Below are 144,179 nucleotides of genomic sequence, written 5' to 3'. Positions count from 1 at the left end.
TCAAGGCAAATGAGAAATCTTAGACGAGTCAAAAATGTTAAAACAAGTAGCATTACTTTAGTTGAGACAGATAAACACTGTAATGTGTCATACTTAATGATTACAATTGTATTTATATAGCTTTTTTAAGAAAAATGGGCAAAAAGGACAGCACACTCAGGAGTGCAGCACCCCGCCTTTATGCTGCACTACAATATCAGCAATTAATCTACCTGGTGTGAGCTCACAGACTTCTGCACCAAACACCAATGTACTACCTGTACTACCTGTTGCATTACTGATACTGATAACCTGAAGGTTAGCTGATGAAGTACAACTTTGCGCTTAGTATCTTATGACTCATTTGTATGCAAAAGAAGGCATATAGCCATCTTGTTTAGAAATAGGAAGCGGTTCTGAGTAAGGGATCAGGATGACTGGTAGATTTCAAAGGTTGCTAGCTGGTATGACTGTCACAGTTGTTTCTCACTATCTACTGCCTGGTTCATCCATGAAGGATGTGAGGCCATTACTTTTAAGCTCCTGGACTGAGTAAAAGGACAGCTTTTGTCATTTAATTTCTCCAAGTGTTTTGAGTTTCTAATACTTAAGGCAGCTGTAGGAACACAACCTATTGGGTTTGCACTCAAACATCTACCCTACTAGGTATATGTTTACCTTAATTTGTTTATTTATACCTTCAGCCATAGTACTGCTAATCTATGTATCCTGCTGTGATCATATAAAATGTGTTAGTGAAATGTATAAACATTTCTTTACATTTTGTATGTGTATTTGCTTTTGTATTTGTATTTGTTTCTTAATGTATTTGTGTTTGTATCTTACTATTTTTATCTGTAAATGTGTAGCATTTCTCCCCGGGCCTCAGCTGAAAAAGGATATTTTGTCCAGTTGGACTTTCCTGGTAAATAAATGTAAAAATAAAAATAAATAATACCATCATGGGAATGGACCCCATCCCCAAGTCACAGTATGATTAGATTTAATGAAATTAGTATTGTTTCAGTAGCGCTGAAAATTTAATGGATACACTGTTATATGAAAAGCATGTCCCTGTCCTGACTGTCTGCACAAACACAAAAAGTTAACTTTAATCCTTTTACCACTACCCTAACTATAAGTAATGTAATATAACAATACTTTAAAAGCAATAGTATCCATAATTGATCAAAATACTGTGTGTGTTTAATTTTGGAGAGAAGACAGTAGCCTACAGGTACAAAGGTTATGCTGTTTTTCTACCTGATAAAAATTGAAAATGACTTACAGCTTCACAGCAGTTCTTGGTCATTTTTGATTGTTTTTCTTACAACACCTGGCTTTTTGCTAGGATCTTGAAACATTTTAACAGCAGTACAAAGAACCCCCACTCTTGTGTTAATAAATATTACCTGTGGCAGGCACCATTTTAGATTTTACAGCCAGGACTATTGTACTAACGCTAATAATCCCTTCCTTCCAATCAATTAGCATTACCTGATCCTACCAGGGCATAAAAGTGAAATTCACTGTCATAGCATAAACTATAAAAATATACAACAATGCAACTCTTTAGACAAATTGTTATAAAAAAAGGAGGAGGAAAGTAAATAGAAGAAAGTAAGAAGCCCTTTTTTTTTAGCAGTAGCACTCACAGTACACATACAGACCTCTACTACCTCGCTGGTCTGGTTTGGTCCTGCTCTGCTCCGCTTGCTATACTTCCCACCCCCCACTGCCACCCTGCCACCAATTCCCAATTGCCCCAGTGCGCTAAATATACACAACAACCAACACCCCTCTCTTCTCAAATCAAATAATCCCAGTATTCCAAGCTATCATTGTACAGTAAGTATTCTATCATTCTATCCTATCTTTAAAAGTTTAAACTGGGACAACCCAAATCCCAACAACTACTGTACCAAGATAATACATACCCAGGTTTCCACTACTCAAAAAGGCCAAATCACCCGCATATAGCTCCACAATGCTTGAACACTTATCTCATCCCCTCCTAACAACTCCTATTTATTCAGGTAGCAGCATCCCATTAGAACAATGCCACCCCTAAAAAAAAACAAAAAGATACAAATAATTACAATCTGAATCTGGAAGCTCACAATCACAATACAATGCAACTTGAAATGAGGTTCCGTAAATCCCCCCAATCTGCTTCCTTTACTATCCACTTGCTCTGTCCCACTGCTACACAAACCTTAGACAAACCCCCAAACTCGCTCTTGATCAGTCACCTAAATATCAGAAGTGTAAACAATAAGATTCAACACCTACATGCCCTCATGGATGCTCTATCCCCAGACATACTATGTCTTACTGAAACCTGGCTAAAACCTTCTGCTTCAGATAAAGAAGTTATACCACCAGGCTATAACATCCTAAGGCTTAATCGAACCAATAGAAAGGAAGGTGGGGTAGCTGTTCTGTACAAATCCGTGCTTGGAGTATCCAATAATGCCTTGCAAACATCCCTGTTTGGCAATGCTGAAGTTCTTGTCACTAAGCTTCACATTAATAAGAACAAATGTATAAATCTCATCTGTGTGTATATTCCTTTGTGCAATAACATAAATACCCTTGAAGATATCCTACACTGGTTATCCAGCAATTACTCCCAAGAAACTATTGTACTTGGGGATTTCAACATAGACTGGAACATGTGTTCCTCAGAACCCCCCACTCTTCACATAAACCTTTATGAATTTTCACAGGTCATATTCTCCCCCACTAGGATCAGTAAACCTAACAATAAAACAAGTATTCTGGACTGAATTCTTGTTAACGCACATCCCCTCATATACAAGAGTGGGACCCTGCCTGATGATGTAAGTGATCACCTCCTCACCTATCTAATCAGGCAAAAAGCTGATATCCACAACCAATCCATTTTTAAAACAATAAGGAACAATAAGAATTTCAACTGCACAAATTTCCAAAATGAACTCAAATCTTGCAATTGGTCAGTTCTGAAACAATCACCACTTGAAGAAGCAGCAAATGACTTTAATACCAAACTCCTATCCATCCTTGACACCCCTGCACCAGCATGGACTATTAGAACCAAAACAAACGTTGGTCCTTAGCTCTCAAAAGAAACCAGACATAAAATGCTACTTAGAAATAGGGCTTGGGCCACTTTGAGGACCACAAAAAACCCCATAGATCAACATAGACACAGAAAGCTAAGAAATGAAACAAAAAAATCCACCACATTAGACAAGAAAAACACCAAGACAAGCCACAAAAGTTTTGTGTAGGTATAAACAAACTCCTTAGTCCAGGACAGTCCTCCACTCCTACCCCCTTGGATTCTAACCAAAACACCCCAGCAACAATTGCCAATACCTTTAACAGCTTCTTTACAACAGCCATACAGAACCTAGCTAACCAATTATTCCCTGGACGCCCATATTCTCAGGCCACTACACCCTGCTCCCAACTCCCCTTTAACTTCAAGCCATACCTTTGGTATGTTCTTTCTATATTCTTTGGTCCGAAAATTACTTAAAAAACTAAAGCCTACCACCCTGTCAGCTGATCTCCTCCCTGCAGAATATCTATAAAAAGCTGCAGATGCCATAGCATATCCCATAACTATCCTGATCAATAGAACTAAAACTGAAGTGTCCATTCCCTCCATCTGGAAGATATCCCATGTCATCCCACTCCATAAAGGGGCAGCTCTACTGAACTTTCAAACTGTAGACCCATAGCTATTCTGTCACCTGTGGCTAAAATTATGAAAAAATGCATCCAAAATCAACTCCTGAGCTATCTTATCCATAATAATCTTCTAGCCAACACCCAACATGGCTTTAGACCATTCCATAGTACAACCTCAGCCCTCCTCTCCTTTTCTAACATCATTAACCAACACCAAAACAATAATAAACTTTCCTCTGCTATCTTTCTCGATCTTTCAAAAGCCTTTGATATGGTAAACCACCAAATACTCATAAACACTTTGAAATCCATCTCCCTAGAGGACCAATCCAATCCAATGGTTTCGATTATATCTCAGTGATAGACAACAGGCTGTCCTATGGCAGAGCAAACTATCCACCCTTTTACCCATCACCCTCGGAGTACTCCATGGCTCCAGGTCCACTATTATTTTCCATTTTCATCAATAATTTGTATAAGGTCATCCCAAATGCAACATGCATTCAATATGCAGATGACTCCACTTTAGTATGCTCCGACACGTCACCTACAGAGATTCTATCCCAAAATACTTTTAACACAGTTGAAAATTGGCTCCTTAACCATCGTCTCATGTTAAATCCTAATAAAACCAAACTGCTGCTTTTCTCCCCCACTCACAGGTCTGTCCCTATAACTTTTACATTAAAATCCAACAATGGTACCATTATTTCCCCAGATTCCTCAACCAAACTGTTAGGAGTTATAATAGATAATAACCTTACGTTTGATCTGCATATCAATAAAACTATTAAAATAGTTAATACAAAACTTGGCTCACTATATAGGATCAAGCCTTTCCTAATGCCATTAGCCAGAACTGTAATTGCTTGTACACATCTACTTTCCAACATCCTCTACTTACAAACTTCAGCACAACTGACCTTAATAAACTTTCTAGCAGCTACAATCACATTGCTAGATTTGCTACCTATGCAGCCTACAGAACCCATCACTGTCATAACCTAAATCTACTAGGATGGCTTGAACTGCCTAACCTACTTCAGGTTAACCAACTAATAGTTGTACACAAGATCCTGTACCAACAAGATAATACACTCGCACTTAAAAACCTCATCACCCCCTACAGTAACCTTAGCGCACTTCGTTCATCTGAAAAACTACTAGTTCAAACTATCAAATCCAACAACACAGCCGGTAAATCTGTATTTGGTAACTCTGTTGGCAAAACTTGGAATTCTCTTCCTTTTTTTTTTTTTTATTAATTATTTTGTTCCTACTGCTAATGAAGCTGTGTGGGTATCTTTCTTCCACAATTCTCTCATTTCTGCTCACAAATCCTGGTATTTTATGACTTTGTATTTCTCTATACGTAAGATACTGTAATTCATAACAATTTCAATGATTAATGCTACTTTTGTCTTTTTTCGTGGACTACTGTGTCTGATTATCTTGTATCTATTTTTTGATATGTTAATAATGGGTGATCCCATGTGATATAAAGTTCATCATTCTCGATAATGCTTTCTGGTTCATTTCCAATGCTTCTCTGTTGTAGTGTTTGCACAATCCTCAGTACAACAGTCTTGCCACATTATTGTGCCTTAGAGTAAACAGATCCTCTGCCATGAGTGTATCACACCCAGATACGAGATGTGTAACTGTTTTTAGTTCTGTTTTACAGAACCTGCATTTGTCTTTTTCTCCTGTTTTTCTCTATAGATTTTGTAAACCAGCATATACATAATCCACTATCCTGAATCTCCATTATTATCTTGTCAGTTTTTTGGTATCAGTTCACCCCTTCTTAACCATTCCTGCATCATATCATGTTCAACATGAGGTTCTTCCAAAAGATCTTTATAATTGCCACTGTACTTCTGGACTTTCAATTTTCTTTCCTTCTCTTCTGGTCATTTCCTTTATATTCTTTTCTTTTTGCACTTTCAGTTGTCTGATTTTTGTCTACTTCTGGTTTAAGTTCTATTCCTGCCTTATTCTGAAAAGCTTCTGCTAAACTAAACAAAGATGTAATCTTAGACTTCTCCTCATGCTTTAAAACTTCACTGTGTTTGGATCTGATGAAGTCTGCAGATATGACTACAGTCCCAAGATTGCAGATATATGCATTTAGTCAGTTTGGAGGAGGCTGCTTACACTTCCTTCAGAGTGAGGGATATATAATGTAGGTTGCACTGACTTTTATGCATCAGTTGGTAAGTATGGTGCATTTTTCTTGTTTTCATGTGCAATTGATTCAATACTTTTGGGACTAGTTATTCACACCAAAGCTGTTAAGTTAGAACAGGAAGAGCAAATTAATTTATAGCTTGGACTTATTCTTAGTTGTGAAGGCAGGTTTCAATTTTTCAATGTTAGCTTTACTCTTCTGAAACATTTCTTACTGGGTTTCTGCTGAGAGGAGATTTCAATTGTTTCACAGACCAGCTAAACACTTCCAAGATAAGGAAAGTTAGATTGCCTGCTTTATCAAGATCTTGGCAAGTGTGTTTTTTTTCAGTTGCCATTGGTGGATGTGGGAGGTTAGTACAAGGGGCAGACACATCTGCATTTTGCAAACTATTTAAATGTTTTGCAAACCTTTTCAATAATAAACAATGTAGAATACTCAGAAGCCCTTGAAGGGCAGAGAGTGTGCTGGGATGCTCTAGTAAATCTACTCTTGGATAATTTATCCATACTGGCAATCAGAGATGAGATCCTCTCCATTTATGGTGGCTTAGTGATGCTGTATAAACCTGTTTGCATCTAGGAACACTGATCCCTGAGCTACCAAAGTAAACCTTAAGAGAGTTCAATGATTATCTGTTCTTTGGGATTGTGGAAGACCACCTACATCACGTACTCAAGGTACTTTTGGAAAATAGTAGATCTTCCTGATTTGCAATATAGGCTCAGATATGTACAGATGTACAAGCATGACAGGGAAGAGGTAGACAAATGGCTTCAAAAGGCATTGCAAAAGTAAATTCAGAAGCTATTTGCAGATGAAGATTGAAATCTACCTTCTAAGGTTTAAGTGGAATTACAAGTTTTTCTCCCATAGGGTGGTTAGGGACTTGTCCAAAGCACATATTATAAGTATTAATTGATGGGAAGCTAAGCTTACTCATACGGGTTTCAAGCCTTCCTGCAGGTGATATGAAAGGCAATGGTCAATAACACGAGGAGTGAAGTCCATACGTTTGTTGCTGACTTATGTTTACTCAGCTTTACAGAACGGGGCAGTTCGCAGTGGCCATTAGGGAAGAAAAGGTGAGCATACAAGTTAAACAGTTAAAATGAAGCCCCCTGGGCCAGGTAGCTTTAAAAGTAGGGTTTACAAATACATAGCTGGTATTGTGTGTCAGGATTTTGTAGTGGTCACCAGGGAATTTTTGGGAAAATTTCTTGTCTCAGCTTCATGGAAGACCACAGCTGTTTCTTTAGGTTTTAAACTTGTGAAACCTATAGATGGGATCTTACCAACAAGTATCTCTCCTTAATGTAAGTTATTCATTGCACATGGGTGTTTGGGTAACTAGATTACAGAGTGTGATAGGTAAGTTAGTTCACTTTGGTTAGTGAGGCTTTGTACTGGGTCAGCAGCTTGTGGATGCATCAAAGAGGATCTGCTCTTATAGATCACATTTCTGTATCTGTAACTCCTGTTCTGTTTTGTAGAGTAAGTACAAAAAGGCATTTCAGAATCTACATCTGGAATGTTTGTTTGCAGTATTAGAAAGATTTTCAGCAGGAGCCCAGGGAGAGAGAAATACCATACGTTGCATAATAAGTAAAAAATCATGAATGTTTAAACAAAAACTGAAGAATTATATACAGTATAAGATTATGCATAAAACAGATTAAGCAAAAACATGTCAGACATTATATACAGTACAATAATCCACATCTAAAATATGCATCACTTTCATATAAAGAGTTACTTATACAGATAAGCAGTTTACAAGCAGCAGTTGGTTTACTTTATAGAAATTCAATATATACAACTACAGCCAAGAACACAAGGGAGGGATGCTGCCGATCCCCACTCCTGTTAGTCGTCACAATTAAACTACTGAACAGAGCTAAAGAGGAATTTCACTGACAGAAAGAATGGAAGTGAAAGGGAAAGTTTAGATAGCAAATTTGTTGATGACTTTCTAATCTTTTTTGACTCATTTGGAAAAGATGTTTCCAAGTCTTTGAGCTCTTCTTGAGTTTTTGAGCAACTAGCAAGATATAAAATAAATCTGGACAAAATTATGATTGTATCAATTATCTGTGTGCTGTCATCTTTTAGTTTTAGCCAGTCCTCTCTAAGGTGGAAGACATTTTTAAGAAGTACTTGGGGTTGATTATTACTTAGTCATTAGATGAGGTTAAGATGACTATTTTTTAATTTGTTAATGAGTTTATTTTTTCAGTTTGGTAAGCATTCTAACACTTTCATGGAAGTGGTGGGGAGAGCTGACTTTGCCTTTGGAACAATGGATTTGTGCAGAAAAGATGACCCTCTTTCTGAAGTGGCTGTAGTCAAGTGTCCTAGACTTGTTTACCCCAAGTGGGCTTTAATCAAGTGGCAGTTCCAAACTGAGAAATTCATTTATGTCTGGGCAAACCCTATTCTAGGGTGTTTTATCAATGGGGATCACTAAGGGTAGGGAAATTGGTATACTGGGTCTAGTAAAGCATGTTAATGCTGCTCAGTTAGCAGTCTGGTTGGGCCGTCAGGATGACAGTTACAAATGTTTTATACAGAGTTTGAAATTAGACTGAGTCCTCAGAGATGGTTAATGTTTCATAAAGCAGGGAGGGGAGGAGGGAGGCCTGAGGAGAGGTGACTGTGCCAGAGAGGTTCAAGAATGCACAAGGATACAGTATAATCACAGCCATATGATAGGGTTTTTCCTACATTTATGGTGTCAAAAGATCTTTTAGGTAAATGTTACCCAGAATTAAAACAGGTATGGAGATCATAGTGTCTGCTTGGGTTAAAAAGGTGTTTTAATTTAATTGGGTAAAAAGGGTTATACTCTTTTTCAAGAGTTGGTTACTCTCAGGTGCAGCAGTAGGTTTCTATAAGTAGTTACCAATTTAGCATTTGGTACAGGAAAAGCAGTGGAAATGATCCACCTTAAATGAGACTGTAATTTGTCAGTTATTTCCTAGGTTGGACTATTAGATAATGTCTAATCTCAAAGCTGATATATGGCCTCTTGGTTTTATTTGTCTTTTGTCCTTCTCAGTTTTCATTACTATTGGAAAATATATTAGGTAGGAGTGCAAGAGAAGATAAGGAGTGAGTTATAGAAGCATTTTTGGACAGAACTGGATCTTTGCAGTGGTTCATATGTTTATTTATGGAAGCTTATACATGGCTATCTTTCAAAAATGCACAGACTTTAATGTATGTTTCTATCAGCTCCCTCTTATTATTAGCATTGCTTTTTGACTTTGGTAGATTGTTATAGTTTAGTCTTTTTGTCAAGTAACCACACTGAATGTAATATTTAATAGTTCTGAAAAAGGCTATGTTCAATTGTTTTACAAAAGTGCTAAAACATAAGTTTTAAACTGTATTATAATACATTAAAACCATATTCATAAAAAATAACACGAATAAACATATCTTAATACAAAAACACAAATTTTTTATAATAAACCATTTTCTATATTATACAAACTATATGATGCCATACAAAATAAAGTAAAATAAAACAGTATAATTAAAAGACATTTAATATTCATATTATAATCAAGTTCTTGATCTTTTTCAGCATTCAACCACAACTGCCATTGTACTTACTTCTTTTCTAAACTCTTGTTGTAATCACCTCCTTTAATATTTAACTCAACATGATCTATTACAAAATATGCAAACTTACTGAAGTTTAAACATACATATTTTTAAAAATTCCCGATAGTAAAACTTTCTGATATCATGTTCACTTTAAAGGTTTAGAGAATTCCTTACTAATACCATCATTCAGTCTTAGATATTGTAGACTTACTAGGTAAAAAGGGAACAGATTTATCACTTATGAGAACTCTCACTTCATTAATAGCCCGTGTAAATGAAAACAGTTTTTTTAACATACTGACATTAATTTTCAAATGCACAGTCTTTAATTCATAATAGTGCATACAAGGGCCAGATCTCCAGAAAAACATTCAGCCTGTGTAGTGGTTGGTGGTTGAACTGTGCCTACGCTGAGTTTTGGAGATTTGGTATGTTAGTTATCCATCAAGAAGTTTACTGGAGTTATTTTTTCTTGCAAAAAGGCTTAAAGCTGTATGACTGAAACAATTTTCTGTAGACTATAGGCCAATGTGGGGTTGTGCCTTTTCAAACCCCCTATTAATAGGTTCTTAATCTGGGGGTAGGGGGATATTGCCCCCTTCTTAAAATATTAGTGTGTGTGTGTGTGTGTGTGTGTGTGTGTGTATATATATATATATATATATATATATATATATATATATATATATATATATATATATATATATATATATATATATATATATATCCAGGACTTTTGATCGAAAGATCAAAAGCCCGAATCCATTACCACCGAACACACTTTAACAAAAGCACTTTCATCGAAAAAGCCCTTTCGTTAAAGTATGTTAAAAAAAAAACACAAAATCTACTTGAATGCAGGAGGCAAGCCCCCCTGCACCCCCTACTTTAATATTTTCACTCCGAGGTTGCACTACAGTGGGGAAAAGGGAATTTTCCCTTACCGCACTGTAGTATGATTGGAACAACAAGCATACTTATGCAAAAGTGCTGCTTCGGTGAACAGCACTTTCACGCAAGTATGCTCACCAATTTGGGATTCGGTGAAAGATGCATTCGAGCATCTGTATGTATTCTATATATATATATATATATATATATATATATATATATATATATATATATACACATATTATAGACACATACAGACACACACACACACACACACACACACACACACACACACACACACACACACACACACACACACTGTTTTTTTTCAGCAAATATTATTTGACCCTTTGTCTTGGAACTGGATGCAGTGTAACTGAGGGTAACAATAGTAATGAAATTTGATGAAGATAATTCTGGTAATGACATTTAATGAAACTGATGGATAGGATGAACAGATAGGAGGACTCAGTAAAGCTGAAAGTATTAGGGCTAACTGAAATTAGGGAGGTACGGAAAGTTGGAAGGAGAGGATACAGAAGCAGGTTCATGTGGCATTTTCTAAAGTAGTAGAAGACATGCTTCCAGGTGGAGTTTCTGAATGGAAGTATGGGAGCTTTAACTGTTCCTTTTGAAATTAATCAGTGGTAGAAAGTTAGGTTAGGAAAATATGGTTTTACATTGTAGAGGGAGAAGATATTCTGAAGTAGCACAACCTCCTATGCATCCTGTTTGCTTTAAACGTATCCAGGCATTATTCTAGTTATCCTTTCATCATTGTATTATGCATTTAACATGTCCTGTTGGTGCAGGTAGAGCACTATCTGCTGTAAATGGTAGAGTTTTTGTGATATTGCTTGAGTACTCTGTATACAGTCTGTTGTAAGTTGTTGTGCACTGTATAATATGTGCATTGCTTTTCTTATGCCTCTCATCAGAGTCACAGCTAAAAAGGTTAACAGAATAGTCTACTTACCCAGTTAAACAAGCCAACAAACAAATAAAACAAAAATAGAATTAAAATAGAGGAATTGGGTACTGAAGGAGAGGCAAAATTGAGAAATTCAAGGAACTGTTGAGTCATTCATTATACATTGGGATATGGTTTGTCTTTACGGGGGGGGGTGAAATATAGAATATTACTTAGTAGTTGAATTTTGATTGCAACAATGCTTTGAGAATGCAGAAAAAACTGTTGTGTTTTCTTAAATCAGAAAAAGTAAAGATATTCACTGCCCTTTTAATGTAATATAGTTACAGCAGGCTTCATCAGCGCTTGAATATGTTGAGGTCAGCTCTATTTTTTTTTAAACATCAAACTTTATTAATCCAAGAACTAGAAATGGCTAGATACATGTTCAGGCACAATCCACATGCAGGGTGTGCTAATAACTCTGACTGACATCTGTCCCTGAGATATGTTCTTATTATTCAAATCCTTCTTAACACACTTCTGTATATGCAAAGGAACTACCTATTACCAGCCTTTACCATACTGTGTAACACATATAGGTCACACATTTCCCATTTATTTTTCTCAGTAAGCTGCAAACTTTTTTTCTTGTCAGTGGTTATCACTTCAATTTATTATTTTTGTTCATTCATTCCGTAACTACAATGCCAGCTTTTCTAGGTAGGTCATTGCTAGATCCCATTTTATAGTGTAAGCTACTAGGCGTGCTTTTATTCATCCTCCTTTCTATATCCTTTAGTTGCACCATTAATTTGAGTACTGTGTTAAGACTTGGTTCCTGGTCCCTCTTTTAAAGTTTTGTTATCCCTGTTTTGGTCAGAATCGATATAACCCCCCCCCCCCCATGCTTTCTTCTCCTTACTCTTGTCCATGTAACCTAGTTAGCTTAATAGAAAGAGGGTTTTGCTGAGCCAAATTATGCTTCTAATATCTTCTTCATATAATATTTTCTACCCCCAGCTTGTACTCCCAAACTTGTCACATTCCTAATCTCCAACTCTTTCCTGCTTGCACCTCCAACAAAACCTATCCATGGTGGGGTATATCCTGAACAACCTAGCTGCTCGGTTAAAATATTTGTGTAAACACATCCAAATATTCTAAACTTTCTTATTCTCGATGCCCATTTCTAAATGCTACAAACACCTAGCCAATCCTCCCATCAATTTTACCTGAACTTTCTTCTCCCAGATTAATTTTTTGTGTCCCTTTTTTTGTCTAGCTATCCTCTATTAATGTCTTGTAGATTTTACCATAAATCCCATCCTTCTTTGCCTCTTTATTTCTTTCTTGTAAAATGGTAATGTCTTATTTTCACTTCTGTCTTAAGTGACCTCTCATACTCCACATATATCTCAGAGATTTCTCTATATAAAAACAAGTTTGGATTATTTATGCAGTATTTTCCCATTACTTCTCTCCATCTCATTTGATTATCCCCATCCCTTAATTGATCCCCAAAATAAAATGCTCTATGATTCTGCCACCATTTCATAGTTACCTGTCTCCTTAGAGACTGGGGGGGGGCGGGTCCCAGCCCAATGGGATAAATCCCAAATTTCTATTCACTATATTCCTGTAACCTAAAATATTCTTAAGAATTCTAAGCTCCTCTTTTAGACTCTCAACAGCCTCCTACAACACCTCCGCTACCCAAATTCATATTGATCTTACAACTTCTTGTGGGATTTCATCTTCTAAGAATAATGCTTTCCATTTAGCATTAAAACTACACTGTGTTTGTGAATTTATTCTATTTTTTATTTTTGCGACTCTCTTCACCCAGGCTGTGCCTGCAGATCATCTGTAGTGATCAGTGTGTTACCCCAGTAAACAAGATAGAATAGAATTAATCACCCCTGTGATCTCTTTCAGTTTTGTGGATCTAAAACATTCTGTTAAGCATGGAATTGTCAACCCTCCCTCATCTGTTGCCAAAATCATTCTTTACCATCTGACTTTTGCTTTTTTATTACTCCAAATAAATCTCATACATTGCTCGGTCAGCTTATCCCAGTATTTCCTCCCCCTGGTATCGTAAACGAATGAGTGGGCAGCATACAAAACTAAGTGAAACAAACATTTTAGTGGCCTGTATTCTGTGTTGTATGTCCAAATGTATAATCTGACATCTTGTAATCCATTGTTGAGTTTTCCCCATTTCCTGACTCCATGTTTCCTGGGGTGACTTCTCTGGATTTTGAGATATCCCAACTCCCAACTATTTTAACTTAGAGTGCCCCCATAACTGTAGAAAGTCCCTAACCAAGAAATAAGTAGGTGCATAACTGACTGCCACTGTCTTCATCTTGTCTATATTAATCTTATCCAAATTCTCCCAGTAGGCTAAACAGGTTCCTAGCATCCTGATCTGAGTCAGTAAGGTATAGTAATGCATCACCTGCAAACATGGATAGCTTCTCTTTCTTTCCATACCAATACCGTTGCTTCATTTCTAATTTCCTTATTTTGTGTGTCAGGGGTTCCAGCTAAATGTCAAACAGCAAGGGTGACAAAGGGCATTCCTGCCTGTTTGCTCTTTTGACATTACAGTCTATCACTAATTTGTTGTTTATTTGTACTACTGTTAACCAACCCTGGTATAACCCCTTCATGAGATGTGCAACTGTTCCGGAAACCCCATGATCTGAAATACTTCCCAACGTTAGTGCCAGTAGACCCTGTCAAATGTTTTCTCAGCATCTAGTGTAATTATAACCAGTTCCCTTCTCTGTTTCAGTGCCTCCTGATGTATAATGTTTGACTTCAGGATATTATCAAATGTTCGTCTATCCCTAATAAACCCACATCGATCCCTATCTATTAGTTTAGGGAGAACTCTTGCCAACCTTTCCACTAGGATAACAACAGAAATCTTGTAGACATAATTAAGCACTGAAATTGGGCAATATGCTCCTGGGTAACACCAGTTCTTCCCCTTTTTTTGGGATTACCATAATAACCACCCTATGCTAAGGGTCTGATATCTCTCCCCTCAATAAAATGTAATTAACCATCTTGTGCCATCTAGGTAAGACAGCATCCTTACTATCCTGACAGAGCTCCACTGGTAACCCATCTGAGCCTGGAGATTTACCCCTTGTCTGCTTTGATAATTGCATCTTAATTTCTTCTGTCATAATAGGGACTATCATCCTCTCCCCCTCTTCTTCAGACAGTGTTGGGAGATCTAATTCTCACAAAAAATCTTTTAATCTGTAACTCCCATCCTCCCAACCCTCTGTTTCCTGTATAGGTTCCTAAAGGATCTACAGAATACCCCTTGTATTTTCTCTGTTAATGTAACCATATTTCCCCGGTCTGTCTCCTTCATCTTGCAGTCCATCTGTCCACCTTCTGCTTTTTCATCCTTAGATAAATGAAAAGAGCAACAAATGCAGCCACTGTAGATGAACTTCACCTTCTCCAAGAATGCGGAACAATAAGCATGAGTAGAAAAAATGGACAACGGAGAGACCACAGCATAAAACCAACGATTTATTCAAATCCAAAAATTCAGCCGGTACCCACAGTAAGTGCTTTCACATCCAACTGATGCTTCTTCAGGCTTCATTCAAACAAAACATTCACTCCATTTAAAAACATCATCAATTAGATGAATAAACCAATTAACCAATTTCTGATCTTAAAGGTAAAATCCTTTAAAACATAATAAATATGCAATACATACATCTATAGAGACATAAATATAAAAAATATATATACATCTTTTAAAAGTTACTTAAGCCTTCTAGCGGCAAGTAAAGGTTTTATAGAAGCCCGCTCATTAAGACCAGGGCATTTATCAGCCTGTAGCTTGACTATCCAATACAGTTCTTTTTGTTCGGTAACATTTTTCTTGTCGCCTAACCTTGAGCCACATTCTACCCTACAAATAACTAAAAATTGAAAAGTATGCATTCTATTGGTCCTTATATGTTTAGCTAATGCACTTCTTTCGATGTTATCATTACGGATAGCTGAAAGATGTTCCCTAACCCTGTCACAAAGTGACCTATTCATCATACCTGCATAAAATGATGAGCAGTCATTACAAACTACTAAATATATCAGATCGCTAGTGGTACATGTGGCCATAACTTTAAATTAATGTCTAATGCCAGTAATAGGATGTATGAAAATGTCCATGCTCATAGCTTTACGTATACTGCACTAGCCACAAGATACTAAGTATGGTTGCACTACTAGCTTATCCAGCAGATGTTGTTGGTTCGTGTTGCACAACAATCTCTTTAGATTCTTTTTATTCTTATATTTAAAGTGTGGTTTATCTCCCACAAACTCTTTAATTTGTGCATCAGATTCCAAAATGGACCAATTCCGTTTCAAAACATCCCTTACTACATCAATATTACTAGAGTATTGAAGACTTAAAGATGTCCTATTCAAATTATATTTACCTCTTTTCTCATCCTTAGCACCAACCTCTTTATCTGTTTAGTTCCCTCTCTCTCATAGAACATTTGAGAGCTATACGTTTTCATTTGACCTCTTCCTCAACACTCGGTCTCCACTCTCTCTTCACCTTGTCTAATGCATCCCTCTCAGCCTATTTTCTCCTTTTTCTTATCCTGAAGTTCCTTTATCTTCACTAACAGTTGTCTTTCTTGTAGCCTCTTTTCTATCCACATCTTCCTTTCAAATCACTGATCCTTTCTTTTGGTTCTCACTTTGTCCTGTCCCATCTTTCCTCTTGCCCCCTTACTTTAGGCACACTGTGAATACTTCCTTAGTACCTTTCATGAGTTTCTTGCCTTAAGCCAAGTTGTCTGAAATCTCCCATATCTACCATTTTTACCATCCACAATTAACTTATCACCTGCTGGAAAGGATGATTCATCAGGAAGTAGTCTTGGGTGAGTGGTCATATAATCCAGTAAACCCCCCCCCCCATGTTCTTTTGTCACACAGATGTGGTCCACATTTGAATTTTTGCTGTAACTGGCTGAGAAGTGATGATTTTTTTGTTGCCATTGTATGTCTTCCCTAGTCCTTACAATCCATACATTCTGAATTATTTTTCCAATCTGTACCCCTCACCACTTATCTTTGATCTCCTTGGACCTTTGCTCACTTCTTCCATTGTGCTTAGTATATACCTTTCTCTTCCCAGTCATTTTATAAATAATATTAATTCTCCAACAATTCCTTTGTTCTCATACTATGTGGATTTGGGCGCCAGGTAGACATTCCCAAATGTGATTCTCTTATTTTTCCAATCTCCCAGTAGTACTTCAAATCTGTCATATTCATCTGCAATGTGGTCTGTCACATGCAGAGGGAGTCCTCCTTTTTAGTAGTGCTATGACCCCTGTCTTCCTTTCATCTCTCACACTTGTGGAGAAACCTTCACTCCTTCATTTCCTTGTGACATCCTCATGTTCTTTGAAATACAAATGTGTCTCCTGCAGCAGCACTATATTTACCTGACTCCTATTAATGTACTCTAACAACTGTGTCTTTTTTTCCTTACTGGCCAATCCATTGACATTCCATAACATTAGTTTAATCATCCAAGCTTCTATGTATTCCTTCCATTTCATCTGTCATCCTAGAATGTGCAAATCATATAACTAATCCTACTGTTATTCTTAATGTTCTTTTATAGTATTCTCTCTTTATTCTCAAACATTACAAAAATTAATAGAAACCTGTGTACTAAACTATTAAGTACTATGTACAAAGTAATCCTCCCTCTCATCTTATTCCATATCTTCCAAGAGCTGCTTCTCAAGCCATCTGCTTATTTCTACTCATATCTTTTGCTTGTTTCTCTTCTTCACCCCCAGCCCTGATTTTTGTTTTACACTACCCTTCTTCTTCTTATCTGTTAACACCCCCAAAAAATTCCATGCTTGTTAAGCTAGGGGTTTACTTGATTTCTCATATATCTTCTCCGACCACTTTTAATAATTACACTCTTTTCAGCTGCTGCCTTGCAACCAGATTAAATTTCTATTTCCTTGCTCTCAATCTCACTTTCAATTAGGTGGACCAGTTCTTCTGTGTCCGATTTGTGCCTGTTCTTCCCTGTAAATCAATGATCTTGCACATTCAACAAGGGTCATTATCTCTCTTATTCACTTAAATTATTACCTATATTTCAACTTTGGTTACATAAAAACACAGCTATATTAGCTGGCCCCTCTCCTTTAACACTCATTCTCTCAGTAGTTGATAAACTTCTAAGTTCAAGTGAAGGAGAGGGTCTAATGATACTCCAACAGTCCTTGTAACCTCTAATGGAACTTAGTGTTACCTATTCAGTAATTCTTTCAAGGTTTAAACACCTAACTGATTCGTACATGTTTTAAAAACAACATTGCAGACTGTAGATAAATCAGTCATTATTAAACATATATATCTGAATGAAAGGTAATGTTTCGTATTTGTGGTATGTCTTTGTCACAGTGGCTCAAAACTATACTAATTAGTCCATTATTTCCTGTCATGGCCCCTCCATGGCTGAAGTGTCTAACTAACAAGTACCCTATTCTTAGGTCCTCCTCCTCCTCCTCTTTCATCTGTATTGTCAGAGCATGCATAATCTGTTAAAACTGTCTTCCTGTGCCTCCTCCCTCTCGAATTTAAGCAATGGTCTTTTACTGTCTCATCCTTCCCTCTTCTCCTCAGTCATCTCTCCATTTGTTCATTTCATAACTTCCTCCTCATATGCTATGGTGTCTTCCTGGTCTGTTCACTGTGTCAGCACTTCCAGTTGCACTTTCCTGGTATGGTTAGCCATCTCTTTCTGTTTCTACTGAAGTTTAAACAGTGGTAAAGGCTTCACAAGCCACTTCTGCAGTCTCTTCCAACCCTTACTGGTTTCTGTCTTGGCTGGCACTGTATCCTGTGGTTGCATGGTGCCTTCTTTAAATTGTTGTTCTTGCAGAGACTTCAGAGATTCTTGTGACCCTATGAAGAACTTCACTCCTCCTGGGAAGAACACTCTTAACTTCACTGGATAAATTAATTTAAATTTTAGTCCTAAGCTCTTGCACATTTTAAAGCATGGCACAAACTTCTTCCTCCTGACCCTCATGGTTTAAGATTAGTCTTGATCCACAAAAATCTGTGAATCCTGTATCTTAATTACTTTCCATTTCATCCACAGTTTACTCAGTATTAATTCTTTCAGTGTATAGTTTTGTAATTTAACCACTATAGGTATTGGGAAGTGAGCTGCTGCCAGACTATATATCCTGTGTTCTCTGTCCAGTGGTACCTCTTGCATTGTGATACCAGTTCATTTGCTAATGTGTTCTTGCAACAACTTTAAACACCCCCCCCCCTTCACTACCTTCTGGGACATTATTGAATCTGACATTTTCTCTGTGTTACCTGTTTTCATATTCAATCAGCTTTTCTTTTACTACTTTGTGTGTTGCTTCCACCTCTATCAGTCTACTCGCTGTATGACTGTCTTTGTTTTGAAGACCCTGTATTTCATCTGAGTGTTCCAACATGGTGGTGTCTATTTCACCTTGTCTGATATCTGTCTTTTTTTTATATATTCCTGTATATTATTGCTCATCTTCAAAACCTCTTGGTGTACATTATACATGTTATTGGCTAATTCTGCCATCTTGAGAGCTTGTGGTTCTGTGCATGCAGCTGCGGGTGATCTGCAAGTCAGTGGGGCTGTAGGAACATTCTTATTCTGTTGGGTTTCTTGTGGTTTGCCACTTTTACTCTTCCTTTTTGACATCTGCCTGTATACCTAGATTTTAAAATTCACATTAATCCCCGACATTTCAACTAGAATGAATTTCATGGCACAACTGCTAAATAGAATTCAATCTTTATATATATATATATATATATATATATATATATATATATATATATATATATATATATATGTGTGTGTGTGTGTGTGTGTGTGTGTGTGTGTGTGGATATATATATATATATATATATATATGTATATATATATGTGTATATATATATAGAGAGATGGATAGACATAGATGTAGATATGGATATAGATACACAAACACAAAATACAAGAAGTTCTTCAGTAAATATTTGCACTCATATACATATACAAATGATAAAAAAGATTGTTTATGAAGATTATGGGTGAAGAAACATATCATATGATATTTTTGTCACTTAATTTTACAAGTCATTGTTCTTTGTCATAACACAACCGATTAATAGTTATTATTTTGATGGACATATTTTAAGGAATGAACTTGAGAAACATGTGCCAGAGGATGCATATTAGTATCTGAGGCACATCAAAGACAGTGCAGCAAATGAAATTGTACTGAACCTGATACTGAATAATAACCATAATAAAAGGTGATGGCAAACAGTGTAAATCAGTTCAAGGTATGATAATATGACATGTTTTTTATACAATAGCTTTTCTGACTCCATTGCCTTTTTTCCTAAGGTGAAAAACATAATTTTCTCAAGGTGGATACCAATAACCTTGGAACAGACTATGATTATGGCTCTCTCATGCACTATGGCAGGTGAGTAACAAAATGATGTTTAAGGTATAGTTGAATTGGGACTACCTTCATCCTGTAAAATGAGACATAGGGTATCCCAAAATAACTTCTGTTGTCATCTCTGGATCAAACGTGCAGTAGATTATTTGGTTTCCAGTTAGCAAACAATTAATACGCAATGCAAAGAAAGTCATATAGTTGTAAGCAACAGTTTATCTAGCTGCTCACTGCAGTGGACTTGTACTTCAGTTTCTTCTAAAACACACAGATGCAAAAAGCATAATGCACATTACCAATTTCTCAGTGTCCTGCTACAGAGTAAATAGAGTGAAGTTCTGAACTGCTTACATTGTTGTACATGATTTCTTTATATCAGGATATTACTGATGAATAAGAAACCCATAAGTGGTAAATATTTGATGGTGTGAGGTTCTAAGAAGGATCTGCTGCATAGTAAATTGGGTGCTGATGTACTGATAAATGCCAAAGTCATATGACAATGTTTTCAATATTACTCACTTGCATATGATTGGTGGTTTGCAATGTGTTTTGCTTTAAGATACAAATTTATCTTATATATGCTGTTACATAATGGACAAAAACAATGGATATAGTCACATCTAAATCAGAAGGTGATTTTGTAAAACAACTTTGATATTCCTTTTTGAGGCGGTAGAAGATTCTATCCCCAAAAATATGGCTTTCACATTCATGAGATCTCTGACAAAATTGTTGTGTTTCAGGTTTAGGATAAAAATGTGGAAATGTCCAGATTTAAGTTATATTAGATTATTTTTGCCTTATGAAAACAATAAACCCATCTAGTCTGTTCTTTTAACATTCTATACCCCCATCCCTAATATTCTCCTTATCCTTTCTCCATGTATCCCATGATGTCTTGAATGCCACTGTGTTTTCCCTGTCAACCATCCATTCCATTACTCCATTATATGGGTGCGCAACCTCTGCTGTGAAGAAGTATTTTTGAGATTTAACAAATAGTCCCTACGATCTGCTGTGTGTGACCCACCCCCATTCTGGCATGCCCATTCAGAATCATCATCAACTCTTTCTTCACATTTTCTACATGGAGTCATAGGTCTCAACTGTTCAGATCTTTGTCTCATATTTTTGGTCTGTTCCTCAAAAAATCTCTGGCTTTCTGGCAAATCACTGATGATCAAAGTCACTAAATAATGACATACATTTGAGTTTCAGACTTTGCATCCTTCAAAAAATGCATACTAGCACAAATCCTGTTATTCTAGCAGCTTTCTAAGTTTTTTAAATTAAACTTTTTATTCAAATCTTGTATTTTAATGTTTTCATAGAAAGCGTTTTGCATAAAAAAATTATTTTCTCTCAATTGTTTTTTTCTTTACTGGTTTTGCAGGTCTTAAGAAACTATTAAGGTTTTAATGGTTGTTTTATGAGTGTTTCTTTAAGATTTTATTTTGTAATTGTGTAATTATTTAATGAGATCAATTAAGTTTAGTTGATTTTGATTGGTAGAAATGAATTTAAATGCTGACATTTTTGTTTCATTCCCATGCTCTGAAGAAGTCCTGAACATACTGGACAAAAGTGTTTAGCCAGGGATTGTTTAATTCAATATAACGGCTTTTTGGATTATTATTCTTTAAGAAGTCCATCTCACTGATTTTTGGATAATTCCAGTTAAAGTTATCTTGGGCAGGAGCCCTGGTGGCTTTTTGGTGGTTTGGTTATTTGTTCATTGTCTCCCAGGGCTGTTTTTGCCATTTTTTGTGTTGGAGCTTTCTAAGTTTATAAGAGCAATATTCAAAATATGTCCCTTATTTTTGGTCCTTTGTCCACTTATTATTTGGGTATATATTATGAAATCGAAGAGACACTTCTTCGAATATGTAATAAAGTCTGAAATCTCAGAGTTGGTATATTTAGTTAGGTGATGTGTGTGTTGTGGTTTAGGGATTTTTTGAAGAAGTGTCTCTTTTATTTCGTAATATAGACCCTATTATTTTAGGCATTGTCCAGATTTCTTGCACTAAGAGGTTGCCATCTCTCTCGATTCAATGCCTCTCTCTCCTACCTCCTTCAACAGTCTTGTGTGACTGTTTCAAGTCTTCACATAATCCATCCATTTTGTTGGATACCTTTATTTCCTCTTGCCTTCTTCCTGTCTGTTTTAAATCCTCTTTGCCAGACTGATTGATTTATATGTTTTTTTTTTTACTAGGATAGTCTGACCGGACAAAACCCCTTTTCAGTGGATGCTGGAGAGAAAAGGTCATTGTTTACATATTAAAACATAAGGCAATAGAACCATAGCATATGATTACAATTTTTTTGCATTTTTTACAATCCAGTGTAATTGTTTAAGGGCAATCCAATGATGTGTTTTGGATGGAAGGTTAGTTGCAAATGTAGTTATTTTGTTATGGTATGCATCCAGTTTTTTCATACATGTTGAGTGCAGGTTAGTAAGAATAAAAGCTACATGAAGTGATGGGCAAAGACAGGATGAAGCTATGGTTTTCCTGTCAGTTTGTGAGAGTTATAAACAAGCGCAGTAAAGTGCACCTAGCTTTTGGTGTGTTTCTTTTTAATGGCTTGAAAGACATTATACTCACATTTGAGGTTTTCATCTGTAGTAGAACCCAACAATTTAGTCTATAATACTATTTATGTTGTAGTGTTGTCTTTTGATGTAATGCTAAAGGTTTGGTTTTGGTACTGTTTTGGTAAGAATAGAATTTACTTGTTTTTTCTTGCATTTAGGATTAGGCTGAAGCTTTGTAATCATGACTGAACAGATGAGAAGGACTCGAGTGTCCTGCTGAAAGTAGAGTATTTAGAAGCAGAGCAGATAAGGGTCAAATCATCTGTGTATTGCATTATGCTGGCATGCTTAAACTGTGGCGATCATTTATACAAATGTTAAAGGGTAATGGTCCTTGGACGGATCCTTAAGGAGCACAAACAGACATGGGGAGAAATGATGAGTATTTGTTTTCCCATTTTACAGGTCATTGCCTATTTGATAGGTAGTTCTGAAACCATAAGAGGGATAAGTGATAAAGTCCTAAAGAAGAGAGGTTGATTAGTAATTTGTGATGCAGAATTGTATCAAAGGCTTTGGATAGGTCTAAAAAGTAAAAGTAAGGTTACCTGTATTTCTGTGAAAGTCTGTGTGTTAATGAAACTGAGCAGAGCAATGTCTATGCAATGGTAGATTTGAGAAAGAAGATTATTGTTGATAAGGTAGTTGAGAAGCTGAGAACGAGATACATTTTTCAAAAAACTTAGATACAGGAAATAAAATAGCTACAGGTCAATAGCTGGAGAATTCAGTGGAGTTTCCACCTTTACTCAGGTGAATGATATTTTTTTTAGAGTGAGGGTACAATATTCTCAGTCATTGACTGGTTTATCAATATGGCAAAAAAGGGTAAGGACAACTGCTGCTATTTTAATATATTCACCTAGTAGATTATCAAAGGCTAAGGTGATGGGTTTCAGGTTTTGCAGATACCTTTTAATGCTAGCCATTTGGAAGGTTCATACTTGAAAGAAGGATAATGGTTTCCAGTGTAGATTGGCAGGATGAATGGAGCAGCAGAGTTATCTTTGATTAAGCTATGTACTGTTTTAACAAAGTGTTTTTTGAACCAAGTAGCAGTCCCACTTTGTTTGAGTTGTGGTAGAGTGGCTGGAGTGGTGTATATTATTTACTGGGTCCTGGAACAGGTTGGGATTTTTTTGTTATTTATGCTGAAGACTCTCATAATAGGATTATTAGCCTGATTTCTAAGCTGTCTAAAGATCTATAAGCTGGTTTCTGTTTCACCAGAGAGCCATTCTTTCCAGGCTTTAACCAAGGTACAGCATTTGATTTAATTATTTTTGTACCAATGGGAGCAAGATCGTTGAGAATATTTAGAAAAGTTGCATTGAAATAAGTGACTGCTTCATCTTGAGGCAACATCTTAGTCTAATTGATGAGGGATAGATGAGAGGTAAAGGTGCCCTTGTTAAATGAAGTGAGAGTGCCTACTTGGTTGTATAGGATTGTTTTGTTCACATTGCTATGGTGTGGCACTGTAAAAGTTGGAAGATGATCATTAATTATGTCAGGGAATCAACCTGAGGAACTTATATGGTTGGGCTGCAAGGAGAGGATCCAGTCTAGTTTACAGTGCCTGTCACCACTTTTGCTGAGTCTAAGTGGGGAGGTGATTAGTTGAGTGAAACTGTAAAAATTTATAGAGTTTGTAGGGGAGCCTGAGTTTGTAACTTGCCAATAAATGTTTAGATCACCCAGAACAATACTTTATTGGGGGATATTGCAATTTGTCCAGCAGAGAAAATCTTCTGCTAGTTGGATATTTTACCTAGAGGTATATACAAGTCTAGTATGCACATTATTTTATGCTTATTCATTTATAAAAGTAATAGTATTACTTCAGAATTGCCAAATTTTGAGGGGAATAAGTGATGTTGAAAGTGTTTTTATAGATAATGGCCATACCCCTTCCCCTTTTATTTATTCTGTTAAGCCTAAGGATATTGTAACCAGGGGTGAGGATTTCTCCATCTTTTATATGTTGTTTAAGCTAAGTATTAGTTATTGTTATAAAGTCATAGGAATAGAGGGCAATGCATGCACGGAGGCCATCCAGTTTGCTATGGATGCTTTGTACATTTATGTTTAAGAACAGTAAACTAGATATTCTATTAAGGAATGTGACGTGAGAGTCACTGGATAACTTTGGTGAGTTAATTTAGTTTTGTGGTTCTTTCTTGGGGTCTGAATTAGGATGGATATTACCACTAAGGTTCAGTCGTTTTAGAAAATGATGATTTAAGTATAACCATTGGAATTTATGCTAATTTGTTATGCAGAATTCTTGGAGAATAGAGTTATAATTCAGGTACAAAATTTTAAACATGTCAGTATTTTGTAATAATAGAGGTGTCGTGATACGATGTGATGACAGGGAGTGCAATTTCTTTGTGGCTTGTGTGTGCTTGAGGGAGAAATAAATGAGGTTGGAAGTTGCGAGAGATAGGATGTAAAATGGCATACTAATGGCAGGAAGAGAATTAAGGTAATGCGAGCATGTTTATTTTGTGAAGGACAATAGTAGGAAAGGAGAAATTATAAAAGATAAGCAGGTATGGTAAGCTGTACATGGAAGTAAGCTCTAGAATGCACTCTAGTAGAGAATTCTATAATGAGAGGATGAAAGGTAAAGTAGGAAGGAGAAAGGTTAATGTTAATTAGAGAAGCTAATTGGATAGTATGAGTGTTAGGTAACTGAAAGGAGGAGCACTGCACAGGATTCAGATTGATTGGCTAGTTATAATTACGTAGGTGGAGATAGATTAAGTGTAGCGTAGATGCGGGTGGGGGTTATTGGGGGTAGAGTAGTGAGCAGAATGAGCCCAAGTGGAGTGGGACAGATCTAAGACAGGTATGTTTCTGAGTATCAGAAACAATCTGTTTTGTTAATCAACTGCTAGGTAAGTGTAACTGATGTAATTATACAGAAAAAAATAAGAGAACAGTCAGCAGCTATAAATTCTTGAGTATACTTTTGTCAGAGTTCAGTATGAGAAGGAAAGTGTTGAATGTGTGACTGATAGGTATAGGATATTTCTTCTAGATCAGCAGCTTGGATTGTCAGTATGGATCAGTCTTCAGTGAAAGGAACAGTAGCAGTACACTTAAATGTGTATTTTTCAAAGGAGGACAAGCTGCTCATGGGGTAAGAAAGTTATACCTATCAAGATATAATGGCTTTAACAAGCCTGAAGTACATTAACACATGGTGTCCTTTTTCTTTAGTAGCACTGGCTGCAAGCTCAGTGGTACAGATGGTTTTAACAGCTTACCTAGTTGCACCCAAAGAGTTTTATTTTGCTTTCCTGCACATGTGCTCAAAACACTAATCTATTTTCTTTGCCCTTCTCTACAATTGGACCTACTTGGGCTTCTGCTCTGATCTCCTCATTTCTTCTTCTGCTCCACAGTGTGCATCCTACCACTCTTCTCTGGCACTTCATCTCCATCACCTCTAGCTTCCTCACAACTGCTCTGCCTTCACTGCCTAGGTTTCCATGTCATACAGTAGTATTGGTCACATGACTGCTTTGTACACCTTATTTTTCAGCTTCTTTGGCATTCTTCTGTTACACACTACGCCTGACACTGTGCCAGTTGGCAGCAGTTCTCTGATTCTAACTTGCCCTCCTCATTCTGACTTCCCTTCCCCTCAGCCACTTCTCCTAGGTACTTGAAGCTGTTAACTTGTTTCATTTTTCCCTTCTATCTCAATTTTCAGCTTCTTCTGATTTCTCCCATTTGCTGCCATTACATCTGTCTTATCTATATTCTGCTTCATGCCATGCATCTTCAGTTTTGCGTTCCATTTCCCTATCACTTGAGGAAGTTCTTGTTCAGTCTGCCTGCAGTACCACATTGTATGCATACAGAAGATTTGTTGATCTGTTCATTCCAACCTGTTTGCTGATGTAGTCAATCACCAGTCTGACAGTGAGATGGACTCTGATGCACACCCACTGGGCACTCCTCTGTGAGTCTGAATATTGTTCATATTTGTGACATGCTAGCTCTAATTCTGGGATTGCAGGACTGCCCAAATCAACCTTCTTGGGACCTTGTCCTATGCTTTCTCCAATATTAGGAATGCCCAGTTGCACTCTTTCTTCATCTACAGCTTTTCCTCGTCTATCTGTCTCACTACAAAAATCAGGTTGGTTGTGCTTCTTCCTGATCTGAATTCAAACTGCTCATCTCCTTTTTTACTTTCTGCCATTCTGTGTATTTGTTTATCAATCACCCTCATACCTCCCAACTGTCCCGAATTACTCGTTTTTTACCGAGTTTTGGGGTTCCAAATAATGGGGTGCCACGATTCCAAAATGGCACCCCTTCTTTTCTGATTTTTTTCTTTATTTTCCTTTATTTTATTTGCTTTGTTTTTCATGCTTTAGCTGATGTCATCGCATGAGTGATGAAGTCAGCTCGGCAGGGCTACCAGCCTGTCGGAATTGAGCTTGCAACGCACGTATTTCCGGGTTTCCAGCTGTTTCAAATGCTTTTGTGAGCGGGAAATGAAGTTCATCTGGCTGTATGGGTGAAACAAAAGGCTTTTATTTACTTGGAAGCTGCCTGGGTCAAACAGAAAGCTTTTATTTACTCAGAAGCTGCCTGGGTGAAACAGAAAGCTTTTATTTACTCGGAAGCTCCCTGGGTTGAAGGATAGTCGTGGAAGTAAGCTGCTGAATATATTATTATTTTCAGTGTCTGTGTGGCTTTTATTTACTCGGAAGCTGCCTTGGTTATTTTACATTGCATTGAAGGATAGACGACGTGGAAGTAAGCTGCTGTATATATTATCATTTTCAGTGTGTGTGGCTTTTATTTACTCGGAAGCTGACAGGATTATTTTATATCGCAGAGAAAGATAGACATGGAAGTAAGCTGAATATATTATTTTGTGTGTGTGTGTGTAAGCTGAATATATTATGTGTGTGTGTGTGTGTGTGTGTGTGTGTGTGTGTGTGTGTGTGTGTGTGTGTGTGTGTGTGTGTGTGTGTGTGTGTGTGTAAGCTGAATATTATTTGTGTGTGTGTAAGCTGAATATATTATTTGTGTGTGTGTCTGTCTGTGTGTGTGTGTGTGTGGGTGTGTGTGTGTGTGTGTAAGCTGAATATATTATTTGTGTGCGTGTGTGTAAGCTGAATATATTATTTGTGTGTGTTGTGTGTGTAAGCTGAATATATTATTTGTGTGTGTGTAAGCTGAATATATTATTTGTGTGTGTGTGTGTGTGTAAGCTGAATATATTATTTGTGTGTGTGTAAGCTGAATATATTATTTGTGTGTGTGTGTGTGTGTGTGTGTGTGCGTGTGTGTGTGTGTGTGTGTGTGTGTGTGTGTGTGTGTGTGTGTGTAAGCTGAATATATTATTTGTGTGTGTGTGTAAGCTGAATATATTAGTTGTGTGTGTGTGTGTAAGCTGAATATATTATGTGTGTGTGTGTGTGTGTGTAAGCTGAATATATTATGTGTATGTGTGTGTGTGTGTGTGTGTGTGTGTGTGTGTGTGTGTGTGAGTGTGTGTGTAAGCTGAATATATTATTTGTGTGTGTGTATAAGTTGAATATATTATTTGTGTGTGTGTGTGTGTGTGTGTGTGTGTGTGTTGTGTAAGCTGAATATATTATTTGTGTTTGTAAGCTGAATATATTATTTGTGTGTGTAAGCTGAATATATTATGTGTGTGGGTAAGCTGGATAGATTATTTGTGTGTGTGTGTGTGTGTGTGTGTGTGTGTGTGTGTGTGTGTGTGTGTGTGTGTGTGTGTGTGTGTGTGTGTGTGTGTGAATGCCCCCATTGTAATACACCTGGTGGCTAAAGGTACTCATGTTCAAACCCTGTACTTTGGGTACAGGGTAAAAAGAGCCTAAAGTCCCTAGCCACCACCACTTGTAAATTTGTACCTCATATTTTTCATATGAGACTGTTCCTCATAAAATCTGTCGTTTTCAGGATTTTCTGGATTGAATTCATTAAATAATGACAGGCATTTGAATTTCAAACTTCATATTCTTCAGAAAATAAATGGTAACACAAAATCTTTTATTCTAGCAATTTTCTAAGTTTATAAGATCAGTATTTTAAATTTATCTATATTTTGGGGCTGTATTCCCCGATTATTGGCTTTGTCCAGGTTTTTGTGCAAAGAGGTTGAGAGCTATGGTGACAAGTGAGAACTGAATTAACTAAATGATAGCCATTTAAGTTTCAGTTTTCCTATCTTTCATGAAACTGCTGATTTGGCATAGTGGTATGTTGTTCTGACTGTAGTGTACAGGGTCCTGGGTTTGAGACTTGCCAGTGAAATGCATGGTGGTAACACATTTTATTCTAGCAACTTTCCAAAATTATACTAGCAATGTTTAAAATGTGTTCCTGTTTTTTGGCCTTTTGTACCCTCCCCCTAAAAAAAAAAACTGGTCCATTCCAGGTGAGATCAACACTCCTAAAAATCTTCTCCTACTCTCCTGCCATTGGTTCCACTCCCCCTATCTCATATCACACACCAAGGCTGATGCAACCAAGTTGTGACTTTGGATTTGACTGCAGTGAATATCAGCTTCTTTTCTGCTTCACTTGGTCAACCTTTCCAAATCCTTCCTTAGACTCTTCCCTCCATTCTCCCTTGCTACATCTAGTTTTGCATAATCATTAAAGAAGTTGGTCCTGCTCACTGAAATGGTAAACTTTTGATATTCCAGTACTCTTGCAAATCCAGAAAAAGGGAGACTGAATGATCAAAAATGTGGACATTTTTGGGACCATGCCATGTGCCTTGGTGAAGTCTAGGTTGACTACTTCTGCTGTTCACTCCTGCAAGTTCTTCTGTAATCCACTCATAAAACTGGATCAGGTTTGACTGATATTTTTTCTGTCCATAAACCTGCTGTCCAAGAGATTGATATGTTCTAGAAAGCAACCAGGTTTACATTCAGGATGCTCTGAGTGACTTTCCCTACTATTATTATTACAGTAAGAGATCCATAGTTTACTGATTTTTTTCCTGTACCCCCTCCCCCTTGTGTACAAGGGTATTTCACACTTTGTCATTCCATCAAATGTGGCTGCTAATTAGGTATTACTTCAATGGCCAGTCATCTGTTAAAGATCTTCTTTAGGGGATCTGCCAACACACTGTACAGATTTTAGAGGATCCTGGGAGGAAGGCCATCTATTTTTGTGTTTTATCTTCTCTCTGCTATGTATCTAAAAAACAATTCTTCTCCCATCATGATCCATTCACCCATCTGTCTTTCAGCTGGCACCATATTTGATGCCCTTACCACTTTTGATTGTCTATCAACCCTTTAAACTGTGCTTTTGCAACCCCCCCTCCTTTCCACATTTTGCTTGCCCTGTCTTTTACCCTCCTGACTAGCCTTACATTCATTTGTAGCCACAATGGCTTTCTCATCTTTTTTTCCTTTTAAGCCGGACTCCTTGCAGTGCAGTATTACCTAGATATCCTCAGAGTCACCCTTGTTTGTTTCTGTTGTATGTATTGCATGTTTTCATCTTCTGTTTGCTGAGTAACTACTATCTCTCCTTTTTCTATGACATAGTCTTCCCTAACATCTGAGTTTAATCCTTTAATTGCGCATGCCAGGTTATCTCACCACCAGGGGCAGCAACTGCATAAGTGGATACAAGGATAATTGAGTTTTAACATCTTTTTTTTTATATAGAAAAAGTTATATTTAAAATTCTTTCCCATTCTCAGGAAACATTGGTAAAATTATTACATTCTTACATTAACTGAGATAATGAAATATTTACCTGTAGCTCCCACTGCATATCAATAAAAAATAATCTCTTCTAGAACTGAAATATTATGATACTTATTAGTATGGCTTCTTACTTACCTCAGCTATCCAGTGAATATTCTATTGCTGTTTGAGGTAATACATTGAAACTGGGTGCTCAGAGCAAGTCATTTGACTAATGATTGCCAGACAGAGCAGACATCTTGATTTTCAGAGATTGTGTTCCCTTGCACTAGGTTTGGTATAACAAATGCTGGCAGGGCACCCGATATGTCTGTAGGGGTCTACTTCAGTACACTAACAGCTTATTTACTCAACACCCAGTTGCCCGAGACAAGACGACCTACACCTTCAGAAGACCAACATACAGAAGACTGATGTTTCACACGAAGTAACCGCTTGGCCATCCTGTTGAATTTTTGACCCCTACCCCCGTGGTTCTCGGAGTTAGTATATTTAGTTGGGGGGTGGGTTTAGTTTTGCTTAGTTTAGTTACTTTAAAGGAGATGTCATCTCGGGCAATTGGGTGTCGGTTAAGTAAGCGGTCGGTCTACTGAAGTAGACCCGTCTGTAGACAAATGTAAGCTCTACACCCTGCTTACCGTGAAATCTATTTCTTTTAATTTAGTTAATTACAGTGATTAGAGTCTGGAAATGTATATGAAGGCAGCACACTGAAATACATTTCTGCAGCTATTATTTCTTTTTCTTTTGTCACAGTCTCATATTAAATCGGGTGTAAACAGGGTGTAAACAGCAAGGATGGAAAGTGGAGAAGCAGAACGTGTGAAAGCAAAGATGCAAGCCTTAATCACAGTTAGATGATAATTAGTATACTTTCCTTAGAGGTTGCCGCTCTGTAGTAGAAGGAAAATGTGGTCCACCAAAAACATAAAAATTGACAGGCCAAGACAGAGGATTAGAGATGACAATCTGGACTGCTGAGGATAAGGAAGAAACTCTGTATCATTAATTTTACGCAAAAAGCTTAACATTTCTAGAGATGATATTTAGCAAAAGTAAGAGAGAAATTAGAGAAAAGAAAAATATTTGCACAAGAAAAACTGTCAAAAGTTTCATTCAAATATTTATGTTCCCTTAATAGAACAGATCAACAAAATACATTTCATAGACAATGAAACTTTAGGCCACCTGGAAAAAAAAGAAGTGACAGAGGAATTGATAAAATGTAAAGAATAAAAACAAAACAAAAAAAAAACTCCACAGAGGTTGTTGAAAGGTACAAAAAAGAAATATGAACATGGGAAAGAAAGAGAGATCTGCTATGGTGCCATATATATATATATATATATATATATATATATATATATATTATTTACATATATATATATATATATATATATATATATATATATATATATATATATATAGGCAAAGGAGAAAGCCAAACTAATTAATACAAACAATGCAGTACCAAAGATATTTGAAGAGAACTACAGGCAACAACATCTGGATAAGGTAAAGTTCGCAATATAAAGTAATGATAATAATACTTTCACAAAGGAAAAATGTAGAAAAGAGGATTAGTGAGACATAAGTTAAACAAATAGAAAGTGAAGGTGTAGACTATCTGCAAAGTGATGGGTTTAATGTGGTGGCTCCAAATCAGGTAGTGTCACAACATGATGGAACAAGGTCCCCAGAACCGGGAGCAGGAGACATCTGAACAAGTTATCACATTGTGATCCTCTGGAGCCTTCTGTAGCAGACTAAATATGAAAGTCCAGCTGAAATTGTACAGTAAGGGAAGAAGCAGGAACAATGACAACCCTGACACAGGTGATGTTGCAGCACGATGGGCCAGTGAGTCAACATATGAAGTAGCAACAAATGAAGTCGGATGCACTTGAAAAGGATATGTCACAGGATGATGTTCTGGAACCGCCTCTAGAAGACTAAGAGGAAACAGAGCAAAGAAAATGGTCTGAGTCCAGAAGAAAATGATCTAAGGGAAGACCTGCTTGACTTAATAGAGATGGATAGACATATTAAGACAAATGAAAGAAACAGAAATAAAACCTAAAATTTTATAAGACTGGTAAAACACATGAACACAGTAATCAGAGGTCTTAAGAGAAATTTGTGTGATATTACATAAATAGATAGGATACACTATTGCACAGATAAACTAGTAATGTACAAAGTATTACCACAAAAATGTGGAGTAACAAAGGGAAAAAAAGGAAAAAATCAGAATGCCACACTGGAAACATCTAATAGAGAAAACTTTAAAGCAGCTTAAGACATGAAGTATTGCAATTTGAAGATTTCAGAAAAACAAACAAGCACAGGATAACAATGTAAGAGAGTATCCCTTCTAATGCTGGAATAACCCACAATGTCTAATTGCTGTTCCAGTACTAATTATTGTATTGTACAGTTGCCTGTGAAGTTCTGCTGATTCAATCATGAACCCTTTAACTTAAAAGTTAAAGTGCACTTAAAAGTAGGATTAGTGGTACCGTGAAAGGAACACATCATCAACGATCCTTAGATTGACATGTTAAAATTAATGTACAGTATCAAAACAGATCAGGATTTTTCATACATTACTTAAAATAATAAACTAAAAATACAGCACAAGCAGAAAAGCTTAGAAGTTATTCAAATAAATATAAAGGAAACGTATAAAATAAGCAATTCAGTGATGACTCAAAAGGGTTGTAAAGAGAATTGGGAAATAACCAACAGGAATAGAATTACCACCAAAAGAAGAAGAAATAGGGACATTTTGGAGAAGTATTTATGAAGACCTTATTGAACTTAAAGATGCTGAATGGATAGAAGAATTATTTAAAAAAAAACAGTAAGGAGCTCTAATATTGATGATAGCAAATGGGATAAAGTAACAGCCAGAGAAATTGACACTAAATAAGAAAAATTCCTAAATGTCCAACCCCGAACCCAAATGCAGTACCTAATTTCTGGCTAAAAGTATTAACATCTTTACACAAAGATTTCTCCTTAGGTAAGAATTACTTATATGCACATTCTGAACAGATATCAGTTTGTTTAACAGGAGAATGGAACTTATCCATAAGAGTGAACCTGCAAGCCATTCTAAAAAGTATAGACTAATAACATGCCTTTTGACAATATACAAATTATAGACTGGAACTGATGCAGACATTGTTTATAATCATTTAGAAAAAAATTCAATCATGGCAGTAGAACAAGAAGTAATAAAAAAAAACTAATATGGAACAAAGGATCATTTGTTGTGAAACAAAACCATAATAAAGTGTTGCAAAAAAGAGGGAAAAATGTAAGTATGGCATGAATAGATCACGAAAAGCATTTCACAGCATCCCACATTCATGGATAATGAATGCTTACAGGTGTATGATTTACACCTGATGCTGCTTAATTAAATTGCAGTCACTAAGAAATGATGACAAACCACTTTAAAGCTAAGCCATGACAAAGAACAAATTGTTATCCCAGGGATAAAAATTCAAAGTGGGATATTCCGTTGTGATTCTTCATCACTAGTGCTGCTTTTTTTCTTGCTATTCACCCCTTAAGCTGTTTACTTAATAGGTTGGGATATGGCTATAGTGTAACTTCTAGAAATCAACCTTGTCTAAAGACATCTCAACTACTTTTTCTGGATAATTTAAAATTGTATAGTTCAGCAGACAAGGATGTGAAAGCACAGCTACAAATGATTAAAACTTTCTCAGATGATAAATGAATGACATTGTGTCTGGATAAATGTACAACAACAACAATTACAAAAAGGAAAATTGCAGCATCAGACAAATAGTTTGGGACAGGAATACAACATAAAGGAACTTGATCAGGAGGGAGTGTATAATATTTAGGAATAGTTGAAGGGTCAACAATAAAATATGAACAAATGAGAAAAAAGTCCGGGAAGAAATACTTCAGGAGACTAAAGCTAAGATTGAAAACTACTTTGACAGCTAGAAATAAGCTAGAAATAAATTTTCTCCTCCTCTTCTGACTGAGGGGACACAGAAAAGCACTGAACCAGTTAGACAAGAAAACAAGAAAAATGCTCCATGCTTACCAAATGATATGTAAAAATCTGTGCATACCAAAATCATACATCCCTCTCACACTGAAGGAAGTATGGGCTTCCTCATAAATTGACTATGTTCTAGATATGCGTTCATGGGACAGCATACATATTTACCGACCTCATCATATCCAAACATAGTGAAAGTTCTAAGGCATGAAGAAAAGAAGTCTAAGATGACATCTTTGCTTAACTTTGCAGAAGCATTTCACAACAAAGTGGAAACTGAAATCAAGTCAGAAGTAGACCAAAATCTGACTGCAACTGATAGTGCCAAAAAACAAAAGAAAGAATATAAAGAAAAGGCTCAGATGAGAAGAAAATAAGAAAGTCCACAAATATTGTAGCAAGTATAGAGATTTTCTGGAACAACCTCATGTTAACCAGTATTTGAAAAGACACAAAATGGTGCAGCGTCAATCAGCTAAACTTGAAATAAAAAAAAAAAATCAATGCCAAATGAGGGTCTAGAAATGGTCCACGAATTTATTAAAACAACCTAAAAATAAAATGAGCATTTTCTTCTCATACAAGAGACTTCATCAGAATAAAATGGATCTAGCACAGAGCCATTAAATAGGGCATAAAAAGATTTCTTTGGCAGTTGGCCAGACAACAAATGCACAATAATAAGCAATGATACACATTGTTATGCCTTTTTTTTGTTTTTTTTTTGGCAAGGACTAAGTGCATCGAAACATTTGATTATTTAAAAATAATGGTGTAAAAATGTTCAACAAATGTAACAAAATATTTGTAAAAACTTGGGCTATAACTTACTACTCTTGAGTGTTAAAACAGGTGTCATTCAGACCAGGGAAAAGGTAGCCCCCAGTCTAAGCTGTCAATGCAGTTTACATACTTTAAGTAATTTTCCAGTCCCCCCTCTGGGATCCAGTGTGATCTTTTGTAAAATACCAAAATGAATGTCTATACAGGGAACTGTTCTCATTCTTATTGGCAATATCGTGTGTGTGTTCATAAATACGTGTTCTGAGAGCTTGCTCAGTTTTGCCAACATAGAATGCCGGACATCCTGCACACATCACTAGGTAAACTACTCTTTTAGTAGTACAATTACCATCATGAAAGATGATCTTTGTTTTCACTACATTTCCTAGCACCACACTTGGTTCCTAGTATGTGCACTAGTTGCACAGTCCACATTTAATAGTGCCCTTGGAAATCTTAGAAAGGGTGGCATGTTTGTTTTCCCTCAATCTCTTGAAATTTTGGGCAGTTTTTGAGATAAATACCAGTTCCGGCCCCACTAATGAATATAATTCAGGGTTGGTTTTAAAAATACACCATTTGTTTAATCTCTTTGATTTCCTTACATAACTGATTGTATTCAACTACTAATGTCCTTTCATATTTATGCCCATCTTGTCCTAATATGTTAGACTAGTTCCTAAAAGTGGTTTATACCCATCACCCCATTCATTATACACATCTGACAAAAACTGTCTAGAAGGTTTTCTGGATACCCCCTTGCTAAAAACATTTCCTTTAACTTGGTTAACTCATCTCACACATCCTCCCCATGTACCAACCTGAAGGCTTGTCCCTTAACTAGACTCTTCTTCTGCCATATGGGGTGGCAACTTGTAAAATATAAATAGGAATTACAAAAAGTTTGCTTCCTGTAAATGTTTGATTTGAAACATGTGGGTGTGCGTGAAATGAGCATTTCTAAATAGTGTATTCTTTCTTTATTCTATGAGTAAGTGAATTGCAAAAAATCAGTAGTGTGTTCAGGTATTCTGTGAAGGCATGGATTTCCTCAACTTCGCCATCCCATAAGACAAATATGTCATCCAAAAAACTTACATATCAATGCAATCTATTTCCAAAGTGGCTGTTGAGTACAAACTGTTTTACCCAACCCAAAAGCACCAAATTGGCAAAAGCAGGAGCACAGGATGATCCCATAGCCACACCTCTTATTTGCTGAAAAAAATTGGCTTCAAAATAAATGTAATTGTGTTCTAAAATTAAGTACATAAGTTCTAAAATGAGGTTGATCTTATTGTTGGAAAGGTTAGACCAGTGCATCACACTATAGTGGAAATATTCTAAACCCTCATTCTTGGGTATAACACTGAAAAGGTCTTACATCTGTGGTTAGAAAAATTAGATTTTTCTTTCCAAACAGGGTTCTTCAAATGATCTAAGAAGTCCCAAGTATCCTTTATGAGTTGAGTTATGACCTCGTACACATGTTTCGTCCACCTGTCGAGGGACATGGCTAATGGGTAGATCTTAGACCCAGTAGCAGAAACTGTTGGTCTAAATAGGGGGGGGGGGTTGAAGTGAATCCTTGTGGATTTTTGGGATACTGAAAATCATACGTATTATAGGACTACAGTTAGAGAGAGAGAGACTGATAAGTCTCCACATTAATAAGTTGGTTTAATAAGTATTCCTCTATGTATAAGTCAATCCTGTGATATGCTATATTTATTTGATTTCTAGAAACAGGGTTATAGGTATCCACATCATGTAGTAGTACTAACATGATATTGGAATAATCCTATAGATCAAGAATTACTGTTTTGCCCCTCTTTGTCAGGCTGCATAAGGTGGACATTTGTCTTTTCCTTAGACAGGTTTTAAAATATATGTTTCTTATTAGCAAAAGTTTTATAAATTTCCTCCATGACCACTTTTTCAAAAACCTGTATGGTGGGGCTGAAAGTACTATCCTTTCTAATGGCTTTACCCCCATAACTAGATCTCCTGGTTTCCCCAGTGTCATAAACAAAACATTGAGATTAATTTTCTAGTAAATAGTTTAACCTCCATCATGGAATGAGCAGTATCAACTTGTCTAGAAGTGACAAATTTGAAACCTTTGAGAAATAAAGAAAAATGTTCCTTAGTGAATAATCTAGCAGTGTAATTGTATATATGTATTCCCTTTAAAGGAATGAGTTACACCATCTTCAATCACCAAGCATTAGGTCTTCTCCCACCCCTTCCTTTTTTGTGTTGTTCGTAACAGGAGGACCTCTGAGATTTCTGTCCTGGGTCTCATGTGTGTTTCGATCAACTCGCCAGCCTCTTGGAATGCCTGAGGTTCTGAAAATCCTGAAATTTGTCAGTGAAAACATCTGTCTCTCTAAAATCTGAGGCCAGTACACCCCCTTTGTTTCTTCTCCACTGTTCACAAACATTAGTATTGTCCTTATTAGAAAAATAAACTTTTTTTTAAATTAACACTGGGGGGAATAAGGTGTGCTATGGGGAAAACATTATTGTTGTGATATTGTTTAACATCTCTTTCTAACTTTTTTTTCTTTAAAAATAGGTTATTATCTACTCTCAAAAGAATACTTCCATATCAGTGGTGGCTGGTGACTTCAAATCAAAGGGGGGCTGCAGGAGACAGCTGAATGGGTGGGGTCAATGGGAAGGGGTGCAGCCAACTAGAAAGGGGAGGAGCTATGCTCAAAACCAAAGAAACTGTAACTTTAATTAAATACACTGACCTGGATGCCAAACCATCATTATGAGAGTCCAATCAATACAAAATGAAGTGTAGAAGAAAAAAATATTTCAATTCATTGGCTGCATGACAGCTTACTTAATATCTAGATGGAAACAAAAAGGTTGTGAGGCATGAAAAAATAAATTACTTTTTAAATACATTACTGGAATGCCAGTCAAGTCCAAATACATTACTGGAATGCCAGTCAAGTCCCGCGGTAGTGGTGCTGCGGTAGCGTTGTCGCCTCACAACAAGATGTTGTCCCGTTCGATTCTCAGCTAGAGCGTCTTCTGTGTGGAGGCATGCGTGAATGAGTGTGCCTTCGTTGAAGGTTGTGCGTCAGGGCTGGTAACTCGTCACGTAAAAATCCACTACCAAACATTAGCGGACCGGAGTTCTGCTGTGGCGACCCTTAACTGGGATAAGCCGAAAGACACAACAACAACAACTGGAATGCCAGTCAAAATCAAGTATAAGAAAAACAAGCAGCACTCATCTCAAACCACTTCTCCTTGCACTGCAGTTCTAATTATAATTTATATTCAGCTTTATTAAAGTACCAAGTAACATGCTGAACGTAGCAATCTCTGTGATACCCCCACTTGTAAAAATGTTTCTTATCCAAAAAAGACCTGCTGCCTGACAACAACTATCTACTTGTTTCATGGGGAAAACATGATCAAAATAAAAAATGAAAAGCAAACAAGAAACAAGCTGAAGATACATTGCTTAAAGGATTACTGTACAGGTAATGGACCACACATGATAAATTGGCATTCTGTTTGGTTTACAGGTAAAGCCTGCAAAGATGACTGCAAGTCTCCAACAAATGTAATGAGCTTCTTAAAATAATGTAATCCTGTCCTTTATTACAAATACTGTCATATGCATTTCAATACCCAAGGCTTATACATTATCTAGTTATGTAAGTATTCTCTGCATGGCAACAACAGAAAGGCTTTCAATGTTGGCAATTCTTTAACAGTATGCTTATTAAAGCTTACTTGCATCTTACAATCTCAGACAAGCTTACCTGATGATCATTAAAGCATTGCTGCTTAAACACAGAGCAACAGGCACTTTCTGGGTAATAATAAACATAAATCAACAGTATAAAATTATGACAGAAACCATAACATTATGCAAAATCAAGGACAGAATAAAAGTAGCACTTGTGTTTACCTTGGATGGGGGGATACTCTGCACATTTACACTACATAACTGCTCCTTGCCTTGCTTGGTCACATCCAGAGTCACTACATGGGGGAGTGGGGTGCAACAAGTATGTCACAATTTGAAATGTCTTTGGCTGACTGTGATGGCTCTGACACATTTGTCATACCTCTCAATCTCAGAACAAGAAATAGGGACAGGGTCATACATAGAAGTGGGACAAAAGCCAAAAAATAAGGACAATGTTTAAATATTGCTCTTATAAACTTAGAAAGATAATAGAATAGTAGGTCTTGCATTAGTATAAATTTTCTGAAAGTTATGAAATCTGAAACTCAAATGTCTGCCATTATTTTCTAACTTCAGACTTTAATGATTTGCCAAAAAAACACAATTTTATGAAAAATGGACCAAAAATGTGATGCAAAAATATAAAATAGCCACACAATACAGCTGGGAACCTGTCAAAGAAGGGACACTTTTTTAATATTAGTACTGCTAACTTGAGCAGCTGACAAAATAAAAGAATCTACATGTATTTCTGAAATAAAAGTAATGTATAACTCTGATTATTACAGTTGTTTCTTAATTGTAAGCCCTCCACGTTTTCTTCCAAAACTGCCATTTTGCGGCAGGATTATTAGGGGAAGACCAACATTTTGAGCCAAAATCTGGGACAGTTGAGAGGTTTGGATATGCCTAATTCTATAAAGCAATTTATTTGCACGTACCTCTCAACCTGTTAATGCAGGAAATCTGGACAAGGTCAAATATACTGGGTGAACATATAAACAGTACTATAAATTGTTGTATAAACTGAGACAATTGATAGAATAACAGGTCTTGCTTTAGCATGCATTTTTCTGAAGGTTATGAAGTCTGAAACTCAATGTCTGTCATTATTTAGCGACTTAATTCCGAAATTATTTGCCAGAAAACCACACATTTTATGAGGAACAAGCCAAAAATAAGAAGCAAAAATCTATTAATTCTGTGAAAATCTGGACAGTTGAGAGGTATGGTTCAGCCAGGGCTGTCTGAGTTTGCCGCCCTTCCCCCTCACAAAATCATGGTCGAATGGAGCCTCCCCCCTGCAGCCATTCCAATGAACCATTACTTGGTTATTTCACCCCATTTATCATAAACACTAATGTGCATACTGCTTTACTTCTACGATGATTTGGATTTCATTTGAAAGTTTTATTTAGCATTTTACAGCACAAACACTAACACATCTGCTAAATAAAGCAATGCAATCTCACAATGTAAACAGACTTAACATTAAAACTTCTCTGCCCTTGAAACTCACATTCATTGAAACAGCATTGAAACCCACATTCAAAGAAAATACATTTTGCCAGTGGCAGATAAAGATTAACTTTGGGCTGTTTTCAAACCATAGGCCCTTGCACACGAAACATACACGTGGTCGTTGATACACCTTCCTGATTGTATTAAATTATATTCCTTGTACAATATAGTACAGTTGTTTGAGGGTGTTTTAAATTTGTTTTGAACATTTTTCCAGAAAACAATGAAACAAAATGCATGCACCAATAATGACAAAATTGCCCAATTCAGAACATTTTTCCCATATACAATTAAACAAAATGCATGCACCAATAATGAAAAAACTGCCCAATTCAGAACATTTCTATCATAAAAGTCTACTCAAACTTCTACAGTCCACCAGTATCAGTAAATATGCACAATCTCTGAAGAAGTAAAAGTCATCTAAATAATTCCAAATTAAAGAAATCTGTAACTAATGAAGAGGTTCCTGCTAACAAACAACTTTATATTTAATTGTTTCATCTACAAATAAAGTGCCTGTTGCCCTTGAGGAATAAATTGCTTAAGTTGCATTAAAAAAATGATAAGCTAGTAATATTGCAATAGGAAATGGATGGCAAACTGATAACAGGTTCATAGTTACTAGGTATCTTCACCAAAAAGGACTGCAGCATCCTCCCCCTTTACAATACAGTACAGTATCAGCAATGCATCTACCTACTGTGGGAGTAGAACCCACAACATTCTACATCAAAAGCAAGGACACTACCTATTTAAGCAATAACCCACGCCTGGGTGTGAGTAATACTGGATTTACCCATGGTTGGTATGGTTTGGTCACGAGGGTGAAGCCCGAGTGGCCTAACAAAGACAACCATGGGTAAATCCAGCATTATCCACACCCAGAAGTGGGTTATTGCTATTATACAGACATTATTTAAGAAAAAAAATACTTACTTTTCTTAAATAATGACATTGTATAATGCCTCCGTGCTGCCATTCCACAGCTGTCTGGTATTCTGCGGCAGTTGTGATGTACTGCGCATGCATATGCTTACGCAGTACATCAGAGCTGTGGGTGGAAGCAACGGAGAAAGCAAGATCTCCGTTGCTTTTTACAAAGTGTCTCGCTATGTTAAAAGAGTTTAACATAGCAAGACAGCTTTAAAAAAAGCAATGGAGAAAGGAAGATCTCCGTTACTTTTTTTAAAGCTGTCTCACTATGTTAAACTCCTTTAACATAGCGAGACAGTTTCTAAAAAGCAACGGAGATCTTGCGTTCTCTGTTGCTGTAACAAAAAAAAAAAAAAAAAAAAAGACTTTTATACTAATGGAAAAAGGTCCGGTGTCCCAGACTTTTTCCATTAGTATAAGTCTGATTTACAATGTGCATGCTGACCAATCAGCGTGCACATTTTGGAATATTAATGGGGGGCATTGTATAATGTGCTATTAACAATGCAAGCAGACTTGGCATAAGCAGCACTAAACGTTTGTTCCCCTGCAGCTCTCAGCTTCTTGTAAAATCTACTTGACAGTCAGCTGTATCTCTGAACTTTGCAGCACAAGAAATGTGGAAAAAGCCAAAATTTAGTGGGGGGGGGGGCAAAAGACCAAAACACAGGGACACATTTTAAACATAGCTTGTATAATGTTGGGAAGTTGTTAGAATAAAATGCTGTATTACCACCATACATTTCACTGACAAGTATTGAACCCAGGACCCTTTGTAAAACAGTCAGAGCAACATACCACTATGCCAAATGATCTGTTTTATGAAAGAAAGGAAGACTGAAACTTAAATGGTTACCATTTAGTGAATTTAGTTCTCACCATAGCTGTCAACATCTTAGCACAAAGCACCTGCATAAAGCCAATAATGGGGGAATACAGCCCCCAAACATATTCAATTAGTTCAGTTATCACCATAGCTCTCAACCTTGGCACAAAAAGCCTGGACGAAGCCAATAATGGGGGAATACAGTCCAAAAAATAGGGACAAATTTCAAATATCCATCAAGGACACCAGAGCAAACCCATACAAACACAGGGAGGACATGCAGCCTCCACACAGAAGGCACCCCAGCCAAGAATCAAACCAGACAACCTGTAGCTGGCAGGCAACAATGCTACCACTGCACCACTGAACTACTGGCTGTGTTAGAAACAAAAATATAGAAACCACAGATTTTATGAGGAACAGAACCGAACAAATATGAGGCAAAAAATCTGCAAATTGTTTTACAAATGGTGGTGGGTAGGGAATTCAGGCTCTTGCCACTTGGGCCCAAGGTACAGGGTTCAAGCCTTATTCTCTACCCACCACCATGTAGCAACTGGGGCATTTCACACACACACACACACACACACACACACACCTGCTGCGAGTGTGCATGCACCATGTCCTGGGACTCACGATAGCACAAGCCGCCCCTGTTTCATATACTGTTTTAAAACGTTCAAAAGAAAATGAGTTGGTGTACTTCCAGCTCTGAACACAACTTGCCAAGTTGTATCTCATTGTACTTAATAATTTTGTGCATTAATTCCAGCCATATTTGTCAAAAAGACCAACAAAATCAGTAACAATTTCTTTATTGTATATTAAGCCAAATGGAAATTTAAACAAACACAGTACCTGAGGGACAATTTTTAAATGCAAACGTTGTCTTAAGTAACTATTTTCTATCTGAAGACTTTTAAACTTGAAAAGTCTCTTCTCAAACAGGTGTAAGACGTCCCTTAAGAAAACTCCATTATTTGAGGTAGCAGTAAGATTGTGTGTAATGTTAAGAGTTTCCACAGTTTGAAAAGCTAAGTTTTTTTCCAAAATCTATTTGAAATTCACATTATTTCATTCCTGTTTAGTTCTTAAAGCTGCATTATTTAGCTGTTCAGAAACACAAACTGCAGTTTCATTAACAGGAAAAGAAACAGTACCTGCTACCTGTGCATAAGTCCATTGTGCACAGTTGACTGAATAATTGCTTCCAGCTGCTCCAGTTTCACAGTTGGTACACATATGCACATTTGTTCCTCCAGCTTGATAAGAAGTAGCACGAGGAAAAATTCCAGGGTCAAGAGCAGCAATTTCTGTTACTCCAGTGTGTTTAGTGGAATTGAGTGCATGCATAGAGTCAGGAGTGTGGAGGAGCCCGTCATACTCTCCTTCCTTTTAAAATCTCTGTCCTCCGATTGGCTGAAAAGTTCATTGAGCTTAGTAAGCTCACCTTTTAAAGAGACAACATCCTCCTTGAGCTGTGGAAAGTCAGAAGAATCATCTCAAGTGTTAGGCAATTGAAAATTGTCCAGGGAATCCATTGAGCCTTCAATCACCAATAGTAACTCAGAAAAGATACAAAAGGGTGCAGTTTATTAAAACAACCTGAAAAAATAAAATTAATTCTTGGACCATTTCTGGACCTTTGTTTGGTTTTTATTTTCTTTGGGTGACCAATATTTTACACAGGAATGGCTAAGAAGAGGTGAATTGAAACCAAAAGATAAAAGCCTAATAATGGCTACTCAAGAGATGTACATATTCATTTACAAAGGCTGTAGAACCAGATAAACATAGGCTATGTAAAACAGAACTGAAAACAGTTGCACTTCTCATTGCTGGCTGAGATACATTCATGGATGAGGGTCTGTACATTGAAAGGCACAATAAGATTGTTGCAGTGGGGATTTTGTGAACACTATAATATAGAAGTAGCTGAGAAGCATTGGAAACAAGAACTGCAAAGCATTATAGAGAATGATACAGTTTATATCACATGGGATCTCCCATTACCAACAGTTAAAAGCAGATGCAAGAAACACAGATATAGTAGTTAAGGGAAAAAAGACATATATAGAATTGATCATTAATGTTATTACACTCAGAGATTACACTGTCCTACATACAGAAAGACAAAAAGTAATAAAATACCAGAATTTGCAAGCAGAAATGAGAGCAATGTGGAAGAAAGATACCCTGACATTCTGACAGTTCCAATAGTAGAGTGTGACAGGTCTAATAAAAATGAATTTACATTTGTACTTAAATATGCTACCAATACATGTAACCTCCATATGAATTGCAGAAAGTGACAATTCTGGGTGCATTGTGAGTGCCTAGAAGAGCACTCTTGGCTATCATCAAAGACTGAAACTATACTGGTTTCATGAATTTTAATTGTGCCCTGACTTAAGATCGGGGTCCATTCCTATCAAGATATGTAAAAACCCTAAGAATTTAGAGAAATTGAACAGGGAGTGTAATATGCTTGTATATGATTAACAAGTTCAAATTCATTACAGGCTTCATTATGTCATTTACTTTCATCACATCACAACTCTGACAGAGAAACAGGAGAGGGAGCTGAGAAGACAGATCACATCTGAAAAAAATTGCAAGCCTGTTTTCTTGGTGCAATGAGATGTAGTACTTACAGTGACTCACACATCCTGTGATTATTTAGTGGCATTGGAGTTGTAGAGGATGGGGCAGAGAGGGTGACAATGAGTGGCAATTGCTGTTTTGCCCATTCTGGAGGTGTGAAGCAGCTCTGGTTCACCCCTTGAATAATACCCAGAGGAAGAACTGGAAATTGCACCTATTGAAAACAAGCCTGATGAACACACATTGCCCAGCAGTGTACTTCACTAGCCAGGAAAGACATATATGCATATTAACATACTTTCAAGTTTTTAGAACAAATAAAAAATTAACAATTAGATGATCAGTATTTAGCTGTTGTCAATATTGTTTGCGTGATGGGATGGTATATGTATATGAGAAGACCAAACTGCAATGCATTACTCTGACCAGTATTAATTTCACTTTTATAAATCAAACTTTTGAGGAGGAGAAGAACATGGAAATCTTTACGGTGGGATGTGGGGAAGCAGGTTTTGTAAATTGGGCATATTACTTCATCATTCTTAAACTATTGATATGGATTGCAGGGACAGTGCATGTGCTTGAGAGCAGCAAGTGAAAATCGATTAGTATGGTCTTTATTTATTTAACTTTCATTATAATAAGGCAACAATGGTGTACAGAGGGAGTAGATATTTAGTGGGAGAGTGAAAGGTCCTATGCAAAGGCAAGGAAAGTTAGATAATGACTGTTAAACAGTCATTGTTGTGGCTTGTCAGGCGATGTTTATATAGAAAGTGGACATTTTTGGGGAGGTAGCTTATCTGTGAAAATAAGTCTCAGTGACATGTTCGCTATTCAGTTATCACATTGATATGGCATATTAAAATATGTAATTGTAGCCATTATTTATTTCACTTGCATCACAAACATTAGAGATGTACCCAGAAACTATCTACCTTTGGGAGGAATCTGGTTGCCAGAATAAAAGGTAACTGTATAATCACTATTAAACAGTCACTGATATGGCTTTTGGTTGGTAGCAGGTAAAACTAGGAGCAACAAACTGAAAAACATTACTTGGCCATTATTTATTTCACATTTATTGCAATCAAGCATCAGTAGTGTGCATATAATGCGTTTGTCTTTCTGGGATAGGGGAGGTAGGCTGCAGTTATACAAAATTTACCAATGCTTGGCAACCACACCATTGAGACAAATTTGAGTATATCCGCTTCAGTTATCTCCATCTAAATTAGATAAGTACTCCACATTGCTGAGTCATACTTTTTCTTGTTACTACATAGTGCTGCTTTTATATTTCTTCATAATTTATTGATTTTCTTGCACTTTTTCCATAACTTAAAGTGTGGTTGTAATAATTACTACATTAACTACTGTGTCATGCACTTCTGCATTTGCTTCAAAATGTTTGCTGGTATTTTTTGTTGTAATTGCAGAGTTCTCAGCAATTTGGTCTCCATTTTAGTGATTTTACAGCTGGAAAAGTAAGGTTTGCACTCTAGTGGGAATAGATGGTAATCTGATCTCTTCTGAGCTTGGGAATCACTGAAGAAACCTTCCACTGTATTGCTGTGATTGATCAATGGGCTATTTTGCTTGTTTGTTGATTGTCTGTGCTTGCATAAAGCCATTGCATTTGTGCAATATTGCTTAATGCTCAGTGGGGATTAGCAATACCCCAAATAGATGCAGGTAATTAGAATTAAAATTTCCCTATAAAAAACTATCGCTGATATTTTCTGGGTGTGTAGTTGCACAATGACCACCTGGAGTGTAAGGGAGCATTGCTGTGTGAGATTACACTAAGGTTGAAGTTCTTAGTCAAATAGTACCCACGCAAACCTGACATAAACCTCTATATTACCCTGATAAGGCAGTCTGCACACAGCACAGCATTGCTCCAACATTCTTGTCTAAAACATTGTATTTTTACTTAAATAGGACTTAAGCACCCAACCACCCCTGGCTGCCCTTTCAATTCATGGAGTAAACATCTGGATCTATGTTTATGCACTTTTCTCCTGCCTCTGCAGCCAGCTTGGTGGAAATGGTCATCCTGAGACAATGTAACAATTATTTCATGTTTACTGACAACCATCTAGTTCTTAAACAGTCAAACAATGTATGAGAGTTGTACTTATACATTGTCACTCGAGGGGAGGGTCTCATAAACAACTGCTACAGTTACCAAGCAGTTTGTCAGAAACATACAACACCACATTCTAACTGCCACTCACTCTAAAGACCAAGCACATAGACTTGCATATGGTGGGGCTCTTAAAGGTAATGTACTCAAACCCCAAAGGCCTCCTAAATGCAGCTATAACAATAGGTATCCTCAGCAATCCTCACAAACGTTCTACCAAAGCAACATCAACAATGGCACATATAGCTTCATCTCATGGTGTCTCAGCTCGTAAGTCCATAAGGCAAACCTCCACAAAAACAAATGTTCTAGTCATAGGTGATTCCATCATGAGGCACATAGATGTTCCAATCACTAAGATGAGCAAGGAGAGGTCACAATTAGCTGTCTATCGGAGTCCAGGATCCATCAGATCACACATGCACCCACATAATTGAACCACAAGTATCAGTATGACTCTGCCAATGTAAAAGTGAGTGTAAATGACCTGAGACTTACCTCTCTGAACTATATAAAAAGATGATAGAACTCTTGGACTATGTGTCCCAGGCTGGTATGAGCCTAACACTGAGCAGTATTGTACCTCAATGACAATTTTAACAACTGGGTTAGTTTCTGGTGTCATTCAAAGGGGGTAGAATATTTGTCAGCTTGGGAGGAAATGGCTGACAGACCACAGTACTTCACCAGGAATGGTCTGCAACTGTCCCATTTAGGCTTTCAAATATTGGCTAAAACTTTGTCCACCCCATAGTGCCTTTTTTAGGCAATACAAACGTGATAAAACTTTCAATAAAGCCAAACCAGCCCAATATAATATAAAGGTACTGCTGCCCTATGCCAGGAGTCTTAACAAATATCTCCATTCCCTTTATGGTCTCCTCACCATGGAGAATGTAGACATCTGTGTAGTTAAAGAGACATGATTTTAAAGCCATGGAGAGCACCCCAGTAGTGCAAGGCTATACTGCCTTCCACACAGTTAGACTACTGCACAGGAAAGGATAACAAGTGTTGGTGTCTCAATATTCAGCAAAGACAGTCACACCTCAAGACTGGTCAATCAGTATGACGTAACTGAGCTTATTCATGTACAACAAATCATAAGCAAAGTTCCCTACCATTTCATTGCAAGCTATAGGTCCCTTGCTATGACCCAGGATCTTTATACCACCTACCTTGATGAAGTAGAGTTGCTCTGCATCAAACACAACACTATATTCCTGGTGACTTAAAATACCCCACTATAAACTGAGAAACATACACAGCTTCCAAAATGCAAGCCAAGAGATATCTGGACTTTGTCAACAGAAATGCTCTTAGCTAGTTAATCTGTATACCCACTAGGGACACCAACATCCTCAACCTGATCCTCACAAACAAGGAGGAACTTTGCACTGACCCAGGTAAGCTGTATCTTTTGAAATTAAAGTAAGATATGTGACCCCCATCAAACCTGAGAACATTTAGGAATTATTCTAAAGTAAACATCCTACTACCGAGTGATATCCTGGCAAAATGTCAGGCATGCGAGTGATACCCTGGCAAAATGTCAGGCATGCCAAACCATGTTAACTCTGCTGCCTATGCAGAATTGTTCACAGTAACCCTATATCAACATGTAAACAGCTGCATTGAGGGAGCTGTACCCACTTGTAATAAGCATTGAATTAACTCAAAGAACAAGCCACCCTGATGGAATCTCAACATCAACAAGCCATATAGTAAAATAAATAAAATCATGGGCAAAATAAGGAAGAACAATGCCCAGCAAGGCAAGAAACACCTTATCAAAATAAATAAGCTACTCAGGAGTCTAATCAAGTCCAGGAAAGCCAAATTTGAGGTGAAGATTTCCTCACAGACAAAGGGCAACCATAAGGCCTTCTCTAGCTATGATTGCAACTTCAAAGTAATACACAACAGTGTCCTAAACTAATTGTAAATGGTACTACCTATACAGAGCTGCAGAATATAGCAAATCTACTGGATGATAAATGTTGTTGCAATTTCACCCCACTTTGCCCCCCGACAGTTCTCAAGAGATACCCTCAATCATAACTCCCATGGATATCACTTGTGATCAAGTCCTGAAAGCATTCTCAAAGGCAAAACATTCTGCATTTATTGGCCTTGATAATATCCCAGGAGGACTCCTGAATGGCTTTAAACATGACCTATTAAGTTAACTAAAATCAGTATCCAACCTTGATTGGCTTGATGCCTAATGAATGGAGGACTGCAACAATTATACATCTGCACAAGGGTGGGCCATCTACTGAATCAGGTAACTACAGACCTATAAGTCTGAGTCATTTCATATGTAAAGCCATTGAAAGAATTATCATGGAGTTTAAAATTAAAGCGATAGGGAAACTACAGACACTGGATCCAACAGAGTTCAGTTTCATCAAAGGCAGATTGTGCTTACTCAAACTGGTAGACTTTTTTGAGAAAGTCACCAAAGCTATGGACAAGGCTAAAATGGTACACACTGCCTGTCTTGATCTGGCCAAGGCATTAACTACTATGCTCCATTCAGGCGTTGTCAACAAACTCATGAAGTGAGGAGTAAGCCCCCTTTTCACCCATTAGATACCCAAATGGCTCACACATATATTTTAGCAAATCAGGATAGGGGACTGTACCTCCAAGAAAAGGTCATTCAGTTGTGGAGATCCTCATGGCTCGGTACTGGGGACATTCTTCTTTGGCATCTACTTTTCAGAAGTCAAAGCTAATGTCAAAGGTCTCTGGTTGACCAATTCTGTGACTACTTTAAGTTCAGAGCAATCAGAAAATCTTTGAAGGACACTAATATCCGCCAAGAGGGCTTGTCACAAACTAGTAATTTCTGCCAGAGCCATGGTCATTGAGAATTACCACATAGATAATACACCCCTTGAGCTACAGTAGTAAGAGACTTGGAAACACATGTGGATAGGGACTTTGCATTTAACTATCATGTGTCTACTGCTGTAAGGAAATAATTCTATATAACTTATAAGCAAGGGTATGGCATTTAGATCCAAGGATGCAATTGCCTCATTGTGTTCAGCCCTCATTAGGCTAATCACTGAGTACAATGCTCCCTTTAATATGTACCTCACCAGGCATATACAACAACTAGAATGTCCACAAAAGTTCCTCACAAAAAGAATACAAAGTGTAACTAATGGAATATGCAGAGCACCTCAAAGCCTTATCTTCATTCTCAGTCTCATACAGACTACTGAGGAGTGATCTATGCCTGGCTTAAAAGGCATTTATCTGATCCAGTACTGATGGACTTGCTCTACATCTGCAAGTCTAACTGCATCAGAAACCCCTGCTTCATGGAGCAAAACTTAATTTGTGTCATATATAGAACATGCTGTAGGGACAGATATCTGTCTCACAGATTACCGCTACTCTGAAACAGGTTTCTCATCTATGTGAAGCAGAGTTCAGCCCTGACCCTATTCAAGTGCAACTTGAACCAATAAATGGGGAATCAGCAATTAACCCCTGGACTGGCACCTATGCCCCTATTCAAGAAAGACAACTTGTAAATGCTCAGTCAGCTTACCCTAACTATATGCCCCTGCCCCCTGGGTAATTTATCCTGATTTTAACAAATGGGAAACATGGCTGGTCTTAAGAAGGCCTCTTAGGGCTGTTAGCCCAGTAATCACCTATGAATCTGTGAAACAATGTGAAAGTAAAATCCTATTACATAAAAATTGCTTATAATCATTAAAATGGCTTATTGAAAAAATAGTATATGTGCCTGAGACCAAAAAACTAAAATACATTAATGTGGTAATCATTTCTTTGATTTTCATTCAATCAAAAAAAAAAAAAAACAAGAAATATAAACATAAAGAGCATTTTTTTTAGGGGAGTAGGCAGGGCTTGTGTGAAAGTTGACTAACCACAATTAAACAGTCACTGATCTGGCATGTCACGGACAATGTGAATATAGTAGGCAATGAGGTGAAGACGTACATAAAATAAATCACCACAGCTTTTATTTGTGGGCAGCTTAAAAGATGTCTTCACAATTAGAGCAGGTTTGCCCCATCAGAAGGGACACATTCTACTGGGATAATATTTGTGTAAAAGTAGATTAAACAAGTATTTGTTATGTTTTACAAATGTGATGGACACAGACCAAATGTTTATTTCCAAGTTTGGATTTAATCATTATAATTTTATAACATCTTTAAGCATCTTTAGGTTGATCTTGCAACACATATTCATACTTTTCATTTTATTACAGGGCTGCATCCTTAATAATGTGAAGTCATAAATATATTTTGTTTTTATAATAGAAGAACTAAAACCACTACTTACTTATTCAAGAAGGTAGTGTTTGGTTTGCTTTTGCTAACATTTAAAATGTTGAAGGAGAGATAAAAATAGATAGCACTTTCAAGAACTAAAAGTAACTCAGAAATTTAACATGCATTTGAGTCATTACCGCTGTATGAAAAAAAAACATCAAAGTACAATTATAACTAAACATCTAGAAAAAAATCTAGAATATTGTGCTAACAAAGGCCAGACTGTTTCAGTGACATAACACTGTAATAATGAGCTTCACTAATAGGTCAGCATAACTATTAGAATGTACCATGTGAAGTTGCATTATACTCACTTCCATTTGTGGTATGTATATGACTTTTATTCATGATCATGAGTGCAGCTCATATCCATAATATAAGTTTTGTGAGTTGCCATTATATCAGAAGTAGAGATCTCATCAGTGCCTTCATATAAATCAAAACATTTTGACTACAAACTTGGCATGACCTAAAACCCTACGTGCTGAGTGGGAAAATGAACTGCAGTCAAATTCCAAAATCCCTAAGAATGTAATGACAGTCTTAGAAGTGTTTGTATTAAAGTAAACTGTTGTAATTTCCTAAAAGTGTTGTTACATTCTCCTAAAGAGACTGACACATAGCTAGGTTTTTAATATATAAGTATGAAATGAACAGTTTCAGATGCATTTCTCTTTCATGGCTTGACATATTGCATTATGTTTAGTTTCTATTAAGAGTGGGGATACAACCTCTGCTCATGGAAGATAATGCAATATATGCTCAGAATAAACGTTTGCTGAGTTGTCAGTATTATAAATAAAAGCATATATATTTCTCAAGAAAGGGCAATTTGCTTTGCCATTTGCAAGGTGAATATGTTAATGCCACATCAAACACTGAACTGCATTTAAATTCACAATCATTGATGTGGTTTATCAAAGTAGTGTGTGTCTGACAGCAATATGTTGAAACATATTGCTGGGGACATTATATCTTTCACTCTCTTCACAGTCAGAAATGTGAGATGTACAGAGTGGTAATCTTCTTTTCAAGGTTGGAAGAATGCATATGACAGCAAAGAACAGTGACTAGATTACTGTTAAAAGACTAACAAGCTGCTAGGGAAGGAAGTACATGAATTAGTGTAGCCAGCTTAAATATGTTACTGTAACCATTATTTTTTTTTCACTTTTATCACAATCAAACATCACGGATATACACAAAAGTATATATCTCCAAGGCTGTGTTTAAAAGAAAGTTATATTTACATGATCACTCTTAGACAGTCTTTGATATGACTTGTCAGGATGGCAGTGTATCTGTCTGAACAGAATAAAATGAAATGTGCTATTTTGACCATTATTTTGTTCACTTTCCTCAAAAAATATTAGATGTGCATAGGAAGAGACTCTCTTTTAATGGTGAAGACAAGCTATGTGTTAATGTGACCGACCATCGCTATCATTTAATTCCATTGGAAAACCCATTGCTCGGAATGCTTAGAGTGTGCGTGTATCACTTAAGGTGTGAATCTGTGCGTGTAAACTGATCATTACTGCTACTATTTATGATCAATATATGCATCATCTTTAGATATATAAAGATGGTGTACGCTATCAGAAATTAGCCATTCTAGTGAGACTGCATATGTATGAAAGGAACTGAACTAGTGTTTCTTCTGCCTTAGAAGCCCAATAAAGGCACAGTAAATGTTATAGGTTTCACATTATTTTTACTAAAACTTCACAACATCCCTAATGCAAATGTCTTTAGATTTAATTCACAGCAAAAATACACATTTTTGCTTTTCTCTTGGGGTGAACACATAATACAGAAAATCATAAATATTGTGTTTTTATGGAAAAAAATGAAAACACTATTTCTTTATCAATGATCAATGTTTTCTAGCTTTAGAGATGTTAACACAGGGAAAAGAGAAGCCATTACTGAATTCTGTGATTTTACAGTCTAGAATTCAACATGCAGCTATTTCATTATCCCTGCACCTAAAATCTAACATAAAACAATGTATAACTCATTATTCAGATATACATTGATGATATTATCACAATATAAAAAGAATTATATTCCTTTAGACAAGGATATTTTTTCTGACTGTAGATTGTCCATGATCAAAACTCCTTGTCTGACTGGAACAGTGCACTGTAGTCAAATTCAGTGCTGACTTGCACTGCAAATTGTGATGACAGTCTTCAAAAATTCATTTTGTAGCCATGTATCCTTCTGAAATTCTCTGAAATGTTTACTTTTTTACTAAAAACTTTGGAAGATATACTGATTTGTGTCCTTTTATTAAACCTAGGTATATACAAAATCTGAGGTTTCACCTGTATTTCACTATCAAAGTTTGGCATGTCATATTATTTTAGTTTTCCATTAGAGGTGGGTATATAAATTGCTCTGTCTGGAATATATCTTTAGTGAGTTATCATTAGACTAGTGGTAAAAAGAAAAAACAGGCAAAGTTCAGAAGATCATTGAGGTGCCTAGTCCAATTTCCCAATTGCCTGCATGGTTAACTGACCTGCTTGGAGTCACATAATAGGTATATGGAGGCTGGCGGAATGAAATCCTAAAGTACAGGAAGCAGCTTATAGCCTTAATGTTTGTATTATCGGCTTTTCCCGGTTAGGGGTTGCCACAGCAGAACTCCAGTCCGCTAATGATGAGCAGTAGATTTTTATGGTGCCGAGTTGCCAGCCTGACGCCCAACCTTCAGTGAAGGCACGCCCATTCACGCATGTCTTTTGAATGCCACTCAACCGCGGGGAGGACATGCGGACTCCACAAAGAAGGCACTCCAGCCAAGAATCGAATAGGAGAGCCTCTTGCTGTGAGACAACAATGCTACTGCTGCACCACCATGGCTGTCTAGCTCATATCCTTAATACTGTCTGCTAATTGCTAAACAAAATGTTTCCACCCTCTTTTGAACTGAAAACCTTTTGTGTGTCAGGCAAGTGTTTTAAACACAATGTTGTAGAAGTATGTGGTGTGTGTGTGTGTGTGTGTGTGTGTGTGTGTGTGTGTGTGTGTGTGTATGTATATATATATATATATATATATATATATATATATATATATATATATATATATCTAGATATATGTCTGTCATCAGCAAGCAACAGTCCTATATATCAATTTGGGTGCTATATTTTTGCCACTCAGTTCAAATTAATAAATGTTCATGTTTATGTTTCTTTTCAGGCTGAAAAACACAATACATATCTGAATCATATCATTAGTGTGCTTGCACAAAACAAGAACCAAGCAATATACTTTTCTAAGAAAAATGTAATATTTTCTGTCATTTAAACATTATAACAAATTGTACATATTGTCCAGTTATCAGGTCACGCAACGTGTAATATAAAGTTGCCCATTTAGGTATATTTTCTTGAAAATTTTATAAGGATATGGTGAAGGAGTAGAAACCTGTCATCATTTGTATGTAGGACATATTCAGGCCAGATAGCCTTTTCAAATACAAACTGCAACAATTTCAAAACAGTCATTTATAAATAAAATTGTTGCTCTCCATTCTTCTCAGAGTAACAAATATCAACACTATCAAAAGCAAAGACATAGTGTTATGACTTTATGCCAATAATAATAATATGTATTTCTGTATAAAATAAATATCATATTACTTTTATAATGGATATTCTACATTTAAGATCTCCTAGACATTCAGCCTAAGGGTTTAACTTTATTCTGGCGAACACGACTTTATCTGTCTTTCAGACAGTGCATTCTATTCACTCGAGACATCTGTCTTGGCAGTCACTGTTTCTAATAGTTATTGCTTTCACTTATAGATTAAGATTTGTAACTCAGAAATCCTTTAAGCAGGCTAACTCTTTTCAAGAAAGAGTGTCTTTAAGAACAGATCCCTTCTTTATACATAAAGTAGCGTTTGAAAATACCTAGAATCAATTTAGTTAGCTTCTAGTTTTCCAGTTTTCAATCCCAGTCAGGAAAATGAAGGAATATATATATATATATATATATATATATATATATATATATATATATATATGTGTGTGTGTGTGTGTGTGTGTGTGTGTAATATATATGCAGATACACACACACACACACACACACACACGCACGCACGCACGCACGCACGCACGCACACACACACACACACACACACACACACACACACACACAGACACACACACATATATTTGGGTATTTTAGGAAAGTGTGAAGTCACTCCATGTTGGCTGAGAAAATGTCAATGTCTAAATGTCAAAAAATGCAAACGTTGGCATGCCAGTACACATGCGCTGAAAAGCAGCCTTGGTGTATACAAAATTAAAAAAAAAAAAAAACATAAGTTTTTGCAATGAGAATGTATGCACAGAAAACAGAACCCATTAAACAGACTAATCATTTTTTTTAAGTGACAGGGTCTTACAATAAGAAAGCAGATCCATTCCAAGTGGGTAGACATACTGTTTTCTCTTACACTAGAGAAAATACGATGTCTGAACAGTTAAGTGTCTCTCTACCATGCCAGCAACTAACAGTGCAGCCTTGTAGAGAAAATTGTAGTATTATAAAGCAAATTTATTTATTTTTTTTTTTTTCAGAGAAGAAGTGTGACTGGCTGAGTGAAATTTGCAATTGCAAAAGGCAGTTGTAGGTTGAGTACAGTCAGTCTTTTAGCTGCCTGGAGTGATAGGGCCAGAAATGTTGCTAGAATTCTTCTTATGCTATGTGTCTCTTTAAATCTATTTATTTTGTATTTCTTTGTGCAAGTATAAAGCTTTTGCATGTTTCATATTATAAAGTGCATTTCTTAATTTTATTAATTTCATTTATTTATTCATTTATTTTTTTTATATTTTTATAAGACCATGACTGTTGACCTACTGAAATCTCAGTAGCTGGCTTCTACATTTTGAACAGTTATCGCTGAAGCCACTGATACCATACAAATACAGTTGTCTTATCTTAAAGATAAACACTAATTGCATTATTGGCATGCTAGAATGGTCTGGCTGGTCGGTGGCAACATTACTGTAAAGACAGACAAGGGTATTGATACTGGACAATATTATTAACCCCTACTGAAAAATGTTGTCTTTGTGTTTTGTTTGCAAAACAATGTTGTTGAATGTAAAGGTTATTTGGGTATGACAGATACTAGCTACTATCTAAGTCAGTAATGCTGATTTACTGTATGCTCTTACAGCCATTCGTCTCCTTGCATATTATGTGGTGTCAACATTGTGGCTAGTGACATAGTAGCTGCTGCATAAGTGGTGACAGCAGTTGGAATTACATATCTCTTCATCATTAAGAATTCATCAGTAAAGTTTATGCTTGGGAGTATTTTTGTGGCTGCCTCTTGGTCATCCATCCACACATTCTCAAAGCATTACAAACTAGATGTTCAACCGAAAGATAGCTACTTTAATATTTTAGGGTGTTATGTATATTGAGCCTATAAACTGCATTGTTTTTTTTTGTTTTTTTTTACTCTTCCATTCAAATAATGAATCATGTGACATTGATCCATTTGATGAACAGTAAACTTTTGTGGTCATTCACCATCAAAGTAGATTTACAAATAATAGGATTCTTGCTCCAGATTCCTCCCTCTTACTCTTTGGTACTACATGTGCTTTATGCATATTGAGTCTAGTAGTGTCACTTTATCTTTTGATAGGCATCACAGTAGTCTATCATTCTTTTTAAACTTTTTAGGTAGAATATTTTTCATGTACATAGTTGGGGGTTGATATTCTTTATAATAGAAGTAGCTAAATACTACGTTTCATTTTTATGCTTTTTGCCTCCACTCATGCCTCCCCAGTTGGACTTGAGTTCATCTTTCAGAGCCCTCCAGGGAGCCATCATTCAGATGGCCAAGAGGTTTGCTTTTGTTCTTGCTGGTATCCCAGCAATGATGGCATTTTTGATTTTAGGTCTAATGTCTCCTCCTCCTTCATAAGGGGACCATACATCCTGCATCACAGCAGAAGCCCCTAACCCTTCCATGCACTTGCTGATGAAGGTTCCTTCCAATCAGTGGTTTGATGACCTACATGCAGGTACCTAGGTTACAGACCCATCTCCTTCCTCTAAATGACTATTACAGCCCTTGACCAGCTCTGTCCACCCTTCTCCTTGGGATAGGTAAGCCCCCTCCCTGCCAGCTCTGTCTAATGCCTGAGCCGTTAATCAAACATCGGTCATTTGGGTTGTAGTCAGGGTTTTATCCCTCTACATCACCAGCCTAGTTTTATGTGGCATATTATTTGTAGATCAGAGTGTGTGATGTACCTTTAAGAAGCATTCCAGTCAGTGGGCATGTGCATATAAGTACTGATCACGTGCAAGCAAGAATGCCATTTTGAGTGAGCAGCCAGCATGAAAGCATGTATGAGTGTAGCAGTCAGTCAGTGAGATATTTCATTTAAGTTTAATGTTCCTGTCATCTATCCTAATGTATTTGTGTGTAATAAACTACCTAAATGAACACCCAAGCCTCATCATCTTATTCAGATACACAAGAAGAGCGACATTACTGACATACTTTTATAGTGATACTATTTTGTATTGTCTATATGCTTCTGACTTATATTTCCCAACTTTCAGTCAGACACAAGGGCATGTGTTAGTGTAGTTTCCTTGCCTTTTTTGTAAGGGCAAGGAAACATAACAGAAGTGAACATGCAAATGGATCTTATTTACAGCTTTGTAGCACTCTAATGGCATGGTTTGAGAATGTAATGCTGTATGCTAGGGGATGTCTCACTAATAAAAATTAAGTCTGAGGTTTGACACCTACCTCCATATGCCCCCCCCATTTGTACAATGAACCCTGTGGCATTGAGCTTATCATATATAGATCTGCTCTGGTGTTGAGTTACACATGTCTGCACTGTCAAGGACATTGTGTGAAATCATTCAGTAGGCACTGCCGATGTCTGCTAAGAAATCAGAGGAATCAGAAAATGTGTCCAAGTTGTGGTAAAAATATCTTGAAAATATATCTTTGGGCATATATTAAAATGAATAAAGTTTCTCTTATGTTTATTTTTTAGTTACCCTTTTTTCAGTGGGTTAGTTCCACTAGGCTTGTGGCCTCTTTTCAGGGGAGACCAAAAGTATTTTTGCTACGTTTTGGGAAAATTGAACCCGGGCATCGGGGAACTTCCCCTACTCATTAGAGAACAGTATTCACAGAAGTACTGGCCATAAATATGTGCACATGTCCCATTCCTGGTGCAATGGTGGCTAGGAGAATGGTATGCAGTATGGAGAGAGAGAGAGAGAGAGAGAGAGAGAGATGGAAGGAGCAGAGGCAAATGTCAGCTCACAGGGAGATGTTTACAGAGTTCACATGTTTACATGTTCTTTTTAAAGAAAACCTGTTTGTGGAATTGGAGGAGATGGCAAGGGTAGCATATATTGTTACAACTCTCCATATGGGGGGGGGGGGTGTTTGCTGGATGATGTATTACAAGGTGAATGGAAGAGATGTTTCCTGAGGAGAGTTAATGGAGAAAATCTGAGAGAAGAGTCGGAGGTAATCCAAAAAGGGATGTTTCACCAAAAAAAAAAAAATAATAATAAAATATATGTTGAGACAGTCCAGAGCACATGGCAACATGAATAAGAAGTCTGTGGTAAGGACACAAAGTAAAAAGAAAATAATGAATTGACAGATTTAAGTCAGATATGAGTTATGGGACACTATAATTTTACCTTTGGTGTGAAAAGTCCAAGAGCTGAGTGCTTTCATTTTAATTTTATTTTAAAATGAAATCTCTTAGCTCTTGGACTTTTCACAAATAAATAAACATATTTTAACATTATTTTTGAGACTGTTCATGGAATGGAAAACTTTTCTTGTGAGTATGAAAACAGTCAAAATGATAATTCTTGGAAAAGCTATTTTGTAAAAGCTTTTTTTCGAGAAACCAAAAAAAAAAAAAAAAAAAAGAGAGAGAGAGAGAGAGACCTTGAAAACACATTTAAAAAGTATTTGTAAAGAAGTTATGGACATTGCAATCCCATCCACCAGTCAACAAAACCCTATAAACATTTGAAATGTTGTTTTGAAAATGGAAATGGAAAAAATTGTGCATATTTCAAATGTTATAAATGGTGATGGTAACAGGGTTGTTGTAAAATATTGGGGACAGACCAAAACATGTTTTTTTTTTGTGGGAAAGAAGAACATCTTTTGAACATTTTTTAAAATGCTATATGTGTGGGAAAACAGGACATGATACAAAGAAATGTGAACTAGACTGTTATAAATGTAAACAAACTGGGCATTTATGGATGGACTGTAAAACAGAGCTTAATGATAGTGAAAAAGGGGAATATATTGTACAAAGGAAAAAGAGCTAGAAATTGAAATCTATGATGTTAGAAAAAGAAAAAGATACAAATAAAGAACAAGAATATTAAAAGGAGGTAGAGAAAGATTCAGAAATGAATTGGAAAGAAGTGAAAGGGAAAGGGAAATTCTATTGGAGGAAGAATGAATCATTGGGAAAAGAAGTTTAAATTAATAAATTTAAAAGAAAAATGAAATAACTGGGTAATAGGTAATGTAAATTAGGAAGGGTGAATGATTTCCTTTAAATTAAGGAAAAGAGAAAGTGATAATTTAAAAAATATTTCATAAATGTAAGTAGAATAAAAATATTGTAAGCAGGATAAGAATTCTAGAATGGCATAATAAATGTGATGTAGACATAGTTGTATTAAAAGACACAAGATGCTTAAATGAAGGATGATTGCAAACAGAAAAAAATAATGGATGGAAATATAATATGGAATATGGGAATGAACATTCTTCAGGAATAGCAGTATTATGTATAAGAGCAGTGAAGATATTAGATGTAACACTAGTAAGGATGGAAAGATTAACTATTATTAATTTGATATGGCAAGAAAAATATATAGAATTATAGCTTAAATGCTTAGGCTATTTGTCAAGTAAGGGAGAGATTATTTCAACAATTGTTGGCATTGTGTAGTAGTGAATATGAATATTATAATATTGAGATTTTTAACTGTGATTTAAGGAACAAAAAGGAAAATAAAGAAAAAGATATAAGAAAAATGGTAGAAGTTATGAGGTTGTATGGAAGAGACATTCTTGTATCTGAAATAGATTATTTTATAATATCTGAAGGAATAAGTATAGCAAAAGGGGAAGCAGTTGTAACAGGATTTACAAATCATTAAATTATATGGATGGAGATAAATGAAAATAGAGAATATATAAAAATAGAAAAAGGAACAAAAAGAATAAATGAAAAAGGAAAATAAGAAATCATACTACAGAGACATTTTATATTAATTGGTCAGAATTGTTAATATAAAAAAGTTTTTTTTTTAAATGGCAGAAAGAAACCAGAAAGATAGAAAGTGAAAGATATGTAGAGAGATATATAAGCATGCTTTCAAAAACCTAGAAAAGAACAAGAGTATTATGATAAAGAAAATGAATTATGCAAAATAAATTATGATAAGATCAAGAATATGTTATATAAACAAAGATACTTATTATAAGGAAAATTAGATTTTTTGAATATTTGGGTAAAATTGTAAATCATTGTTACCTGACATTTATTTATATATAAATATAATCATGTGAATTTTATTTGTATTGGGAAGATGTAGTGGGGATTTTTTATGTGGTTATAGTTTTATACAAATGCAAGTGTAAGTTCCTTGTATATGTACATACACCTTTAAATGTACTTATTCCTATGCATTTAGTTTGATTTGCTCTAATTAGACAATACTGTGTGATATTACACTTAAATTCATTATATAAACACCTGCTAATTTCAATTGCTTTATCTGATGAAGTCTATATGTATAAGTGGATGAAAGCACTTATCATTTTAATTTGAGTATTAAACAAATTATTTTTAACATTCTGGAGGTATCCAGTATATATCATATTGCCAGGAGTTATATTTGAGTATGTCTTCATTCCTGTTTTTAAATTAGAATATGGATATTATAAGAATAGAAACAAAGAATATAAAATAAGAATGGGAAAAAATTGTTTTATGTAGTATGGGTGATTTGGAGTGAGAGACTAAATTTGATTATGTTTAATGGGAAATGGATATTTTCAGTAATATCAAGAAAAATCCGAAGGTGGTTATAGAAAAAAGAGTGGGGGTCCAGTTCAATGAAGAATGTATAACGATAAAAAAAATAGAATACATGAAGAGGAAATTATGTAAATAATTGAATAATTTTGTAAGTTTGCAAATATGTATAGATTTATATAAAATGTAAATGGGTAAACAATATATAATGTAAATTAGCATGTAAATAAAGGACAACTACTATTTTCAAGAAGTAGAATGGAATCTGTTACATCCACCTAAGCTACTAGCAATGCAAATGGATTGGATCTTGGTTTAATGTCTCATCTGAAGAACAACACACCGAGGAGTGCAGCACCTCCCTAATACTGCACCACAGTGTCAGGAATCCAGTCACCTATAGCTGGAATAGAACCCACAGCCTTCTCGACTTCCAGCAGCAAAGGCAAGCATGCAACTTGTTGCAACATTGACAATGTCTAATTACAATGACAGAAGAGATCATTTGTATTATTTACTGTACTGTCTTTCAGCATAAGTCTTGTTTCAGTGCATACCTCTCACCTGCCCAGAATTTCTAAAGTTTTTCCTTATAGTTGTTCTGTTCCTCATAACATTTGTGTTTTCTTTGGCAAATCATCTTGGACTAAAATCACTAAATAGTAACAGTCATTAAGTTTTAGATTTCAAATTCTTCAGAAAATGCATGCTTCTGCAATATTTGTTGCTCTATCAATTTTCTGAGTTTATAAGTGCAATATTTTTAAAACCTGTCCCTGATTTTATGCTTTGTCTAGTTTTGGCTTTGTCTAGAATTCTTGTGCTAAAAGGCTGAGAAGTATGTTTCAGTGTGCTATATGCATGTGATAACCTTTTGGGAGTTTATGAATAAGTTTTTGTTTGCATTTTTAATTTTTTGCATCACAAACTGCAGTTTTGCAGCTGATTAAAAATAATGTTGAGTTAAAGGTGATGAGTTTCTTCCATTTTGAATGCAGAAATAGTGAAAAGTCTGGGCCAAATTTAGAAGACTTTGCTGCATCATGGTAAAGAAATTTGCCTAATGAGCAGCCATGCATGGTCATATAATGACAACATTATTAAAATGAGCCTGTCTGTGTATGTTAATGAGACAAAACAAAATATTAGAGGGATTCAGAAATGTATGAAAGCCATGCAACTAGGGTGCTACCTCAGTATAAAAAACAAAATGAAGAACTAATAACAAGAAGAAAATCCACGGAACCCAACAGATGGTGTAGAGCAGCTGAATCTCAGCAAACCACACAATTAGTTTAATCACATAGACTAAGTGCTTTCAAACGTTGAAATAATGGGACTTCATCAGAGTAACATTGTTAAAACACAACAAAGTTTAAAAAGAGAAAAGTCTGCGAAGGAAACTTGTATCAAATGACCTGTTACAAATTTAAAGAGTCAGTACACAACAGAAAAACATGCATCTGAACATTCAGCCTCCGATCAAATGTGAAAAGCAATTTTGTTCTACTGATTGATAATGCCATAAAATGCTAAAAAAATTAGTTAAGCAACACAAATTAAATAAACACATTAAATAAATAAATACACAGTGATTAAAAATTATGTGAATCACACCTGTGATGGGTTGTTGTTGGGTTCCTTGGATTTTCTTCTTGCTCTCTCACTATTTTTGAACTCGGCTGAATACTTATGCTCAGACTGAGGAAGATCGAGGAGACTGGTAAGCAATGTTACGCATTGCAGCAGCACTAGTAAATGTGTGTCCGCAAGAGGCTCTTATTGCTGCTGTTATGCTTGATGGTGAGCAACATCTCCTGGAGTTGCTGTATCATTCAATCATGTTTAATATTTCATAGACTGCATGACACTGACACTGACATTGTGGACTGGTAGTGTGTAGATAGGGAGTCCATACAGGATACTGTGGACATGTGTTGGCCTTGTCTGCAGCCCAGTGGGAGTTGTGGACTGCCTCTCCCAGTGGATACTAAGGTATGTGTGGTTCTATGTATATTAGCTACAGGCATCTTTCAGTGACTTACTGGGGACACAGTGGGAGTATCTCAAGCATCTACCTTGAAAATACTCCATCAGTTCATTAATGCCATGCTTCGGCATGTGGGAGAGCATATCTGTTTCCCCCATACTACACAGGAGAGATCCAACAGCATGCAGGAATTCTATGATATAGCCCAGTTCTCTAAGGTACTGGGGGACATATATTGCACTAACATTAAAATAAAGGCCCCATCTGGTGAACTGGGAAAGAGGTACCCAAACTATAAAGAGGATCACTCTGTCAACTGCCAGATGCTCTGTAATGCACAAAGTATCATCTACAATGCGTATTCAGAGTACCCAGGCAGATATCATGACTCCCATGTATGACACATCTGTAACCTGTTGGTAACTTCCCACAGGGCCATTTTGTTGGTGGTAATGAATATGTCCTAGAACCCTGGCTCACGACACCCCTAAGAAATCTACAGGATTAGACAGGGTACAACTGTGCCCAACCACAAATAAGAAACATTATTGAGTGTGTGTTTGGGCTGCTGAAGGTATGCTTTTATTCTCTGGATTCATCCAGCGGTGTCCTGCAGTACGACCCTGGCACATGTCTAAAAATAGTGTCAGTGTATACAGTGTTACATAATATCATGTTTAGGAAGAAGCAGTAAGAGCAGGGTGGCACTTTCAGAGGCAATAATCCCCAGCACACCATGCAGTGGAGGATGAGTTAAATGTGCAGTCAGTGGAAGAGACAGTAGCTGAGAATGATCATGCCAGATGGAGCTGGGCTCACTATTCCATATCACTAGCAAAGAAGCAGCAGCTTGCACATAGCCTCAGAGCAAAGTACACAACAGTAAAGCAGATACATTACATTCAAAATGATGCATGCATAATCAACACCAGCCATGCTCTGCATCTGATAGAGGCAACCCAAGTAACAATATACAAAGGGCAGGGCACAGTTATCATCATTTTCACAGGTGGGGAAGGGAGCACAGGTGCAAGTGTCTTTCACAGGGAAGTATGTGAGTGTTGGGGGGGGGGTACAAGAGTAAAATGTGCTTTTCTGCCCTGGACATATGCTTGGTTGTAGAGGCTAACACACCAACCACAATGGGAGGGTAGCAACCATGTCTTCAGCAAGTAGCATATCCCACCCCCTTTGGGGGAACCCCCATCTGCCCTTGATTGATAGTATTTCCATTGACCTGTCCTCCCTGTGAGTTGTTAGTAGCCTGGGTATCTGCAAGCATGGAGGCTGTGTCTAAATTCTGTGCTGAGGATGCAGTGGTCAAATTCCCTGTATCCAGCACACACTTTGTACTCCCAGACTGTGCCATATTCTCTCCTCCACCATTATCGCAGGCTGCATATCTTCCAACAACAGACAGAGAGTTCTACAATGCTGGTCCTAGATAAAGAATCACCTGTGAATGTGCCAAAGCACAAAATATCCAGAGTTAGTATGACCAATCACCAGAAGCATACAAGCAACTGACTTTTACAAATATAAAAATGATAAAAAGTAGTATTTTATTTGCATATCATGCACAGATGACTATGGATGTTAAACCCCTGATGTACCTGCATACCATAAAAAGTCAAACAGCTTTAATATATTTGATATTGACTAAACGGTGCAGAGGGCTTACAGGTGTTGATACACAGAAGCAGGCCTATATACCTGGAGCATCTTCAGTGGATTTTCTGTGGAACCTGTGAAGCTCTGCTCCAACATACAGTACCATACTGTGGGACTCTGTCAGAGGGAGTGGCACTTCCACAGAGGGCAGTAATTTCTCTGTCTTCATGTGAGGTAGTACATTCAATGGACCTCCACCCATTGTGCTACCTTCCTGTGCCAGGAACTGTGCATTTTATTGGGTACAACATAGAATGTCATAGGTCCTATGGCACACCATTTCATAACTGTGGGTATGGCCACTAATCACATTTACATTTTTCACAATATCATCCCAGGCACTGTCCCAGAAGGGCTGGTCCAGAGTCTGCAGACCAAAGAACCATTGTTCATGATGAAGAAGGGCCAAGAACAGCACTTCATTCTCTGCATTCAAGAACTTCCGCTTATATGTGGATGTCTTAGTAGATTCAGCAGACTGCTTGCCTTGTTTTTTAGGCATTTTTCTGTTGGTATGAAAAATGGTGGAATTAATAGCCTTGTTCCAGCATGGGCTTGACAAATCCTAACTCCACCAGTGTCCTCTTTGGCCATATAGTTTGTGTGCCTGAAGTTATTTATCTGAATCCACACTCTTTATTAATGTCAGGCACATAGTTTTAATGAGCACATCCCCCACAAAACAATCACATAACTGACCAAGGTTACGAGAGTTCTTCTCCATGTTAAAACTAGGTTGACTACTAAAATATGCACAATGTTTGTATCCATCAAATGTATTTACTGAAAATTGTATCATCTGCACTATACAAATCTTTCCACTGTGCTCTGAGTATGTTCTCATGGGTGTATATCCAATTCAACTTAATAATCTTGCAGTCCAGCAATTGCTTTACCCTTGCAATTCTCCTGAAATACACCTGGCCAAACAAATATAGAAGTATTGACAAACATACATCTTACTATGTCAACAGGTTAAGTAGACATTAGAATATATGAATGGATTTGTTAAATGCAGCACTTACCTTGTACATGCAGAGGTATATTTCCTGAAGGAATCTTCTATAATTTACATTTTGCAGGTAGTGAACTCTGCGATCTACAATTTTCTAATGGTGCCATGATGAGGCTCTCTGATTGCTGCCACTTATGTTGTGCAGATTCACCTGTCTGGTTGCAATGAATAAGTTAATTAGGGCTCAACTCATTACTGTTTCTGAACTGCCCAAGTTGCATGATGAGAACACCTGCTAACCATTATGCTGAATTATACTTAATGCTGTGCACACACCTGGGTCCCCGTGGGCAGCACTGCACATGTGCAGACCAGGCCATGGCCCTAGAGGGGGAACTGTAATACTGCATACAACTGTATGAAAATGATGTTGCTATAGTGCCTGATTTTTTAATAGCATACACAGGCATACAGGGCTGCCATGTTTCACACTTTAAAGTATCATTGTGAATCATAATAATAAAATACCCACATTTATTGAGCCTTGTCATGATTCATGCAAAAGAAGTATTCATTGACACCTATTGTTGCATGGTAGATGAGACACAAGAGAGCTGATTTGGGCACCAGTTTCCTGTCATTTTTTGCTGAGTTCCTTCAAGGTGAGATATCGTGGTCAGAGAAGGATAGGGTAGTACTTTTTTTAAAGCATAGAGATGATGTGAGGATGAGTCGAAAATATTTCTGGACCTCTTCCATAAAAATTACAGTCAGAGGCTACAGAGTGAGGGTGATAAAGAGCCTCAGTATAAGAATGAAGCCTGAAATAGGTTAACCCAGGCTGTCAGCTATGCCACTTGCATCTCATTCACAGGGGAACAGTGCTGTTACCATTACAGTGACATGAGGTGCCAAAGTCTTGACCTTCTACTCTGATGGAAGGCTGAATTTAAATAGATATCACTGTCTGTGTACTGCAAGTATAACATGCCTTAGCTACACATATAGCCTGCCACTGTGTACCATCCACTAATATTGCACAGTGTACTGTTTGTATCCACTGATATTGCACAGTGTACTGATTGTATCCACTAATACTGCATAGGGTACTGTTTGTATCCACTAATATTGCGGAGGGTACTGTTTGTATCCGTCGCTCTTGAAAAAGTGAAGTGAATAGGCAGCTGCACAAGAGAGGATTAGAGCACCTAAGAAATTGCCAGGGTGAGTATACTTGCTTAAAAACTGCACAGCTTTTAATATTAATGGTAAAGGGATTTGTTCAAAAACACTATAACTTTCTTACACCACTGCCAGTTCTGTGATAATTGCTATTAGTCAATGGTAGCCATATGATTGTTGAATGATATTAGTGTGTTTGTGCATGCATCCTGTCATATATGTAGACAAGTGTGCCAGGATTGTGAGGGTGCTTGTGAGTTAAATTCCCCCGCTTTATGTTATCATAAAATATTTCAGTTTAGGGTTTTGTCTCATTATACCAACTTTTGCTTAGTCTTTTCATCTCTTTCCTATACTGCTATTTCCAGCCCTAAATCTAGTAAAAAAATAGATACACTCCTCACACATGCCTTTCTAGGGCTTCCAAATCACTTATCTTTTGTGATCATACTGTATGCGACAGGTTGTGAAGAGCACTGTCAATGTCCATGTATGACTGATCGTTGTGAAGAGCACTGTCAGTGCCTATGTATGACTGATGAGACCTGACACTGTTCATTCTATAGCAAAGAGGAGGGCTGCCATGTTCCATTTGTCCAACTATTAAGTATAACCACTCTCATTCCTTACATATATTGGCCTCTGGCATCAGCAGTGCAAATAACTTGACATCCTTACAAGGCAAAAAGAAACACAAAACACTCCAACCACACAATTATGCTGCAGATTCCAAGTCCTCAGCTCGAACAGGGCGATATAGGTCAGGATTTCCTTCCAAAAGTATGGAAACTCAAAAGCCAGTGAAAACACAGGTTTATTGTCACGAAACAAATACACTCCAAAAATCAATGGTATTCCTGGTTAAGCGCTTTCATCTGAATCCCTCAGACTTCTTCAGAACCAAGATTATCACATAAACCAACCCTTATAAAGTTAATTAGGCGCCAAAATGCCCTATTAAATTACTAAAATTTAAAGAAACATTTTGTTGCACATATACATGTTATTAAAACACGTCAAACTTGTAAAACATATAAAACATGTAAAATACTTGTGTTGCTTATACCAAAAATACAATTAATATTTGAAATAATAGTGCTCTAATTGAATATTATTTACTATATGTGCAATACACAGGGATCCTAAAAAATGACAATAAAATAATAAAATAGTACATGTATACATGTATAATAGTTGTTCCTTAAGTAAAAATCTTGAAAAAGTTATATAAAAAAGTTATATAAAAAATGTGTGAAGCCATATAATCATATGAATATTGGTCAATTTTGTTCAATTTTTATCAATTTTTATCAATTTTTATCATCCCCGGTCCAAAAGTAAAAAAGGCTTAATACTAATGTAATCATTTAGACCGGGGGGAGTTGTTGCATCACAAAAGATTTGCCATTCACTTTCTTTATATGACAAATACGTCTTCCAGTTACCACCATATACAGACAGTTCCACCTGATCAATTATTGTAAATTTAAATATATGATCCTCACCCTTATCCAAAACGTGCCTACTTAGTGCGTTTTTAGTATCTTTTTTCTTAATTCTATGCAAGTGTTCGTAGACCCTTGTTTTAAGTTTCCTCTCTGTCTTGCCTACATAGTAGGCAGGGCAGATAGTGCAGGTGGCGAGGTACACTACCCTCTGGCTGTTACAGTTCCCTTTAATACTCCAACACCGGGTGTTCAGTAAATTGTCTAGTTTAACATTACTGTTTTCGTTAATGTTATTATACTGGTTACAAGAACCACACTTTTTTGTTCCGCTCCTATTCTTACTAAACTTGATGTTAGAACCAACCTCTAATAACTTTTTCAAATTAAGGGAAGTCTTACTTATACATATGGGGTTATTCCCTATACAAGATGTAATGTTGTCAGAAATATTTAACAATTCCCAGTGTCTTTTTAAAATTTCCTTCACCAAGTTAGTGTATGGGTTGAACATGATGACACAAACTATTCTATTGACACCTGAATTCATCTTCTTATTTGTCACTAAGGGTTCTCCTAACAAGGGTCTGTATTTCGTGCCCCAGTTGTTTTTAACAAAACGGGCCACCTTCTCCTCCATTCTTCTTGGGTATTTTCTTTCCAAAAACATTCGGGAGATACCATCTATTTCTTTTTCCATGATGTCTTTGGTAGATGACATCCTCGCTGCACGGATACATTGTCCCTTGAGAACATTCCTAAAAATATGTTGGGGGTGACAGCTACCAAATTCAAAATGTAGATTTTCTGAATATCTTTGAGACAAATCCTTCAGGGGAAGTGCTGATAAAAGTGTCTAAATAAGCAATACCTAGTTTTTCCATCTTAAATGTGAATCTTAAAAAATCAGTGCTGGAATTAATGTAGTCAATAAATCTCATGATGTCATCAGACCATCATGAATAGGTCATCCAAATATCTGGAATAAAGGGAAATGTTTTTAAAATACTCACTTGGAAAAAGGAATTGATTTTCCCATTCTAGCATGACCAGGTTGGCGAAAATGGGGGCACAAGATGCCCCCATAGCCACCCCCCTGGTCTGCCTGAAGTATTCTCCTTCAAATTGGATGTAATTATGGTCAAGTATTAACCCCATCATGTCCAGGATTAGACTAATTCTATCCCAACTGAGTCCTGAGTACTTTTTTAAACTGTTTTCAAAATACTCTAAACCTGTAGTGGAGGGAATGCAAGAGAATAAATCCTGGACATCTATTGTTAAATAAGTCATTTCCTCAGTCCAAACTTCAGGAGTTAACCTACTCAAAAATTCCCAAGAGTCTTTTATTAAATGGGGAACAATGTTATAAATATGTTTAGTCCACTGGTCAATCGCGACTCCAATATTGTATGTCTTAGAGAAAGAACCTGCAATAATAGGTCTAAATGGTGGAGTCTCTAATGATTTATGTATTTTTGGGATTCCAAAAATGCGAGCCATTCTTGGAAATTCTGTTCTCAAAAAGTGGTAAACCTCATTGGTAATACGATTGTCCATCAAATATTCTTCAATAACTAAATCTATCCTACGATATCCGATATTAATCTGGTTTAGTGAAACTTCTTCATAGTTTCCTGATATAAAAAGGATGTCATGTATTGCTTTAGTATAATTAACTGTATCAAAAATAATGATACCCCCACCCTTATCAGGTTTCATTAATCTAATGTTTTTATTGTTCACAATTTCTTGTAAACAGTCTCTCTCACCTTTAGTCAGATTATCTTCAAAAGGTGAAATGAAGGTGTTTGTCTTATGTGTGTTCTTATAAAGTCTGTAAATGTCCTTGCAAACCATTTTCTCAAACAGCGCCACTTGAGGGTGAGGATTGGGAATGTATGAACTCTTTTTACAAAGCCGATGTCCCTGTTGGTAACTAATAGAATTGGTGTCATTTTTATCTCTGAATTGTAGGGCTAAGTTAAGTCTCTGACAATATAACTTTATTTCCTTGACCATGTCAACAAAATTAAATTTTACTGTGGGGATGTACTTCATTCCTTTGCTAAAGAGGTTAAAGAAATCATATGAAACAAAAAAGTCAGTATAATTGTAGACCTTGAACCCAGCAAAAGATGAAACAGATGGTACCTGTCTGTTTTTTGTATCATCTGTATTGTAAAATACTCTATCTGTATTGTTAGAAAGTCTGTCTATATTATTTGAAACAATTCCTTCTTCTTCCTGTGTAATACAACTCAAACTATCTAAAGTAATTGATGTAAAGGTGTCCTTCAGAAAATGAACATCATTGTACCATACTAGTTGCTTCATTTTAGGACCTTTGTCCTTAAATTTTAATATTTTCTCTGGTATTCCTTGGGTGCAGGATGGTATCTCCCCCCTTGAAAATTTAAATGTTCATTTATCCTTTCACTTCTTTTAATATAATTTCTGTCAGGATCTTCATTACTTCTCTTACTGTCTCTACCTATAGTAGGACGTGGCCAAACATATGCCTTATGTTCTCTATATAACTCAATATCCCTATCTAGCTTCTTGAGCTTTCTGCTGTATACACTCTTAGCTTTGTTCTCAGCATAAGTGAACTGTTTGTGATACAAATCTTGCCAGTCGTCAAAATTAGTATTTTGCACAATCTCCTCATTCATAGTTTCAACCTCATTTAACAAAACAGAAATTTTCCCATCATTAAGCTTAATTAATTTCTTAATAAAGTGGAAACCAAAATCATCAAACATTCCATTAAATTCACCAATAACTTTGTCAGTGTATTTTAGACCTAGTGGTAACTTAAAAAATCGAATGCCTTTTGGGACTATACCTAATTTTAAACATTTGCCTAAATAGGCATTGTCAGTTCTTGCACATTTTAATATAATTAATTTTTTACCCATTGAACAAATCTTCTCTTTAATGGCTTCAGAATGATTATCGTTTACATCCCTGTTGAAGTCACAGTTAGTACCTTCCAAAAAATATTCAACATCTTCACTTAAAAAATTGTTTAAAAAATCATTTGCAACACTAACTTGTTTATGATTTTTGTTACATTCACCAGAAATACTTCCATGTTTGTGAGCATACTTATTTTTAAAAACAGGACTTGAGATATTGTCTCTTAATTCTGTACTTTTTATATGCTCCTGTCTCGTAGAGAGTGAAGCGGAATAAGATTTAGTTTGCGCCTTCCTCTTAGGTTTAGCCCCCAGTCTGTATGTCTCTTCTTGCTGTAAAAGACTGAGGTCAAAAGTAAAGTCACCAGTTGGTGATAAATTAATGTCCGCTTCCTTTGTTTCAAGATCTAAATCTGTTCTGGGCGTTTCGATAGGTTGTAAAGTTCCTTGTCCATTTGGAATATCTTCTTCGCTCTCTGAAGCTTCCAAGTTGTTACGGCTTTATGGTGGTGATTCCCTAGATGTCATCCGTAGCCCTGGGTCGTTAGATCCTCCATGTTGGATACACTCGGAAAGCTTACCCACGAGCTCCAGTAGCCTGCTAACGTCACTTTGAAGTGACGTTACTTCCGCACAGAGTTTAGAATATTCGTCCCTGTCCAATGAAGCAGAAGGGGACCCGGTGTCTGCCATAATCACAACAACATAAAAAGAAACACAAAACACTCCAACCACAAAATTATGCTGCAGATTCCAAGTCCTCAGCTCGAACAGGGCGATATAGGTCAGGATTTCCTTCCAAAAGTATGGAAACTCAAAAGCCAGTGAAAACACAGGTTTATTGTCACGAAACAAATACACTCCAAAAATCAATGGTATTCCTGGTTAAGCGCTTTCATCTGAATCCCTCAGACTTCTTCAGAACCAAGATTATCCTTACAAGGTGGTTGGCATATACAACATAGGGTGCAACTGTCAGCATCTGAGTAGTTCCATCTTGCATAGGCTTACAATACCATATATGACCCTGGATGATAAATTAGACCTCAAAGGTGGTATTCTGATGAATTGTTGTTGTCTCTCATATTTTCATTCAAGTATTTAAAATTCTACTGCTTTGTGTTTCCCTGGAGCCTCTTGGCTCACTACTTCTGTAGCCCAGCCTGTAAATGATGTGCTTTGCAAACTCCAACTGAGGAAGGTTGCTGGTTCAAATACCCTGTGGGTTGCATGCTTTTTGTTTCTCTCATTTTTTTATTCTGAAAGTGTGTAACAATCAGCTGCTATGTGCTTTGCTGACACATTTTGTCTCACTGTTCCTGTAGCCCAGCCTGTAAATGATGTGCTTTGCCACTATGAATGGGGAGGGACATTGATTTAAGTTCCCCTCAGTGTTGTATGCTTTTGACTCTTTTTTTCTCAGCGTATTTTCTTGAAGCTTTTTTTCAGACTGCTTCTGTTGCTCAGCCTGTAAATGAAGTGCTTTACATACTACAGCTGAGGAAAGTTGTGGATTATAGTTCCCTCAAGGTTGTATGCTATTTGTCTCTCATTTTTTTCGTTCTGTAAGTGTATAACATTCAACTGCCATGTGTTTCACTGGCGCCTTTTGTATTACTGCTAAGTTGGCACAAACTGTAAATGAAGTGCTTTGCATACTGTAAGTTGTAAGGGTTGTGGTTTCAATTCCTCTCAGGGTTGTATACTTTTTTACTGTTTTTCTTTCATTCTTCAGGAGTATCATAACCAGCTGCTGTGTGTTTTCCTGATGCTGTTCGTCTCACTGCTCCTGCAGCTCAGCCTTCAAATGAAGTGATTTGCACAGTACATGTGGAAGGTTATGGGTTCAAGTGCCTAGAAAGACCCATTATGTGTTGTCTTACTTTTTCTCTTCAGTTATTTGGCATTTATATCTGTTTATTTCAGGCTCCCTTCTCCCTTGTCTTTCACATCCCTGATTGTGTCAGCACCTCCCTTTGCAGTTTAGCTCACGTTATATGTTTGCATGGTCCTACTACCTATGGTACACTCCTATCTTCATCCTACTTTCCTTACTACCTTCCACAAGTTAGATTCTCTGCATATATGTTTATAGATCTATCTCTGATTTAGAAACAGAGCATTACTCATGACACTGTAGGGCTGCCACACAGCTTCTTTTCTTTTCCTGTGACTGAATGTGAGATCGCACCAAGCACCCTTGAGGCTCATACTCAATGCATGGACATTACTGCTGTTCATACTTCCCTGTGGCTGCAACAAACAACTGTCCCTGCTGCAGCTGCAGCCAGGATATTTAATGACCTGCTCATTAAACACACTTGTTTGGCCTCATTCTTTGTTAATGAGCATTGGGGCTCATCACACATGCACATTAAACAGAAGAAGGGCAGCTGTGATCACATCAACAATGTATCTGAATCTCAGGTTATATCTTAACTGAGCAGTTCATATGTGGACTTATAAATTTAACATCACCTCTAATACCGCCTTGCTATCTGACTTCTACATGTACAAAAAATATTCACTGCTGACAAATATTTGTTCATTTTTATAGAGGTCATTGACAATGGAAACAAAGCTACAAAACATTCATATATTAGTCAAAAAACTTGATGTATTTCAATAAAATGTCTTCCTAACTAACAGAAATACTGTTTATAGAGATCACTGTTTTGGATGGAGTTTGTAATAAAATGACAAAACAAATGTTAATGTTGATATCTGTGTTCTTGATAATTTGGGTAAAGAGATGGGTCTGTCAACAGGATTAGTGACTTGGCCATTTGATGGAGCTGGAAAAGAAGGACAGCAGTAAATGGCAGCTGCTGTTTATCCCTTCTGAAGCAGAAGAGTGGCTTAGCACTTGGGTGGCACTTAGTGAGACCACTGGGTGTTACCCTTGTGGAGAATGGGCCTATGGAGCATGCTTGTTATATTGTACTCACGAGATGGGGGAAGTAACATATGGAGGTATGCTTGCTATGGCAGAAACATGCAGTGGAGCTCAATGAGCCACCAAGAGGGAGGGGGTACTCCACCAAGGGAGGGAACATTTCACCAGGGAAGAGGTAGGCTGCTTCACAGACACAGAACCAGAGAGATGGATTCACTCCCTACCATCTAACTTTCATTGCTGTTGATCATTTCTGGTTTAATGGACAGGTATGAATGGGTAGTAGTGTTCCATAGCCCAGAAATGCTGCTCCACCATGAATAAATGAGACAAGTGGATAAAGTTAAGGAGACATCTGATGAGGTCCTGCTGGGAGTAAAATAAATATAGCATTTTGAACTTTACAATCAGTTCTATGAATCTGTGAACTTAGCAGTATTTTTGTAAGCTAGCAGATGCATTCTAGTGTTTTAAGAAAACGTTCTTGATATACTAAAATGTTAAAATACAAACACAATTTTAAAATTCATTTCTAGGTTTGCAGCTCACTACACAATCACTGTAGTCATGTTGGAGTTTAAAAAGATTTATGACAAAATATTACAAATGTCAGCTTTTATGTCTCAGTGAAACAAAAAAGTTATTTGCAAGGTTGTTTCTTGAGCTGAGTGTATCACAGGTAATAAATGCTGAGATCATACTCTTAATCAATACTTTCCATAATTATTACAGGTATGACTTCTCTGCTAATAGAAAACCCACTATTGTGCCAATTCCAGATCCAAATGTAGAAATTGGACAGGAAAATGGGCTAAGCCATACAGACATCAAGAAGATTAATAAACTTTACAACTGCTGTAAGTGATATTTTGCTGTTTGACAGTAGCATTAAAGTTCAGCAATGAGATTAAAAGCTAATTTTGCAAACCTTTAGCCTATCTTAAAATGCAGAAATGTAGATAATGATGTTATAATTTATTCCAGAAAATATGAAGTCTGTGTTGTGTTTTTTTGGTGTTTTATCTAATCTCATATGCCTGTATTTTAATGCTATGTTCTGGGGCTATGAGCTAAGATTTTGCATACACTAGCAAAGCATTCTGGATAGAGAGTATCAGGTTGTATATTTTTAGATAGGAAGCCGTCTTTTTTATTATGTTTCCATTGCTGCAGCATCTTAGATAGCCAATATCAAATGAAATAGCTAGATGAAAATGTATTTTTATAAGGAGTATGAGGTCCCTCTGTCTGTACTTTGCACATTAATATAATATCCACCGTACTATTTTAGACATGAGGTACCTGGGCAGCACTGATGCTTGATCTTTTTATGCCCATCCCTTGTGATATCACATTGCATTTGTAAGAATATTACAGTGGGCCATTCATAGCAACAAAATAAAACACAAACATATCTGCTTCTTGTATCAAAAGAACAAAGTGTAGGTGATAATGGGGTCATTTCCAGTTCATATAGTTTCCCCTTTAATTTGTGGTAAAAGGGTACTGCATATAGTTAATACAACTGTGTCATAATTTACTAACATTTTCAAGTAAAAGCAACATAATCAACTGTTTGGCATCACAATATTTAATATTTAAATACAAAACGTATTAATGCTTCTTTTAATAAGATAAGAACTAGGTTCATAGGTTCATAGGTTCATACTAGGCTATCTGCCCTAGGGCATTTATAAGCCTAGCCAGAGTGTGTGTGGCTTTCACCACCCCTTAGGATGAGAATACTATGCCCATTAGTTTGCTGTGTCTCTGTCCAGCAGTGATACAGAGATGATTCCCGGGGTAAACCTACGATCTCCCATCCACTCGTCAAGATTTCTCTTGAACAGAGTCAGTGAGGGGCTCTGCCTCACATGGACTGGGATTCTGTTCCATAGTGTAGGGAGTCTCTGGGTGATGAATCTGTCCCTCCAGCATGTCCTATTTATATCCGTGTTGAGGTTTAAGTCTCTTGCTCTCGTGGCTCTGGTGGATTTGGATTTTTTGAGGTGGAGCATGTCCATTAATTCCGGGTTGGACATGGCCTTGTATGTCAGGTACAGATCACCTATGAGAAGATGGTATGCGACTGAATAGAGCTGGAGTTTCTTCAGTCGGGCATCATATGACATATGTTTGAGCCCCTTTATCCTTTTGGTGAGGAACTTTTGGGGTCTTTCCAACTGCTGCAGGTGTCGGGTAAGGTACATTCGGAATGGGGCGTTGTACTCAATCATTGGTCTGATAAGTGAATAGTACAGGGGTACAATGACCTCTCCTGATCTGGATGTGAATCCCTTCATGATCAGGTGGGCAATGTAGAAGGTCTTCCTAACCACTTTGGCAATGTGAGTGTCAAAAGAGAGGTTACTGTCAACTTGGGTCCCCAGGTCCCTGATAACTTCTTCCGTGTTTAATGGATTACCACCTATGTGGTAATTAGGGGTTACCTTGTTTTTCCCAAAGGGTATGACTATACATATTTTGGCATTTAGCTTAAGGCCATGGCTCTGGCACCAGTTATCCATTTCTATGAGACCTTTCTGGAGGATGTCTGTGTCTGATGGAGTGTCAATTATGGTGCCCAGTTTGCAGTCATCTGCAAATTTTGTCAGCCACAATCCCCCTATGTTTGCCTGCACTTCAGAAAAATAAATGCCGAACAAGAGGGGCCCAGGACTGAGCCCTGTGGGACACCGCTCGTGACGGCTTAGAGTCTGACATGGCACCAGCAACTCTAACCCTGTGTGTTCTGTCCTTGAGCCAGTTTGCAACCCATCTTGTGACATATGGGTTTACATCTAAGCTGGTGAGCTTTTCTATGATGCCCGAGTGGGGTATTGTGTCGAATGCTTTTGCTAGGTCAAGGTAGGCTGTGTGTACTGCCTTACCCTCATCAATGGCCTTAGTGACTGTTTGAAAAGTCGACCAAGTTCAAGAGGCAGGATCTGCCCTTGACAAAGCCAAATTGGGTAGGATCCAGTGTCTGTAGGTCCCCAATGTCTTTATTTATGAGTTCCATTATGATCCTCTCCATAGCTTTGCAGACAAGGCTCGTCAAGCTTATGGGCGGTAATTTCAGGGTCCGTAGAAGCACCGCCTTTGTGGAGTGGGACCACAGTTGCCGTCGCCATTCTTTGGAGTACGTATCCTGTAGTAAGGCTAAGATTAAACAGCAGCCTTATGTGTGGGTTTAGTTCCTCATTGAGTTTGTGTAGCACACAGCCGGGAACACCGTCCGGTCCCATTGATGCTGTGTTTTTTGCTTTAGAGAGAGCAGCTCTCACCTGGGCATCTGAGATGTTTGGGAGGCTAGACTCTGGTGGGATAGATATTTCTCCTTTTGGGGAGGGAGGAGAAATTTGCACTGAACCTGTCTGCCAGTATGTTGGCAATGTCTGTGGGTTCAGTGATTTTTTTATCATTTTGGACTAATTCTGAGCATATCTGGGAGTTTCCACCCAGGTTTCTAACATAGCTAAAGAAGGCTTTATGATTGCCTTTTGTGTCATTAGCAATTTTTCTCTCAAAGTTGGCCTTGGATGATTTTATGAGTGATCGTAGTTTTTTGCTAGTATTGATCAGAGATGCCTTCCCATTTAGGGATTTTGCTCTGTCATGTAGTAGCTTTCTCCTCTTGTTGTAGAGTTTGTTTATGGCTGGAGTCCACCAGACTGGGCGCTTGCCTTTGGTGGAAAAGGTCTTGATTTTATTAGGGATTGCTTGATCCATACATTCCTGGAGTTGCTCGTAGAAGGCATTTGTAAGGGTTTCAGCAGCGTGGGTTGTGGTTTCCACTGGCTCGGGGGCCTTGAAGGATACCACTCCAGTCTTAAGAAGTGTGAAGTTTGCTTTTGTGAAGTTCTTCACTGTGGTCTTTTGCTGGGGTGGGGCGGATGTGGATCTCCAGTGAGATTAATTTATGGTCTGATCTCACCAATGAGGGATATACTTCCGGTGTGGAGCATTTTGTCCCCATGTTTGTGATGATCAGGTCTAGTATATTTTCTCTTCTTGTGGGAATGGTGACTAGTTGTTCCATAGCATTTGAGTTTATGAACTCAAGGAACCTTTGGGCTAGGGTGTTGGGGCTTGAGTAATGTTCCCAGTCTATGTTTGGGTAGTTGAAGTCACCCAATATGATGGTGTTTGGAGAGACATTTATACTCTCCAGTGTCTTCAGGAAGGCTGTGTGGGTTTCCTGAGTTTGAGAAGGTGGTCTGTAGCATGTTACAAACTGTAGGGCAGTTTTACCTATGGTTAATTGCACCTGGATGGTCTCCGATGCTTCGTGCGTTGCCACTAACCTGGAGGTGTGGGTATCCTTTATGAATATGGATACTCCCCCTCCTTTTGTAGTTCGGTCCGGATTTTGGGGCCTGCATTTGATATGCTTATATCTACCATCTTAAACATGTTTACTGGCAAAACATACAAACACACCTGTTATGCACCGCTGTACTGCACAGATACATGCAGTATGCCACCAGACTATGTAGATTCATTAACGTGGATTGGGTTAGTCTGTGGTGCCATATAAAACCATCCTCATTTCTTGAGTGACACACAAAAGCACCTATTACAGTACAGTGTACTAGTTGCTTCTGTGTTCAGGACATGGGGAAGTGCTACATAGCATGACAGTACTCTACAGCATAGCAGCGACAGTCAGCTCAGTAAGTTGTCTCATGCATCACTAAGTAACTATGTCTAGCGACTTTGTAAGATATAGCATACCTTACATAGCTACCTGTCACCATACCTCTTAACCTGCAGACATTGAAATAGGAAAGGGGCTGTGCCTGCAAATGGTACAATGAGATCAGTGCCCTACCCCAGTAAACAAATATAAATAAATAAATACAAATACGGACAAATGCCCTTCAAAAGTAGGCACATCCAGTTAAAAATCTGGACTTCTAATCAGGATAAAACCTGAACAGCAAATAGCACATAACTCTTTCTGCCTCCAGCAGAAATGTGGGATACTACATAGAAATATGTGTTTAAAAATAATGGAAAATGTAAGCACATTATTAAAGAGACAGCTATAAAATCTGTAGACTTTAAATAATTGTATTGCAAACTTTTACCAGACAAGATCATTTATTTTAGTTTCTGAAAATGGGAGATGTAAGATGTGTCTCCTCTTACTTTAAATAATTGGTGTTGCTAATATGTTGGGCAAGTAGTGTGGTTTTCTGTGCACTTGACAGCTTCAAAAATAATGTTTGATGATGGGATTCAGAAAATTGTGTGAAGGGGTAAATTGTGCCTGAAAATAGGGACATACTTCCAAAAATGGAAACATCATCTACAGGGGTAAATAAAGTGTCAAAATAGGAGTGCTCCTCCAGGAGAGGGACAGCTGAGAGATCTGCCTATCACTGCTGCACTGTGGTCTGGTGTAAAATATGGGAGTGATTCATTAAAATGTTTCACTCCCTTGCTATGACAATGCATCGGGGCTCAATACCATATTTTGGTAATGAGAGGATCTAATGCTGTGTATGCTCATTGGTGGGTGCTCATCAGCGCCGTTTTGTATGGGTGTGGCGGGTATGACATGCTAGGTTGCAGCAGCAAGTTTGCCTGCACCGTAATGAACTCTATTGCTGGTGGAGATATTTTTACCATATTGTTGAGTTTGTGTTAAATAAAATCAAAGATAACAACACAGGATGCTCAGATGCAAAAGTTTACTAGTGTACACCAGGAGGCAAAAAACGTACAAGTACAGAATTTTGTCTGACATGATGCAGGAAGTACAGAATATTTTATAGTGCTTACATTCAGATTATGCCCACCTTTACTGACGTGGTTAGTCACAGGGCATCTACATCACTTTTACTAACAGTATTCTATTCATAAAGATTGCTGATATTACATTTTTAAAAAAGCTTTCCCTTGGGAATAATATAGCCTTGCAAAGCACCTGGTCAGTTATAATGTCTTTCTGTAAATGTTACTCCTTCAAGGTTTCAGGCCTGCTCGAATACAATAGTTGGTTCAGTCTTGTAATACACTTCTTTGTTCTTCTTGCAGCATTCTTCCAGCAGCTGCATTTTATCTTGATAACATTTACAAGGCCAATTGTCCCAGAGGAAGGAGAAGAAGATTTTCAATGCTTTATACATTTAATTTCCTGACCCAGCAGATAATCATTAGTGAAAAACATAAGCTTGCTGAGCTGGCTACTGCCAGGGTCAGAGTTCAAATACACTGCAGTTCCAAAGCTTCAAGCAATTACATGTAAAATCATTCTTATTGCCATATTATTAATAGAATAAAATGCATTATACACTATTTGCTTTTTAACTAGCACTTTATATATGCTCAAATACATATTTTTCTAACATTTTCCTCCCTTTTAATACTTTTATTCTATTCTGAAATATAAACAGTGTCATTTTGTCCCCTAGCCTTCTCCTTTAAGGACTTTCAACCAGGTAAGTCATTTAGTTTATACTTCGGAAAGAACTTCATCTGAAATTAATTTTTCTAACTCAATGTCTTGGTACAAAGTGTCAGTTACAAATATATCAATAAAATCTTTGATTAATCTTTTCATGCAGGGAATCCCACAACAGACACAGGCTCCTAATAGGAGCAGACCCGCACAAATAGCAATCAAGATGTTCATTAGGATAGAACCCCACCCACCAAACAGACTCTGGAAAAAGTTCGTCAGTGGGTTTGGGCCTGGTTCAGTCATGGCTGATACCTGCTGTATTACCTCTAGGTGGTCATTAATTTCATGTCGATTGTCTGGTATAAATGCACAGCATTCTTCTTTGATAAGCACGCACGTACCACCTCTCGCTGCTAGGGTGAAGTCAAGAGCCATTCGATTTTGTAGCACAACAGTTCTCATTGCATTCAGTTCATCAGTCACTAGTTCGAGAGCAGAAAAAGTTGCATTACTCATTACTTTGAGAAGTTTCGACAGCTTTCTCAACTCCCAGATCGATTTGACTGCTCCATATGCTGGAAGTATTCCAGCCCAGGATATTACACTGTCACTCAAGTCCATATGAGTTAATTTTTCTTTGTTTTTTACGGAATGATGGTCTTTCCAACCAGCTTCGATTTGTCCCACTGGATTTACAGGTTTTCTGATTGGACCTTCAGGTTTCCGGGCTACATCTCTCACATTTCGTATCTTACCTAGAGGTAATTCTGCAGTATGTCTTATGGCTGGAACCAGATAACCCAAAAAACAACTGCCGGACCAATTCTCAGGTAACCATTTGTATGCCTTTTTCCCCACAAACAAAATAACAGTTTTCTACTTTAGTATTGATGCGGGGTTAATTCTGAATGAAACATTTTCTTGTCTATAATAGACAGTTGTTTATGTAAAACAGGATTTCTCTGCACATCACTTAATGTTGTTTTCATTAAACTCAAATATGAATCATAATTCATATTACAAACAGTGCCTCTATCTTTAACTTTAATGTAGCATTTATAAGATATGGTTATATTACAGTTACTCCAACCTACTTGAAGTGTATCATTCTTATAAAAACATACAATTCCCTTCTGTGTAATAGGCAAATACAATGCAATTTTGTCTGTGATCTTACAGATCCTGTATCAAAAAGTAAATTCTCCCAAGTCTCATTTATCCCCAAGGGGACAGCGGACATTAACAGTCCTCCATATGCTGTTGGTATAGCAGTACAAACCCAGCAATTTGAAATGTTCATAGTCTCTACATATACACGCTTCATAGCTAGGTATGTGTTAAAGTTCGGATGCCAGTCTATAGACAGTTCATCACGTCTCTCCACTTTCACTTGTGTGGTTATATGTAGGAAAAACCACAACAAAAGGAAGGTCATCACAATCATAGTCAATAAATGCATAGTCAACAAGATGATTAAACAACATCTTTGGGGTTGATCTGTATTTTTACTCGTTTTGCTCTTGGCCATCCTGCCCTTGTTGTGTATCAGTCACAAAATGTTTATCAAGTTGAAAATTCTTTACCGGTTTACAGTGCATCAGATGGACCCAGGACGTCCTCTCAGCAACTTTGACTGCAGTAGGCGTTGCCAACAGTACCTGGTATGGTCCTTCCCACTTTGGACTCGCCCAATTCTTCCTCTTCGTAACCTTCAACCACACCCAGGTCCCCGGAGTCAGCACTGCTTCTAACAGTCTGGTCTGTCTTTTATCTGAAAGAGTTCAACTGCAGAACAGTTTTATTTGTTAACAGTTTTTTCATGTAGCTAGCTAATGAGCTGTCAGCCTCTAGTTCTGCAGGCATGAGAGCTTTCCACTGTGGCACATAATATGCCCTTCCAAATATCATTTCAAAGGGAGTCAAACCCTTTACGTTTGGAACTGTTCTCATGTTCAGCAGTGCCAAAGGCAGACAGCAAATCCAGTTTTTCTGTGGCTCACTCACTAGCTTCCTCAATTTGTTTTTTAAAATTCCATTGTACCTTTCCACCAGTCCTGCAGACTGTGGGTGGTAAGCACAATGATTCTTTAAGGAGATTCCAAAGAATCTCCCAAGCTGGTGAATCGTCTGATTAACAAAATGTGTCCCATTGTCACTATAAATCCTTTCTGGTATGCCAAATCTGGGAATTATTTCTTTTACTAGGGCTTTTGCCACGGTTGCTGCATCCGGATTTTTAGTTGGAAAAGCTTTTACCCATTTGGAAAACATATCTATAATTACTAAACAGTATTTTTTCCCTTCACATTTTTTCAATTCTATGAAATCCATACAAATAGTGTGGAACGGATATGGTGGTGTAGGAAAACTCCCTTGCTTGGGTTTGAATGCCCCTTGTGCATGATGTTTGTTACAAATATGGCATGCTGCACAAAATTTTTTTGTATAATTTATGAATCCGTATGTTTGGAATATTCGATTTACTAACTGTACCATCCCCCCTGTTGAGACATGGCACTGCCCATGGCTCAACAAAGCTGCATATCTAAATAAATTAGACGGTAATATTGTTTTTTTCTCTTTGAAGACATACAGTCTATTTTCGAGGATTGCACCTCGTTTCTCCCATTTTTGTTTCTCTGCTTTCGTAGTTAGTGTCTGCATTGTTTTTAGCATTTCTAGATCTAAAATCTCAGAGGGTTGTAATTCCTCGGTTAAAAGAAGAGTTTCTGAGTCTGAGGCTGCTTGCTTTGCAGCTGCATCAGCTTTTGCATTTCCTTTTGAAATTCTATCCTGTTGTTTTGTATGAGCTAAACATTTACAAATAGCTACTTTAGTAGGTAACTGAATAAAATCTAATAGGTTCAAAATAAGTTGCGCATGATTAATCGGTTTGCCATTAGATGTTATCATTCCCCTATTTTTCCATTGTTGCGCAAAAACATGCACTGTAGAGAAAGCATACTGACTGTCAGTATATATGTTCACACATTTATCTTTCGCTAGAGTGCAAGCCCGTGTTAAGGCTATCAATTCTACTGCTTGAGCAGATAGGTTATGCTGTAAGGGTTGGGCTTCTAAGATCTCTGTATCTGTAACCACTGCATACCCCACTAGATTTTTCCCTGTAGGACCCCTTCTGCACGAGCCATCCACGTAAAATGTCACCTCGGCATCATCCAAGGGCATATCAGTGAGATCTTGTCTGGGCAGAGTTATTTGCTCAATTTCCTGCAGGCAGCTGTGTGGCGTGCCATCCACAGGAGTTGGAAGTAACGTTGACGGGTTTAATGTTGTACAACGTTCAATTACCATATGAGGTTGGCTCAGCAGTATGGTCATACATGAAAGATGTCTAGCAGGAGATAGATATGCTATTTTTTCTTGCAGTAAAATTATTGCGACTGCATGAGGCACTCTCAATGTGAGAGGGTGGAATAACACCACTGAGGCCGAAGCCTGTACTGCCATTGCAGCTGCGACCACTGCTTGTACACAGTGAGGCAACGATCGTGCCACTGGGTCTAACTGTGATGAATAGTAAGCTATGGGGCGTTGCTTATCCCCATGCTGTTGCATCAGAACTGACGTCATATATCCCTGTTTACAATCTACAGTCTGAAAGAATCTTTTGTGGTAATTTGGAAGTCCTAAAACTAATGAAGAAGCTATCAATTGTTTTAGTCTGCAGAAAGCTGTTTCTGCTTTGGGTGTCCATTGTAATATATCTTGTGCTGCCATTGGTGTTTTATATATTAAATCAGCCAGTGGAGCAGATTCTAAAGCATAGTTTGATATCCAGCTTCAACAAAAATTAGTTGTTCCCAAGAAGGACATCATTTCCTTCTTGGTTGCTGGTTTAGGTGCTTGTAAAATTGCTGTTTTTCTGTCTTCGTCTAATATTCTACCTTCATTGGATATTACATATCCTAGGTATCTGACCTGTTTTTTTCCAAAGTTGTAATTTACTTTTGATTACTTTATGTCCCTGTGCTGCTAAAAATTTCAATAACGCTATCGTATCCTCCCTGCATTGATGCTGGGTGGGGGCTGCTAGCAAAATGTCATGTACATAAAGTAGAATCTGACTACCTCCTGGTGGGGTAAACCCTGCCAGGTTGCTTGCCATTTCTTGTGCAAATATCATTGGACTTTCACAATATCCCTGTGGTAGCCGAGTATAGGTATATCTCTTACCCTGAAATGTAAATGCAAACCAATACTGGCTATCAGGATGTATAGGTATTGAAAAGAAAGCATTGCTTATGTCTACTACAGTAAAATATTTTTATTGCGGCTTTAAATCATTCAACAAGGTGTGTGGGTCTGGCACCGTAGGTGCTCTAGGTATTATTGCATTATTTACAGCTTGTAAATCCTGTACCATCCGCCATTCCCCATTTGCTTTTTTAACAGGAAATAGAGGGGTATTACATGGTGAATCAAGAGATTCTACCAGTACTCCTTCCTTGAGTAATGCCACTATTATAGGCTTGATTCCTTGCTCTGCATCTTTCCTCAAGGGGTATTGTCTTTTTTGTGGTCTAAATGCTGATTTTGGTGTAATAGTAACTGGCCCTGCTGTTCGAATAAGTCCTACATCTGATTTGCCTGTTGACCAAAGAATCTCTGGTATATCACACAAGGCCTTTTCTTCTTCTCTAATAAGAACGCTAATCAGCTGTCTTCACTAGTTTGTAAGTGTACAGCTGGATGTGTCTGTGTTAACCAGTTCAATTTCTGTTTTTGTATTCCCTGCTCTGATAATTCTAAATCAGTTTGTTTTTCCCACCTTGTTACTTTTTCTCCTAAGTCTGCCCATTTCATATTCTTATTTTTCGTTAAGCTGACATGTGGTAGTCGATTAGATTTGTACAGTGTCATGGATTCCCGAGGTAATGAACAGCTTACCACACTGTTTCCCTCAGTATCCCAATACAAGGTTCGTAATACTAATCTGTTAGCAGGATTTTTGAATAATTCTTTATCAGGTCCTGGCATGCTACAGTAGTATAGAGTACAGTGTAACAAATGTTGTTGGTCAGTGCTTTTTAACTGGCACTTTATATATGCTCAAATACATATTTTTCTAACAGTTTGTTTGTTTTGTTTTTTTTAAGATTTTTTAATGCTATGCTAATATGCTGCTCAACTATACATGCTTAGCAGCATAATAACAGGAGATGGGGACTGCACTTGTATCATATTGTATGTGCTTAGATTCCTGTGAGTTTTCCCAGTGTGACCAACTGGTACACTGAAGCTGACCGCCTTAAAAAACTCCAGCTATACTCTGTCACATATCGTGTACTCAGAGGCGATCTTTGCTTAACATGCAAGGCCATGTCAAACCCAGAGCTGTTGGACATGCTACACTTAAAGAAATCCCAATCCCTCAAAGCCACATGCTCCAGGGATCTAAACCTTGTCATCACAATAAACAAAACATGCTGGAGGGATAGGTTCCTGACCCAGAGACTCCCCAGACTCTGGAATAGATTGCCCATACATGTCAAGCAGAGTGCCTCTTTGGTCCTCTTCAAAAGGAACCTTGACGATTGGATGGGAGAAAGGAAATTCACCCCGGGGATCACGTCAGTCGCCCTGCTAGACAGGGGTCCAGGGAAGTAAATAGTGTGGGAAGAAATACCCAGGGAATTGTTATGGCTAGGCTTGTATAGGCCCTAGGGCTGATAGCCTAGTACCAACCTATGAACCTATGAATGATGTAGATTCAGGAAGGAGGTGAGTTGCAGATGGTATTCTGCACATACCTGTATACATGCCATTCATTGGTTTACCAAGCCAGCTCCTTGTCCTACAATATTCATGAACAAAACAAACAGTTTTTAAATATAAGTTATCCATACAAGTCACAATCAGATTTCAAAGTACCCATGAACTGATTATGTCATCTAAAAACTGAAGTGTAGTTGTTACCTTAAAAAAATCATACAAGACAGTAACAAACACCATTTCCTAATTAAAACATGGGAGAATACATTTTGTGGAATATTATTTCTTTTTCATGGCTATAAAGCTTCAAAAGTACATAGCAAGCCTGTTTTCATTTTTTTTGCCGTCTGCACCTTTCCTTATCCAGATTTAAGGATAAGGGAAGGTGCAGAAGGCAAACAAAAATGTCTGTTGTATGCCATGTATGCCATTAAACGGTATAAAGGAGTGGAACATGGTATCAGGTGCCATTATCCATAAACCTAGGGCTATCAGACATGTTTTGTTTCATATATTTTCAGTTCTTCTGGAGGAGTATAACACACTGTATCAACGAGTTAATGTTGTCACTGATGTTTCACACATGTATAAATTAGGTTGTCTGCTATGCTCCTCTGAATCATGAGCGAACTGCTGCCCAGAAGCTTGTACCCCTCTTGGTTCATGCCAGGAATCAGATGCGCAGTACTTCATCTATCAGCAACACCCTGAAATGGGAGCACTTACCCTTAACCACTGGTGTCCCTCCTTCTTAGTCAGACCTTTCTGTGTAGGGACCACTGGACAGACAGATCCATTGTATATGTTACTGTGAATTCTGCCCATACGCCAGCAAATTGGTTTAGTTTCATGTTACTTTAAAACAAGTATTAATGCTGCTTGTGGATAGACAGCATGCAATGGATTTTATTGTCTCTGTTTAAAGGCAATAGCATTTTGATGTATTCCAGTGCTCACTTGCCACTGTAACTGTGCTTTTTTCATGAGCAGGGAAGGCTGGTAATATTCTTCAACTCTAAGGCTTTCTATTCTGGCTCATGGTAGGGAATTGCCACTGCCCCAGATTACTTGACTGGGAACTCCCAGTTACTTTTCCACTCTTAATAATATGCCAAATAATCACAAACAAAAATGGTAGTATGTAGCAGTATAATCTGGACTTTAGTGGTAGATGCTAGGAGCAAGTCACCATTTAGTAATAAATTCATTTTTTTCAATTAATAAATAAGTAAACAGACAATCAGCTACAGGCTATTAAAGTAAGCAAATAGAATACTTAAGAAAGAATTAGATAAGCATTATAGCTTAAGGTTAAATATGCAGAGAAATAGAAATTTGCACAGGGAAAATAAGAACATCAATTTGAACAAATAAATTATAATAAAAAACATACTTGTCTTTAGGTAAACCATCTCCTAGAAGAACCTTAACTAAAGCAATTACTGTACCCTAAGCTACACTGGCTTCGTTTCTAGAAGACACCGCCCTATGAGACATATATAGAGAAAACAAACTTAGAGATCTGTACAACACACATTCAAGGTTAGCTCTCCCATGCTGGCATGTTTAATTCTGCTATATGCCTTATACCCTCTCCATGCAGAAGCTACAGATGGAGCTAAACAAAGTTTCATGTTTTCCTTGACAATAACTGTTTTCCTACTGTTGGCTAACCATCTCCTTGCAGAATTTTCTCATTATACTTTTATAACTTTTAACTTTTAGCTTCTTGGCCCAGGAATAGTCACAGATCTTTTAATCACAGGGCAGAACAATTACTATTTCTGTTTCACATGCCTTTTATACATTTCATATCATATGTATGATTGCAATATTTTCCAGCAGAATGCAGTTGCAAACTTTATATACTTTTTGATGCATTGCATAGAAAAGGACCACATGTTCTTATATTTTTTATGCAGCTGAAAAACATATATCACTAATTCAGCCACATATCTTTAGTTCACCCGCCACAGGTTTTATATGGCTTAAGTGCAGCTGACAAATCTGTTACAGTCAAACTCAGAAAACAGAGGCAGATTTATTCTTAACCATCACATCAGTTTCACCCATCTAGATCTCAAGTTGGAGATTAACATAGGGAGTTGGAGGATGACATAATGGTTAATGTGTTTACCTCACAAACAAAGTTCAGGCTTTGGTTCTCATATTTGGTCACTGACTAACAGTTGACTGGGCAAGTAATAATCTGCACATTGATTGCATAGTATTTACCTCTAATCAAGCACATTTTGGGACACCCTCAGAAATGACACCAGATGAGAGTGCTCTGTTTTGGCACACTAACATGTTCCCTTTCTTGATAGCCCATTTGCATTGGCATTGACAGTTCCATTTTTGTGATGGATAGCCATATTATAGGAATACAGTTCTAAACTCCTTCTTAGAAGTTCCCATTTTTGTCTACTAACCCTGAGTAACCAATTTAAATAGTTAAGGTATGTAGTTTTGGTGAAGTTTCTACCATTTGAGTATGGTTGAACATCATGTAGAGTTCAGCCTGTGCCCAGACACTTCTCTATTGCAGCTGCATAGCATTTCTTCCTAGATAGAAGTCTGAGTGTGCTTTTCTCCCTTCACGGAAGCCTGGCTAAGTATAACCCCCACCTCATGTTTTAAACAATCTACCTGTACAATGAATTCTTGATTTTAGTCTGTAGTGGCTAACACAGGGGGACCATTCAAGGCCTCTTTAAACATTCAGAATACCTGCTCACAAGCTGGACACCAGACGACCTTATCTGGTTTATCCTTCTTGATAAAATATTTAAGGAGTGTGGCTATCATATTATAATGGGGGCTAACCTTCCTGTTGTACCTTACTATCTTTAGGAAAGCCCTCATTGGCTTCTTCATATCAGGGATAGCAATGCTAAAATGGTCTCCACCTTAGTGGACTCTGGCCAGATATTACCATCACCCACTGTATGACCCAGATGAGACACTTCTGCCATTCATACCAGACACTTGTTGGCTTAATAGTTAACCCTGCCTTTTTCAGTCTAAGCAGCATCCCCTAACATGTTTTTTTTGTCCTCTCAGATCTCATCATACCAGCCTGGCCCCCTAGTGCCCAAGATTCATTCTGGGTCTACCAGACATCCTCCTACCTCCCCTCCAGACTACTTCACTATTGCTGGGGCTGGTCATGGATCTTAAGAGCATCCTGGGGGCTCAGTCATTTCTGCTTATATCCAGGGTATTTTATTTTTATATGTTCTACTCACCCCCTTTCCCCACTCCCTCCTGCTGGTTGACTATGTCTGAGGGCAGCCCCCCCTTTAGATCATGCATCTCATTAGGGAGCATCACTGAAGAGTGCTCTGTCACCCAGGATGGGCACGCTTGTCCCTCTCTTCTACTCTTGCCAGTTGCCCAAGCCACTAATCAAACACTGGCTGCTTTGGGCCATAGTCAGTGCTTTATCCCCCTATGCTACCAGATTGGCTTAACATCTGCCTAACATGTTGGAACATGTTCTTGCCAGAACCAGTTGTAGATTGCAATTTTATCTAGATAAACAAGATTCCGGTCTTCCGCTCCTGCCAAGATGGAATCTAGAAACATCTGAAAGGTTGCTGAAGCATTCCTCACCCCAAAGGGCATCCTGGTGAACTCCTATAACCCAAAAGGGTCACAGAAGCTGACTTCATCACTCACTGCAGGTATCAAGGCTACCTATCAGTAACCTCTGGTAAGGTCAGTGGTAGTTTGATACTTAACCTTATGCAGCTGCTCTAAGAGTTCATCTATCCTGGGCTGGAGTTAAGCAGCTGAGTCTGTGTGACTATACAGTTTCATATAACCTACACATGGTCAGGTGCTGTCATCTTTCACTAACAGTGAGGTCCAGGGACCATTGGACTATTAGATTATCTCCAGATCCAACATTTTATGAAAGTCTTTCAGATTTCCTTAACTTGCTCAGGAATCCTGGGCTCTAAGTTCACATGGAGCTCCATTAGGTGGGTGCACCCTGGCTAACCATTAAAATGTCCTGAACTCCTGTAATGATATCTGGCTCTCTTGAACCACAGTAGGAGGTAGCTCCTGTGAAAGGGCTGCCTCATCCATTGAGGTATCAGATCGAGCTTCACTGAAAAGGGCTATCAAATGATCTACTTCCAATTCCTCCTGTAACCCACTGCAAATGCTTTGCTCTAAAGTCTGTTTATCAAAGTAGGGTTTCAGCATGCTAACAAGGTAGAGTTTTGCTTCTACCACTTGTCTGGCATCTCAGCCATCTAGTTAACATGGCTTACCTTTCTCACAGTGGTGAAAAGATCTCCCAGGGTGTTTGTAGTGTATTAATGATGAACAGGAATAAATATCATCACTTTCTGCCACCAAAAAATTCTCTCTGCCTTGTGTGTTCAGTCATGCCAGACTTTTTGCTGCTGTTGTGCTTATGCTATATGCTCTTATAACATTCCCATGAATTAGTGCATGTAGTCCCACACAACAGTTGAGATTGGTTAAAAAATTAATAAAAGGTTTTTCAACACAATATATAAGCGCTTTCATACATGTTCATTCGTACATGGAGAGACTTCATCAGTTAACTTATTTCCACATCTAATTCAATTTATATACCCTTCATTTAATGCATGTCATAAATCGATCACCTAATCAACCCTTAAAGAGTAAAAATACTAAAAATTGTTATCCTTGTACCTTAACAGTTAGCATATCCATTTAAGGTTAACCATCATAAAAACGTAATCAAAATTACAAAATAGAAAGTGAAGACAAAAATATTTAAAGATATTTATCTTAAAAAAATACAAAACACTTTCATACTAAGGCTGCTCTTTCCTTTAACACAGGTTGAGGGAGACAGAATCATTAAGACCAGGGGAAAAGTTGCTCTTAACCTCAACTGCCATTTTAGCTCCCTTTTTAACAGTGTTGATTTCCAATCCCCCCATTAATATTAGGTACCAAAATATCAGTGATACCAAACTTAAGTCCCCTAAATTTGGCACATATCCTAGCATGTTTACAAAGGGCATTAGTTTCTTTATTTGTATTTATATCATAAAGGTGTTCATAAATTATTGTTCTTAGAGCTCTTTCCGTTTTGCCGATATAAAATGCAAGGCACCCCTCACATTTTGCCAAATAAAATAGCCTTTTGGAGCAACAGTTCACATTCATAAAGTTTACTCTGCTTCCTAGTTGTTTCTCTAAAATTGTGTATTCCCCTTAAAAATAAAGGGGCATTGTTTACACCTAACACAGGATTTTGTGCCAATTTTCAAATTGTTAGTGAGAACAGTTTTTGATTCAAGTATTTGTTTGAAGTTCTATCCTTTTTTAAAGGAAAAGAGAGGAGTATTACCTGCAGATTCTTGTACTTCATTGTTCACCCTAAAAAGACACTAGATTCTCTTAATAATCTCTTGTGCCCCTCTAGTATAATGATTAAATTCAAGTACAAAGCCTCTATTGTATGAAACCTCAGGGTGGGGTTCATTAACCTCATCAAGTCCAACACCCAAAAGTGGTTTGAACTTGATACCCCAACCCCCTTGCACCTCATTAATGATGTCTGTTACCATCTTAGTAGGTTAACCCGTTTCTAAAAACATCTCCTGTACTTTTGCCAACTCCACCTTCACATCAGTTTGTTCAGAGGTCATTCTGGCAACTCTAATTGCCTGTCCCCTAACTAGATTTCTCTTTTGCCCATAGGGTGATTAGTAGTAAAGTATGGGTAACTGTTGCAGAATGTTTCTTTCCTAAATACTTTGGATTTGAAACCAGTGTTTGTTAAATAGGTGGTAGTGTCCAGATAATTAATGGAATTGGCATTCCAATTAAAAGTAAATTTGAAATAATTGGAACATTCATTTTATCACCACCATGAATTCCCTAAGCCTGCTACTGATGTTTTGGACATATTTCTCAACAAATACCTTCTAGGAATGACAGTCACCCTCCAAGTCCTCATAAATAAAATGCAGGGGCCCACGTACCATCTGACTATACAGTAAATCAGAGGGCAAAAATCCTGTAGATTGCTGAGGTATCTCTCTGTACACAAACAAGAGATTGGATAGGCACCTGTCCCACTCCGCTTGAACTGGTATTTAAATGTTCAAATATTGGTCTTTAGGGCAGAGGTAAACCTTGCCACTGGATCATTTGTCTGTTCATAGTAGGAGTTAGACTTTGACTGCTTTAACCACAGTGTTGTACAAGCAAATCTGCAAGTTTGACATGAAATTAGCATTTCTGTCAGTATTTCAGTTAGAAACCTTGCTCTACTGAAACTTTCTACCATAGCAATCGCTACCCCCTCTGCTTCAGTAGGGGACAGTGACACCGTCTAAGGGTATCTATTAGCATAGTTCACCATCAGCATATACATGTTACATTTAAAGGTTTGGGTATAAAAAGAACCTACAATATCCATAGCTGTTATGTGAAATGGTTCCTTAATAATAGGCAAAGACATCCAAACAGCTTTATCTTTATCTCCAGCCTTGCCAACTTTCTTGCTTCATTCACATATCTTCCATTGCCCTGTCACATCTTTTGCTATACCTTGCTTATAGAAATTCAGCATAAGCCATCTTATTGTAGTTGGATTCATTTTCCAGTACTGAACCTGAAATACATCATAAGGGGGTGCTGCATTGCTGCATTCTTGAGTATGCTGTCCTTTGGATGAGACATTACTCTAAGGACTTGGGCATTATACCTTTCCCAGCATTCTTGCATTCACTTACTGGATGTTTTTGGGGTTCTCTCCTCCCCATATCATCTTAAGTTACAGATTGCATTTACCACATTTCACCTTAATGACTTGAGCATGGCGCTGACCTTTATAATATTGTACTTAGTGTCACGGTACGTACGCAGCTTTCCCTTCTTATCTAGCTTTGGCAATCAGGAGGTTTTTTATCTTATTGGTTTCAACACGTTGCAGGTTTGTACCAATATACGTTTCACAATGGCAGCACCAACAGTTTCTATTGCATCTCCCCATTCTCTGTTTTCTTTGATATGTAATGCTGCGAGACAAAAGAAAAAGAATTGTTGGACCCAGCATTTGTAGAATAACGCCACCATAGTCTCATCAACACTAGGACTAAAAGTTTTAATTTATGCATATATTATGCAGACAGCCTTTCCTTTTTTTCATTTAAAAAATTGGGAAACAATAAACATTTTACCTTGTTGACAATCAACAACTTGGAGAATAATGCCACTATATCTTTATTCATGGTGGAAGTAACGGTTTCTGTTACTTGTACATATATCCTTTTTTCCCCTCTCATTATATAGTATTACAGACTAGAAGCAAAAGAAAAACATTCTAACCTGTTCAACACCAGGCTTTTGTAGGTTAAAACAGTTTCAGTTATTTTTCCAGTAAATCCGTTTATCAGTTCGGAAGAAATAATAAGCGCCTTCACCTATCCATCTTTGGATTATGTCCACTTTTTCTTTAAATTTCTGCTGTCTCCTCATTGCTTTATTCTTTGTTCTGCTGACCTTCCTCTGATGCTATTCTATACTTTGCTGTCTTTTGAAGAATGCACATTGTTGTTTTTGGATTTGTTATCATTCTTAGTGATCCATGCATGAAAATTCTCCGTACAGTAGAGTACATCAACTTCCGCATGAGTTACCTCTGCTTGAAAATCCTTATAATGTTGTCACCTATGGATCTCATTTGAAAACTCTTGATGCAGGAACACTCTCTCAGACCTAACCATAAATTTTTTTCCTGGCTCCAAAGCCGCCTTCCAGATCCTCTCCTTAAGCACATATGTTTGGAATCCTGTTAGTAGTATCCAGTGTCTCTTGCTTATTTCCAAACCCAGTCTCCAAGCCATTTTATGTGCTCTTTCTACTTTTATCTCTGCTTCCATAATTCCTGTCCATTTTGATAACACCTCTGTTATCATTTTCTTACTATCCTGGCCATACCTCTCAACCGACCAGATTTTCACCTCATACATCTGGCCTGCTCCTCATAACATTCGTGGTGCTGTGGCAAATCACTGAGGACTGAATTCACTAAACAATGACACACATTTGACTTTCAGACTTTATAACATTAAAAAAATGTTTGCTTACACAAAACCTGTTAGTCTAGTAGCTTTCTACATTTATAACAGCAATATTTACAATCTGTTCCTTTTTTTGGGCCTTTGTCCCCCCATTATTTTAGGTTCATAGGTTCATAGGTAGGTACTAGGCTATCGGCCCAAAGGCCTATATAAGCCTAGCCAACAAGGTTCCCTGGCTTACGCCACCCAAGAAAGTTATTTTCCTGTGCCGCTGTCAAGCAGAGACACAGAAGTGATCCCCGGGGTGTATTTCCTATTTTCCATCCACTCATCAAGATTTTTCTTGAAGAGTGCTAATGAAAAACTTTGCTACACATAGATGGGTAGCCTGATCCAGAGGATAGGAAATCTCTGGGACAGGAATCTATCCCTCCAGCATGTCCTGTTTATTGTGGTGACAAGGTTTAGGTCCCCAGAGCATGTTGCTCGGAGGGATTGGGATTTCTTTAGGTGTAGCATGTTCAACAGCTCTGGGTTTGACATAGCTTTACATGTTAGGCATAGCTCACCTTGGAGTAGGTGATATGCTACTGAGTAAAGCTGGAGTATTTTGAGATGGTCAGTGTAGGGCATTTGTTTGAGGCCAGTAATCCTCTTTGCTTTGTCCAGATTTCTTGCCATAAGAGGTTGACAGCTATGATCCTGTTCTACTGGTTTCTCTGGTATTACAGAGAATTTTAATTTCTTCCTCATGGCCCTGTCTTCAATGTCCATCATCTTTGCCTCCATACAGTCCAGCCTGGCCTATGCAGCTTCGGCCCTAGCCCTCAGTTCAATATTGTTTTACACTAGAGACTACAAGTTGCTGATTGCTTACTCAATTCTTGCTGGATCTTTTCCAATTTTTTCTACAAGTCGTGTATCAATGTTTGTAAGTCCTTTAACCCAGTGATACTGGCTCTTTTTGTTCTTTTTCTGTTCTGCTGTTAGGTAATTTCTTTCTGCTTTCTTTCCTTTCAACTGCTTCTTTTTACTTAACTTAGCACTCATCAGCTGCCCAGGGAGTTCACATGATTATTTTAATTCTCTTTCAGACATTTACTCTTCTTCAACTTCTGTTTTCTGCATGTAAGATCTGGAGCCATATGAACAAACATTGGTTCACAGCTCTGCCATACAAAAAGTCCAAGTGTAAGATTTTTCTGGTCCAAAATAAAAATTTGTTGGTTACATGGATGTGACATTGAGAGAAGGGTCTATCCAGATTCATTGGTACCTGTATACCTTGTTGTTATCTAAGGTTGCTTTGTTGATGAGAATGATGAACCAACTGGAGGATTGTTCTTTAAGTATTTAGGAGGTGCCGAATAGTATCTTTTGTTTTGTTTATGTTAAGAAGTAGTTTATGTTGATTAAGCCATGAATAAGACCTGAAAGGTCTTTTTGAAGTAAGGCTGCAATGAGGGGAATGGAGGAGCCTGGTCAGTAGACTGCCCAATCATTTGCATGCAGTAGGATGAGTAAGGTGAGGAGGTCAGAGGGAAGATTCCTAACATAGCAAGAGACTTAATTTGTTTGACAGGAATGTTGATTGACATTTGTGTAATATTGTTATCATGCCAGGTTGGAGAAAATTTTCTTTCCCAGGCATTGTGTGAACTCAGAGTTGGAATATTAAAGTAGCAGGGGGTGTGGAAGTGTGGCCACACACATCAGAGGTTTGTGGCAGTTTCCCCTGCAAAAAGCATGCTTTTTTGTATCACATGCTTACATTTTATTTCTTGGAGTATATGCATTGCTGTGTTGATGTTCTATTATCAATCTTTTTTGTCAACTTTTTGAATGCCAATATATTGAAAATATGATTTTTTCACTATCTATAGTTTTGTGTGTGTGTGTGTGTGTGTGTGTGTGTGTGTGTGTGTGTGTGTGTGTGTGTGTGTGTGTGTGTGTGCGTGTGTGTGTGTGTGCGTGTGTGTGTGTGTGTGCGTGTGTGTGTGTGTTCTATAAGTTTGGTTGCAATTTTCTTGTTTTGCTACTACATGTTTTTTGGGGGGGGGATTGACGGTGACAAAGTATATCAATTTATGATATTGTCTCATTCCCCCCATGTCAACTCTTGCATTATTATTGGTTTATTTCTCTTTCTTCATGTTATACAGCCATAGAGTTAATATATACATATGTGTATGTATGTATATATATATATATATATATATATATATATATATATATATAGAGCTCCCCTTCGGTAGATCGAATTTTTAAATGTTCAAAGACGATATAGCCGAGATCATAACCTCGAACATTTAAAATTCCAATGGACTGAATGGAGATCCACGTACAGAGCGGAACAGGAAGATTTCCCATTTCTGCAATGCAGTGCAATCTCGGAGTTGGTATATTTAAGTAAGGGGGTGAGGGGGTGCAGGGGGTGTAGCCCCCCTGCTACAGCAGTTTAATTCTGTTTTTTGTTTGTTTTTTTCTTTTTTTACTTCAGTGATTGAAATATTACAAGTTCGAACATATGGTCTCAACCATATTTGGTTCGAACTTGTAATATGTTTGATTTACTGAAATATATATATATATATATATATATATATATATATATATATATATATATATATATATATATGTATATAAAATGTCTTTCGGCTCTTCTTGGTTAGGGGTCGCCACAGCAGAACTCCGGTCCGCTAATGATTGGTAGTGGATTTTTACGGTGCCGAGTCTATTACAACTTTCTGATTTAAAATCCCACATTTGCACTTGTTTCTCACCTGTCCTATAACTAGTCTAGTCCAGATACAGATTTGCTGTATCTAGGACTATTTGTAAGCTTCTGAGCCCCCAAGTCTTTCTGTGCCAGAGGAAAGCCTTCTAGCTTGTCATTGGGAGTGGTAAGCACTAGGTAGCCTATCTACCACAAGAGGAGTGGTTTCTGGCCCAGAAATTATAGCTTATTGGCCATTTGGGCAGTCTTTCAACTTTGTGGTTTAAAAGCCTGCATTTGCACCTGTTTCTCGCCTTTCCTTTAACTAGTCTAGTCCACATACTGATTTGCTATATCTAGGACTGTTTGTAAGCTTCTGAGTGGTGCCAAAGTCTGCTCTTCAACTTTTCCCTTAGATCTGCTAGCTCTCTCCTCTACTGCACTTTTACTAGCTTATTAGTCTAGCACTTTACCAGACTTCTTGTAGCAATTATTGTAGCACACAAAAGTGCTACCAGCATTAAAAGTTCTACAAGGAAACAGCTCCAATACTTATTATTAATGGCCACCCCTACAGGCATGTCTAAAGGTCAGTTCCTTATGCTTTCTCCTAAAAAAGGCACTATAGGGGTGGCAAGAGCCTTCGCCAGTATCTGGAAGCCCAGGGATGACAGATGCAGGCCATCGTTGACAAAGCATCAAGGTCTGTCAAATGTGTCATCATCCCAGGCAGACATATGGACCCCTTAGAACACACCAAACACATAGCCAGTTGTTGAAATCAGTCATTTTTGTGTTGTATATCATTATATGGGTGGGGTGAGATGATGATATGGGGAGGCTAGTCACACCTGCTGCCTGGGAGACATAATTCGCTCCATGTCTCTTTTCAGAACTTGGGCATCCTGAGGCAATGTAGCTACTGCCTCATGTACACAGACAGCCCTCTCCTCTTACCTCCCAACACTCAGACTTGAGAGAGATGCACTTATATATCCAGACTGGAAGCCGCGCACTCTCCAGCTAAGACCAGAATAGCTGGTCAAGAGGAGAAGGTCAACACTTGCACCACACCACATGGAGCACATAGCCCTTCAGAACACACACCAGCACTGCCTTCACATAAAAACACAAACCACACACCCAATTTCATGGAGGCTCTCAATAAAAATCTATCAAAACAGCAGAGACCTCCAAGGCAGAAACCCACTCGACCACCACAACACAACACTAATCACAAGACACATACCTCACTCAACCAAAGCCCCTAAGGCAAAACAGCATGCTAGTCATAGGTGACTTGATAGTGAGGCACACTGATGTCCCACTCACTAGGCTGAATAAGGAGAACATAACAGTCAGCTGCCTGTCAGGTGCCAGGATCCACCACATAATGCTGACACTCAGATCCCTCAACAACAGGTACAAATATAACTTTTTCATTGTACATGTGGGTGTGAATGACATGAGACGTACCTCCCTGGACTACATGAAAAGAGACATGGAGGAGCTCTCGAATTATGTAGCCCAGGCAGGTATGACCCTAGCCCTGATCATCATCCTACCATCACCCAGAATGATATACAGTACAAGCAGAAAATGACTGATTTCAACAACTGGCTATGTTTCTGGTGTTCTAAGGGGGTCCATTATTTGTCTGCCTGGGATGACATGATTGACAGACCTTGATGCTTTGTCAACGATGGCCTGCATCTGTCATCCCTGGGCTTCCAGATACTGGCGAAGGCTCTTGCCACCCCTATAGTGCCTTTTTTAGGCGGTGTTCAAAGGACCAAATTACCACTGTAACAGCTACATACAAATGCAATCTGAGGGTCATGCTGCTCAATGCTAGAAGTCTAAATTTCAAAATGCACTCACTCAAAGCACTCCTTAAAATGGAGAACATCGACATTTGTGCTGTAACATAGACCTGGTTCAAGGCAGCAGAAAGCACCCCTGCACTAGCAGGCTATAAGTCATTCCACACTTCGGCCCCAGAACTTGGACTGAAGCTCCAAAGGCGTTGGTACTTCCATATTCATAAAGGATGCGCACACCTCCAGAATGGTAGCCCAACATAATGCATCAGAGATACTTCAGGTGCAACTATCATTGGGTAAGACAGTGATTCATGTTGTAGCCTGATATAGGTCCCCAACCATGCACCAAGACTCACACTCCACATTCCTAAGCACCCTGGAGAATATTAGGATCCAACCTAACACTCTCATACTGGGCAACTTCAACTATCCCTCCATTAACTGGGAAAACTACTCATGTACCAGTACACTTGCCCAACATTTCCTGGAATTCATTAATTCCAGTGCCCTGGACCAGCTCATTCCTACCCCCACTAGAGGTAGCAACATCCTTGACCTGGTCATTACTAACATGGGTGACCATTGCTCTACACTAATAGTCAACTCCTCCCTGGTTAGATGTGACCACAAACTAATCACCTTGGAAATCCACATCCCTCCCACCTCCCAACAAAGGTAACCACCATGAAAAACTTCTCCAAAGCTAACTTTGGGCTCCTAAAAACAGATTTGGCTAACTTCACGGAACCCATGCAAATGGAGAATAGTTGCATGACTGCTGAATCATACACCAGTGCACTGTGCAAACATGTACACAAATGCATGGATCTCACCATACCCAATAGAACCAAAACATTCTCCTCCAAAAATAGGAAGCCAATCTGGTGGTCCCCTGCCATACACAAACTCTATAACAGAAGAAGGAAACTGATGCAGAATAAGGTGAAGTCCCAAGACTGGAAAAACTCTCTTATTAACCTCAACAAAAAGTTGAGATCCCTCATCAAATCCTCTAAAGCTAGCTATGAAAACAGAATTGCAGCAGATAGTAAAGACAACCACAAGGCCTTCTATAGTTATGTAAAGAATGACCATGGCAATTCCCAGATTTGCTCTGAGCTACTGCACAATGGTACCTCCTATACCGAGCCAACAGATATTGCCAATATACTGGCCGACAGATTCAGTGCCAACTTTACCCCTCTCTCCCCTCCCAAAGGACCTATCATGTTAACAGTAGATTGCCAGGCACCCGGTGTTACTGCTGCACAGGTTAAAGCAGCACTGTCCAAGGCCAAGAATACAGCTTCTATGAGACCTGACAATATCCCTGGCTGTGTGCTACATGAACTACAGAATGAACTGGCACCTCACCTGTGTGACCTATTCAATCACAGCCTCACCTCAGGCTTTTTCCCTACCGAATGGTGCACTGCTACAGTCATCCCTCTTCACAAAGGAGGAGCGACTACAGACCCTGGGAACTATCACCCCATTAGCCTAACGAGTCTGATATGCAAAGATGTGGAAGGCATCATCATGGACCTAATAAACAAGGATATAGGGAATCTCCAGACTCTGGATTCCACACAGTTTGGTTTTATGAAGGGCAGTTCATGCCTGCTCAACTTGGTTGACTTCTTTTAGTCAGTCACCAGAGCTGTGGATGAAGGCAAGGTGGTTCACACAGCTTACCTTGATCTGGCCAAGGCCTTTAATACCATTCCCCACTCAGGAATCACATAAAAACTCAGTAAGTTAGGCATCAACCCCTATATTACTAGGTGGGTTGCAAACTGGCTCACAGATAGAACCCACAGTGTGAAAATAGCTGACACCAAGTCAGACTGTCAACCAGTCACGAGTGAAGTCCCACAGGGTTCAGTCCTGGGTCCTTTCCTGTTTGGTATCTACTTCTCTGAAGTCCAGTCCAACGTGAAGGGAATCTGGCTGACAAAGTTCACAGACAATTGCAAGATGGGACCTATTATTAACTCCCCAAGTGATGTTGACATCCTACAGAAAGGCCTCACTGAGACCAACGACTGGTGTCAGAACCATGGCCTTAAGCTCAATGCCATAAAATGTGTCATCGATGCCTTTGGGAAAAACCTGGTTCCCATGAATTACCACATCGATGGTAGTCCACTGAACACAGAAGGAGTTATAAGAGATCTGGAAACGCAGGTTGACAGCAACCTCTCTTTCGACCACCACATAGTAATGAGATGTGGTCGGAAAGTCCTTCTATGTAGCACATCTCATTACTAAGGGTTTTGCATCCAGGAAGAAAAGGAGGTCATTGTCTCCCTCTACTCTTTCCTCATTAGGCCAATCATCGAGTACAATGTCCCATTTGGCATGTACCTCACTAAACACCTGCAACAACTGGAGAGGCTGCAAATGTACCTCACAAAGAGGATTCTAGGCCTTAAACATTTGTCCTATATGGACAGATTAAAAAAACTCCAACTATTCTCTGTCTTATATTGCCTACTTAGAGGCGATCTCTGCTTGACTTACAAAGCCATGTCTGACCCAGCTCTGTTAGAAGTGCTACATCTAAAGAAATTCCAGTCCCTCCTCACCACACACTCCAGAGACCTGAACCTCATTACCACAATCAACAGAATGTGCTGGAGGGACAGGTTCATAACCCAGACACTGCCCATGCTATGAAATAGACTGCATACATGTCAAACAGAGCACCTCACTGGCCCTCTCCAAGAGAAATCTTGATCAGTGGATGGGAAATAGAAAATTCACCGCAGGGATCACTCCAGTGGCCCTACTTGACAAAGGCTCTGGGAACTAAGGTAGGGTGGCACGATGCCAGGGTAATCCTATGGACTAGGCTTATAAAGGCTCCAGGGCCATTAGCTTAGTACACACCTTTGAACCTATGAGCAAATATCTTACAAGGGGGTCTAACACAGACAATTGACTGGTGTCAAAGTCACAGATTAAAACTCAAAGCAAAGAAATGTTTTATAGTGGCTTTTGGGAAACCTGCCACCCAGGCTAATTACTCTGTCAATAAGACACCTCTAAGAGTTGATCCAGTAGGCAGGGATCTGGGAACATATGTAGACAGTAATATGGCTTTTGCCCAAGGTAGTAAGAAAATCATTCTATGTTACCCAACGTATAAGTTAGGGCATGGCATGCAGGTTCAAGGAAGCCATAGTGCCACTTTATTCGGCCCTTATCAGTCCTGTCATTGCATATAATGCACCCTTCAGCATGTACCTGATCAGACAAATGCAACAGTTGGAACACCCACAAAGTTTCCTTACCAGGAGAATCCAGGGAATACATACATTGTCCCATATGGATCATCTAAAAGCCCTATCTCTTTACTCTGTTTCCTGCAGGTTGCTGAGAGGCGATCTAGGTCTAGCATATAGTGCATCCTCATATCCATCTTTAATGGACCTTTTGCACATCTGCAAAATGAACAGCATCAGAAACACTAGATTCAAGGATTTAAATATTGCTTGTGACATAAAATGTCTTAGTGAGACATAAATGTATCTCAGAGGATCCCCATGGTCTGCAATAGGCTCCCCACCCATGTGAAGCAGAGTTCATCCCTAACCCTATTTAAGCGTAACCTTCACCAATAGATGGGAAATTCACCTTGGGTCTGGCCCCCTTGTCTCTCAATTGTCTGTCATTATTTTTTGTCTTCAATCTTTAATGACTTGTCAGTAATTTGTCAGAAAACCACAATTTTATTAAAAATGGACCAAAAATATGTGGCAAAAATCTGGACATTTTGCGAAAATCTGTAGAGTTGACAAGTATGATGATACATAGGAACGCAACTGAGTTAGATTGCATGGTTAGGCTTATAAAGACCCTGGTGGTTGTTAGCCACTCTCCTTCCATCTTTGTTATGTCAGACTGACATAAGTCTTCTCTGTCATGCAGTCCATCCATCTCTTTGCTAAACATCTTCATTTCCTTTTGCCTTCCTCCTGTCTCTCTCCCACATCTTCTTCACCAAACCATCTTCTGATTTTCTGCATGTGACAGAACCACCATTGTTTGTACTCTTTGAACTTCGTTGCAATTGGAGCTAGTTTGGCTTTTGCTCTTATATGCTCATTTCTTTGTCTGTCCCATGTTGTGCAACCCACCACCCATCTAAGGCACTTCATCTCTATCACCTCCAGTTTCCTCAGCTGCTCTGCCTTCCCTGCCCAGGTTTTTGTACCATACATGGTCACATCACTGTTTTGTATGCCTTACTTTTCTATTTCTTTAGAATTCTTCTGTTACATAGTACCCCTGACACCCTCTGCCAGTTGGTTGCAGCTCCTATGCTTCTAGCTTTGACCTCCTCATTCAGACTGTCCTTCTCACCACCCACCCTTCCCAGATACTTGAAGCAGTTAAGCTGTTGGTATAAAAGTTAATTAAACAAGAGAGCAAGGGAATGAGTACAGGTAAAAGAGGTCTTTTATGATGAAAAGAGTATATTAAAAGATTTTTTCAAGGAATTAAGAGATACATTATATACATATTACAAAGTACAGGCAGTTACTCCAAAGGTTTCATATGGCATTTAGTCCAAAGGATTTAAATGACATTATGATGGTCTTTTGGGGGATAGATAGGTTTATTTAATGGAAGAGTTAAGAATCCGGTATTTTATGATGTGCTAGGTTAATAGATATGCAAGGTTTTTATGAAATGTTTGATATTTAGGATGTTTTACAAATACACAGGAAAGTAGTTCCCTTTAGCTGCAGTAAGTACAGAACATCCCTTTCAGCCTTCTTGTAAATTAACTTTTACTCTGGAACGTTATTTTATTGACTAATTGAAGGTTATATGAGATTATATAAGGCCTTGTTTTGACACTGGGGAAAAAAGATAGCACTAAATATGTTGACCTTCCAGTAATGTTAAAACATCTGGCATTTGATGATAGGCTAATAATTTCTAATTTGGGGGACAGACGGAATATTAAATAGGATATTCAGTTGAGCATAGACTGGAATTGTTTGATATTAAATGGGAAAGTTAGGGTGAACAGAGGTAGACTGTACTCAGTGTAAGGAATTAGAATATTTTTGGTATAGATTACTTGACTTAAGAGGGGTAGTAGTGTAATACATATTTAGAAAAAATGTTTCAGTTTTGGTATCATGCTGCACTTCTTGGCTTATTCAGGTGAGGCCTGTTATGCCTACAACTTAGTCCCACTGGCACAGTTATACATACTTAGATTTATAATAAGATTGTTTATGATCTTTATCTATATTGTGTATAATGATGTAATGTATATGACAATATGTGTATAATGTATGACAATATGTGTATAATGATACACACACACACACACACACACACACACACACACACACATCTATCTATCTATCTATCTATCTATATATATATGTATTGGTCTGTGTCATAACGGATGAGACAAAATGCTTTTTAAGTTCACCTGACAATCTTTTTGTTCTAGTAAGTGTACTGTTAATATAATCTGCTTGATGTCATTCTTTATAATTTTGCAGTGACTTACACATTCAAAGCTAATTATTGTCTTTTTTTCTGATTCAACTACAGCACCTTGCCAACAACAACCAGAATCATCTGCTGGACTATGATTTAAACTACTAAACTAAAAGTATCAAAATGTATTACAGTGTTCAAAAGGCTTAATCAGAAAACTATTACATTGGCTGCTTATTACTGAATCCTCCTGTATGTTTGCTCTGTTAGCAATTGTTTTCATTTAGTGATGCCATATTCTAGTATAAGGGCATTCATTGACACAATTTTCTTTATACAATTTTTATTAAGTATATGAAGCATGAAACATTGGTGCATTTATATTTCATACAAATATTAGGTAAAAAGAGAACAATCATACACTCTTCTCAAAAAAAACCCAAAAAAAACATTAATAAGGCTTACAGTTCATCTAACGGAAACCCACAGATGTTGTATAGTTAACCATTAAATAAGAATAAAAAACTTTTTTTAAGATAGTCCAAACACTGTATATCCTTAGGAAATATACAAATCTTGTAATGATTGCACTGTATTGTTTTGATGAATTTTCCTAAAATGTTAAACAAGCAGTAATACTAGACATAATGGACATTTGCTTGAGAACACTGTCCAGCTCAGAAAAGTCCCATATTGTGTAATTATACCCTCCTTGGAAGGTGTTATTAATATTGCCCTTTGATAATGGAAATGCCAGAAAATGAATACTGAGTAAGAAATCATTTCACATAAACTACGTTGTGCATAGTTTTAGTGAGAATAACTATTCTACCTTTAAGGGAATATTCTAAATTAAAGCAATTGGCTGTATTCAGTTTGTGTCACACAGAAGTTTAGTATTTTAGTGTTATCATAGAGCTAAGTATGTATAAATGTGCCAGCTGAACTAGGGAGAAGACATAACAGGACTCAGCCGAATATGACTACAGAATGCTGAAAAGATTCAAATCTGTAGACCCTTCATATGTTTCTGAACTGTATTTGAACAGTTTGCTCATTTTTAGAATTTCTCTGCTTTTGCAAGTATTGGGCTCTAGAATGCTTTTGAAGAATATTTGCCAAAAATTGTCTGGGGTAAATTTTATGTTAAAATTCTGGTTACAGTTTAGTTATGCCTATATTTTGAGAATAAAGGCCTGTTTCATAACTGAGGTCTGCCTAGACAGACCGAAGAGAATTATCAGATAATTAGAAAAGTGTAATGGCAGGCTTTGTAACCTCCCATCAGGTGACAATTATAATAAAGTAATAACATAGTAGTATACATAGAGTATAATAAAACTAATTAACTAATATATACAAGACTGGCAAAAAGTATTAAATATATTAAAAGTTCCCTTTTTTACTCTATCTTGATTTGAGGCATTAAAGTTTTGCATCCAAATCCAGTCATATCTCTGATCAATTACCAAAAAGCGAGTTTTCCTTTTTGGGGAGGTTTGGGAGGTGACAGCATAAAAAGTAACACTGTTTTCAATCTATTTAAATTAACACAAATATTGCTAATTACAAGTCTTGCAGAGTGATAAAATAATTATATATTTAAATAAAAAAAAAACTCTCTAGAAGTCGCATTTAGTGTAATACTACCGACTGTGAGTATTATTAGGGAATGCCAGATCTTATTTCGATAGTGGGGCTCACTTCCTGTGTCACTGAGCCTTAGAATACTTCAGTCAGTGCAGTAGTATTAAAAACTGCCCATCCTATCACTTGTTAGTACATGCAGTGCACATGTCAGTAGACTATATAAAGATGCTACAGTAATCCAGGAATGTTAAATATAGCAGTGCACCACAATTTTTGCTTAGTTCTCTGAGCTGTCTTTTTTCCATTGAAACAAGGAGCCCAAATGTAATTTAGTTGCATTTCTTGTCAGATATTTTATTACACAGGCTATGTTGATAAAGGAACAACACATATTGGGATACAGAAATGGATGTGTAGCAATTCCACAAATATAACTGTAGTAAACTACAAATACAAGGAAAATTAAAGTTAAAAGGTCCCCAGGCCTGATACCTGTCAGAAGAAAAAAATCAAGCGAGTCACATCTGCCTCAGGTGATGAAAAACTTCTTTATTTGCAGCTAACCAGATTACATTAGCATGTTGGCCAAGATGATCTCAATCTGATCAGCTTGTTTACTGACATCAACTTTTATACTTTCCTGTTACTAGCCAAAATAGCTTTTGTTACATTTCTGACAGTTGACAGTTGGCTATGAAAAACATCTAGGACAAACATGTTTATCACAATTTACCTCAGAAAAGAATGTTTTACCTCAAAACCACAGCTAGTGTAGAATGTTTACCTCAAAACCACAATTAGTACAGAATGTTCAAAAAGGTACAGAATACTTAGTTCAACAGTGGTAGCTGGAATTTTCCAGGACACACAGCCTGCCTCAGTAAATTAACTCTTACTCAGCCGTGTGTCCTTTCACCAAGCTTTCATTTAACTGCAATTAGCTTTCTTTATTCAGAAGTATAGAAAACAGATGTTATTCAAGTTCATAAGCAAACTACATTTATCATAGATAAAGCCCATCTTTAATAAACATGGTTCAATGACCTTTTCTTACCAACACTTCAGCAAATAGCATACTCATTTTGCTAGATGGGAGAAAGAGACAAATAACAGTATGTTTTAAAACTTTTTCTCTTAACATTTCCCCCCTCAAAACACTTTTATTTAGGTTCATAGGTTCATAGGTTCATACTAAGCTATCTGCCCTAGGGCATTTATAAGCCTAGCAAGAGTATGTTTGGCTTTCGCCACCCATTTTAAATTAATTTTGCTATGCCCTTTTTCGAGGTTAGTATACTGTGCCTCTGTCTAACAGTGACACAGAAGTGATACCCAGGGTAAACCTATGATCTCCCATCCACTCATCAAGATTCCTCTTGAAGAGAGTCAATGAGGGACTCTGCCTAACCTGGACTGGGATTTTATTCCATAGTGAAGGGAGCCTCTGGGTTATGAATCTGTCCCTCCAGCATGTCCTATTTATTTCAGTGCTGAGGTTCAAGTCTCTTGAGCATGTAGCTCGATGGGATTTGGATTTTTTGAGGTGCAGCATGTCCCTTAATTCCAGGTTCGACATGGCCTTATATGTCAGGCACAGGTCACCTCTGAGCAGACGGTATGCCACTGAGTAGAGCTGGAGTTTCTTTAACCGGGCAGCATATGGCATCTGTTTGAGCCCTTTGATCCTGTTGGTGAGGTACTTTTGGGGTCTTTCCAGTTGCTGCAGGTGTTTGGTAAGGTACATCCCAAAGAGGCATTGTACTCTATTATGGGCCTGATGAGGGATGAGTAAAGAGGCACGATGACCTCCCCTAATCTAGATGTGAATCCCTTCATGATTAGGTGGGCTATATAAAATGTTTTTCTAACCACTTTGGCCACGTGGTTGTCAAATGAGAGATTGCTATCAACTTGGGTCCCCAGGTCCCTAATTACTTCTTCTGTACTTAATGGATTACCACCTATGTGGTAATTTGTGGGCACTTTGTTTTTGCCAAAGGGGATGACTATACACTTTTTGGCGTTTAGGTTGAGGCCATGGCTCTGGCACCAGTTGTCTGTTTCTATGAGGCCCTTTTGGAGGATGCTTGTGTCGGCTGGAGAGTCGATTATGGTGCTCAGTTTGCAGTCATCTGCGAACTTGGTCAGCCACAGTCTTTCCGTGTTGGCCTGTACCTCTGTGAAATATATACCAAACAAGAGAGGTCCCAGGACTGAGCCTTGTGGGACGCCACTTGTAACTGGTTTGGAGTCTGACATGACTCCAGCAATTCTAACCATGTGGGTTCTGTCCTTGAGCCAGTTTGCAACCCATCTAGTGACATAGGGGTTTATATTTAAGCTGGTGAGCTTATCTATAATGCCCGAGTGGGGTATTGTATCGAAGGCTTTTGCGAGGTCCAGATAGGCTGTGTGGACCACCTTCCCTTCATCAATGGCCTTGGTGACTGTTTCAAAGAAGTCAACCAGGTTTAAGAGGCAGGATCTGCCCTTAACAAATCCAAACTGGGTAGGATCCAGTGTCTGTAGGTCCCCAATATCTTTATTTATGAGGTCCATGATGATCCTTTCCATAGCTTTGCAGACCAAGCTAGTCAGGCTTATGGGGCGATAGTTTCCAGGGTCCGTTGAGGCACCACCTTTGTGGAGAGGGACCACTGTTGCTGTACTCCACTCTTTGGGTACATATCCTGTAGTAAGGCTGAGATTGAACAGTAGTTTTATGTTTGGGTTTAGCTCTTCTTGGAGTTCATGTAGGACACAGCCTGGGACACCGTCTGGTCCCATTGATGCTGTGTTTTTTGCTTTGCACAGGGCGACTCCCACCTGCGCATCTCAGATGTCACCGGGGCAGCACTCTGCTGGGATAGATATTTGCCCTTTTGGTGGGGAGGGGGGGGAGAAGTTTGTGCTGAACCTGTCAGCTAGGATGTTGGCAATGTCTGTGGGATCAGTGTATTTTTTGTCATTTTGGACTAATTCTGAGCATATCTGGGAATTCCCACCCAGGTTCCTAACATAACTAAAGAAAGCCTTGTGATTATCCTTAGTGTCCTGTGCAAATTTTCTCTCGAAGCTGGCCTTTGACGATTTTATGAGTGCCCTTAGTTTTTTGCTAATACTGATCAGAGATGCCTTCCCTTTTTGGGATTTTGCTCTATCATGTAGTAGCTTCCTCCTTCTATTGTATAGTTTGTTTATGGCTGGGGTCCACCAGACAGGTCGTCAGCCTTTGGAGGATTGGGTCTTGGTTTTATTTGGGATTGCATGATCCATGCATTCCTGAAGGTGTTCATAGAATGCATTTATAAAGGATAAATTGTCTTTTTATTTCAGCAATATATGGTAAAAACTAAGTTTTTCTTTGCATACATTACTTCATTTGCAAGACAAACTTTTAAACTTCAAAACATTTGCAAAAGTCACATTTCAATGTATTCACTTTCACCAGTCTGTTGCAACTGCTGGTACATACAACAGCAGTATCAACCAGTCTTTGTAGAAGACCTCTGATACAGGGTATACAACAGCAACCACATACCACCATAATAGCCACAGCAACTCTGACAGACACCAGGAAACTGCTGATGAGATGACTACATTTTACAAACCACGCTTGTAGAAAGTCTGTAAAGGGATTACTTACCCCAGAGTTCTCTGCCAATTCTTCGGATAACATCTCCAAACCTTTCAATGCTTGAGTGATGCTCCCATCAGGGGCAGTGTTATTCGGAATATATGTACAACAGAAAGTCCCAAACATCCTTGAAACTCCTCCTTTTTTGGCCAGGAGCATATCCAACGCAATTCGATTCTGCCATGCCACCTGCGAAGTGGCCTCCAGTTGTTCAGCAATACCTTTTAATGCATCTTTGGTATAGTTCACAAAATGCTGCTGGTTTTAATAAATGTAGTTGATCCAGTCCACATTCTTATTGGGTTGAATCCAGACAAAGATGGATGCAAAACCAGCCGCTGTTTGGTTTATTGCTTTGTATTCATCAGGTACGCCTCTTGGTACGCCAATGCTATCGATGTAGACACCGCTGTCAAAGGATTGCTTCAGTGCCTCTCTTTTCCTCTTATTCAACCACCTCAGCTTTATTTCAGGTTCTCTCACAAAATTGCTTGCTGGAACTGGGAAAATGTAGAATGGCAGAATTAACTTTGCAAGTGCACAAGTTCCCTTCCAGGGAATCGTAAGCCTTGATCTGAGTTTGTTGTCTCCACATAATCACCAAATGTCTGCTAAACTATGAGTTCGGTTCTCCAGAAATGGATTCCCATTGCCATTCACAGTAACATTGCAATAATTTTGTCCCATACTGCCATAATTTTTTTCCTGTGCCATCTCTGGAAATGCACATATACGAACCTGGATAGGAAATCGCTGCAGGCGGTTTCTCAACTTTGCTTATGACTGGAAAACGCTGGGTTTCATCTTTGCATTTATCTTTGGTTTTGTTGAAGAATAACTTTAACAGACACATCAGATTACCTTCAGCTTGCATCAATGGGACTGTCGCTAATTGCTGTTTACCTTCAGCACAAGAAACACAGTTTTCACGATGTACTTCTTGGGTACTATATCTAACCCAAGACAACCATTCATTATGGTGTACAAATCCCATCTCGAGTAACAACTGTTCTTCCTCTGTGAAGGCAAAATCTGCCTTACTTGTCGCATTCTTAAGGCTTTGCACTTTAAGTTGGAAAGTCCCTAAAGGATCAGTTCTAGTTGGAAGGGACACTCCGATTCCATAAACGCCTGAATCACTCTCTTGTGGTGACACGATGGTTATAGTAATTACTTCAGTACCTTGGAAATGCACAATTTTTATTCTTTATTGCCTGCTTTTATCTTTCTCTGGTATCACCGCACCACTTGTTTCCCATCCATTTACATCTGTTGACCACCAAACATTTGACCAGGACGCACAGTCTCTATTGCACAAATATTTTGCACGAGTCAAGAAATTATCGTTGTTCCATTTAGCACAGTCCAAAATTCCTTCACAAAGTTTTACCTTGAACACAGTAGTAATACCTGTTTGTGCTTGCAGCACCACCATTCCTTTTTCTCTTACAACTGTTCCTTCTCGTATGGACATATTTACTTTCGCCACCAAAATCATCATCATGTAACAGTTCAAGTACCAGTTGAACATGGCCATTCTTCTTTTGTAGTCAGACTTTGCGTTCAGGAGTCCAGTGGAGTCTGACCAACATCAATGGTAGAAGGAAAAGTCTTAAGTTTTTTACAGCGGGTGATATGAATCCACAAAGTCCTCTCAGCGATCTTTACAGCCGTAGGTGTCGAAATAAGTACTTGATATGGGCCTTCCCACCTGGGGGATGACCAGTTCTTTCTCTTCACAATTCAGATCCACACCCAGTCCCCGGGTGCCACGCTTAACAAGGTTTCACTTCTGGAATCTGCAAAGGAGTCATTGGTTACAAGAGACTTGACATTTAGCAGCTTCTTCATATAATCCGCCAGATCCTCACCCCCCTCACGTTCCGCTGGCAACAATCCTTGCCACTGTGGGACGTAATATGGTCTCCCAAACAAAAGTTCAAATGGTGTAAGGCCTTTGTAGGAGGGTGAGATTTGCATATACAAGAGTGCCAATGGAAGGCACGCAGTCCAGGATATATGCATTTCTGCCATCAGCTTGCGGAGCTTACTTTTCAAGACACCGTTGTGTCGTTCCACCAGGCCAGCTGACTGGGGATGGTAAGCGCAATGGTGTTTGAGATCAATTTGAAACACTTGACCCAACTTCTGCACAATCTGGTTCACAAAATGAGACCTATTATCACTATAAATGCACCTTGGAAGGCCAAATCGGGGAATTATTTCTGTTGTCAAAAGCTTAGCTACTGTGTGTGCATCAGGATGCTTTACTGTAAAAGCTTCTACCCACTTAGAAAAAGCATCAGTTATAACTAGACAGAACCTTTTTCCCTCTGAAGGTGTCAACTCAATAAAGTCCATACAGAGTGTGTGGAATGGATATGGAGGGGTAGGGAATGCCTGCTGAGATTTTTTAACTCCCCCCTGAGCATGATACTTTGCACATAATAAACAAGATAAACAGAATTGCTTTGCATAAGTTGAAAATCCTTTACACCAAAACACCTTAGACACTATTTGAACCATTGTCTGTACTCCTACATGGGCAGGTCCATGGCTAACCAATGCAGCATACCTAAAAAGGTTTGAGGGTAATACCATTTTGCCATCTGATGCCCTATACAACCCATCCTGTTGAGTAATACCATATTTCACCCAACAACATTTTTCCTTCTGTGTTGTCAATGTTTGCATTACTTTTAGTGTCTCTAAGTCTAAGAGGTGTCCGGGCTCTAAATCATTTTCAAGCAAAAGCAAATCATTTTCTTGAGCTGCCTTTTTTTGCAGCCATATCAGCAAGTGCATTTCCCCTTGAGACAGGATCTTTTCCATTGGTATGTGCAGAACATTTACATATCACTATCTGAAGTGGTAGTTGCACTGCATCTAACAACTGTAAAATTAAATCTCTGTGATTTATTGGTTTGCTTGTCGCAGTAACCATTCCTCTATTCTTCTACTGCTGAGCGAAAACATGCACAGTAGAGAAAGCATATTGACTATCTGTATAAACTGTCACTTTTTACCCTCCCCTAAGGTACAAGCTCGAGTCAAAGCCACTAACTCAGCTGCTTGGGCAGAATAAATGTTTGACAATCCTTTTGCTTCCAAAACGTCAATTTCTGTGGTGACAGCATACCCTACTAGTGTTTTTCCTACAGTGTCCTTCTTTGCTGATCCATCTACAAACAAAACAAGATCAGAATCTACCAACGGAATATCCGTTAAATCTGGTCGGGGAAGTACTTTGTCATGAATGCTGTCTAAAAAAATGTGTGGAGTACCTTCTTCTGGAGTCGGCAAAAGTGTCGCCGGATTAAGAGTAGTACATCTTTCTATGGTCATATGTGGCTGTGTCAGCAGCACTGTCATACATGACAAATGTCGACTAGGAGATAAAAAGGTTATCTTATCTTGCAAAAGTGTAGTAGCTACTGAATGTGGAACTCGCAATTTTAATGGGTGAAAGAAAACTAATGATGCTGAGGCTTGCACTGCCATGGCGGCTGCCACTACAGCTTGAACACAATGTGGCAATGCCTTTGCAACAGGATCTAATCTGGAGGAATAAAAAGCTATCGGTCTCTGTTTATCCCCATGTACTTGTACCAGAACTGAAGTCATATATCCTCCCTTACAATCAACCATTTGTACAAACTGCTTAGAATAGTTCGGAAAACCCAAAACAGAGGATCCTGCTATCAATTGCTTAATTCTATTAAATGCTTGTATTGCCTTATCTGTCCACTGTATATTACTTTTAGCTGCCATGGGAGTGTCATAGATTAGTGCGGTCAATGGCCCTACTTCTTCAGCATAATTAGGAATCCAACTTCTACAAAAATTAGTCACACCTAAAAACAACATCATCTCCCGCTTAGTCGTAGGCATAGGTGCTTCAAGAATTGCTTGTTTTCTTTTATTTTCTAATTGTCTACCTTCCTGCAAGATTAAATAACCCAAGTACTTTACTTGTGCTTTCCACAACTGTAACTTTTCTTTATTTACTTTATGTCCTTGCTCAGCTAAAAAACTAAGAAGGGCTAGGGTATCCTTTTTACAACTCTCCTGCATGGGTGAGGCCAATAAAATATCATCTACGTACAACAGAACCTGGCTTCCCTCTGGGGGAACAAACTGAGCTAAATTCGCAGCCATTTCTTGTGCGAATATTGTCGGACTCTCACAATAACCCTGTGGCAATCTGGTGTATGTGTATCTTTTACCTTGGAAAGTGAATGCAAACCAAAATCTACTCTCCTTATGTGGTGGTATGGAGAAAAAGGCATTGCTTATATCTATGACCGAAAAATATCTGTGCTGAGGTAGTAAATCATTAAGTAATGTATAGGGGTCAGGGACCAAAGGTGCTCTTGGGATCACAGCTGAATTAACTGCTTGTAAATCCTGGACCAACCTCCATGACCCATCCGGTTTCTTTACAGGAAACAACGGAGTATTGCAGGGTGAATCTGGGCATTCAACAAGAATTCCTACCTGTTTTAGCTGCTCGATAACTGGCTTAATTCCTTCCTCCGCTTGTTTACTTAATGGGTATTGGTGCTTACGAGGTCTGAAACCTGACTTTGCAGTTATACAAACTTCACCTGCTGTTTTCATTAATCCTACATCTCCTTTCCCTTTTGACCATAACTCTACAGGCAAGGCACTTAACGCATCTTCCTCTTGAGTTAGGAGGATTTGTCATGCCACTTCTACTTTGTCATCCCTGAGGTGCACACTTGGTCGTGCCCAAGCTACCCAATTTAATCTTTGTACCTGGATCTGTTGATCTTTTAATTGATTTTCAGACATTGTGTCCCAAATCGTCACATTTTTCGCCAAATCTACCCAATGTGTCCCCACTGCTTTAGTAACTGAAACATGCGGTCTATAACTTGAGCGATATAAAGAACTCATTTCCTTAGTCAAAGTACAGGTTACTACTGTATTACCTTGCGTATCCCAAAACATATCATTCAAAATTATCCTTGCACACTTGTGCTTAAAGAATCCTTTCTCAAATTCTTTATCCAGACCAGGGGCCTTATAGAACATTGTACAATGTAAGTGCGCCGCAACCTGTGGTGACCCGCTCCTAGATTTACTTAGAGCTAGATTGATCAACTCTGTATCAACCCTCCCCGGGCCATCTGAAATCAAGTCTAGGCTATACCAGTAAAACAAGTCTTATACTCCCTGTACTACTAAGCCATTCGCTAACCTTTTTGCCTCAATACCTTTAGGTGTGGGAATTGCCGCTATTCCAAACACATGCATCAGATCTCTTCCTAGCAAATTAACTGGACAAACTTTTGATATAATTACCCTACACCTAACAGTTTGGTTTGTTTGTGGATCTGTGAACAGTAAAGGATGCGACAGTGGTTCCTTATAAATTTTCCCGTTTGCCACTTGTACAAGGACAAACTCATCTGTTTCACAGTTCGGAGGCAGAACTGCTGGATCCAAAAGTGTACATGATGCACCTGAATTACATAAAAACTCCACTTTCTGTCCCTCAACCAAAAACTCTATCATGGGTTTCTGATCTAGATGCATAGCAATACCCAAATTTGCCAGGTTTATGACTTCACAGTCACAGTCCCGCCCTTCCATTAGAGTGTTCTGACATTCATCGTAGAGAGTGTCTGACTCTTCATTATCCCCATAATGAAGATGGTGCCTTTCTTTACTATCATATAGTCATGCGGAGCCCTTGTTCGTAAGCTGTGGGGGATGTTGCCACTCTTCACAGTCGGCAGCGAAGTGCCCACGTCTACCGCATTTAAAACATTCTCTATGTTTTAACCTTTCTCTATAGGCTGAATGTCCACCCATTTCATTTAACGTGTCCCATTGCAGGCCCCCACCTTTTTTTATGCCACCACGGTGCCCTTGCCCCCTTTGGTCCTGTACTAAGAATATCCCACCATCATCCCCTACTGCCAACACTTGTACTTTCTTTTTTAAATTAAAATGTCGCTCAGCATGCCATGCATATTCAAACAAAGGTTGCAGTCTACATGTTCTGTGATCTACCATGTGCTTAGTTATAAAACTACTTATCAGAGCCTTACAACCTTTAGGAAAAGCATTTTTCAATTGCTGTTCATACGGACTATCATTAGTCTGATCCTGCGGAATTGTCATTCCACAATGGTTATTGAACACTTCTGTCAGTCTTACAATATAATGATCTACAGATTCATCATCATTTTGGAAGCACTGATTTATTACTGTCCAATCTGCTCTTGGACGCCACTTATCAGAAATTCTCTTTAACAGATCAGTGACTCACGTGTCTAACACCCCAGAATTATGCTTTAATGTAGTGCCGTCATCTGCCTTACATGTCCAAGTACCACAAATTAAGTGCCAATCTGGACCCAGGATTTGTCGCACTACTTGTTCTACTTCTAAACCATTTAGATGACAACTTAAGTGCATACCAACTATGTCCTCAGAAAACTTTTGAAAATTAACCTTGGGATGAAGAATACCATCCGTAGCTCATTTTATATCCTCTCTAGCCCAGGGATGATAAACTAAAATAGTTGGTTCTTGTCCAACATCTCCTGCTTGTGGGATTGCAACTTGTATTAAGGAAAGAGCTTCTGAATGGTCAGAAAGTTTAATAGCCCAACATCCTTGCCCTGCTGGTCCTGACCTTAACTGCATAGGTTGGTCTACCTGTTGCAAAGCAACCTTAGGTACTACGGGAATTTGTGGGTAAATTGGAGGGGTCACAACATTTCCTTGAGCAGCTAATAACCCACCCTGCTGTACAGATCCCACATCTTCAGACTGATATTGAGGAGGTTCCCCCGGTATGGCAGCAGCAATTTTACCATACGGTGGGGCGGTTGCCTGCCTTTGTACTGCACAAACTGTGTGCTCATCCTCCTTATCTAAAAATAAAGCTACTTTTCCATTTGGCACCAGTGATCCCTTTTGATTTATTTTCTCTTTTTTCCTGACACTGTTTTTCTTTTATAGCTCGTTTATTTGCTTCTTCTAACCATTTTTTGTGCTTGGGGAAATCACAATTGTCTCTGCTTTTTAGTTCTAGTTCCTGCATCTCTTTTCAAATCTCTAACCAATTTTGCACAGGCATTCTTATTCAGTGTACCATTAAAATCATATTTCAACTTCCACTTTCTCAAAAATTTAACATTATTTTTGTTTAAACTTTTCATATACTTAGCATCAACATTTAAACAGGCATCACTCTCACACTTGCAGCAACTTGAACCCATGTTTCCCTAGATTTCTTATTTTAGGACTGTATATTTTAGGACTGCATCAAGATTATTTTTACAGGGCTTATTACAAAAAATTGGGCTATCTTAACAAAATAACAGGTAATCCTAACAAAATAACAGGTGATCCTAACAAAATAATCTTAACAATTATTCCTACCCACCCTTAACTAAAAATAAAACTCCTGCCGACAAGGTTAAATTAAATTAAAATAAAATTGTTTTCATACCACCTGAACCAGATGAGACTTCGTTTCCCCTTTTGGTTCGGAAACTGTCCCTCAGATAGGGATCAGAGAGCGGCCGGCCTCTTTCCAATGACAAATCAGTCGGATGGCTTTCAGTCGAGGGAATCTTAAGATGAGAAACCCTCACCTGCACAGGTTTTTCGGTCTCTCTGTCGGTCTGCCGTATCTTCGTAGAGGTTTCGGGTCCGAAGGACCAAAATGTCAGAAGAAAAAATTCAAGCGAGTCACATCTGCCTCAGGTGATGAAAAACTTCTTTATTTGCAGCTAACTAGATTACAGCAGCATGTTGGCTAAGATGATCTCAATCTGATCAGCTTGTTTACTGACATCAACTTTTATACTTTCCTGTTACTAGCCAAAATAGCTTTTGTTACATTTCTGACAGTTGACAGTTGGCTATGAAGAACATCTAGGATAAACATGTTTATCACAATTTACCTCAGAAAAGAATGTTTTACCTCAAAACAACAGCTAGTGTAGAATGTTTACCTCAAAACCACAGTTAGTACAGAATGTTCAAAAAGGTACAGAATACTTAGTTCAACAGTGGTAGCTGGAATTTTCCAGGACACACAGCCTGCCTCAGTAAATTAACTCTTACTCAGCTGTGCGTCCTTTTACCAAGCTTTCATTTAACTGCAATTAGCTTTCTTTATTCAGACGTATAGAAAACAGATGTTATTCAAGTTCATAAGCAAACTACATTTATCATAGATAAAGCCCATCTTTAATAAACATGGTTCAATGACCTTTTCTTACCAACACTTCAGCAAATAGCATATTCATTTTGCTAGATGGGAGAAAGAGACAAATAACAGTATGTTTTAAAGCTTTTTCTCTTAACAATACCCCACATCTGTAAATATATAAACTCCAAGATTGTGCAGCCTTGGGATTAGGGGATCTTCCTTATTGTCAGAATTCCAAAATACTGCTGTTTATAGCTCATTTTTGTTGATTAAAATGAGATTTAATTAGTTCTAATCAGCTCCATTATGATCATTATAGCTGCACTCAAACCTTTGTACCTTTGGAAATCAGTGTGTTTAGCATATTTAAAATTTAGACATGTTATACTCACATCATGCTTAAGTTTAATGTCTGTATTTCAAAAAATGGTTATTTTTACTTGTGAAAATGTTATACCTAAAATAAAATGTGCTTGCTGCTCTCCTGAATTTCATCTACCTACCTGCTTAACTGAATAAACTACTTGAAACTTAATCATGGTGTCTTTATTCTTCCCACAGGGATGGTGTCAGAGAATCTCCTAGATCTGCTAGCTAAAGTGATTTTGTATGGACTAAGCCCTTGTACTGTGTTTCTGTATTTGCAAATTGTGATGTATGTCCCTAATTTATATGCAAAATATGTTTACCCTAAACATTTACAATATATTTCATAATCATGACTCATAAATTAAAGCTGACACAATTCCAAGTTTATTTACAGTAGTATGTTGTTATACCAATGATAGGCTGACTGTTTTTTTTTTGCTCAACATAAAAAAAAAACTACAATTATATCATAGAGCTCTATCAGTTCTTTACAGTTCTTAGTCCATATATTGGAATATGGCTTGCAGTATCTTGAGCAATTCAATGATTTGAGTACTCTGTAGCATTGCCCTTTTTGGGGGATTGCATATAAATTGACCTCTTCTAATCTAATGGCCACTGTTGTATTTTCCAACTTTGCTAGCAAATTCCAAGCAGCACTATGACATCATAATTTTACAGGAATTTAAGAATTTCAGCTGTAATTGCATTACTTCCTACATCCTTGCTATGATAAGGACTTTCTGTAGCCCATTTTTTTATATATTACGCTTACTCTTTGATGTCTGGTTTAGTCCATTTAGGTCAATGGTGTCTTTTCAAGAAATATCCAAGGTGATACTCATACTGGTGAGGTGAAATCTGTCCAGGGTGCAGGGGAACTTCTTCTACACCTTTTGGCCATTGCCAGCATGGAGGCAGATGGGAAGAGGAGCACCATGAAAGGAAGGAGAGCAGTATGGCAGCAAGGCATGGACGTATTACAAAATGTACCAACTGATGCTAAAACTGACAGAAATGAAGAATCAAATGGAGTACAGATCATTATCCAGTCTGGAGCTCTGCCAGATGAAATATTGCAGATCCTTTTAGTTCACGATGAACCCACAGATGATTGTTCCCATTTGTGGGTAGACGTGATGGAAAAGGTTGAGGATGAGGCCATGCAAAGGCAGGAGAATGATGAAGCGGTTTGAGAATAATGAATGAGCAATGTACCAGGGTACGATGGGATACGACATGAAATGGGTGTATAGATTCAGTCAGAGCAATGGCAATGGGAGAGAGGTCATTCTAATACGGTTGTAGTGGCAACCAGACAGCATGAACTAACAACAACACAGTTTTTGTCACTTAAAATAGTCTTTGGATGTGAGGGGCTTTGTTCACTTAGAGAAGGAAACATTTTGTGAAATTATATTCGAGACATTTACAATTGCCGAAAAATGTTAAGTACAAGTCCCAGCAAACAAATCTGTATCCATTAAATGAATACATTTTTTGTGGTGCAAAATGTATTATGTTAGTAGGAAAATAAATTGTAGGTCAGAAGGAAGGATATTGAGGAATACCTGAAAGCATTACTATAATCAATGTCTGACATTAAAAAAATAGAGCTGTATGGATGGGGGGGTGATTCAAGAGCTTAGCAACTCTTCAAACAAAAAGTGGAAAATGTCAGCATCATTCCAGTGTTATAGCTGTGAATTGTAGGAAAGGAACTTGATGTTATTGTTGTCAACCAAAACCTTTTTTAAAGGTGAGAGATATTTAATTAATGACTGTGGCAGAAGGAGGTGTATACAATAAGTGCCATAAAGCAGGACACTTCTGGATAGACTGTGATCCACATGCAGAAAATATTGTTAATTATGAAACTTTAAGTATTTATTTATTCATTAATTGCATTCACTAAGTGGGAAAGAGCACTGATCCTGTTCGACCACTTTCAGTCTCAGTCTAGAGTATGAACACACATCAGGTGAGGGGGGATAAAACTGAAGGTACTGACAATGAAACTGTGCATGCTGATAAAGTTGTTGGGGGGAGAAGGAGAATAATAGATAGTGAGGATGGTTCTGGAAATGTTATAAAGTAGATGGAGAAGAATGGCAAATGAGAAAGTAGTATGGGTGAGGAAGGAAGAAAAATATCAGACTTGTTTCTCTTTAGGAAATACATTTGAAAAATGAAGGCAGTAAAACAGAAAATGAGAGGCAGGCAGTAGGCTGAGCAATTTAAATTCCTTTAGAAAAATAGTGAGAGGAAAGAAATGGAAAATACAGCTAAAAACCAATAAATGTTAGAAAAAAAGAGAAATGATAATTTAGATTTAGTATCTATTCATTTTAGCAGTTTAATAAATTATATCAAAAGATCAGTGGTTGCTCAATGCTGAGAAGAAGGCAGAGCTCATATAATGTTTGTTGGATGTCACATTTTTAAATGGTAGCAAGAAAAGTCAGTTAGAAATGTTATGGGGAAGAAATGTTATTTTAAATTATTAGTCTAGAATCATATGCAAGTATATCTATTTTATTTAAATATGCACAGGTTGTAGTACTACATAATATATTAAGATAGGACAGACATCAATGGTAGATATGCAAGCCTGAAGAAGGATAATGACATTAATAGTATATACATGTAGAGAAAACGGAGGACTTATTTGAAGAATTTAATGATATTATTGTGAATATATGGAAATAGTATTAATAGGAGATTTATACTGCAATTCTAGAAAACAGACGGAAGGAGTATTCTCATCCTACTAATTCTTTTGGATTTCTAAGGCTGCTCCATCACAGACTTTTTCCCTTCATAGGGGCTCAACAGAGATGGCAGTCTCATGGACAGAGCTACATGATAATAAGGTAGTGTGGGGGAAGTGGTAATGCCAGTTAGATATCTGCTCTCCCCCAGAAATGTTTGTGGCTCCTGATTTTCTTTTTTTTTTTTTTTAACAAGAAACATCTTTATTAAACCATCATTTACTACATAGGCAATCATACATTTATACAAATGAAAACAAACTACACCTACACAATCCTAGTTGCAAGCATTTTGCATCACAAACCATACTGACACACTCCCAGTTGCAAACATTGTACATCACTTATAATCTACCCAATCTTTCTCCGTCAAACATTACATAGCTCATTTAAGTCCTGCCTCCTTTTAAACCTCATTCCTCCATTTTTCATATGTAGTTTGCTCCTACCTTTTTCTAAAGACCTAATTTCCAGTTTGTTTTATCTCTGTTACTATATTCACTACTAGTATAGCCGCAGCAAGGCCTTACCATGTCTAGGCAATTCTGATTCTGTGTCATAGCTTAGAAAAAACATCTGTCTTGCCAGACCAATCTGCCCGCCTAGCATCTTCAACAGTGCATCCTGCAGGGAATCCCTAAAGTCCATCAATTCACCGCACTCCCAGAAAATATGTTTCCAATTACCTTTTTCTTCCATGTCACACCTCCAACATTTGCTGTCTGCCTGAGGAAAAATTGTCTACTTGGGGTATAGAAATATCTATGTAAACATTTCCAGGGAAAAATCCTAAATCTTCTAGATTTTGTGGCATATTTGAGAGACGTCCATATATCTTCCCATTGTTTCTTTGTGAATTGCTTATCCAATCTCTCTTCCCAATCCTTTCTTAACTCCTTTGATGGATTCTTATAGATGTCATGCCATATTTTATATGCTCTACTAATTAGTCCTTTTTAATGGCAGCTTCTGTTCTAGATTCCACTAAAAAAGTCTACCAGTGGTGTTCTTTCAATAAAGACCACCTTATTTCTTTCTCTTTGCCTATACTCTGATATCAGTTCCTGATAGGGAAGGCAATCTCTAACCTACAGTCCAAATAAATTCTTAGCGTTTTCCCATTCTATCATCTTTCCATCTCTCTTTTTTACTCCAAATATCTTGGTTCCTTTCCCAGTTTTCTCTCATAAATTCCAACCCCCTATTGTCTATATCCCTATTTGCAGTCATCCCTATCGGCAGAATCTCCCTTCTCCAATCCTGTGTTTGCTTAGTTCTTAGAATACTTTCTGCTACTTTATGGATATATATTATTCTGTATGATTATTGTTATTCTCCTTAAAGGCCTGCATCCAAAATCCCAGTCTCTCTTTGTTTCTTGAGCCCCCCTCCGTTTCATCATCACCCTTTTCCACTTTGACTTATAGTTTTCTATATGTGCTATGTATAGGAGTCTTTACTGTGTAGCTCTGAAATATCCCCTCAGATTGGGTAATCCTAATTTGCCCTGTTCTAATGAATGAATCACCTTATCCCACTTGACTCCTGCTATCTTCCCCTCCCACATAAAGTCCTTCAGCTCTTTATTACTTGCTATCCACATCTTTTCCTCTGGCTAATAAAAATATGCCTGACCTATATATAAGACTAAAGGGACTAAAAAACATTTTAACTGCTTGTATCTTACTATCCATAAACATATAACCATATAACAAAGCTTCCATTTTCTCAGTTTTTGTATTATCTTTTGTTTAGCTTCTTCCCACATATCCTTGGCTGCCACACTAGAATTATTTTAATCCATACTCCTAAATACTTCATTTTATCATGTCCCTGTAAATATGGATATTCCTGAACTAATTTGTGTGTGGGTACATAATTTAACACTATCGCCTTTGCTTTAGCCTCATTAATTTTGTATCCTGAAAAGATTTGAAGCTGTCTCAAAATGTTCCACAACACTGTAATGTCTCTTTCTGGTTTTGTCAGGTATAAAATGATACCATCTGCAAATAGCGCCAGCTTTTCTTGACCACAGTACCAATTATGTTCTTAAATTTCTGAGTTCCTTATTTTCTTTGCCAATGGTTCTAAATATAATGTAAATAATAAACAGGAAAGAGAACAACCCTACCTGGTTCCTCTGCTCAAGCAGAAATCATCACAGATTACCCCACCCACTTTAATTCTCACCTCTGATCCCTCATATATCCTTCTAAACAACCTTATAATTTTTTCAGGAAATGCAAATGCTTCCATTGCCCTGCTAATAAAGTCCCAGTTTACTCTGTCAAATGCTTTCATTGTATCAAGACCCACCAACAACAATGGTATTTTCTTACATTCTGCCTCTCTATGGATCATCAGTGTTCTGTTAATGTTGTCAAATGTTTGCCTCCATTCCAGAAAACCACATTGATCCATATCTTTCAATTTTGGCATTCCTTTTGCCATTGTTTTAGCCATTATAGACATGAACATTTTATAATCATGGTTTAGTATTGAAATGGGCCTGTATGAAGCTGGAGCTGATGAATTTTGCATCTATATCACTTCATCGAATACATGAATATTGTATGCTCACATGAGCGAATATTCACATACTCAAAAACGCAGGCCCCCCACTCCCCCCACTAAATATATATTCTTACTCTAAGACTGCACTACAGTAAGGAAAGGGCAAAAATTGCGATCTTCACTGTACCTCAAAAAAAATTCATAAACTTTGAGTACATGAATATTCGCTCATGTGAGCGTTCGATATTTATGTATTCAATGAAGTGATACAGACCCTGGATTTTTACCCTCTTTAGGTATTATAGCTATCACTGCTTTCTTCCAGAACATTGGTACTTCTCCTCCTCTTAAAATACTGTTAAACAAAACCTTTCAGATATTTATATTTTTTCCACCTTTCCTCCAAACTTCCACAGGAATAGCATCTATTACTGGGAACTTTCTTGTAGATTGATGGTGCATCACAATTTTTATCTCATTTCCTCCTATCTTAACCATTAGTAATTGAGCCTCATCTACCTCTATCCTTAGCATATTTAATTCTTCCATAGACATTTCTATTTGTATCTTTTCTGCTTTTCATATTTCTCTGCTTTGTAGAGACTCTCATAGAATTTCCAAAAGATTTCTAATACCTGTGCAGGATCTCTTATTACCTTCCTTGTTTTAGGTTCCCTACATTTGGCGACAGCCCTCTCTACTTTCTGTTGCCTGAGTCATTGTGCTAAAGGTTTTTGCGCTCTAGTGTTATTATCAAAAAACAGTTGCTTAACAGCAATCTTTCTAAACTTGTGCACATTATCGAGGTAATCCCTTATTTTTTTGTCTAGCATTCTGCAGTTGATCCTCTTCTTGTTCTATGAAATTCCCCCTATTCTGTAATACCTTAACATTTGTCAGGCCCTCTGAATAATTCTTGTTACTTTTTAACCATAACTCCCTTTCTTTTATTTCCACCCTATTTTTTAAACTCCACCTTAATTTTATCCCACTCCCTAGCTATATTTTCAGAAGAAATTTCTAAGCTCTCTAACAGATCCTGAATAATCCCCACTACCCATTCCTTAAATTCCTCTCTTTTGAACAGGTAGGTAGAAAAATGCCAATGTCTCATTTTTATTTCATTACCCTGTGCTTTTATTTTAGCTGTTATTGGTGCATGATCTGAAATAGTTATTAGGTGAGTATCAAGACCTTCAATTAAATTGGGAGGGTGGCCTAATGGTTAAGGTGCTTGCCTTACAAGCACAAGGTACAGGGTTTGAATCTCACAGGGGATAATTGACTAGGCTTAAAATGGCTCACAAGTGCAGTTAGTCTAGTACTAACCTATGAACCACGTGTTCTTGTGAAATGTCTTGTCTTGCCCTGTTTTTATATCTATGAGAATAATACGTGAATTCACTCTGAACTCCTATTACTGAATTTACATCTTCCATGGTAAATATTTTCAAAACTTTCTTCAAAGATCTTCCCTTCTTTGTTATATTTTCCCTTCTGGGCCCCCCAGACATATTTTCACTGCTGCAAATCAAATTCCAGTACCCATCTATAAGTAATATTCCTTGCTGAAAAATGATTATTTCTCCCAGAATTTTCTTAAGCTCCATTATAGCAGTTTTATGTGGAATGTAAATACATGCCAGTATAATTCTTCTCCCTTTCCAGTAGCCCCTTACCACTACAATCTGCCATTATTACTTTTTTATCTTTTTCTATCACTATTGGAGTTCCTCTTGCAATTAATATAAGTACTCCTCTTTTCCTTACTCCCAGATAGTCTGCTGAATAACCATCCTGAAAACCTTTCTTTATCAAATTCACATATTCATTTCTTGCTAAGAATGTCTCTTGTAACATAACTATTTGCATTCTACATTTTAATGAAGTTCACTACTCTTTCTTTTTTGTATTTATCAGTGATGCCATTTACATTTAAAGACAATACAGAAATCATCATTGTATTAGAAGTTATTCCCACCTTTTATATAAAACACCTTTTTTGTTAAATATCTAGTTCCAGCTTTTGTGTTACATGGATACACTGTTTGGTATGTTGAACTTTTATACAGTTGTTTCTTATATCAATTTGAGCCTGTGTCACACCTTATAAAACTATTTGTTTTATTGAAAGCCCTAAAACAAAAAACAAACACATCCCAATACCCCCAAACCTATTAAATTAATACTAACACACAAAACTATGTACACCTTCAAATATTGAAGTTTTACCCTCCTAATAGGAACAAAAGCCCCAAACTGACAGCCAAATTCAAACTTGAGTTAACCTAAAAGAAAGGTTATCCATGCCAAGACACATGGTGCATCTTGTGCTTCTACTAAGTGCTGATTGATTTTGTCTTATCTTTATTACTCTCCCAGCTGGGAAAACCCCTGAATACTTTCAGAGAACATTAACTACCTTGGGAAAGTCCGTGAATGCTTCCAGAAAACATTATCCACCTTGGGAAAACCCCTGAATGCCTTCAGAGAACATTATATCCTATCCAGTTTCTCTTTTATTTTTTTTCCTCAGCCAGTCACTCTCCACTCAGACTGTAGCCAGTTTCTCTTTATCAGCTTGTCTCCATGAAGATATGAGAACAAGGCAGCCAATTTTCTTTATCAGACTGTTTACATGGAAACATGAAGACCAGCTGCAGAATTGTTACTGAGCATACATGTATTTGCTAGAAAAAAGCCTCATAATATTCAATCTTCTATTTCATTTATTTGCTCTCACTTAAAACTTGTTACTAAATCCATCTAAGATATTTAATCCAGTTATTCCCCCATGCAAGAATGAGGAAAATCACATTATTTTTTCTTTTATCATGCTTTTTAACCATTTTGTACATTGCAGTGTCTACGTCTTAAAACTGAACAAGAAGAAAGGAGAAAGAAAAAAATAACAGCAACACCTGTTTACAATCCCCATTACACTTAAAAATAACTGAAAATTTTACTTTATAGAATATAAATAAAACCACATGCCACAAAATTAGTACTATTTAAGAAAAATCTTTACTTACAGTTAACTTTTTCCCTCCTCTTCCCCTCCTCAAAACACTTTTCTGAACATTAATGACATAAAGTAGGGCATATGTTTTAGACTCCTCCACAAGTCAAACACATTCTGAAAAATCCAATATTTCTAGAGTTTTTTGTTCTGTCGTGTTTCTCAGATATAATTATTGCATTGTAGTCCCATATTACGTTACTGTTTTTATTACTGTTCACCTCCAAAACATTGTCTCTGCTTCATTTCCAACTTACTCTCAATTCTTCTAGTCAACTCTCATGATTCCTTCCTTCTCTCCAACATTTACCATTGAATTCCAACTTACTCTCAATTCTTCTAGTCAACTCTCATGCTTCCTTCCTTCTCTCCAACATTTACCATTGAAAATCTTGAAAATGTTTCACAGGTACAGTCCCACTGTGGTCTTTATTATCAGAAGAACAAGAAGCAGAATCTCCTTCTGTTTCACAGCTTAATTTTTGTTGGACAAACTTTTGTATTTCCTCCTTAGCATGAACGTAATAAAAAAATGATGTTGTCCCTCCAGGGATGAATACCTTCAAGACAACTGGGTACAGCAGTTTTAATCTCACACCTGCATCTCAACATTCCCTGCATAGTGGAATAAATTTGCTCCTCTTCTGTCTGGTGTACAATGAGAACTCATTCTCCACAAACACTCTGCTGTCTTCCACTTTTAGTACTTTGTCCTTCTGTCAGTTTTGTCAGAATCACCTTCTTCTGGTAGGATTGCAGCTTTACTATTAATTGTCTAGGTTCCTTTCTCATATCCAGGTTTGGAGCATACACATGATATGCCCTTTCAACTAACAACTCCTGCTGTGGAATACCAGTCCAGTTCTTATTTGTGCTTCCATAAAATTGATGCAATTTGTTCCTTCCAGCTTCTCTGGTATAGCTGAAAATATAAGGCTTTCTCTACATGCTCTGTCCTCTAACTCTGTTATTTTTTGAAGCATCTCTTCCTGAGCAGTCTCATATTCAGCCAGCCTTTTCTTTATTTTGACCTCTGATTTTTGCAGCTCTATCATTTGATCTGAATATCTTTTTAAAGCTTCTTTCATTTTTTCTAACCTTTTGTTGCTTGTGTTGATATACTCTATCAGTGTTTTGTTTATTTTAAGCAGGTCTGTATGCAGTTGTCTTATATCTTCCTGTAGGTTACTGGAAGTCATGTCTAGAGGTTGCATTGGTTTTAGCTGAACAGTTGCAGAACTTTCCCCAGTCAGTGTTTCTTCCTCACATTTTGTAGCTGATTTTTCCAGGTCTTCTGCATTTCTTTATTCCTGGCATCCTGATAGTGCACTTACTAGCCAGTTAGTGAAATTTACCCATAAACACAAGTCTACTGGCCTTCTCTGCTGAGTTTCTGTTTCCATACTGGGAGAGCTAGAAATAAGTTGTTATTCAATGTGCAGCCATCTTGGAAGTCACCCATATGGCTCTTGATTTTCTTAGTCAAGAGATGAATAGCTTAGTGGAGTAAAATTTTTACCCCAGGAGGAAAACGTGATTGCAGTAAAATAACAGTGGTCACCCATTCATTCTAATAGGAGTACTGATGCTGCAGGTAAATTCAGCAAAGACATGGGGATGTGTGTGTGTGTGTGTGTGTGTGTGTGTGTGTGTGTGTGTGTGTGTGTGTGTGTGTACAAGGGTGTTTTTGCCAACATAATGCACCTCCTATCTCCACTCATAAATTGTTGGGCAAGAAGAACGTTGATTATCTCCTGGGGAAGAAGAGCTGGTTGCTGCTTTTCAGTCTTTCCCAGCATTATTTCTCTTATTGTACTATCATGCATTCTGTTTTTTTTCTTCATGGTGTCATGGTTATTACTTCAGCAATGTTGGACATTGTGACATATTAACAAATTTACATTTGCTTGCTTAAGAATAAAATATTCCCATCTAAATTGTCTTCTAAGTGCATTTATCATTCTACTTCCTCTCCATCCCTACATATACCCTCAGCCTTTATCCACCTGTTGCATGCCTTCTTAAATGTCTCAATGGATTCCCTCTCAATCTCCCATTTCAGTAGTTCATTCCACAGATGCATAACCCTCTCAGTTAAAACTACTTTCAGTGCTCATACAAGTATCAAATCTCTGTAGTCTGCTGTGTCCTCTCCATCCATTTCTAGATGACCTGTCCCTGACATGATCCTTTGCAGCTGGGTCTATATCGCTTCATTGGTTGATCTATTCAGTGACTGCCTCTTCATCAAGCTTTATTTGTGGAAACCTCTATCCGTTGAACGATACCATCACACCAGGGTAACTGAGCTAAGTGCAGTACTTTGTAATGATCTCCAATAACTTCACCTACCACATTTCTGCCCATTTCATCAGCTTTTCCAAATCTCTTTATAGACTAGCCCATATCCTCCACTGCTGCAGTTATTGTTGCATCATCAATGAAACAGCTGAGTTTGTTCTGTGTTCATTTAAAAATGTCTGAAACAAAGATTTTAATTAGTATTTGAAACAGGACTGACTCCTGCTGTTTTATCTTGGTTGTTTTCCTTATTCCTGACATTATCACTTTCACCACAACCCTCTGTATCACACCCTTTCACTGTGTAGTGGTCTCGTTCTTTGGTCTTGATCCTGTCTTCCATCCATAAGTTTTTCTTACAAGCATCCTACTTAGGAATGAGTTAGAGACTTTGGTGAAGTCCCAGCAGACCATGTCTACTGGTGCTCCTCTGTCAAGTTCTCCTGTAACCCAGTCTAAAACTGGATCACATTTGACTGAGAATTCTTCCTTTTCATCAATTCATGTTGGGTATCTTCATTTAAATTATTTTCCTCTAATAAAGCAACCATCCATTCCCTCATAATTCCCTCCATGCATTTCCAATGCAAGTATTTTAGGCTGATAGATCAATAGCTGCTTAGATTTTTTTTTCTCCATTCCCTCCCACTTACAAAAAAACCCCACATTTGCTGTCCTCCAGTTTCCAGGCACTTGGGCAGTGGTTTGCGATCACATAAAGATCTCCATTAAAGATCTGCCAATATACTGGCCAGATTTCTGAGGACTCTGGGAGGCAGCCTATTTGTGTTTTATGGTTTATAATGCAGGCAGTTTGCTCCATAGTTCTTACTCTGATTTGTTGTTGTCTGTCCATTGTTTTACCCACTTGATCCTAACTTGGTCCTAACTCCTTCCCAGCATGGCATCCCACCTTTGCTTTCATGAATATTGAGGTGTGAAGACTGAAGTAAAATATTCATCAGAGTTGTAGCTAGGTTATTTGGTGCCTCGGGCAGTTCTTACACTGGCACCCTCCTCATCTCAAACTTTCAGCTGCTGAAATGAATATTGATCCAGGTCAGCAACTCTTCAGAAATGCTGATCATGACTGCCTAGAAGTTTTTGTCCAGGGAGCCACACTTTCAGTTTTCCTGAGCCGTTCATGATCTCCTTACCATTTTCCTTCAGCTTAACTGGCTCTGTCTCTGCCATCTTTCTTTTTACTATATACCCAGTAAAACTTTTGTTGTCCTTCTTGATGTCCAGCTGCCAATTACCTTTCAGCTTATTCCCTTGCTGCCATCTCCTCCTGTTGTTCTGCTCCCATCATAATATTATGCCTCTACCACCCCAACGCCCTTTTTGCACCACTCACATGTCAATACATTACCCCAAATTGCCAACTCATGTATATTTATTGTTTATTTGACATTTGTTGACCGAGTATGTCCATCTTGGCATGCGCTCTTTGTCAGCGGAGGCCCGGGGAGAAATGCTCCAGAGTTAACATTAAACAGCAATTAAACAATAAGTAATACAAAAGGTAGATATCAGAGTAACACATAGTGCAAGTTAAACATTTGCAAAACCAAAGTCAAGTAGTACTCAAGTTGACAAGTAATAAAGCAATAAACAAAGAGGCTTCCTAGTACAAACAGAGCAAGGGAAGAAGTTCTAAATACAGATGATCCAGTCAGTACACAGTATCAATTTTGCAGAGAATATTTCAGAGGAAGTATGGAAGCCAATTATAGACAGAGAAGAGATATTACTGAGGAAGAGAATTCAAATAAGATGAAGGTGTAGTGGAGGATTGGGTTAGAGCAGGGCAGGCAAGCAGGAGTGTTTGGAGTTAGTTCAGAGTATGAATAAGGAAAGAGAGACAGACAGGTTAAGGATGAAAAGGAAGAACAAGTATTAGATGAGTGAGCAGGAGTAGGAGGAGTGAGGTGGAGAGTACTAAAAATGTTGTTATAATACACAAAATGTTAGTACCTACATAAATATATTAATCTGATAGTTATTGCCAGAACCAAACAAAATGGGACGTTCAAGAGCAAAGCAGCTCAGTATTCCATGTGCATAAATAAATAATACAAAAATAGAAAAGAATTTCTTTGAATAAATAATTGAAAGTACTAAAAATGCCATCAGGAGAACAAAGTCGTCCCATGAACTAATATGAGCATCAGAAGCTAAGGATAATTACAAAGCATTCTTCATTTACATCAGGAAATTAAGAAATAGCACACTGCATTGCTCAGAAGTTATTAAACATGGTACACTTACTCAGATTAAGTAGATGTCACAAATATATTAACTAACAAATTCAGTACAAATGTCTTTGTCAAGGCAACTATATAAATCCACATATTCTAAAGGATCTCAAACACCCTATATCATTATGAAAGAATACTTGCTAAAGGCACTTTCCAAAACAAAAAAAAAGACATCCTCCACAGGACCTGATAACACATGTGGCTACGTGCTGAAGAGCAATAAACATGCACTGGTGGATCTGCTCCTACAGTTGTTCAACCTGAGCTTAGCCACTGGCTTTGTCCTTGAGTTGTGGCACACAGCAGTAGTGATATCACTTTGTAATGGTGGCCTCACGGACCCCAGAAACCACAGACCTATTAGTCGCTTGAGACTTATCTACAAGGCCATGGAACTGAACTGTAAACTACAATATTAAAATGACTTTAGCCACAGCAGTTTGGCTCTGTTAAGGGTAGATCATGTCTAATGAATCTGGTAAACTTTGCTGAAAGAGTAACACAAGCCTGAACAGCTGTCATGCTGTCTGTGCAGCGTATCTTTACCTTACCAAAGCATTTGATATTGTACAACATGTTAACTAACATGATTAACAATGTTCTCTAAATTGATCCCTAAGTAGTTAGGAGGACAACAAAGTGGTTGAGGAACAGAACTCACACAGTGAGGGTGGCAGGAATGTCCTCAGAAAGCATGAAGGTAACAAGTGGAGTCCCTTATTGATCTATCCTAGGGCCTCTACTATTCAACATATACTTTTCTGATCTCCAAAAGAAAAAAAAAACGGATCCTTGGTTAACCAAGTTTGCAGATTGTTGTAAACTGGGTGTTATCTACAAATCCTCTTTCTGACATGCAAAAGCTACAACTTGAACTTATACTTTAATAGCTAGTGCACAGAAAATGATCTAAAACTAAATGCTGAATAGTGAAATATTGTTCCATTTAATAAACAATCCCTCAACCCAATACACAGTACAGAAAACATCCCATTCCAAAATGGAGATGTTGAGAGAGACTTTGGCATGGGTAGATAATTCCATCTCCTTTAATTATCATTTTGCAAAAGTAGTTAGGAAATCCTTCTAGCTAGCACAGCTGATTGGAAACAGTATCTCATCTAACTCTATAGATGACCTTCCCACTCTAAATTCCACACTGATCAGGGCCATCATAGAATACAATGCACCCTTTGGAATGTATCTTACTAGACATATTAGGCATTTTGAGAGACCCAAAAGTTCTTAAAAAATAAGATCAAGTAAGATCAAAGACCTAAAAGACCTGAGCTACCAAGAGATGCTGTGCCTTGCTTTTCAGGTCATTAGGGACAAGCAGTCCAAGACCTCCTATATCTCTACAAATCCAACAGTCCAGTGAACAACAGAACCAGAGATTTGAACCTGCTTCAGCAAATAAACAAATCATGGTGTAAAGACTGATTATTCACACAAAATGACCACCCCCTTTTCTGAAACAAATATCCTTTCCAGATAAAGTAATATGACACACAATCTTCCTTTAAAAATAATTAGACAATTGGATGGGTATTTAGACATTCACCCCTGCATGACTGGCTTATCTCTCCTTCAAAAAGTGAGGTAAGGTCTGTTGGTGGGAACTGGGAAGGTGTAAATGGCCACATAGTCCAGTTGTCTTGTATTTAGTATGGTGTTATGACTCTATGCAGTCTCTTACACACAGGACATAGACAAAATAGCTCATCACAAGTACTTTGACTGCCTGCCTAAAAAGACAGACATAAGTCCACGTCATTTCTCCTTGCAGTTCCACATTGCCAAGGCATACATTGAATTACCTTCTCCTCAGATAGGGTTAAACTGAAATATCTTTTTCTTGTATGTACACAAAGACAGGGAAACCTCCAAGTCACTTTCTTCCCTGCAGGGTATCTGATCATTTCCCTCCCAGGACCAGCCTCCAGATTGTCTTCCTTTGAGTACATGTAATTCATCCCACAGTTCTTCCTGGACCCTGTAGAGAATCAAAGGCCAAACATCTGCTGAGAAGCAGGGTACTGGATTTTAAATAGTCCCATTTACAGCCATCTCATTAATTTCTGCCACATTCTAACCTGTCTGCATGTTTCTGAGTTAGTCCTCTTAATGCAACAGTGCTCTGTAGCCACCACAGTTACATTTTATACCTATATATATATATATATATATATATATATATATATATATATGTCCATTGTTACAATATATATGTATATATGCCACTGTAGACAGATACACAAAGGCTGTTCTATTACAAATGGACCTGATATGCCAATTACAGCAAATTGTGAAGTCAGTAGACAATTAAAAATAATAGACTAACAATTATAAAAATATTTTTGTTACCCAGGGTCAATCAGAAAGCATGCATTAATATTTCAATCTGGCAGTTGACACAGAGGATTAAGGCTGGGAGCTGTTCTGGGTTTGATTCCCTATCCCCTCATTTGCCTACTTCACAAAACAGTGCTTGAGGGTGCCTGTGAATCTGGTCTAGGCTTTTCAGGGGTCCCCTGAACTGCAAGCCTACTAAATATCTATGAATTGGGGGTGCACTTGCAACTCAGCTCTGAGATAGATTCACTGATCTTCTTCTCTGCTTCAAACCTTTCATCAGAACTTTAGTACTGAAGTGAAAAATTAGGCTGATTTAATAAATGCAAAAGGAAAGATAATAATATGCTGCATTCTATTTATAAATCCAAAATAAGCTGACTTCTTACAGTAAGAAGTCCTTAAAAAGTTAATGAATAAGCAAAATTAGATAAAAGTGCTAGACATGGTATATCTCAAAAAAGACAGTAAACTAAGTAATATGTCTTACATTATGTTTCAAATACTGTACACTAGCTATATAATAGAAAACAAATCTCCCAAACTTACCAGCTAGTTAGTGGACAGTGAAGTATTCTATATGAATGCTAAAACTAAGGTGAGTCATCAGTTGTAAATAGTTGCAGATCAACAAAGAGAAAATGCATTATTTTTCTTTTTTGCCCCTGTCCACATGCTAACCATGTAAATTCTCCCTTGGAATTCCTATTAGTCCACTTGCCCCCCCCCTCCCAAACACACTCCCCATGGCCTGTTTTGGGGTAGCGATGCCATCATCTGAGGTGGGGTTGGGGATTCAGCTCTTAGCCATATATTCCCGGTTGTAGCTGTGACTTCCCTGCTATGTTTGCATGTGGGGACATACGTATAGTACTACACACGCAGTCCTTGGTTTGCAGTACCCTTTGCACTTCTAGTGCAGGTTACAGTACTCCACTCTGGATCAACTAGACACTTAGTCCTGGAGGTGGTTAAGTCACCATTAGTCACTCCACTCCCACCTCTCCATATTAACTCCTCCAAAAGCTGATGCTGCTAGTCAAACTAGTGTCATCTAGGGCACAGTCATGGCTTAATCCCTTTAAGCATCATCATTGGCAAAACCACCACATTCTTAGTATGTAATTGATTCAGTAGTTAAAGTATAATATAACAGACCTAAAACAATATGTCTTATAACTGGCCCTTTGGTGCAAAGGCCATCTCTTAGCCTTGGTGTCCATTTCTTCTGTAGGGAACCTGAGTTTTGGAATGGGCCTAGGCCATTGGAAGGGTTTGCTGGGAGGGTAAGCTGAAATAGCCTCTTGCCAGTGCTGATGTACAGGAAAAGGAAATGGGATGGAGCATTTGTCAGCTACACCTTAAGCTTTGCACCACCATGCATTCTATTTATAAATCCAAAATAAGCTTACTTCTTACAGTAAGAAGTCCTTAAAAAGTTAATGAATAAGCAAAATTAGATAAATTAGATATAGAATACTTCACTGTCCACTAACTAGCTGGTAAGTTTGGGAGATTTGTTTTCTATTTTATACACAGCTACAGATATCTTCAAACACTGGATCAAACACATTTTCATATCAAAATGTCTTGCAGCTCTTGTGCTACAAAGTCGATGCACAGGATGCTACCCAGTCAAACTGGCCTGTACCGCAATCTGAACTACTCTTTACACGTCAACCTTATTTGACTGGACTTGCTTGTCAACTACTTGCTACTAATGGGATTATATTAATTACTGCTGACCTAAGTTTTCTTGTAATGATCCCCACAGAAGCCTTCTTATTAGGGCATGAAAAGACTGAAACTGTCCTGCTAGTGCTCTGGGCCTGTGGCACACTAGTCACTTACTATTTTTTAATATCCTTTTTCCTGTTCTGGCACTCAGATTATAATTAAAGTTTCCCACTACTAAAACTTCATTCTAGATTCATGCATATAGTCAAAGAATTGTCTTGTAACAAAAATCTAGAGTTTACATACATCTATATCTGTCTATATGTGCTGAAAAAGGGGATTACAGCCCAGTCAGACCATCCCAGTAGCAAAATGCAGTAAATCAAGCAACCAATCAACATCAATAATATGAACCATTCCTGTCAGCCAGTGCCATGGCATAGAGAATAAAGCCCTGATCATGACCCATCCCATGTGATCAGAGTTCATTTAGCAACATGGGTGCTTGAGGTGCTGGCGGGAAGACAAGGAATAGCACTGGGAGTTCATAGTCCAAGGGGGCGGATTAGGAATTTGTTTTTACAAGGCACTAAAGCAGCAGCTAATCAGACTTTGGTTTCAGCACATAAAAGCTGCTTAGACTTTTATTGGTACAATGCACCAACATAGAGCTGCATTTGGCAGTATCAGTAAGTACAAGACTGACATTGCAGCACAGACATCAGCACAGCTACAATAAACAAACTTTTCAATGGAGAGCCTTGCTTGTATCCAAACACAGGGGGAGTGGTGCCTGTGCCTTGTATAAGGTCACTTCAGTAAAAGCGCAGTAACTAACATTTTTGTACGTGACTGAGTCCAGAATAGAAGCACTTCAATTTCCACAGTTTGCAGCTGTACAGTTTCACACACATCTGGATCTGGAGTGAGACTGCCATGCAGGAAGATTGCAGTACCATAAATTCTCCAAGTTGGTGAATTCCCGAGTTTTGAATCTGCAACTGCCAGCTCCATTTCACCAGCTTTCCAATTAACTACAAAAGTTTTCCAACCATCTGTGGTAATCAAACTTGGCCAGCTGTATTTCTATGGACTTTGGTAAGAACATTTTTCATGTTACACGACAGTATGGATGCCAGTAAACAGGCTAGTAAATAGGATAATAAACACATTATTATTGTTAATGTGTCAGTTTTAGATAGACTGCAGAATTTGTGTAAACAGCATATTAGCAAATGTAAAACCTTATTAGGGCAAGCTGACAGTCAGAAGTTATGTAAATGCATTATGTCTGACTGGTATCTCCAACAGAAATATCTATGGTATGACAGTAAATGTTTATTGTGCAAGTCATATGAAAAACAGCTACGTCCTGTCACCACATGTAAAACGTTAATTTCAGAGTTACAACAGCAGTTAAATCAGTTATAGACAGAATCTCCTGTAAATCTTGTTAGACAAAAGTGGAAAGCCAGTGCACAGTACAAAACAGATAAGGACAGAGATGAGGTCCATGGTGAACTGACAAAAAATTTTAATAAACTTTTAAAAGACAGACAAAATAAGTTTAGAAAGTTTAAACAACATATGCAAACAATTTTTCGGAAGTGCATAAGAGCTTTAGAGTCAGCAGAACAGAATACTGAGAAATATCAAACAGCCTGTGCAGAATTACAACACAAACAGAATCTGGTTAGAGTTAAAGAGAGAAATTCCAAATCTTACCCAGCAGTTAGCTGCACTAATAAAAAATAAGTTATGACATAACTATTCTACATTTAGAATGATGATTTATAAGATCTGTTCCACCTTTTCCTAATTATGCATAATTCCTACTTTGCTTTAGTCTTGAACTCCAAATACATGAAAAACGTACTAATAATTCTGTTAATTCTGTCCCTAATACTTGAGGAAAAGTAAAGCTGCCTTCCATATAACTTAAACTTCTTATTAAAATGATGCATACTAAGTCCATCTTTTGCCTTAAACTCATTGCACCTTTCAGGCCTTTACCACAGCATACAACGTTTTTATAAACATGTCCAGTCTTCATTCAATCCTCATTCTTTCCTAAATGTTATATACAAAATCTTACTTTATTTTTATAAAATTACACAAGCAACTGCTCAATCTGTCTCTGAAATATTTGCTTTTATCCCCATTTTAAATTAACCATCTTCAGTAACTCTTCATGTTTAATTAATAATTCACACATAATGCATTTTTAGCTGCCGAAATTATATCACAAATATAATTAAAAATAGTTGCTGTCTTTATCCCCTGAAACAGTTTTCCAAATGGCCTATTTCACATTGAATTTTAATTTTTCTCACCATATTCATTAAAACACCTCTGTTTAATTTATTTCTTCCTCTAAACATTGGTTGACCACATACATAACTACAGAATTATCATATACTTCTAAACAGTTCTAATATTCTGACTAAAACTATACTTGTGTATATTTTATAAGTACTCATGGTTTACTGAGTCAAAGATCATTGCCATATCACAGACTACACATTTTCCATTCCTTTCCCAGAAAGGCATACATTTATTCTATCACTTTACTTACTACAATTATTTATCCTTACTTACACAACATTTTTATAATCAGTATTGGACAGTGCAGTTACCCTCCAGTTTGATAAAATACTTTTCTTTTTCCATGTGAAAATGAATTCCACTCACATATATTCTCCTTTCTTTCAATTCCTTTAACCGTACATTTTAAATATTTAAAAATACTTTCTTATCTTCAGATAAATCCTTATAAAACTTAATATCCCTACCCATCAATCCCTGGAACTGTCTCTTCATTATTTTTCAAAACTGTTTTCAGCTCTTCTAAAGTAATATAATTTTCTGCTTATTTATATGTAAATCATATACTTTCTTCACCCTAAACTCATGTACCCTCTACTGACTGCTTTCTATACACATTCTTTGCATAATTATCTGTATTTTTCTACCTAGATGGTTTTTCATCTTCACTTTTAATTTATTTCGTAAAATATGTTCCATGTTTAACATCAAACTTAAAAATATATACATCTTTCTTCTTGCTCTGAACAAACATTCCTTTTATTCCAAAAATCATTCTTTCCTCATATAAATTTCATTATGATTCTTTTCTAAGATATAATTGCATTGTTGCAATATTATCTTTTAGTTACATCTGTTTCATTTTATATTTTTGTACAAAAATACATTTCTTCTTAAATTTTCTTTAAAAACTCCAAATGGGTCCATCCAGTTCACATACTGTTCCCTCACATTAAAACGATCCTTATATGGTATCTCTATAGCTACACCAATTATTTCTAAAATGTGTCCACATAATATTTTGTATTCTTTTGCCATTGTCTAACTTCTCACTGTCTTTTCAAGCTCTGACAAAATTGCTAAGTGATCCAAAAATCCAGTTACACACATCACACTTTTTAACTTTTTTTTCCCGTCTGAATGTGCCATATAATATATTTCAGTCCTTAAAGTATATTCTCAGATATAAGTATGCAGTCTATTTTTACTTACAATCTGTTTTACTAATTTGAATAATTCCTTGTATTTTTAGCATTTCACTTATTTTACCATGCTTTTTTTTTTTTCCTTAAATTACAGTTATAATTCTCGGTTTAATCTTCTTCTACTGTTCTCCCATACTGTTACATTTACATCTCTTACCTCCATAGGGCAAATATTTATATAAACTTTGCCACCATCAGGCACTTATCTTTACCATCTGTCCAAATGATCTGTCTTCTGTAAAGGTTCAAACTATTTTCTATGATTTTTTAATAAACCTAATATACTGTGAACATAAAATATATTGAGTTTTGCTTACACCATAACAATACCACATCTGTCTTCTCTTATTCTTTATACTGTTTGTATTTCCAGAGAAATTAAACAATAAATCATTATTTTATTTCTTATTCTAGTATTTAATCTTCCATTTTTACTTGCCTTTTTTACTTCCGCTCTGTCCAACAGAATTAAGTACTTCTTCTACACACAAAACTTCCACGATACCATCTGCTCCCTGTTCTTCTACTGAATCCAAAATTTGATACCTATTTACTGTCTCTGTGTTGAGAAGAACCTAGAGCCGAGGAAAGAATCCAAATAGGCATTCCTAGAACTGGATAAAGTATGTAAAAAGGTGCCAATAAAGCTAACTTGGGCAGTCCTAATGTTGGTAGAATTAGTGCAGGCCATGTACAAGTACCCAGTGACACAAGCATGAACAGTATTCAGACCTACACAAAAGGGTTTCCAGTGGGAGTGGTTGGTGCATCATGATTCAGCTCTGAGCCCACTGCTGATCATACTAGTAATGAACTTTGGTAGCAAATAGGTTAGAATGAAGAGATTAGCAACATTAATGTATGGAGATGATGCGGCATTACAGACTCTGAAGAAGAACTGGAAATGATACAGGCATGGAATTCAAAACTGAAGGCACATGGGCTTAAACAGAGCACAGACAAGACAGTTGTCATGGCAGCAGATGGAGGGAATCAGAAGATGCTGAAATTTGAGATAAAAGGGAACATAGTGAAAAAGAATAATGGCTTCAACTATATAGCAGGGGTGGATGTGAAGAAGGGAAGTCTCAATTAGAAGGTCAAAGATAGAATCAGAGGGGCTGCAGCCAACTGGTACACAGTGTCAGGGGTAGTGTGTGACAAAAGAATGACAAAGAACATGAAAAGTATGGTGTACAAAGCAGTGGTGTGACCAGTACCACTGTTTGGTACAGAAACCTGGGTAATAGAAACAGAGCAGTTGATGTAGCTTAGAGGTGACAGAGATGAACTGCATGAGATGGGTGGTAAGATGCATGCTATGGATCAAGCAAAGAAATAAGAACATCAAAGAGGAAGCCAAAGTAGCTCCAATTATAGAAAATGTCAAACAGAACAGGAGGCATTGAATTGAGAAAGATGGCTAAAGCTGAAGCAACACTCTGACCCCACGTAGAAAGTGGGAAAATGGGATTGATAATGATGATTAGCATCACTAAAATGTTCTCATAATTTCATTCTTTAGAACTACATCATTTCTTAGACCTGTTGTATTGTTCTTCAGTTGCCACATTTTTCCACATCATGTTCCCTTTTTCTCTTCTATCTGCCAGCAAAACTGTACTATGAAATATCCCCACCCTCCATCTTCATTTTCCTGCATAGTTGATTTATTATCTATGCCCTCATCATCTAACTCTTCTCTTTGTACATTCTGTTTCTATAGATGGTTATGAATTTTCTTCACAAGTACTGCAAAAAGGCTTGCTGTGTATTTTTAGTGTCCCTTTTGCCCATGCTGATTGTATCTCTTTTTCATGCATTTACTCTCTAAGTGACCCATTTCCCCACAAAAGTAACAACATTTTGGTTGTTACAAGTCAACAGAACTCGTCTCTGTTTTTGCATGAAAAACATATTTCACAAATATATCAGAGTATTATTTCCAGTTTTTAAATTCTATGGTTATCCTAAAACATACCTACATACATTCCCACTGGTTCTGTATGAAAAAAACTCCACTCCTTAGCAGCTCTCTTTACCCTACAGAATGCTGATGTCAGTACAGTCACTAAGACATCGTTTAAAGCAGCAGAGAGCACACTGACAGTACAAGGTTATAACGCCTTGCGCACATTTACACAAGCTACTACACAGACAGGGACTAAAGGTGGAGATGTCTCGAGTTACATCAGAAATAAATATACCTCAAGGCTGGTCAAACAGGACAATGCACTTGAGCTGCTCTTTGTTCAAATCACCAAAGGCAAAATCCAATACCACTTCCTTGCATGCTATAGGTCCCTCTGTATGACCCAGGAAACCCATACCATGTATTTAAACTTATTTGAAACACTAACCGTCCAACCCAATACCATATTCATGGCTGACTTTAATTAACCCACTATTAAGTGGGAAACCTATATGACACAAAACATACAGGCACAGAGATTTCTGGATTTTGTAAACACAAACTCCTGAACCAGATAGTCAATACACCAACCAGGGGTGCAGCCACAGGGGATCTGGTTCTCACTAATACGGGAGAGTGCTGCACACCCCCTACTGTAATGTCTTCCTTGGTAAAGTCAGACCACAAAATGGTCTCCTTTGAAGTAAAAATAAAACCTGGACCCCCAGCTAAACCAGTAATATTTAGGAATTATTCTAAGTCTAACTTCCTGCTATTGTGATAACCTGGCAAAAGTTCAAGGCTCTATAAGCCTTGAGAAGACTGCTGCCTATGAAGAACTGGTCACAGAAACCCTGTACAAGCATGTGAATAGCTGCATAGAGGCAGCTGTACCTACCAGGAAGTACAGAACTAACTAAAAAGCAAGCAACCCTGGTGGAATCAGTAGACTGTATATCAAAAGGAAGACAATAATGGCAAACATTAATAGGTGCAGCACCCAGCAGGATAAAAGCAGTAACACCAAACTAAACAAACATTTCAGAGGACAAATAAAGTCTACTAAAGCCAAATCTGAGGTGAATTTGGCCTCCAGGCCAAGGAGAACCACAAGGCATTCTTATGTCTGCAGCCTCAAAGGCAATACAAAATTGTGTGCAGAGCTCATTGTAAATGGAACCACCTATACTGAGCCAGAAGATACAGGAAACCTACTGGCCAATATATTCAGCTCCAACTTTACTCCTCTCTCCCGCTCAACCTTCCTTCAGAAAATGCCATCAAATATAACCCCCCCTGGTATTGTTATGGAACTGTCCTTAACGCTTTCTCTAAGGCCAAAAACACTGCATCAGTGGGCAAGACAATATCCCAGGATGCCTTCTAAATAGCATAAAACATGACCTATCAGGGCCTCTAAAATTGATATTTAACTGCAGCCTCTAAACAGGCTTTGTTCCTCATGAATGGAAAACAGCAAAAGTCATCCCTCTGCACAATGGTGGGCCATCTAGAGACCCTGGAAACTACAAACCCACAAGTCTCACTAGTCTTATATGTAAGGCCATGGAAAGAATTATCATGGAAATGATCAACAGTGATATAGTAAATCTATAAACACTGGACCCAGCCCAGTTTGGTTTTGTCAAGGGCAAATCATGCCTACTCAATCTGGTGGACTTCTTTGAGAAGGTCACCAGAGCAAGAAATGGGGCAAAATGGTTCACACTGCCTATCTTGATCTGGCCAAGGCATTTGACACAGTTTCCCACTCAGGCATTGTTGAGGTTAGGTAAAAACTCATATGTCACCTGGTGGATAGCCAACTGGCTCACAGACAGGACCCAGGAAGTTAGAATTTGGGAGTCCACCTCTACAAAGAGGCCATTCAGAAGTGGAGTCTCTCAGGGATCAGTCCTTGGACTGCTCCTTTTTGGCATTTACTTCTCTGAAGTCAAGGTCAATGTCAGTGGTCTCAGGCTGACTAAATTTACAGATGCTTGCAAATTAGGAGCTGTCACTGTATCCCACACTGTCTGTGTCAGCCCTTCCTGAAAAACATTTGTGTCAAACAACTGGTGTCAGAGCCATGGACTAAAACTAAATGCCAAGAAATGCATAATAGTATCCTATGGGAAGTCAGTCATTCCTGGTAGCTATCATATTGACAACACATCCCTTAGAGTTGACCCAGTAGTCAGGGACTTAGGGACACATATAGATAGTAATCTGGCCTTTGACCATCATGTGTCTACAGTTGTGAGGAAATCATTCTATGTTGCACAACTTATAAACAAAGGTATGGCATCTACATCCAAGGAAGTCATTATTCCAGTGTATTTGGCATTCATTAGACCTATCATTGAGTAAAATTCCCCCTTTGGTATGTACCTAACCAGACATATCCAACCATTGGAACGTCTACAGAGGTTCCTCACTAAAAGAATGCCGGGCTTAAGTAAAATGTCCTATGAAGACCGCCTCAAGCTTCTATCCCTGTATTCTGTTCCCTAGAGGCTTTTGAGGGGAGATCTATGCCTGGCATACAGAGCATTGTCAGACCACACTCTGATGGACCTCCTGCATATCTGCAAAACAAACTGCACCAGAATTACCTGTTCTAAAATCTTAAACCTTGCTTGTGATATTAATAGGACCTGCTGGAGAGGCAGGTATGTATCCCAGAGGTTACCCCATCTCTGGAACAGGCTCCCCATCCATGTGAAGCAGAGGTACTCCATAACCCAATTCAAGTGCATCCTGGACAATTGGATGGGGAACAGGAAATTCATCCCTGGTTTGGCATCTATGCCTTTAATTGACACAGACAACCTGTAATTGGTTCATCTCAGGGCCCTAGCTTGTAAATGTTTAATTTCCCAAGCTCCTGCTTACACTTATCAGGAGAATCAGAACTTGTCAGAGATTTGGGATGCATGGGATGTGGTCGTTAGCCTAGGAAACACCTATGAACCTATGACAAATGGGTAACACTATGGGTATACAAATGGGAATTTCCTACAAGTATTGTGCACTTTCAGACACACCTTGGACTTGTCCACTACTGGATGCTGTTACTCTAATGTATGTAAGATGTATCTCTCTACACATGAGATTTAAGGTGTTGGGATATCTCTGTAGTTTAACAAACTCTTGATTACAATAATTTGCAGCCTCATACTCTAGAAGCCAAATGAACTATATTTCTAATGGATGCTACATGTATCTGTCTTCACATGAAATTCAGGGTGTGGGGGAATCTCTGTACTAACAAACTCTTGACTGCAGTAGTCTACCTCCTTATATTCTAAAAGCTGAATGAACAGAATATTGATGTCAGTGCAGTAATTTGTTGCTGGTACTGCCCAGCTTAGATGTATATCTACAATAAGATAAATTGTTTATGCTGACATAGCATGGCTGCAAACACGTCAAACTCTGTATTTGTCTCTCTGTCTAGTTGTATTTTATCTGACTGCCTAGCGTTGCATATTTTTATATGGACATGTATGGTTGTAAATTAGCTTTATTTGTGTTGCAGTGTTTTTTGTTTGTATACTCTGTATGCAATTCTTGCTGTGGGCCCTTCCTGAGCTTCTACTGAAAATGGGCTCT

Source organism: Protopterus annectens, chromosome 9.part0 (assembly GCF_019279795.1).
Source record: "Protopterus annectens isolate FY-2018-M chromosome 9.part0, PAN1.0, whole genome shotgun sequence".
Lineage (NCBI taxonomy): Eukaryota > Metazoa > Chordata > Ceratodontiformes > Protopteridae > Protopterus > Protopterus annectens.
The sequence above is the reverse complement of the archived record's forward strand: the minus strand, read 5'-3'. Positions refer to the sequence as shown.